At 37.8% G+C, this 144,179-nt stretch overlaps 5 protein-coding genes across 5 annotated transcripts in view; 2 read left to right on the top strand and 3 right to left on the bottom strand.

Annotated features, from left to right (window-relative positions):
- Nucleotides 1-2,927, bottom strand: part of LOC107186007 (Bardet-Biedl syndrome 2 protein homolog) — a 3,547-nt gene extending 620 nt beyond the window's left edge. Inside the window, exons 1-9 of the mRNA XM_015573799.1 lie at nt 2,703-2,927; nt 2,450-2,569; nt 2,185-2,373; nt 1,929-2,111; nt 1,624-1,846; nt 995-1,206; nt 590-760; nt 413-517; nt 1-250 (exon numbers count right to left, since the gene is read on the bottom strand). The exon at nt 1-250 is cut by the window's left edge and continues 63 nt beyond it. Of these exons, the coding sequence (XP_015429285.1) occupies nt 1-250; nt 413-517; nt 590-760; nt 995-1,206; nt 1,624-1,846; nt 1,929-2,111; nt 2,185-2,373; nt 2,450-2,569; nt 2,703-2,927 (1,678 nt within the window). The remainder of the gene's footprint in view (nt 251-412; nt 518-589; nt 761-994; nt 1,207-1,623; nt 1,847-1,928; nt 2,112-2,184; nt 2,374-2,449; nt 2,570-2,702) is intronic.
- Nucleotides 2,928-3,664: 737 nt separating this feature from the next.
- LOC107186002 (ER membrane protein complex subunit 10) lies at nt 3,665-4,868 on the bottom strand. The gene is made up of 4 exons (XM_015573792.1): nt 4,723-4,868; nt 4,382-4,645; nt 3,963-4,229; nt 3,665-3,888 (listed from the first exon to the last, which is right to left on the bottom strand). Exons 1-4 carry the CDS (start codon nt 4,783-4,785, stop codon nt 3,790-3,792), a joined length of 693 nt encoding a protein of 230 aa, XP_015429278.1. The 5' UTR covers nt 4,786-4,868; the 3' UTR covers nt 3,665-3,789.
- Nucleotides 4,869-6,295: 1,427 nt separating this feature from the next.
- Nucleotides 6,296-9,136, top strand: LOC107185971 (cap-specific mRNA (nucleoside-2'-O-)-methyltransferase 1). The gene is made up of 2 exons (XM_015573748.1): nt 6,296-8,459; nt 8,542-9,136. The coding sequence occupies exons 1-2, from the start codon at nt 6,448-6,450 to the stop codon at nt 9,026-9,028; spliced, it is 2,499 nt and encodes an 832-aa protein (XP_015429234.1). The 5' UTR covers nt 6,296-6,447; the 3' UTR covers nt 9,029-9,136.
- Nucleotides 9,137-9,141: 5 nt separating this feature from the next.
- On the bottom strand, nt 9,142-11,729 carry LOC107185972 (nudC domain-containing protein 1). Its single transcript, XM_015573749.1, has 4 exons — nt 11,540-11,729; nt 10,194-11,172; nt 9,440-9,804; nt 9,142-9,366 (listed from the first exon to the last, which is right to left on the bottom strand). Exons 1-4 carry the CDS (start codon nt 11,652-11,654, stop codon nt 9,167-9,169), a joined length of 1,659 nt encoding a protein of 552 aa, XP_015429235.1. The 5' UTR covers nt 11,655-11,729; the 3' UTR covers nt 9,142-9,166.
- A 20,862-nt stretch (nt 11,730-32,591) lies between these two features.
- LOC107186019 (octopamine receptor beta-3R-like) lies at nt 32,592-115,283 on the top strand. The gene is made up of 3 exons (XM_015573812.1): nt 32,592-33,236; nt 37,700-37,937; nt 115,085-115,283. Exons 1-3 carry the CDS (start codon nt 32,592-32,594, stop codon nt 115,246-115,248), a joined length of 1,047 nt encoding a protein of 348 aa, XP_015429298.1. The 3' UTR covers nt 115,249-115,283.
- Nucleotides 115,284-144,179: the final 28,896 nt, after the last annotated feature.

The raw sequence follows: 144,179 nt of genomic DNA, 5'->3' as shown, positions 1-144,179 counted from the left end.
ACAGCTCCCTCAGACCCAAGTACAAGGCCAAAGATTGAATAATGTCCCCAGCGAATGTAGAGTCCTCGGTTTGTATAGTCACTCTACCCGTTGTGTCCGCCTTGAAACAATGAATTTTATTATCTCTCATCCCACGAAGCCACACTTGAATGCCACCGCTGTTCTGTCCATCCTCCTTGATCTCTAACTCCTCCGGGAGGATTAGACTCTGGTTCAGCCAGAGGGCAATCCTTTGTGGCCTGTCTGCAAACTAAACAGATGTTACTGTCATCGAGGTTCACAATTTTACTTCTTGTTGAATTGTTTTAAGATTCTATTTCGTTCAAACATCACTTCTGTACAGAGTTCTTACAGTTGAAATTAACCTTTTTCAGAAACTCAAATTGTTTGCAAGGTAAATTAACAAAGTTACCTCAGCAGTGACGAAGTTTTTCGTGAGATCCTCCTCGACTTCGTCCGGTTTCCCGATCATCTCGTACATACAAAACCTGGGCAATTGTCGCGTCATCTCGAACACCTGAGTGGAATACAAAAATCGGAAATAATTAAAATAATACTCTTCTCTGATGTCAGAGTTATTATTTATTACCTGTAGCAAATCCGCGCCAGCGGGACCAACGCACACCTTCACGTGTATGTCCACTGGGGCGTTTTTCGAGGGTTTTATCTCTATCTCCAGCTCTCCCCTTGGTTTACTAGGATGAACGACTAGAGTTTCACCATCGAAGACCCCCTCGGTGAAGACTATTGCGCAATGAATCTGAAAATCCACCATTGTAATCATATTTTCTGACTGTAAACTGATTGGGAAACGTGATTTTGGTTTACCTTTAGTTGAAGGTTAAACCTTAAAAACCTTTAAAGGTTTACCTTTAGTTTAGTTTTAATCATTGAAATTTCTCGGCCCGTCAAACAACATTTGTTATATGACAGTGTAACATAAAAAAATGAATTCTAAACTGTTTTGTTTTACTGGTATTTTATAGTTTATTACCAACAGTCCTGGTCCCGATGCAAGGCCGACAATAGCTGCGCCCTTCGTCGTCATAATACTGACTGCCAGTTTAGTTCTGTGATACATATTAGGGACGGATGCAGCTCTTTGCCTAAGCTCCATTTGCAGAACTTGCTTTTTGGCCAGTAAATCACGCATAGCTTCACCGGGTTCCGGCGTGTCCATCGTGGATCCGGAACCATAACCACGAACTGAAAGACGAGAAACTTTAGTCAGTAATCAGTATCATTTAGGCTGAACTATTCGCGTTCTACAAGGTCCTCGTGTTGTACAGCCTTGAAGGGGCTGATTCTACACAAAGAAACAGGTCGAAGGTGTGGATAAAAATTTCAATAAAATCGATCGTGTAAATTGATCGTCTGTTCGGTTATTAATGATTAGTTTCACCGGTGTTACTATACAGATACATAAACAACGGTAGAATATTATTTGTTTATCAAATGATGAAAAAAGGTGGTTCTAATCGTTAGTGTTCGATACACACAAGTGCAAACAGTGTCGGAAGTATAAAACTTACGAAAACATAAAACCAAATCGAAACGTGTTTTTCTACATTCTCGTCTAATTTTCTGGTATAGAATCGAATAGATTAGAAACACTCTGCATACCGTCGCCGCTAGTGGACACCACGACTAAGTCAGGTTTCCCGATTCTCCTGTAATCGGCCTCCACGATTCCAGCTATCCCGGTGGATAATTGAACTTTAAAAAACACTTCCCCACTATTGGACGACCTAGCGTCCACCTTTCCATTATTCCAACCAGTTATGACCTCCGGAGTACCATCCCCGTTCACGTCGAAGCTCCGTGTGACTACCACTCTGTGCTTAGACTAGAAAAGATTCGTGTGATCGAACGTTTATCCCGATTCCAAAGACAATTTCACGCGAAGTAATTTCCCTGTTCGAACGGACCTTAACGCGCCACAGTCTCTGAGCCATTTCATAAACGCCCAGAGTCCCATTCCCAACCGAATAAACGAATCTTCTGTTTGGGAGACCAGTTAGGGTAGTGATAGGCGCTGTTTCCTTGGCTTCCCAGAGCACGTTCTCTTCTTTGTACACCTTTATCTCAAAGTCCTGTGTGCCAGTGATCAGCTGAAACATCGAACGGCAACTGTCTGCAGTCATGAAATGTTGCGTTTAATGAAACATGGAACAAGACCTCTACCTCGTTTTCGTTGTCTCCGTCGAAATCGAAGATAGCCAGAGAGCTGACGATACCTTCGGCCACTGTCCAAAATATTTCTGTACCTTGTGCGTCCAAAATGGTCACTGAACAGTTACCGCCAACGATCGCAACTTGATTCGGAAGCCACCCCAATTTGCCGATAATTATACACCTTGCACCATCGGACATCTAGTTAAGAGAAGTTAAAAACTTGATGTGGATCTTCGTTAAACGACTACAACGACTGTGATTAGAAACGAAGTACCTCCTTGTAGAAAATATCAGAGTTATCCTCGATGTGATAGGCAAGAACATGGGACGCAGTTCCGATCAGGAGAACATCCCTTTCATCATCGTTAAATCGGCCAGTGCACAACGCCGTGATCTAATGGTACACACGAATATTGACTGACACGTATTAAATGTATTTATTCCACTGATCCATTAAAAATTCAATATACGTAACGTCGACAATAGGTTACGCGACAAATTGTCAATACTTCAAGGTAATATTTTACCTCGGTCCCAATTTGAAGCTCCGCGAGTTCTCCACTCCAAGCCAATTTCCTGTCTGACTGCTCGTGATCGTGGCCTTTTATCTGCGGCTGCCTGTGAGGACTGTGCACCAAAATGTTACCACCGAACGTCGCCATCGCTAAACAAGCGTGGGAACCGTCGAATTTGCCGCAAGTGACCAAACCAGGTTCCACATGCTTCTGAATGTTTAAAGAAAACGCCGCCATTCCGAGCCAGCCTGGCAGGTATATTCTGGTGCAGAGTACTAACAAACCCTGTGGCCTTACTCATTGTGAGGTAGATTATTGATCCCCTTCCCTGTAACACCTGTGAGCCTTACCTGCTACATCAAACAGTATACATTGACACGCAGTTACAATAGTTACGTCTAGACTGCGAATTTTATATAGTTACAGTGTACGCAAATGAACAATACCATAGAAAAGATTCGAACAAATAAGATCCTTTTAAAGGATTTCTTGGGCTACTTTTGCTATCTGTACGTTTCGTACAGTCAGTCGTCAGTTATGATTTTTCGATGATGAGATCGAATAACAGTGAATGACTAGTTTTCAGTCATATATAAATATAAATATGTTTTATTTATATTAAATTATAAGGAAGTTTTTCGGTCAAAAAAAGAAAAAGACAAACTATGCGATTCAATTGGGTGGATGATTTTTTATGACAAAATATATGGAAAGTCTAAAACAAAATTTTTAGCAATGCGACTTCGTTTTTGAGTAAAACGATTTTGAGAATTTGCAGATTTTGTTAAATAGCTACTGTGTCTATTTATTATTTACCATTTCTATTTATTGTGAGCACGTATTTATACGTTCTTACTTCATTTCCAAATTGGAATTTGTCCCTACCCTGTGTATAGAGGAATGCAATTAAAGTGATTTTTTGTAAATTAAAAAAGCATAAGTACAATTAATGTTACAGAATTTATTTAGAGGAGGATACAGTTACAATTGTTAAAACTGCAATTAGGAAAGTACATTGTAAACTTTATACATAAATTTTGCTTCATACGAGCACACCTGAAGACACAATGCACACGTGGGTACCATTACAGTTTCACCATCACTGTCTTTGGACACTACCACCTGATGCTCCTGCAGCTTCTGGATTGATTGCAGAAGATATAACAACAAAAATGAATGCAAGAACAATGTACATCCACTGAAAAATAAAAGGAACACTTTGTAATATACATGCAAATAAGTATTATAGACCTTATTGGGAAAGAGACTTACATATTTTAAGAAATAAGGTCTATTGTCTTTGGCTTCCCCCCTTTCCCTTGCTTCTCTCTCTCTTTCAAGTTTCTGAATATATGTGGCAGTGTCAGGAACTGGTCCACCATCAGGATATTTAAGAACTACATTGGTAATCCACATATTCGTAAATGGACTTAGGACACTGCAGGGACCAGATGATGTGTGACTCACAGCAATTGGTTCTCCTATACTATCCAGCCATATTATTATATTATTTTCAAGGTCTGAACCAAGAAGATAACACTGTATACAAATAGAAAAATATAAGTAATGAATTAATATCAGGATAAACTGATAAGTTTTGTTCTTCTTTCTCCCATTTATTCAGGTTTTATTTGAATGGAGGTAAAACTTCTCAATCCTCCTACTCAGTCGAACAACAAAAGTCTAATTACCGCAGGTACAGAAGTTAGGAATGTTATTTCATTTCCTGAAACGGTACGGGCCACAGCCTTAAGCCTATACTTGCCATCGTGTTTGGCAAGATTTATTAGCTCATTTATATGGGCCGGTAACAACCCATTTTGTCCAACAACGGAAGCACCGCTGCGTACACTAGACACTGTAATGTTTCCTCTTTCAATGTAAATCGGGTCTGGCTCGTCGTTAAACGCGTGCCACAATCTTAGATGCAGCCACCCATCGTACTCCAGTTCGCTCTAAAATTTTATGAATCTTGTCATTGAAACGTAGGTAATTATTTTAAGTAATATTATATACCTAAAACTTTACTAACCCCATTGACTAACGATGATGTACTGGTTAATAAACTAATGAAAAAGTATACCAAAAAATACATTGTTACAATGTTGTATACTTTATAAGGTTAAAATAAATTCAGGTCGATTTCATTTTACAGTGTTAATATTTTTTACAACTTATTTATTGAATAATGTCAACGGTACACGTAAGCACAGACGAGATATCGAATAGACCTAACGTCCAATGCAATTTTGTGTCACATGCTTGGGGGCTCTAGGGGCTCTCGGACCCCTTTATCATTTTAGTGTCAATACCCGACAATACTGATAAAACCAAAATTCAGGATATTATTAGCACGAATAGAGCATTACATACTTCGTTCATATTACGTGTATGTAACTATGTACTCCATATTATTTGGCGGGAACACATATGCACTGCACCAGTTTAAAGGGTAAATGTTACACTTAAGAAACATAACACCAAAAATATATGTAGTTTGTCACCTATCTCGAAAATAACTTATGAAGTGATTGTTAACATGTTTATAGAAAATACTAACTTTATTTAGACTTTACTTAATGGATATCATGATCTGGGAAACTGTAACATATTTCTTGTTCTCGTACAGTCTTGTAGACGAAGCCAATGTCAAGGTTAATAACGACCAAACGTCGATCAAAAAATTCTCACTTTCTGAAAGTGCCGATCGAAATATTCTTTCTTTCAAAACATGAATTATGGCGTCATCTTATGATAAGACGGCGACCTACGAAATTAGAGAAATGCAAAATGTGATGTTTCGAGGCGCTTACAGAGTTTCACGGGCAGCATCACCGATCATCAGATTATGATAATTTAAGCGGCTCATAGGTAGCATGCCACCATCGTGTAACATTGCCTTCGAATACACCGAGTTCGGAAACCGAATCTCTTATAAGATAGTAACAAACTTGTCAGCAGATTTAATGACAAGGTTGATATCGGAAGTGTCTTGCAATTTATAAATTGTGCCGTTAACTGGAAAGTCACTGACATTCCAATGACTAAATAACTATAATTATTGCTGTCAAATGTTACACATCATGTTTATTCTACAAAAGTAAACATAACCTATAATGAGTATGTAATTTTCCAATGTTTATCGTGTCGGTAGCCGTGAATATGCGAGATTGATTGGACATTGTTCAGTTATTTATATGTACTAGAACAATATTTGACGAAGAGGACAGAAATTTGTTAAATAAAAAGTTGTACACAACTACGGTAATCATGAAAAATCGTAAGTGGTCTTATTTCCTAGTTTATTTAATACTTAATCAACGTTTCTTGGTTTAATTACTTAATCTTTTAGCTGTAGTGCTCCCTAACTAAAAACTGTTGGCCTATGTTCTATCTGAATATTTTTATATAAAGTATCTATTTGCATAAATGTTTCTAGTCTATATATAATAAATGTCTGTTTCACTTATAATATTATAATTAGTTGTAAGATATTGTATTTAATATCCTGCAATAAATTAATGTTTCAGAATCAGATAATAGTGACTCTGAAGTTTTGGACAATGAAGATGATAATTTTGATGTTTTCGATGATAAAGTAGTTGAAGAAAGAAAAACATACTCAAGTTACTCTGGTAAACAAATTAAGAGGAAGAGTTATGACACATCTATAGATGAGAGTTCTGACTTAAATGATAGTGACTGTGATGAGGATGACTTTAATGAAAAAAATGATCTCCAGTCCAGTTCGCATAATATGTATCAAGATTTATCTCGGGAACCAGACTCAGGTGATGAATGTAGCAGCCAGAATATGCATGGCAGGCGCATAGATGACACAGCATCTAATTCTAATAACGAACAAGAAGAATCAGAAACAAATGGAATAAGGTACAACAGTTCTTATCAGTGCATTAAACGACAAAAATTTCATAGAGCAGACAAAAGTAATGAAGGCTCTACTGGTGAAATTAAAATTTATGAGAATAAAAAGGAGTCCTGGAATGGACAAGACAAAGCCCAACAGATGATGCAAAAGATGGGATACAAAGAAGGTCATGGTCTTGGTAAACACAAACAAGGTAGATTAGAACCTGTAGAAGCAGCCAAACAACTTGGTCGTAGAGGTCTTGGACATCACATACCTGGGCTTGAGGATTCCAGTCGCAAATGGGACTCTATAGAAGAAGAGGTAAAGGTTGTAGAACCTATGGAGTGGCTAAAAAATCTCCATCATGACTTACCAACTTTTGACGAACTGACAGACTGGTTACAGAAGGGTCCCAAAAAACTTATTATAGATGATGAAACTCATTTCTGCGATGAAGATATAGTTACAAATGTTGTTAATTCTAAGTCTGTATTTGATAATTTGGACAGTATTGAAATGCGCAATGCAAGAAGACGTTGTAATCCGTATGAAACTATTTATGGTGCATTTTTCTTAAATCGAGCAGCTGTTAAAATGGCAAACATCGATAGAGCATGTAACTTTATGTTTACCAAACCAAACGGTTTACAGAATAACGAGTTGCTGTATTTTGCTGATGTATGCGCTGGACCAGGTGGTTTTAGCGAATACGTCCTATGGAGGAAAAAGTGGCGCGCCAAGGGGTTTGGTTTTACTTTGAAAAACGAAAATGATTTTAAGTTAGACGATTTTTACGTAGGTCCCTGTGAAACATTTCATCCATATTATGGACCAAAGGACAATGGTGATGTTTTTGATTCTGATAACCAAAAAGCTTTCAGGGACCTCATAATGACACATACCAACCGTAAGGGCGTACACTTTATGATGGCTGATGGAGGTTTCTCAGTGAATGGTCAAGATAATTTGCAGGAGATTTTGTTGAAACGGTTGTACCTCTGCCAATGCTTAGTGGCACTGATGATTGTACGAGAGAAGGGCCATTTTGTCACAAAACTATTTGACCTTTTTACACCCTTTAGTGCAGGATTAGTTTACTTAATGTATCGTTGCTTCGACGAAGTTAGCATTTTTAAACCAAACTCCTCCAGGCCAGCAAATTCGGAACGATATTTAATATGTAAAACCAAAAGGCCAGGCACAGAACATATTGCGCAACACCTCGAACATATTAATCACATACTCTCAAAAAATGAAGATAATAATGACGTTCTACAATTAGTATCGTTCGAAGCATTAGAAAGAGAACAATCGTTTGTACAGTATTTGCGACAATCGAACAATTATTTAGGAAGGAAACAGATAACAGGCCTCCGGAAAATTGCTGCGTTTTGCGAGGACACTAATCTTGTTGAATCAAGGCAAGCCGATATACGTAAGGAATGCCTTAAATATTGGGGACTTCCAGATTTAAGAAGAACAATACCTAAACAGATGAAACCCCAGGAAAAATTGATGAGTCTTTTTGCGGAATATACTGGATTCCTTTCTAAGAGTCCAGTAAAATTGACAAAAGACAATGTAGAAGGTAAAATACTGAACCAACCACTGAATTGGTATTGTGTACCTTGTGGTACTGGGCCCGATAGAGACGAGAAAAAAACAGCTACCTTTTACTTGGGTATGGGAAGGAGCAAAATATATCGTTATGTGAAAGGTAGTTGGGCAAAGGTTGATGATATCAAAATAGAATTGCCACCAGATACACTTTTATATGGTGAGACAGTCTATGAGATGACAAGGGAGAATAAATACCAGCGCAAATTACAGGCATTACATATTATTGATGCTTTCTTTCTGGGTACTGAAGACATCAGTAGAAAAAGTTTGAAAGATAGGTAATGAATTGATCTACAATGACAATACTAAACAATATTGTTTTCTATAAAGTTTAAAACTGATTTGTAAAATTTTTCTTAGGCATGAACTTGCAAAGAAATTTTGTGAAGCTCTGTGGAAGCCAGATGGGAGCAATTACGATCGTATACGCACGAAAGATTTGTTTCCTTTACTTCCAAAACCCCTCGAAAAACTATGTGTAAAGGAACGTTTAATGAAAAATAATCAGCCAGCTTTAGTGTACGAATTCACAAAAACCTATTTAGACAGTATTAATGATAAATCGTACTTTATACCAAACAGTGTACTGTTCTTAAAAAGCATCGCTTCTCCTTGGACTCGAAACTTCAGTAGAACACATTCCAGACTGTACTATTATAATAATGACACACGCGCTAGTCTATTCGAGTCACAGAAGCCAGATAAAGCTAATGCAAGCTTTATTGAAACATTTAGTGATATGGTTATTTGGTATTGGCCTAGGGATGATTTGATTTCCGTTGAAGATCTTATACGCTGTTCCAGTAAAAAGTGCCCCCAATCTTCTAATCCTGACTTAACCTATTAAATGATATATAGTAATATACATACAAGTCCCCGTAAATATACATATACATAGTAATGTACGTAACGATTGATATAGTTGTAATAAAAACATTGATCATATTACAGGCAGTTTTAGGGCTAGAAATCAATACAATCAGTTTTAGAAACAGGTATGCAAACGATATAATTTATTTTTAGTAAGTACAGTTAAATATTTGTTTGTAGCTACAGCTCCCATGATAGGGAACGTTTCAGGTCCCAAATCCACAATCCATTGCTTTTCAATCTGAGAATTCAGTTCAGGCCTTTTGTATAGAAATATGTATCTTGCGTGTTCCAATATTGCTACATACGAACCATCTAGAAATGCCGTAATTTAAAATTCTGTAATTAAAGAAAAATATAACTATGTATCAATCAATTGAGTACTTACCATATGGAGAAACACAGAACTTTTTATTGCTTTTACTGGCTTCGACGTATCCAAAACCGGGGAAAATATAACGATTTTCTATATTCCATTTAGTGTCATCTGCTTTACCAGTAATCCACAAGCAACCATCATTATCATGTCTGAGACATATAGCTTGACCAGACTTAGTTTTATATGTAAATAAGACATGATTATTTGTTCCTAGCATAGCTAAGTGTGTATTTTCTTGTGTAACAAGATTGATTCTTTGTAACAGATTATCTTTACCCTCAAGATCACATTCTTCAAGTTGTTCAGAATTAAACCCTATACAAGGCTGACCTTCTAGTTTACTATCTGTTTGGTCCGTGCATAAGTGTGCTAATCTAAACATAAACAAGGAAGTTAAAAAAAGAAACAAAATATGATTAAAGAATAGATATAATGACGTAGTAAATTCAGTGGGTCCATAAATGAAAGCTTCTTTTCAAAGTTTAGTGTTCGAAACCTTTCTTTATGATTCCACTACATTTACTGCCTTGTTGTATTATTATACTTGGTGGAAACTATTGCCCTGTCATGAAACAGATTCCTGAGAACGCATTGAACTGTCCAATGGAATGCTGTATACAATCTTGTATTCAATGACATCAATGAAATTCACATTACAGAGTTCAACTTTATATTTATGTTATATCGTTTCCACCTAGAATAACAATAAAGATGCCTTTCATTTTTTCATTAGTGCTCCTTACTGTATCTCTACATATTGTACCTGGAATGGATTTCAGTAGCCAATTCTTCATTTGGTAAATGTTCACCTCCAGAGTCACCCTTAATTAACTCATTCCACATTAAACCACTCTCATACTTAAATAATTCAATTTTAAATGTGTCCTCTTCATACCTCCATGTTGTTAAGCTTTCATCTAATCTATGTTGACATTGGCCTTGTATCAGTACAATACCATTTAGTGTTACTGATAGCTCTAATGGAGTTACATTTACTTTGACATTTTTCTGTTGTTCCCGATCCACTTTAATCCAAACTGTTAATAAATCTTCATCTTGAGACCAACAATACCTTGGAATTTTTATTTCTGATGATTTCTCTGAATCTTTTTTATTGTCCTCAACTTCTTGCACTTTTGGATGCTCAAAGGTAATGTAATCCTGACAAATGGAGTGAACATACTTGCCATCATCTTCTATGTATGCATATTCAACAGCGCCATTTACTTTTAAAGTTTCTTTGTAAGTAAACTCGAAAGATTCGCATGATTCTCCAACATTTTTCCATGTATACGTTAACAACAAGAGACTAGTAAACTTCTTTTCACCTGTACTTTTAATACTACACAATGCAACTGTAATGGTGGATGTTGCATTCACATATCTCACATCCAAAATAATTCCAGGTTCTGCATTACTTAATGAAAATACTTTAGCATGTTCCTGTGTTAATGCTAATAATACTTTTAAACAATTGCCACCATCCGAAATTACAACAACGTTATTATTAGTGAAAGCAATTGATGGATTGTATAATACATTTTGAACATTTGCATTAATATCATGTATGTGGTGTATCTCTTCTAATGCACCATCTTTATTAAATCTCCACACCATCCAGTTTTTGTCTATAAACCAACATGATGTGTCATATGGATTCTTAAACAAATGATTATGAAATGCAAACAATCGAGTTTCCAACAGAGAGTCTCGATTCGAAGTTAACTCTAATCTATGTACATCTGTAAAATTATCAAAATATATATATATATATATATATAGTGTTACTAACTTCTGTAACAATAATATGTTGTCTTATCAAAAACGTTCCATGCCCAGGATTTTTCTCATGACTCTCCATTCTCTTAGTACAAATCAGTAACGGTCCACATAATGTTTGTAACAATGAAAATGTCAATTTTATTGACAAAAAACTATGACGTACAAGTTGCACTATATAACAGGACGACATTTTTATTGATTAAGTAGCATTAATCGATATAACAATGTATTGTGTTTACAGTAAAAATCGTTTGGTCATAATAAAAGTTGTTGTTTTGCGGTCTTTCGATAACCCGTTAGGCACGAAACGAATTGGATGGTAGTTACCTGCGGTTAAATTTATTTCGGAAGCAACTGGAACTTCATCGGTAGAAAATTGATACTTCTCGAACTTGGAGTTTATTAGGTTTTTATCAGGACGTAATTCAATAATTTTCGTCATTTTACCTCCTTATCCTTATCGTCACCACTCGAATTAAAAAACAGAAGTGGAGGTTATTAAAGGATGACTCCAGCTTTTTACACTTACTATTTATGTATTTAACACACAATGTTTGTTGTTTTATAAAGTCAACACTGTTAATACAATTTGTTACACTTAAACGTATCTTTACTAAATAGAGAGCAACGTATTAATTAATATGGAAAAGTGGAACTACTCCAGAAACATACTCTATTCAAACTGATGCGACAAGTCAACGTTGATACTTTATTTCATTTCTCTGAATCGATATTGTATGTATATACATATATGTATATTAATAATTGTTGGTATGTTTTTAATTAATATAAAACTTTTTTAATGAAATGAGTACCTAACAACATGCGGCGACATTTAGTGACAATAAATTGATACTAAATAGATCACAGACTAGGTATAGAACATAGAATAGACTTATCATTCAATGTTATTTTCTGTCCCACGGTTAAAGTATGCATATTGCATGTATCTCGATACACGTAGTATGAACAAAGCATACTTATAATGCTTCCATTTATGATCATAACACAGACAAGGCATAAGTCTCGTCTGTGCTATAATGGCTATAACCATGCTATAACATACAATAGTCATTCGTTTATTGCATATTTCGAGGCTTAGAGGGTCAGAGTTTGAGGAATTATATAACAAGTGTGCGCCAATCACCCGAGCGCTTTCCCCACCATTCGACCGTTCAGTTGTGCGATTCAGCTATCGAAGTTTTACAAGTGAATAATTTGTGTTTTATCACAAATGATTAAACAATAATCCCGTCTTAGTATTTACGAGAAATATTAAATATTTGTTATTTTATTTAAATGAGTTCCATTACGTTTTGTGCATAAGTTTCGAACAAATGTTTTAGAAAGTATTCAATTTTTCAATCGGCCTTCTATTGTTATTAACCTTGACATTGGCTTCGTCTACAAGAACGAGAAATATTAGGTAGTTTCCCAGATCATGCTTCCCATGAAGAGTCTGAATAAATTTAGTGTTCTGTATAAACATGTTAACGGACATTTAATAAGTTATTTTTTAGATAAGTGACGAAATACATATATATTTTTGGCATTATGTTTTTTAAATGTGACATTCGTCGTTTAAACTGGAGTGGTGCATATGTGTTCCCGCCAAATCGTATTACTCGGAGGATATACCGCCCTGACCAATCAGCTACTCGTGATCTCCCGAAGATAGCCAAATGACCCGCTCGGGACGAGCCGAAAGTAACCGAAGTGTCATTCGTTTCGAAGAAGTTGACGCAGTAAGATGTACAAGCCGCTTGCTCGTGCCAAAGTAAGTGTTTGACAATCATCTTTATTCATATATATTAATTGCTAGTGCCTTCATTAGCTCTCTACCGTTACTGTCCTTTAATATTTATACAATTTAGACTAAATAATCTCAAATTCATACGATACCGTAGATATTGGTTTAATCTTCGGTTTCACTGTGTACCAATTAATATAATATTTACGTATTTCTGATCCAATTTGTAATCTTTGCGACACACCACGAGTTCAATAATTGTTCATTTGTAACATAACTATTCTTAACGTAGTGTAATTACTTAAAGATTATGTTTATTTTCTGTTTCAGAGGTCAGGTTTGAAAGTACGCACTACCGTCCTGAGCATTGCTGACTGCGTTCAAACGGAATTTGGCGGGAAATTGGGGAACTCTGGTAATTTATTATTATATTTATTATAGCATTTATTATAACAACAAAGTGACACTTCATTATATATTTTTATATTGTTTTTAACCGTAAGTGAAATAATCGTGATTTCGTGGTTTGTGCTAAGATCAAATGAGAATTTTTTCGAGCAATTTTTCCAATTCATATATTTAGTTGAAGCATTCAAAATGGCTTCCTAGAATGTTACAAAATTTAAACTACAATACTTCGATACATTCAAATTGGAAATGTTTGTGATTTACGGATCTCGGTCGTGAAATTGTATTAAAATAGATTATAGATAATTTCTCCTGTCTTACCATATGACATTATTGTATTTGCATTTATATACAGTTTTGGGTGTAGATTTAATTAATACCAGCTGCATAGTTTATCATGTTTTTTATCAAAGTATGCATAAATAATGCAACTTTGGTACTTGTAATGATTTTCTGAATACGTAGAAAAATGGGGCATGGATTAAATAAAGAAACATACATGATTGCAGCATAGTTATGTATTATGCTACAATGTAATTCATAAATATTATAAACTGATAATTGTCGTGTTATATTTATTAGTAATAATAATATTGAGTGTAATAAATTTGTCTCGTTTTTTTTTCCAGTTTCTTCAAATGTTGCATCATTGAACACTAAATCGGATGTCCTAATGTGAAGTTCCACCAGCAAAGACTGTAAACCCTTCTATCATCGGGTGAGTCTTTGCATGCTTTTTTTATTACTCCAGTCCCCAATCATGCCACAGGACAATTAGTCCAAAGTGGCACAGGCAACTAGTTGTATATATGCCTAATTTGGCGAATACAGTGAATGTGGGTATGCTATCATACCTTTGAATAGTAACATTGATCAATTGTATTTCTTAGCTAGGGTAGGATCTTCTTATACATAGCATTTTCTACTATTCATACAATTAATAAACATTTTATAATTGGACAATGCAGTATTAATGCTCTTAATATTCAATGCCTATTCTTCAGCCCATTGTGTGTATGAACCTCTATAGGAAATATATTGAATACATATATGATGAATGAAACATTAGTGGAGGAATATGACAACCTCTGATTTCCTCCTTGCACAAGCCAATATAATCACACAATGATAATAAGAAATGGTATCCAATGAGAATATCATTGAATAGCTCGATCTAATTTCAGATTTTATAATTTTTCTTAATGACTGCATTCTATTAAATCAATAAGTACCCAATATTTGTTTTTCAATTTTTCTTAATACAAAGTTGAGTCATTTTTATTGCAAATTAAATGAGATAGAATCAAAGAATATTGACCAGTTAAAAGAACAGCAACTAATAATTTTTTTAGTCAGGATTTTGAGGATAATTATCCCGTGTGCGTGAGAGTTTTTTCATTAGGTATTTAGTAAATTAGTGTCGTGCACGGGAAGCACCTGTCGCGTTTTTTAACATCCTTCAGAAAATTTGTTAACATTAAATAATTAATGTTGCGAATGATAAGTACCAGCATTAGCAGTGGTACTTTGTTTAGATTCAGGAATCGTCGTGGGATTAAATTTCTAATTTATCAAAATAAAATATCTATAAAAACGTGTTATTATACCCTTTTATACTTACTACATGTGAACATATTCTTTTGAGTGTCCGTTTCACGAATCAACGTATTATCTATGTAGTTACGGTTTGCTAATTTAAACTTAAGTCAACATCTGAAGATATCTCTTCGTGTGAAGATCATCTGATCTAGTTTCTTGTAAACATTATCAGATGGCGGTAACTTATTGTTTCTGAAATTTGACCTTATCTGTAGAAATTCTCTACTGTTGGCAATTAGTACTTCATGTTTGTCGTGCGATGGCACTGCCATACTCATTATATGTTTTCTTTGCAAGGCTAATGCTTATTACAGTTGCCAAATCCGACTAATGTGCACTATGTAGTCATTTTTAACTGCCGCCTGATTAAGTACTAATTGTTTTGTTAAGAAATTTTTATTGACATAGTTGAATATTCGAAATCGTGATGTATCTCTGTATCAGTTCAAGGGATCTTGATTCTAAGATCAGTTTCCCATGAAGCCTTTTCTTCCTCGAGATAACCGTCATTCAAAAATAATCACGAAATCATAGTTAAATTCTCCTTTTCTGTTATGCTTCCTCTCCGTGAAGTTCTTAAATTACAACTTAAAATACGCAGATGAGGCTTTGGTAATTGCCAAGTAAGAATCTTTTGGAGATCATAGTTGAAATCGCGATCGATTCGAATTTTCTACGATTCCCCGTCGTTCTTTTTCTGCGCCGAGTGTCTGTGTGTGAGCGATCGTACATCAAGCCTGTCGATCATCGAAATGACCGAAATCATATCTTCTTGCAGCATCTCGATAACAGTGGTTTAGGAGACACGGGCATCGTTCCATTTCTCGGTCGGCGGCGAGATCGTTTTTCTAGTCGAGTTGACAAGGTCAACTCAAGCATGGGACGGGTCGCAGAGCGCGGAGGGTGCATCGATTATGCATTTGTGACCCTCATTCCGCTCCAAGCAGCGCTGACTTTGCCAATGGCGAGGCTAATCGCAAGGAGAGAGGGTGCATTGCCAGGAGCCCAAACCCTATTCTCACGGAGAAACTGCATCGAACTTCCCTCATATTCCGAGACTGTTGCGGTCGTTCAACGGTGTCCCCGCTAGTTTCCGGTTAATCGACGAGTGTTTGCTGCGAGTATCAAGGACGCGTGTAAAGACTTCGGGAACTTTTTATAGACCCGGATTTACGTAAGGAAGACATTTTTGGTATTGTTCTGCTGACTTTTGGTTTTATAAATTTTGTCACTATAATCGTATCGTTTCACCAATGTTTCTTTTTTGTCGTTTTTCAAAATAGTTTAGCACGTTGTCGACGGGATTTCGTATGAACATCGTTCGTTGTAGATCATTTATTTATTTATTTAGTTAGTTATTATATGGGTATAAGCCCAGTATGCGTACGTAACACTTCAGTGAAAATAGAAACTGTTACAGCAACATAGTATAGAGTCAGGAATTGATCATAAAAGAGAATTTTCAATTCAACATTAACTTAAATTAAACAGTTCTTAGTGCCATTTCCAAGATTCCATTTACAAGTTAGTTTATCTTGTTATTTAGGCAATGAATAATTATTAAGATATTAAGGAATAAGTAAATCTTTTAGACTTCCTTCAGATTTTTAATATCAACTGTAAAATCTTAACTGTCACTGGTAATAAGGTTGCAGCCAGGTTTAATCAAGCTGTTGTTGCATTTTTAATTTACTGAATTTCATAAGATTTTTCTTAAATATTCTAAGTAGATGCAAACTGGTTCGAACACAAGGTTTACAAGGACATTTTTCCTGGTAGATTTATTTAAACTTCCCAAGAAATAATTTACAAATTATTCAAAGTTCCAGAGCCGCCGACGATCAGTACACGTCAAGTACAGATTTTCTGTTCTTCTAATATTAACATAGAAACGAAAAGTCTGTTGTAGTATTTGGTTTCGTTAAGTAACATTTGCTGTTTGCATTTCAAGTAGACAAATGCACTCGTGTCTCCGATCCGATGATGTACAAGTGTTTCAGGGTAGTGTATTACTGGCACGGAACGTTTAAGCTGAAAATTATCATTGCCTCTGTTTGCATGTGAATCCGAGTCTACCACTTTGCCAGAACTTCACCCGGCTTGTATGTACCACACCTCTTTGTTAAGTGTGAAACAGACACTGGTACGTGTTTGTCGGAACAAGGGGCTGCGATCAAATCGTTCTATTTTCATCCATTGCTTGTTCCTCCATACGCTTGCTTATGCTTTCGTTTTCAATATAATTACCAATGGAAAAGAAGTTTCTTTCGATCACCCTTTCTAAAGTATGTATTATCGAAACACTCCATATTATTTATTGCGAAAAGAACAATGCAAAAAAATTCCATTTGATACAACAGATCGTAAGAAATTCTTCCCCGATTAGATCATCCTCGTGAGTTACAAGCCGCCTTAAAGGATTTTCCGAAATTCATTTATTAACAAAATCCGATCACCTTTTCGTGCCACGGTGGAACCCAAGATCAAATTACTTCGCGAGAAATATTTCCAGGATCACCGAAAGCGTTTCCACAGGACGTATTATTTCTCTTCGGAAAGAATTACGTTCGGAGGAGGGAGGAGGAACCTGATGAATGTTCGCTTTCCCGTTGAACAAACCGATTCATCAAATCACCTGCCGCGCCCTGATTTTATTGCGACCGATCGCGCGCGCCTCCACCCCCATCGAAGATTTACCGTTGCAACGGGAAGAAGAGAGAAGAACTTTTCTCATAAGACGGCGGCAACAATACGAACGCAGAAGCGTTAACTGGAAATCGCGAGGAACGGAACGGAATTTATACGAGGTATGCTCCACACAATTTCAGTAACGGTGAATTTTTATTTGTTTATTGTTTGTGCTAAAAACAGCCGTAGATATTATTCCTTCAATTTTATCGCATGCATTTTTAGCTTCGTAATCCTATTTCCTTGTATTTGTATTTCCTTATTTTTATCTCTAAGTACCTGCAATTTTCTTGAATTTATTCCTAAGTATTTATATTTTCTTGACTTTATTCTCCGTGTATTTGCATTTTTTCCATTTTACCGCGTGTACGTGCAGTTTCGTAATTTTATTCTCTGTAGATTCGGTATTTTCTTCATTTCGCTGCATGTATTTGTAGTTTGTTAATTTTATTGCTTAATATAAGAATTTTTTAATCCAAGGTTTATTTTTTAATAAACTTGGATGGATTGAGAATATCATGAAAAATGCCATTGTGTTTGATTTTATCGATGAACATATCATAAAATGTTCTCTGACTGCAAAGTATTAAAATTTTCCTCTTCTTACAGTCGTGTTGAACAGTTTTTTTTCGTCATTCTGTTCGGCCATAGATAATTCGTCAGGTTTACGCAGATGGATCGCAGGATATAATATAACATAATGCAAGTAATAACGACAATAGATTACACGGTTTTATATTTCGTCGCTTTCTTTCGCGTGACGGAATAAGTGCCAGTAGTATAAGTCTGCTATTTGTCAGACAAATCTGCTTCTCTCTAAAAAAAGTGTGGGAATAGAAAGAACAGAGTGTCCTCGATCATTTCACACGTTCACCAGTTGTCAACTGAAGTGACAAGAAGTCCAGGAATTTTAGAAATCTGAGGTAAAGGAAACTTTGGCTATTTTAATTTAGCTGAATTATTAAGCTTGCATATGTACGAGTAGGTCAAGCGTGAACGACATTTAAAGTAGTTCGTGTCTGTATTAAGTCAGACGTGAAAAAATAAAAACGAATAATTCAAGACTCTACTACCTTAACGTTATAATTTTATTATTTTGTCATTTGTCATTTTAACGTTTCTCAAATCCAAGAGGATAGATATCGGGGAAATATTTAATAGTTTTACCATAGATCATCTAATACATTTTTCATTGTTTACGTAATGTAGAAAAGCGAAAGAATTTATTTAATATAATAATTAGGAGACTGCGGGTTTTATGCATTTATAACCTATAGGGCTCTACGAAATACAGTAAAAGACGAAATTTTCATTAAATACAACCAGTTTTCTATTTTATTCTTAGCTCAACTATACTTAAGGGAAGAATGAAATTCCTATTTTTGTTCTTGTCTTTATAAATTACTTTACAAAATGTCATTTTTTATACAAATTCTGTCTAATAATTAGACATCAAATAAAATAAGTATTGCAATGGAAGTTCATAAAATATTTAGGTTCTCTTGGGTTCACTAAAATTCTCGATGGAAAAGTGCAGTTTTTTTTTAAGTTCGTGTAGTTTAAATAGTAATATGTGAGCCTGCACTCGTAATTAGCACATGATTGTAATAAGATTATGAAAATTATCTGAAAATAATCAAAATATTGCACATTACTTCCTTGACTTTGAAAAAAGAAATTGGTATTGATTTTGTTGGGCAAAGACAACGGAGGTTATAAATAACAGCTTTCTGTAATTCACTTGGAAGCATTCTGCGATCACTTTGATAAATTGCGGCGTATGGTCAAGACAAACAAAAAATTTTGATGAATGACATTCGAAAGTATGTTTCACGAGGATACCTGCGGTTGTACATCACCGTGCTGGAGCTCCATTGTTTCGGAATTAATGGAATGAAGTTTATATAAATTTCATGCCGCGCGGTGTACTCTGTTAACCAGACTTAATTAATGGAGACGAAAAGTACGGTTTTCTTTAAAGAATTCGTACGCTACGTTGCTCGATACACGAGAGATTTTACGCTGCGAACTCGTTCAAATTTAAATAGTGTATCGAACATTTTAACATTTGATATGATTTACTATTTCTTTTGTCATCCCAGAACTGAGTCCATTCACTGTCAATAACAAACCACCCTCACCATGCTCTGAGATCATCCCTCCATTCCTACATCTTTAACCCCCTAACCCTGTCAGACCAGAATTTCCTTTTAAGATTAAACAAAAATATTTGATTACCCATTTTAACTCCGTTGACTGTTTAGTTTGTTTAAACAAAATTTTGTTTATTTTTAAAAATGATTTGTTATTCAATTTTGAATTCACCAGACGTACTAAAAACATTCAAATTTATAAGAAAATTTATTTTATCATTTTTTGAATCATTCAATTTTTTATTATCTTCTTATTATTTTTTAAGCATATATTCTTGTATGTCACATCAATCAATTATTATTAATAACTCTTTCTTAAAATCTACCTACCTTACCATTCAAGGGTTAAATACTCCGAATAATCTAAACGGATCTCATTCTATACTTAACTAACGTTTAATCCAGACTCTAGTTCGTGGATTAACTTTGAATTAGGCTCCAGTACAACACGAAAAGAATCTTTTCCCATGAAACATACCCACGCCCAAATCCCAAGTACGAGTCACAAAAAAAAGTCTACAGGACTCCACCGAAATCTTCTTACGCGTAGTCCCGATCGTCCCAAAGACTTTCTCCCTGCAACTCCGCAGTCAATTGTGGTCCGCTCTCCTCCCTACTCATGCTCTCACGATTATCCCTGAATCCCACCTTTTAAGAAACAGAAAATCCCAACAAATCCCGGCGGAGCCCCTACAACCTAATCCCCGTCAGGAAGTCCTGTCACGAACCACCCCCTGCGGGAGCATCCGCCGCTGGGCGAAGTGGCACGAGCGTGTGCCAAGAAAATCATCCCCCTAGTCGGTTCTACCAATTAACCTTGCACTTGCCAGAGTGTCGCGATAAGCGTAGGAGGAACCCCATCCCCTCTCGTATACTATGGTCCCTCTCAACCCCTCTGCACCCTCACTCTACCGTGTACCTTGGTGCAACGCACCTGTGCCGCTCGCCGCCGGTGGGGGTTGTTTTCGACATCGGTGGCGCCTTCCGTGGTCGCTCCACGAACCAGGGATCGGTCTCTTCCGGAAGGGGACAGTGCGCCCTGAACCGCTGAAACGAGCGGCCGGCCCCGCGGCTGCATCCGCGATCGCGTATTCTACACGGTGTGACAGAAACGATGAATGAAAATGTGCTCGAACCGCGGCGACACAACCCTATTTCTCACCCCACGACGGTGAACGGCTGCTGATACTACTGTGAGCATACACAGAGATTCGTGTGTCTATCGGTGAAGAAAATCTTGAGACCACCAGGTGAAGCCTTGTGTGTGAGTGTCTTGCAAGGAAACGGATGTTTCGTGTTTGGAGGGGAGAGTGGTTCCTCGAGGTCCGTTTTCGAGAAACTGGTCTTAGGTGGTGAACGCGCGACGCGGAGTTTCCGGTGATACGAATATTTCGCCGGTGACGAAGGTCAGTTTTTTTTTTAGGTGAACACGACTGCGGCAAGTTTTTTTTATGTTAAGGGGGTGTGGGAGTTACGGGGGGTGGTGGTCTTGGGGTTGATTTTGTGGAGTGTTTGTAGGGTCTCCTGGATTTTGTTGTATTTTGAACGGCGAATTAGGTATTGCCGAGGAATTATTTTGAGTGTGGAGTATTCGATTTTGAGGAAGAAGGATGGTGGGGTGGTCATAGTTTTGTGGTAGTTTTAGTGTAGGAAGTGTTTTTAGTGAAATGTTTACAGTTTTGTTGTGCTTTTTATTTAGTTTTTCATGTTTGTGAATAGTTACGTCAGTTTAAAACCTTATCTTTCGATTTGTACTGCGAGGAAGGAAAAGTGGAGGGGGATGTTTGTTTCTGCGGTAGTTTCAGTGTGGAAGTTTAGCATAGTGTTCTCTTTTAGATTTTCGAATCTCTTAAGCATCTTTTGTGAATAATTATGTTTTGGTTTATACTTTGGGAGAGAAAACATCGAGGGGTGGTAGTTTTAATATCGGAGCTTTGGGTTACAGATATTTTTGTTAATATTTTGCAATGACTTTCAGAGTGAAAGTGACAGAAGTGTCTTGTATTGGGGAAGTGAAGATTGCTTCGCGATCTAAGAGTCGATTGAATTTTTATGTGTTCAGTTTCCATTGTCAGGTGTTTTTTTCAGGAAATGTTTTAGTATATGGTTCTCTTTTCTCCTTCATTGTTCTTTGAATACTATTTGAGGGGATGCTGATTTGGTACTTAAAATCACATAAGTGTACTTCGGTGCTTCATGTCTGCATTAGGTTGCTTCCTGAACACTCGTTTGTCAATATTTATGGAATACGGGACATTCGTGCTTTAAATTAATCGAAAACAGTCATTCGTGAAAGTCAACCCAATCATGATCGAAATCACGAAACTTAACAATCCTCTCAGTTGATGAAGTAAAATAAATATCTGTATCGTTCATGTTTTTTTACAATTATATTTAACAACTGTAATTTTCATAAACACCCGCTATCTAGTGACTACAATCTACCTTGTGCGTATGGGATTTCCAGAGATTGCATTTCGTAATGCTAGAAATAAAACAACAACATTGTTGTTCTTGTTCTTAAATTACGTCGAAATTGTATTCTTTCCGTGTAGAACTTTGAATAATATTCTTTTTCCCTTTTATTTGGTAAAACAAAGAGTACCTTAGTGTCTGCACTTTTTATTTTAATAGTTTTAATTTAAATTCAATGAAGCAGAAGCGGCTGGGTTAGATCTAAGATAGATCGATTGTAGGAATTTACATTTCTCCAGACGAAATAAGTTTGTACGTGAAAAAAGTGTCTTGGAACCACAAATGATTTCAATTAACAGTGATTTATGCTTCGAATTATAAGATTATTATAAAGATAAGACATTGATATATGATACTCTATAATAAAAAATATTCGACAGTATCTTTTATCAACCTGATTTCGAATTGTTAACAGATATTCTCGGAGTATGTTTCCTTTCTTATTCGATCAGAATGTTTCATACGATTTTTTTCGTGTTCCCACCCTCGAGATTTACTACACACGCTGACCCTCGGGATTCTTGTACCTGGACGCTCGTAAAATACGGTGCAACCATTTTTTCGATTCTTCCTGTTGGAGGTACACGAAATATGGCCAAGTAATAACTTACAGATTTTTTCAGTTCGGAACACCGAAAACGCGTCACATCTTGTGCACTTACTAGTCGTCATCCATTCTCAAATTCCAACAAGTTTAAAGCTCAAGACACATTATACAACGATCCTATATTAATATATCTACTAATATAATAGTTGAGTGCAAGTGTTTTGATTCGTTTTGCTATACAAAAAGTCGACTAATAATAATTCTTGAATTAATATAAGTAGATTAAATAAATATAACAATGTTCTGTGAAGAAATTTGTGAAATCATTGTAAATGTTATTTTGTTATCGTGACATGTAATTAGTTTATAAATTAGTCTTCTTTAGATACTATCGTTGTATACTTTCGAAAAGACATTGCCAATAATCTATAGCCATACGATTCGGGGTCAAGTGTCACTGCTCCTCGATTTTTATTCGTATTTTCATTCCGCGAACGGTGCAGAATAGATGAGCCCGTCCGTCGCTATTTCTGTATTCCTTTGAAGTCGCGTGAATCGTTCAGGTGACTGTAGAACAGATTAGAGGAATCTAGTTCGACGATTACCTAACCCACCGTAATTCCGTTGTATCGACTCAAATTTGTGAAAAGTTTGTGGGACTGTCGTTTATTATTTGAAAATTTCTCTTCATTTTCAACTAAGAAAAATAACATTTATAAGTATTTCAAATATTTAATTTCTATGAAAATTCGTATTTCATGGAGTTATTTGTTAAAATTATAAGTTGAATACAACTACAGATTTTAATGTAAATCGGTCAATCAGCTTTAGAAATGAAACATTCTTCGTTATAGACGATCGCATGTTAAAAAAAAAGCAGTTGAAAAATTCCAAGAACTCTTCCCATCAACTGTTTATCGTCTTCTGAACTGTCGATCGAAACTTTCCGGAACTATGTATTTTAAGCACCTTGCAAAATTTTCAGATATACGTAAGAAATGAAGAGATGTCGATTTTTTCGTCCTCTTCGCGGTAGATGTAACTGCTTGATATGCAAAACGAAACCGCAGAATTATGCAAACGACTCGTTATGGAGTTCCCATTTAAGAAAAGCATGATAGTATCGATAATATTCCGTGGATGGTCGAATTTCATTCGAAGCGTTGTACAACGAGGCGAAGTGGCGGGAAAAGGGGGGAGGGGAGGGCATCAGTCCAATTGGTAATTGTTCTGGTTCATTTCGTTGCTGGTAGGCGCTATGCACCCCCTCCCCCAGAGACTGGCGTGCTAATTGCTGGCTGTAATTAGCGTTGGACGGGGTAAAGTTACGCGTGCCCACGGCCGCAAATCATTTTCATGTTGTCAGAACGACGGGCCTCTTTTGTCGAATGGGAATCATTGATAACGATGTGTATTATATAAAGAAGTATAATTAATAAATAATTATTTTCAAGGGAACAGTCAATCTGTTGCCAGGAATTTAAGAGTTGATTTTGAACAATTTAGTGCTCCTCGTCTTGAATATGCAATTATTTTTCTCTTGATTGGCTCTAGTTTTTGAGATATGCGTATGTCTTGAATATTTATACAAAGGAAGGAAAAAAAATGAAACAGCTGATTCTATGAAAAGAAAACAAAATACACAATCAGTTCCATGAAATTCATCTGTGAAACAAAAAAAAACATAATTTTAGTCTTTACTTTGGAAATCACTAACCCGAGGGTAAACAAGTTTTACAAGAGTTTTTTGAGGAGAGGATAGGTAATAAAAAAGCAAACCTAGTAGATACTTCAAATCGATACAAACGTTAAATTTTAACAGTTTCAATTATTTTGAGAATCGCAGCCAGTTTAGCTAAAACGAAGATGTAATGTGAAGTCAGGATCCTCAAATACTCTGAAACCGATTTTAAATCTCTGACAACATGAAAAATATGTTTTTTTGTTCTCCAGTGTAATTACATTGACATGTTGCAAAACTTACTAGGAAGCTCTTGAAATATATGTATTTAACGTTCGGATAATTTTGCATGTGATTGCCTGTAAAAAATATAAGGTACTTTTAAAATTGAAGGTGGATTAGTGAAATAATTCTGGAAGTGATTTAATTATTTATAGATTTAAACAGTCAGGCAACTCCACTGATTGTGCACGCAAATGAGAGATTATTTTACAGCAAATGTTTGCTAAAGGAGTATTTAATTAATCGATTATCAAGGAAAATGAATAAATTACCTGAGGTTTTTTTATTTCATTTCATTGCGTTCTTTCGTTTCATGTAGTTGGTGAACCATTGTTTGCAATTCATTACTCGGTGTAATTATTGTATAATTTTTTTGCCTTGCAAGCCTTTATAGAATTCTTTATAATTATTTCCGAGGAATGTTGATTTCCGATGATCCGGACCATTTCAGATATCTGGTAGCTTTTCCCTTTGATTTCGCCAGCATGAAATTTCACGTTCATCCATTGTGTGCTGTTCTGCATTAGTGGGCTGCGAGATTAGCTTTTGTTCCCCTTCTTTGCGTCGCCTTTCCCGTGAACGATCCAATAATGCGGCCAAGCTCAGTTAAATAAATAAAAACTCAAATGACTCGGAAAAATTCGATTGAAACTCACAAAGTTATCGGGATTAAACGTTGCAAGAACACACACGATCTACCAATATTGTTTTATATAAAAATTGCATCCGTAGTTAGGGTAAACCAACCAGTTTGCTGACTAGACTGCATATCAGCGAGTGACCATCAGGCAAAGAAATGTAAATTATAAATTTTAAATTGTTACATTGTTTATAAATTGGAGTGTAGTTGCATTTGTAATATCCCATATTTTTAGTCTAGCGTATTAAGGAAACATTAATAAATACAATTCTTATTAAAAATATTTCGGAAATGTAACAGTCATTTACTGAGCTATTACACGTTTTGCATTTTATAAATAATCTTTCAGAAACTACGATCAGAATAAGTAAGTATTTTTATAAAAATTTCAAGCAAAACAAAAGTAATTGCAATTTCAACAGCTGTTTTGTTGTTATAATTAAATATATGCAAGTATTAATCTCAAACCTCCCTAAATTCGACAATGAGGTCATTCATTGGTTGGTTTACCCTACAAAACAAAACCAAGGACTCGAGCGGGAGCTATCGAAAATCTGGCCGGAATGCACCGACATTCGAAACCCACAAAGAGAACGAAATTATATTTTAAACGGGCGATTATTAATTGCTGGGGGGCCGTCGTTTCTTCGGCCCTTTATTTTATTCATGCATGGAAATGTATTCGCGTTAACTCGAGAGTCACGCTAACGCGCCATGCGATTAACACTCGTAAGTACAAAAAAGAAAAGGAGAGAGAAGAGTGGAAAAAGGAACTTCGTGTCAGCTGCGGCAAAAATTTTTTAACTCTAGACGATTACGTCTCCCTGCCCCACTCCGCGACAAATGGAAGGGAACCTGTAATTAACCTCGCTTATCATGAGCTAATTAAACGGAACCGTTGATGTGTTCGTTTCGCGGCCCCCAAGTAAATTACCATTGGCCCGAATACTGTAAAATTAGAATTGAATCTCGTCGGGTGGGACGTTAATTAACATCCTGTCCGTTCCCGTCTAAACGTCCCCATAACCCACTTCTTCCGGAAGAAAAAAATAAATAGTCGCGGTTAAATTGTGTCGCTTCACACAACCGCGCTTGGTTCGGACCGAGAAAATGGTGGCCAAAAAGTCAGTCCAATCAGTCTATATTTCTATGTCTATGTCTATATTGCTTCATTTCGCGTCCCATTTCATATGTATTTTTTCTTTGTTTAGTTCCGAAACCTGTTGCATTTCGTTTCAGTTTTACGCTGTAGCTATGAGTTATTGTTAGATCGTGGATGTTTATGGAAATGAAAATTTGTTTGGGTCATTTTATAAGAGTAGGAAGTAACGAGAAATTAATTTTTTTTACTGGGGAATTTAAAATGCAAAATCTTGTGCAGTGTTAATTAACGATTCATTTCTCTTGTATTTTTGCATGTATACGAACCTTATAAATTGGTCCACAGTTTGCTTCCATTGTAATTTAACGCGTTGCGTGTTTAACTGGAATATATTTTATGTTTTAAAGTAGTGTGTACCTGTTAAGTCGCATAGGTTTCATTAGTTCGAGATTATTTCTGCCATTTATATTAATGAATTCCGTAGATTGTTATATTTAGGGAAATACAATTTTACTCTTGCATGTTTCAATTCCTGGTATAGTCCTTTAGTCAGAAGGAGAGAAAATATTATATTATAAAACACTTACGACAGGAAGTAAACACGAATCTTACTCAGAGGTTAAATCCAACTCGCGCGTATGGCATTAAAGATACTTCTTCATTGACAAAAATACAAGAAAATCTGTAGAAGTATATATCAAAGACATCCAAAATCAGACCCACACTAAAATAAAAATTTTCAAATATCACAAAGTCCCCCGAGTGTCAAACAGAAAACCTCCAAAAAAATGTTCAAAAATCTGATACCGTATAAGACACATTGACAAAGCTAAATGGTATAAGTATAAATTTCAATTTCGGCCACAGTTCGACTTGCAACCTCAGCACAGTCACTTGACATAGCATCGAGTAATTTTCTTGCAATTTTCCGTCCGATACGCCGCCTCGGAAGGTCGTAGGAGCGGAAAAGTCAAAGCCTCGTTCCGGAAAAGGATTAGCTCGGAGGAACGCCGTCGAGCCATCCGAGCGCAATAACGGAAACGGGCGGACAATTCTGTCCCGGGGAGAAAATTCAGTTTCCTAAAATTCCACGAGGCGCCTTCCGAGCCAAGGAAATTGTCCTCCTCTTTCAACTCCCGAGGAACGTAAACAAGGAAAATTCCGGGTTGGTTCGTGAACGGTGCAGGGTCGACGAATTGAGACGACTCGGTCGACGACGACGGCACGAACGGAAATCGTAACGCGGAAAACGTGGCCGTCGGCGAAACTGTTCCACATCCATTCCGGCTGTTTTATTCTCCGAATAACGTCTATCGATTGACACACATTCCTTTCCTTTCCTTTTCCGACGACCACGTGGCGTGTGGGCGAACAGCTTTCCACAGGCCTCGGAGACCCTCCTGCCCCTTCCCACCACCCCCATTCCACGATTGATCCTTTACTCGCGAGATTGAATTTCGTCGGGTTTACGCGACGACATTTAAATGCTTGGATACGTAAGTACCGTGCACACATGGGTTTCATGGGTGGTAATTTAAACGGGGACTGCATCTCTGAGTTGAACAGAAAATTTGTGACAGGCTGAAGTATAGTAGAGGCCAGGATATAGCGAGGGGTCGTAAAGTGATGTGTCGAGCTGCGGTATTTAGGAGCTGTATCCTGCGATCTGTTGCAGGGTTATGTACAATATGAATGATGATTTATGAGTAAGAGTGTTTCACTTGTAAGCAGAAAAAGTGGAAATATTAATTACTATTTGGAATATTTGGAATACACTAAATCATCGATGAGTGTTCGAAGACTCTTCGGCACTGAGTGTTCAGACATCATCCCCCAAACAAAAGTAAGAGGGGGAGGGGAAATAAATTATGCTATTGGCATAATGTGCTAATGCATAAATAGCTAAGCAAATGGTGGGACAGTTTTTAACCCACCTAACCCTAAAGAGTTAAAGCTTGTAAGTGGAAGGTATCTGTCGCAGCTGCAAAGACAGCAATGGTTAAGTCTCCGTTCAGATCTCTTCTTCCTTTCTGAGTATGTTTTAGAATGTATTTCCTTGATAAATGTCAGTTTTTATACGAACTAACTTCAATTATAGTTTCGTTACGCTGAAGATCCGTTCGAAGACATAGTTGACCCCTTTTCCGCTTTGACGCGATAGCGTTCGGGTAATTAAAGGGTCTAAGAGCATGGAGCAACCCCAGAATTCAGCGGACCCTTTCATTATATCCGGGTGACATGCAGCGACGCGGCCACTTCGCATTTCCACGACGAAAGTATTTCACCGTCACGCCGCGTAATTCCTCGGTCCTCTTGTAATCTTCCCCCGGCAAATATGGTTCATCTTCGTGCAATCACTTTTTAAGTAGAAACTACGCCCGTAGTGTGCCGGAGAGAGCAAAGTTTTTTCGCCATGAGTAAGAGGAACGGCGTTAAACCAAGCTTCTTCGGGAGGATGAGAGCGATTTGTCATCGGTGCAGTTTGTAACGGAAGTCTGTCGAGGTGAGAACAGGTCGTTCGGTCAAACGACACGTTTGTTTCTTGGTTGTTGTTAGAAAGAGGCTCAAGGGATAGAGTTTTATGATCATCGCGATTTTTTTGCAAGCTCGAATTAAGATTTTTCGTGGCCCAGGGTTATGAAACTTTCGAGGGATTTCTTGGATGAAATTATATTCATTTTATTGTGATGAAACATGTAGTAAAATACATAAATATTCAAAAATTGAAATTTATTCTAAATAAAATTAAACTTAGATTTTTAGTCAGAAAGTTTCGTAAGTGGATATCCAAGACGAGTTTCCTTTTCTCCATCAAAGACTTTATTAACCCTTTCGGAACTAGCACCGGTTATATCCGGCTTCCACTAAATGCTTCACACTGGCTAGTGCCGGTTATATCCGGCATTCACTAAATGCTTCACACTGGCTAGTGCCGGCAGCGTTGCCGGGAAATGTGTTACCGTATGGCGGTATCTATTTATCATATATCATATATCTATGTATCAACGAAATCCTATAAAATTTTACACGGACACATTGGGAGCTCCAAAAATGCGAGACACTCTATGATGTGCACTAATGGCACGACGACCCGTTCCCAGCGGCGCACCGCCCCCCAGCCTCGCCGTCGCGAAAGGGTTAAAATTGGCAAAGCCTGAGAATTTTGTAAAACTTTATTGGAATATTTATTCTTAATTTTATTCCAGTTTTTCACTTGAGCCACAAATGCATAAAATTCACAGTGTAGTGATTATCTTCTAAAAAAAGTATTAAAGTGTTTAGAGTAAGTGTTAGTGTTTGACTCAAAATTTATTTATATTTATCAACGATAATTAAGGAACACAACACTTTTTATGAACGACATATCTTTTACTCGTATTTCTACATACTGAAAATATATTTTATATATTTCTTTATATTTTTCGGAGTAAATAATACATGTCTCTTCCATTTTATTTGAATATTCGCATATGCATGCGATAAAAGAAAGTAACATTTTTTAAGTTCTTAACATTTTCTCTGTAAATGTATCTCTTTCTGTATTTCTTTATTTTATTTAAATTATTCCATGAAATTCTCGATAATGTCTATCGATTTTTTGCTCCAAGTTTTGAATTTCGAACAGTTTCCACAGACTTCGATATGCTCCCTTAAAAATTCTATTTCCGAAACGATAAATTTTTCATTAATATTGTAGCTGTACTTTCTTCGCTTCGAAGTTATACGCGATATCTTTCTTGCGGCAGAAGAGAAAACGAATTGGTTTCTTCGAAATCCTATTTCCGGAAAGTCCCCAGAGCTTCAACTTGTCATGTTGCAGAAATTATTTCGTGGCTGTTGCGTCGTCGAAGTCGAGTATACGAATGTTTAACACTGTTTGCGTTGCTATTCTCGAGGACGCATCAATACACCTATGTTTGCTTATTTTTAAAACAGAAACATGTGCTTTCCTCTATCTGACGATAAATATTTTTAGGATCACTATTGATCAACTTGATTTTCTTCTGGACAGAAATTCTCTAGTTTATTATTGAAACAGCAGTTAAATAATCTCTTAGGAAGTCTGAAAAACATTGTCCGGATAATAGAACGTTCCGATGAAATAATGTTCACAGAGCGTACGGATAATGGCCGTGACGATAATCGAGGTTCTACTGTACATTTGATTCCCTTGAAAGTCTTTCGGTGTTCACGTTTGTAAAACGAACGAAACGGCGAAGGAATATTTATTTCCAGGGTGTTAGAAATTGTCTAGGCTTTCCTTGGACAATTTTAATATTGAAGATATTAAAGTTCATGGTTGACAGGATCCCCGTGATGGGTGAAACGGCTTTTCCTGTTCGAACTGTCTGCCGGATTGCATCTCGGGGGACAAAGTGTTTGCAGCCCTGCAAATCCGATGCAATTGCCGCTGCACCGGTTCTAGCCTCTTTAATCACCTCGCTCGCTCCCTGAGCATATGGAATTCGGTGATTAATATTTCTTGGTAGGCATTGTTTGGCTTCCTCGACTTTGATAAAGTGCTACCAGCGTACACGTTTCCGAGGAATTCCTATATGCAACGTATCCAGGTCGATTTTATAAATCCTTTGGTCTCTAGGCAAGAAAATGACGATCCAGAACTGTATATTAGGTCCTTGGTTAGGGTTTCGTCTACTGCTGCTATTTTAATTATGAAGATGGTATATTGTGTACGTGATTTTTAGAAGTATTTGATATATGGTATACTGTAGTATTTACTGAAAAAGGACGTAGTTATATATAATCCAGTTGTAATTCGTTGTATGTGGTCCAGAACCACAGATCATTTGTCTTTAGGTATAGCTTTTTTTTTCCAACTAGTGAAGAGTTACATAAATTTGATACTTGTTCCTAGTTGGCAAAAGAATATCGAAAAAATCAATCATAAAATTGAATTATTGAGGAAAATGTAAATCTACCTTTCTTGGCTGTCTTCTATAATTTCACTTTTAGTTAACATTCTTGGTTTTCGAGACTAGTTTCACTAATGGTAGCATTGCTATTAATGTTCGATTAGATTAGATTGATACCGTGTTGGAATAAATCGACTTGACCCACACAAGTCGATCAAATAATTCCTGAACAAATAGCATTATCCAGATTTCCGCGAACAAACGCAAGAACCAGCCCTCCCAATAATCTATCGATTGCCTGTATCTCTGAATTACAGGGGCTGCGTCGAATGAGAAGCAAGCGGGATTAGGCTAATGCCTTCGATAGCTTTTGTTTAAACCGATAAACAACCCAACCCCAACGCAGAGGCGAGACTCTAATTTTGTACAGTGTAACCGTACCATTATCGTCATTGATTACTAGATACTGATGAAATATGATGAGAAAAGAGACATTACATTTATTAACAAGAAACTTTCTAACGTGAGACACTATTGATCCCAAAGGACTTCAACAATGGGCACTCGACGACCATCGACTACAGACAGAATCACTCAGTCAACGATCAGGAACTTCAACCATGTCGTCAATCGCAAGAAGACACCTGGCCATCAAAGAAGGTCCCACCTGAGGGCCGAAGAAGACCACTTTCTTTCCGTCAAAGAGTATCCCGAGTAATCTTAAAAATCTTCTTGATCAGAACTCAGATCAATCCAGCTTAAGCATACTCTACTACCAAAATCATTAGATAAACAAAGAGTACCCAGAATCTCCAAACACCATAGGTGTCCAAAAATAGCCAAGCAGAGGATTATTCAGGAGTCCAGCCAAGTCTATCTCGACGGTCTGTCTGTTATCTACAGCAATATTCAACGAGCACCCAGGACTCTCTGTCATCTATAACAATAACCAAATAGTACCCAGGATCTACAAAGACCGTAAGTGTACAAGAGTGGTCAAGCAGGGGATCATTCAAGAGTCCAGCCAAGACCCTCTGTCCCGACACTCCCTGTTACCTATACCATCGACTCCCGAAAGCGTCAACGGTAACCGGATGAATCGTGACCATCATGGCCAAGGATATCCCGCAGCCATGACATCGTAAACCACTCGGGGATCATCCTAGACTCAGGGTCCACCATGTTGAACGTAATGGCAGCGGTGACGACCAGCCTGCCGAATCGAGTAGATCCGACGCCGACTACATCGAGCAACGCGAGCACATCGTCCAGCACCGCGGCGAACAACGTGACCTCGGTCCCCGTCGAGAATCCGACCGTCGAGAATCTGCCGGAGAACGTGAACGTGTTTGTGGTGGTGATCAAGGGTATAATCATGGGCAGCATAATCACGACCGCTGTGCTCGGGAACGCGTTGGTGATCGCCAGCGTGCGAAGGCACAGACGGTTACGTGTGGTGACGAACTGTTACGTGGTCAGTTTGGCGGCGGCCGATCTCTTGGTGGCGATGTGCGCGATGACGTTCAACGCGTCCGCTGAACTGTCCGGCGGCAAATGGCTGTTCGGCCGGTTCATGTGCGACGTTTGGAACTCCCTGGACGTTTACTTCTCCACCGCCTCGATACTGCATCTGTGCTGCATCAGCGTCGACAGGTACTACGCGATCGTCAGCCCGCTGGAGTACACGGTCATCATGAGACAGGGCACCGTTGGATGCATGCTGGGCAGCGCTTGGGTGCTACCGGCGCTGATCAGCTTTATACCGATATTCATGGGCTGGTACACCACGCAGCATCATTTGGACTATATGCTGAAGAATCCTGACGTGAGTATCTGTGTTGCTTGTTCCCTCATTGTCATCGGGTTAGGGTAGATACCCCTATAACTGTCACCTCAAAAATTAATGTAATTCTTATATACTTTAACAATTCATTTTGTACGTAGGTTGAATAGTAAAATTGCAACTGTTTCTTTAGTGTGATTTCGCCATCACTTTCGTTTTACTTATGTCATTTACGCCATTACTTACGTAGTCGTATTTTTAACGCTCACATTGCACTTTCATTTTTCAACATTAGTTTTTGGATACCAGGTACATACAACTACATGTATTTCCTTGTTTTTATGTAAATCAGAGCTCCAATTTAATAAGAAAAGTTTTTGTTCACAATTCTTTGTAGGCTACATTTTTATTAAGTAAAATAAATATAGTGATAGTAATTGGGACATTTACCCTATAAGGAGCAATAGACGGGATTCAGTGAATGTCTTAGCTCGGTAGTTTCTCTTTGTGCTGTACTCTACGTATCTACATTTACTATTATACTTTAACTATACGTTGCAACTATATACAGCCAGCCAAAACAGATCATTTTTTTTAAGAATGGGCCAAGTGACTTGAATTTTTGTTTGACGTTAAAAGAAATAGTTTACTAAATGATGTGTAAACAAAATTTTGAAGTTCTGTTTTATAGGGTGTGCGGATACTTTCTTTCCCCACTGTATATTAAGTTAATGCGTAAGAAATTACGTTTTTCCGGGGTTCGAATTCACCGGGTTAATAACACCTATTAAATTTTATCCGATCTTCTTTTGTTTCAAACTATATTGAAAAAGAGGAGATACGCTTTAATGTATGCGTTGAAGGTTCCTCGTTTAATTTACTAACAGTTAAAATTTGGGGTCAGAAATGCCTGAAACCCAGGCAATCTGTATACAAGCGATCAGCGTAGGTCACGGTAGTTACGACGCGAACAATGGCGCCATGTGAAAAAAATACACCCATGCTTCTAAGTCGAATATGTGTTATGTACCTTTCCCTTTGTACAATCCTACTACCTGGAGGTTATTTGGGAGCATTGGCGACCCTGTCGTAGAACAAATAGTATTATCTCCACTCACAGTATACACATTTTTTTTTTTTATGACAACACAGTTAAGGTGTAACACATGAGTTTTACCGGACAACATCATGTGGTCTGTAATAGTCCGCATAATGCGCTGGTTTTTTCCTGGGAAGCATCAGACTACCCGTTTTTCTTGTTCTCCTGTCCTTTTGCATGGGATTCAGGTAAAGTTTCTCCAGTTCAACGGGAGTCGTCAACGTGAACACATCTAGTCTGTAGAGAATATTCCTCTTCTTTATAGTATCAATATAATGTAGTTCAGTCCAAGTAATTTTATTCAGTGTTTATTCTGTGTGTGTGCATCAAGGAACGAACTAAACGACGATTCGTGAGTGTATTTTTTTTCATTCTATAAGTCCTAATTGAAAATTATTCTTAGTATAATCGTTCATGCATTTCCTGAATCGACGTGGACATTGGCTACCTCTGTGAGTCCCGAACGTTACAACGTCAAAGCGGTAACAGCGTCGAAAAGTAATTCTGTCGAATTGTGATAAGTCATTCCTGCCCGGGCGAGGCGAGTACCGAATTGTGAATGTCGATGATAATTCCTCGGGGGATAAGAGGATTTGCACAAGGGTCTTCAGGCGATTTGCATACGCACGCGTTACGGGCAAATCGACCAATCGTGTCCTCCGCGTCCCTTGGTCCCCTTCCGCGTAACTTGCACTATTGTTTCCCCGATTGGCTAATTTGGTTATGCATGGCGGGACCGATGCATCATGGGAACACCGACCCCGTTGCGCGTTCGTGGCGCCGTTATAAATCGCGAAGTAACGGTCATTTAGCACGGGAGAATTGAATTTCCATCATGAAACATCGATTGTTCCATATTCATACGACTGCAAATACGTCTAGGTGTACGGGGTGCCACTTAGGTTTCTCTTTTTTACTATTCGGTACGTGAAATGGTAATCGAAGTCGATCGTACGCTCGCTTACAGGGAGTTTTTTTTTGAGGTTATCTTTCGACTTATTCAAATCTCTGCGATCCCAGGGAAATGAAAACCAAGAGAATAGACAGTTTGTCGATTCGAAAAGAGTTCTTTTGTTGAATTGATAACTACTTCCGGCGTAGATTTCAAGGTCATTACGTAGAATCTCGTGTAAGTTATAGAATAGGAAATTGCAAAAAAAGAAGATAAAATAATATAGAAACTGGGGCGACTATTCCAAATATAATACGCTGTTGAAATTTATAAATGATAATAATAATTGTTTTCAGCATGAAAACTGTTATTGTCTTTGAGTACCCTAATACAAAGGTAATTATTGTACAGACTACAGTTGTTTCTCTTTGTTCAGTCAATCAAATGTATCGTATACTTTGGACTTGGGATACACTTTTATTAATTTTTCCATGACTTTAGTTCTTATCAAATAGCTTCTGAAATGAATATTTGCATAAACATTCATTTCGAGGAATTACCAGTAACTTTATGTAATTTCAATTTTTCTGTGTATCTTAACTGCTCCGTCGCTCGTTCTTTTTCCGTTCATCAAAATTTCCCTAGGATTCCATTCGAATTAAAGTAAAAACGCGTGCCGTGTATTAGTCGATAACAACGGAAAATGGCATTACCTAAGTAGAATTATTCATTAGCCTAATGGAACGCGATTCCTTGCTGTATCTGTACAAGATAGAAACCTCAAGTCTCCGTAGCCACTTCGTAACTTCGCTGGCCAGACAAATCCAATTTATGTGTCTTCGGCCGGTTGTAATAAAAATAAACTTGCGTGACAGGGCCCAAGCCGATGCTCAGTTTCCCGATGAAACTGGCTTAAACCGTAGCTTCGATTTTCAACGTCGACCCGATGTAAATTCTCCGATTTTTCTCCCATTTTTAAAAATTCGAAGCAATTATGGAATTTTTTTCACTTCGTTACAATATTCCGTAGTTCGTAATAGTTCACTCGTGATTAGCCTCGACGACAATGCTCCTGTATTTGTTAATTTATGTTAATTCAGGGTACCGTGAATTACACATGCCTTCATTACGGGGGATGTAACCCGAAGGCAGTTTAATGCAAATTGCGAATGGTATGATACATTGTTTCGAAATGAAGTTTACGTAAGCCCAGAGGGGGGCTTCATCTCATTATGCCCCGGTGGTTTAATAAAAATTCTGCATGCACGACAGAACTTAACGACCACTGCCAGACGAAATTGGATTAAAAATTCCACTTAGACTGTACGGAAAATCGAAGCTTAATTATGAAAGGAATTCGCATATGTATATATTAAGAATAGATCATTAAATTCGTGAGTTTTCATCTTTTTTTTAACAACTATGATTTTTTTAATATTTTCATATTTTGTATGAAATTCAATTCGTCTGAACCTACAACGCAAATTCCGTTGAGATTATGCTTAATCCGACAGTTGTTAAAAATCGGCCTGAAATTTTGTTAAATTATTATTCTGACTTAATAAGACATTTGTTTACTAGTTTTATGTTTCCTGTTTGATTGACAGTACGTTTTATCATGTAATATTATAACAGTTAAACACCAGGAATTCGGTTTATTGGTTTCCGTAAGCTACTTAAAGCAATCTCTACGCCAAACTCCAGATTACATATTGATCGTGGAAAGTACAACAACGGCTGGTAAACGCAACAAAATGAAGATTTCAAGTGTCTGTATGCGCAGAGCAATCAAGAATTTCCGAAGTTGGTTTTCATAAGCTGCTTAGGGCAACATCCCCAACCACTTGAAGTAAACTTGGTATCGAATAACATTTAGAATATGTCCATCAACAATTGCAAGGCAACATGAGATATAAAGATCCAAAGTATTTTCTAGATAATACATAGAAGGTAGTATCAAATAGGAGGATAATATAAACGGTTTAAAATTTATGAGAGGAAAAACCAAGGATATAAGTACATCTGTGAAATAGGGTTCCACGCGCACAGACTCCAGAGTATTTCAACGATTATTATCGCAATCTTTATATATTTTCTATGTTAATTAGATTAGACTTCACATTTAAGATATCAAGCAATACATACGTTTCAAAGAATTTAACGAGTATATTAATTATAGAATCAGGGTTTACATTAACGGAATCCGTCATGTATATTAGAATATTCCGAGAAACTTTCATGTACTCATTGTAGGTTTCATTATTTTGTTCAGGTTCGGTGTCCATCGTGAGGATCTTCAACTCTTTTCTAATATTTAACCCTTTAACTACAATGCACATCAAGTACATATTTACTTGTATATCAGTAACGAATCGAGAACCCTTAGACGTGTGTTTAGCCGGTCACATGGACTTAGCTTTCGCGTTATTTATATTTTTAATAATTGTTATTCACGTTTTAACATTCATTTCCACCTGACCTTATTCCCCACAATGATGATCCCTTTTGTTTCAGGTCTGTTCGTTCGTGGCGAACAGGACGTACGCGGTAATAAGCTCGTCAGTCTCATTCTGGATACCTGGCCTGGTGATGATAGTGATGTACTATAAGATTTACAAGGAAGCAGTCAGGCAAAGGAAGGCGCTCAGCAGGACATCGAGTAACATCGTTTTGAATAGCGTCCACCACCACAGGTCCTCGACCAGGCAACACCATCATCAGCAGATGCTGCTCCAAGCGGCGGCCGAAACCGGTGAGCTTGCACACTATACATTGACCATATTTCAGCTTGTTCATGGAGTTTCCTGGCTGCTCACCGCGAGCGGAACGCGTCCCCATCTAGCCTGTCTCTCTGAAAACCGATTTCTCCGGGAGCACCCACAGGTGTCCGGGGAGTATCCTTTGTCTTTTGCTCTGGACAACCAACTTGTTGAAATGGCACTAGCCTCTTTGGAGATTAAAAATGAATTGCACTCCTGGGTTGTGCTGACATTTTGGGAAACTGTGGAGACATTACTATGGTTCTTATGAAATAGGTGAAGACTGAAGGATAGAAGTTTGAGACATTTTGAGGTACTAGATCTCATTTGATCCATAAATTAAATGATATTATGGCACAGTTTCGGGAACTTGTGTTGATGTTATATTATAGAGACAGGCATATTTGCAGTGGTGTTGGTAAACTACTTTTTGCTTTCTTAACGGTTTGGCATATTATTTGCTGATGTGGATAGTCAATATAAACAAATGTTTAAATGTTGGTGTGTTAGTTAGAGAAATAAGTGTGGATCAATTGGTATACAATTTTGAAAATACTTATAGTATAATCGATTGTTGATATTAGAAATTTAATATTGATAATCTTGGGTCCCGATTCTATTAATTATGAAACAGCTAGTTCTGTAGGAACCCGATTTTTTTCGTTCTTAAACCTTTTCTGTAAGGAAAATATTGATTGAACAGTAATGATTAATTATACGCGTATCAACTCTTAGTTCTATTCCGTCGAATGATTAATTTTCGACTTCAGTAATTAACGAGAACCGGGGATTATGCGAATATTTCGCGCTGTCACGAGAAATTCGAAACGTTGGACAATTTTGATGCGAAAAACCGCGAGTGTTAATTAAAATTGATTACAAAGCCCTGCATGATAAAAATTCACGGAATTCCGTTTCAATAGTGGACACGTTTGTAATAAAACCTAATTAAAATAATGCCAGTCTTTTGTCGTCGGTGGTTTTGAAATTTCAACAAAATTGTGTATGTCAAACGGATTAAAAAATCTTTGTTTACCTGAACGAAATGTTTATTAAAAAGTTAAGAAATCAAAATATGCAAGTCGATATTATTATTTCGTATTTCCATGAGGAATATGCACATTGCGAATTGTCCCATCTTTTTGGGACCCCTTGTATATTACTTTTCACTGACATATTTACCTATTTATTTATACACTTACGAACGTATCGTATGCATACTCTCCGTAACAACATCACAAATAAGTCCGAATATTTTTCTCAGAATACTTAATTTTTCTTATGCTTACTCAACTAAAATAAAATTTCAAACCACTGCGGACAGCGTATCGTTATGTCAACACAAGCACAAAGCATCGAAGTAACAATAGGGTAAAAGACGATCTCAAAATTGGTGTCTTCGTTTTTTTTCCCGCGATATCGACTCACCTAAACTCGATTACACGAGACGTAATCATTCGCCGCGGTTAATCGTCTTACGGTCTGCGCGCGCGTCGCCACCGGCGGTCTTCAGCCGCATTTTTCAACGTTCTAATATCGTCGTCCTGATCGCAATTCTTTCTAATAACGTCGAGTTGCGCTCGGCCACGAGGCAGCCGTGAAAGAACGCGGAAGCGGGCGGCGGTGAACGCTCCCGTGAAATCCTCTTATCTCGTTAAGCTGTAATACCGTGCGCGTAAGAGCCGCTCGTGCCTGGAATGTCGAAGAAAATGCAGTTTCCGGCTGTCTTTTCCGTGCATTTTCGTTGCGGGCCGTATCCTCCCCTTCCCCCCGTTGTTCGACAACCGGAAACAACGCTCTTTGGGATTCTTTCCGGTCCGCTCGACTCGCGTGGCGCCCTCGTTATTTTCGTTGTTAAATTCTGCGACGGTTCGAGGGAATTCTCCTCGCCGTTGCTCTCGAATATCACGGGTGGAATGTATTCCGTGAGAAATAGGGCGGCCTGTGAACCGCAAACCGAGTTTCATGGAACCAGTGATTTTAATACGTACAGGAAGAATCAAAAGTGAGTATAACCAACTCTGTTTTTACACGATAGATACGTTTCGGAAGAATTTAAGTGTTAAATCAAAATCGTGTAGAAAAAGTTTCGTATAAAAACATAATTTGGTGTATATACTTAGAAAGTATGGAAGTTATTCATATTTATTTCTCTCAATTTAGAATCTAATATTTCGCACGGATATGCTCTACTAAATCACTGTACACTGCTTTTATCTACCAACTATACCATTAATACTTGTTTCGTGGCCTTTTAAAATACATAGCGAGAAACTAAATTGGAACAAATAAAACCATGCATTTAGCGCAGATTCGCAGAAATTGCAATTTCGCAACTTTACTAATGAGATAACGTCATTATTATACCATGTATAGTAAATAAAATGTAGGAACACTGTTGTGTCTGATTTTAATTTAGACGTATTTTAGCAAGATTACATTATTTATTCAAATAATATCCCAGGGAATTTAATTATTCAAAATAAAGGGGGATAGCAATTAAGGATATGAATATATTCATTTTCGAATGCAGTTCTCTATGTCATAGTTTGCCATCTTTCATCTATTTACTACACGCAATTATAGAAATTCTGTAATATCATATTTGATCATTTATACAAAAGACCTACCGTAGATTAAACTCTGGTAAATTAGTGGTAGTTTAAAAATTTTTCTATTGACTGCTAATATTTACGTGTTCTGAATGCGAGTCATGTATGTAATGGTAGAAATAAGCAAACTTCCACAATTACCACGAGAAATCTCACAAATAATGCTCTTTTGGAACAAAAAACGTTCACTCATACCCTCACACTAACTTCAACTGATTAATTTTTTTATCGTAACATGAACTAGAATATTAATACTGTCTGTTAGTTTTCATTACGACTAAATCGGGCCTCAGAACTTCGTGTTATAGACGAATGGAAAAGTATCACGTGGTGTACTAGTATATTACGAACTAAATGTGAGCAAAGTTTACCCTGTATGAAGAATTCAACAGCTATCTCTAAACATTTGTTCAGAGTTTATATAATAAATACTCGAATATTTGATGTAATAAATACTCGAATATTTAATATAATAAATACTCGAAAACGTGGTTCTCAGTGAACATTCGGACAATGTTCAATTGTAATTCGACGTTTTCGAATGCGTCTTCTGCATGCTATACCCACACTAACGCGATGTGAATGATTAGTTCCGGTCGTGCCGCCGGCTCCGAATGCGGAAAAACACGTGAACATTGAAGTTTACAATTGCATTTTGATCGATAACCGGTTGCGGTTTACAATTAAGGGCTGTCGATTGAAAGCGGTTGAAATGGTTGAACCGATTAAATGGGATTTCGCGGTCTCGTGATAAAATCGCGGTTTTCGGCTATTTTCACGTCGGCATCGATGGGAACGATAATCGGTCCGGTATGACTTCCGGCAATTACCTGCCACGGAATGGAAAAACTGATCGATCCCTGGAGAACCGTTCGTGCGTGATCTCGGAATCATCCCATATTAAACGCTGGAAAAAAAGATTAATCTTCTTTGGTAATATTTTAACCGTACCACTATTCTGAAATTTGCGCGATAAAATACTTTTACGGTGTGCAACTGGAATTGGTTGTATTATCATGAAATCATGAAACGAGTAATTGAAATTCAGATTTTAGTATTTATTGTTAACCCTCAAGTACGTTGGCCAAATCCGGCCTATACAACTACACCCGCGTTTGTACCCCGCCCAGTGTAGTTAAGGGTTAAATTTATATTCGAAGAAGTAAAATTGGGTAATATGTAGTGTTTTTTTGATTTTAGTTTTTCTTAACTGTGGCACTGTCAGCCTGGAATGTATACTAAATTTAATTTTATACTACATTAATACAATATATGTATAATACAGTACATATAACACATTATAATATGAAGTGTATAGCAACTTACAGCCTGCAGATGTTTATGCACTTATAGCATTACCTAGTCCGCAAAACATGGTGAAACAAAGACTTTAAAAAATTTCGTAGTATTATTTTATTATTGATGACATATTAAAAATCTTAACGTAGGAGATCAAATTTTGTTGAATTTTTATTTTGATATATTAGTATCCAAAATTGTCATTTTGCATAAACATCCGTAGTCTAATGACTTAACACCAGAATGACCAAAGCAATCAAAATGCATTTTCTCAGGTACATTAAAATTTGTATTGCAATATCTAAGTGAAGAAATGAGTTAATTTATAAATTTGTATATTTTCAAAAGTTTGTAATATTTATTGGTTCAATACAGATAGATTTACGTTTACCGTATGTAGTTCCAGTGTTAAAGGTCATCTTGAATCCCCACAATAGCATTCGTACCATCTCAATTATTGTAAAATAAGAAGTCTGAAATCGGTCGTTTCGACTCCATTTGAGTTCCAGTGGTACGAAGGTATTTTATTTCGTTGTAATTTTGCTTTTACCTTATTTAATGTTGACTTTACATTTCGATTTGGCACAAATTGCCTCTCGTTCAAACGGCTTACCAAACACATTAAAGCTAATGAAATAACACGAAGCGTATTCAACAGTTCATTCGGTGGCCCTTGCAGCACCAAATGCGTGACGCATCAAAGACCCACGAATCAAAGCAAATAGAATTAATTTCCAATTAGCCCCTGAATGCGAGCGGGGACCGTTTCACAATTATTTTCGCGCGGCCGCTAATAACAATCAATCGGTTATCGGCGGTTATCGGAGAATCCGTTTGCATAATATGGTAACTAATATAATTGAACGTTGAATCTCGCCCCCTGTCGTGCTTACATTCCTCACCATTCACATGCAATCGTGTTCTACGGTTTGTACTTTACTCTTCTTTAATTCCTGTGCCTTTTATATCTCACATTAATATATTTATTCATAAATATACCTAAATAAGGTATATTTTTTCATTTTAAGTATTGCTTTCCTGAAAATCGAATTTGAAAATTAACACATGTATTCATCATATGATAGTAAGCAGAAACGGAATGCAATGATCAGACGCGCTAGTGAAGTCCTATTAAATTGCAGAGATGGGCAAATTCATTATCTAGATAAAGAGTATCGGATAACGAATAAAAGATAAAAAAGTACTTCATCATTTTTAATTGTTTACACATGGAAATTCCAATATTTATAATAAAGTAATACTTCTTTTTGCCTGAGTCGACATTTGCCAAACAATTATTTAATCTCATTAACCGGTTAAAACAGATTGATGCCCTTAGATAATTCAGTTTTTCACTATGTATTATTCGAATAAAATGTGCCCAACTCTGTTAAATTGCACTCTCTACTTAAATTGCCCTCGTGATTCTTTGATCTTGGATAATTGTCAATTACTCGAATATCGACAATTCCATATGGCAAAATCTGTCACAGCATGGGAAATGTCGAAACAAGTGGCTATATTCCCGAGACATTGTATGTTACGTGTTCATCGAGACTGTCGATCAAAAAAAATTTGTGAGCAATTGATCTCCCTTGTCTGAATGGTCCCACGTCAAAGCACTCTCCAGCCGTCCTCCCTCACATGGTAGTGCCAGTCCTTCCGAATAAAAGGCTTATAAAACACTTTTCAGGGCAGATTGTTTTGTTTCCGGCTGACGTGGAAAGCGAGAGTCGAAGCGCGACGGCGGCGGCCCGTTAGTTGACACAATCGAATCGCGTGAAGCATTTGCTGATCAAACGCGGCTCCAATATCAGTCGACTGGCACCGAAAGGTCGCTCGATCGTGAACGAAAAAAATGCATGTACTGTAAACTCTCCACATACGCCATTAAAAGCGGAACGCGTCGAGAATTTCGCGGATGATACTTCTCTCCCCATTGTGCACTTTATGGTTCCTATTGGATTTCTACTCGATCATTTTTTTTTATGGGATTTTTGGCCCGTTTGTTTTTCCTCTTTTCACGAGTACCATTTTTGCTCGGTAAACGTTGTCGGATATTGAACAGATTAAATGAATTGGTAAAAGATAAGGTATATGTGCGGATCTAACGACTAAGTGGTGGATTTTATGCATTTATTGTGATATATAAAATTCGAATCACGTTTGATAAGTTTTTGGTAGTATTCTTAGTTTCAGAGAATCTTTAACCCTTTCGTTTTCACTGTTGCCATTTGGTTACGGATTATAAGTTCTGAAGGAAAATATTAGTATCAATTTTTCTCATATTTGTGAGTATATAGTTACTTTTTGAATTGTATAGATTGCATGACAGAAATTTTAATGTGTATTTGAAAGCTTGTCGATGAAATAAGATATTATTGTTCTTTGTTTCTTTCTTTTGCTGGAATTCAAGGGTTGAGCATTGTTAGAAATAAAATAGAGCCTTGTATCTTGAATTTCTTTCAAATGTTTTAATAGAGTTTTAATGATCAAAGGTGAGAAAGATGGGTCTTATCATTAATAACTTTATAATGTAACTTGTTATACATAACTGCGATAAAAGTGAAAAAATTGCCGAATGATAACGACTGAAAAATGGTATTCAACGTTTTCAGAGTGTTATAATGTTCCTACGAAGCAATCATATGTCATCTAATATAGACAAAAACATGACAAAAATTTGTTTGACAGTTGTTAAATAATTCCAAAATGAAAGGATTAAAAAAGAAAGAAATTTCTATTTTTACTGAAAATAGACGATGATGTAAGACGATGAAACGTGCGTGATAAAAATGACGGTTGTTCGGGCTGAGAACGGTGAACAGGAAAGTAGGCATGCTTGATTTCGCGTCACCTTTAATGACCGGTCATTAATAACAGCGTGGTGGGTACGTGTCGGAAATTTACGAGCGCGCCTGTTCAACTGCAGTCGCAACGAAATTACGAATCGACTGCAAGCCTTGCCCTCTCCTCCGCCCCCTCAGGCTCGCCGCGGGGTGAATTTGCCGGCTAGCTGACCTTGACCCTTAAACGTACCCTGTCATCGCTGGCATTTCGTTCTGGCAAGGACAACGATTCAGAAAAAGAGGGGTGTGGGGTGGCGGAGGGGTTGCGAGTAGCGATGGTCGCTCGATTCTCCTTTTCAATCGTGAATTCATCTGCAATTCCATTTTCATGTAGGCACTAGGGTAGTTTCAACTTCCCGGTACTACCCAAATCAACCTTTACTGATTATGATTTTTTTTTCAATTCTAGTTAGAATTCATGGAACTGGAAATAGTTGCTTGGGAATCAGAACAAGAGGGAGGTTGCGAGTATCGATGAATGCTCGATTTTTTCTTTCATTTCTAATTCCACTTCCATGTAAGGGCTGGGGTTGTTTGTACCTTGTATTGTCGAAATTAATTTCTATTGAATATATTTCTTTTTGTTTCGATTCGAAAACACGATATTTTTGTTTTTCAAAATTACTAACAAAAACAAAGTACCATCCCCCAAAACAATAGACAAGCTTCTCAGCCGGCTTCAACAAGTAAAAACTCGTCGGTTGTTTTGGGGTGGTTATAAAAAAAGTTGCTTCTTTTCCTTGAACTGTCTTTAACCAACTGCTTTCAGTATAATGTTTCGGATTTGGTTAGATACAATTCAAGAGAAAAAAGTCATTCAGAGTTGGTTGGAGACAGTTCAAGAAGACAGTATTATGTTTCTCTTAATAATTTTTTAAGAAACAACATTTGATGATTGAAACTTTCTGAAGGCCACTCAGATGGGTGACCTTGACAATATATGTCAAGGTCAAGGTCGTTGGTCATTTTACTGATCAACATTATTAAAGTACGATACTAACCACTTTTTGATAATAACTTTTTTACAAACAACGATCCCTAATTAAGATCTTCATAATAGTACTCAGGGTGATGAGAAAAACAAAACAAAAATCATGGAAATCTCAGGTGGTTTCCTTATTGTAAATATTTATCAAATTATTTTATTATTTACATATTACAGACGAATATTGTGAATTTTTATAAATATCCACGGTTTATTTAGTATGCAACAACCTAATAGATGTGAATACGGTAGCTGCTGGAGCCCGTCACTAGCCCCGAACGTGGGTCGCCAGTAGTGGCGGATCGCATAGATCAGCCATAAGATTTCCTGTGTCTCAAGCGGCGGCCTTGACCTCGCGCAATCCGACATCATCGCCAGCATTCGGGTTGAATGGTGGTTAGCAGAATGAAAACGAAGGGTTGGGTGGCCGTGGAAGGTCAGGGCGACAGTTATCCTCAGTTTATTCGTGGATCGTTGCGGGGGCGAGGTTTATCTCGTGAAAAAGTTGTGTAATGTTACGCGAGCAGAGGGTGTTGGGATTTTCTCGTCGAAGGACGATATTGTTTCAAAATTTTATAACAATATTACAGGATAATATTTTGAGAAATCTTGGCTGTAAATACATTACATGCACCGTTATTTAATAACATAGTGTTATATTAATTCCAATATTTTTAATATAATAATGCCTTGTGCAGTAATATGCGTATGTATTTGTTGTGTATGAATTCTGATATGGAAATGAAAATGTAATTGAAGTTAATGGAAATGTTCAAAACAGACATTATGTACGCGGAATTTAGAATTTTCTGTACAGATAAAATGCAGAGTACAAGTAACGTATTGAAATTGGTACACTCGATAAAATCACACGATATCTAAAATAAATATGAAATATGCACAAGAACAAGTGTATCCATTGATTAATGTGCTTGCAATTTCCGGCGTGCTGCTTTTAGAAATGAAGGAGAACATATTTAACTGAATTTATACAGAATAACACTGAATGGAGTACAATCAATAAATATATATAATTTCGAAAATAATAATTGTAAATTACGCGAAACAGGTTGTTTATATTCAGACTACGGAAGCTTATCAAATACAGATCTTTCCAAAGTAATTTATATTAACCGAAATGAAAGAGAATCACATTTATTTTATTACGGATTTTATCACCTCATTACAATCTATTAAACTTTTCAGTGGACTGAGTTTTGATCAAACTTGTATTGTTACAAATGAATAAAATCCACTACGTGGATTTTAAAATTAAGAGTGTGTATACAGAGTGAATCTCGCAACACGACGGTTTTAAATAACTTGTAAATTGTGTGTAATTCTAACTCTGTAGTTGTTAATTTTTAACCCTATTTGGTTAATACTTATTTACACAGAATTTTTCAAGCTGTCATGTTGCGAGATTCATTCTATCTGTAACAGAATTGTGCAAATGAAAATGTATAATTGGCGTAAAAGAACAAATTTCAAGTAAATTAAAATACTTTCGAAAATGAGTGAAAAACGCGTGCAAAGGATAGCTAAATTCATTACACTAATTTCAAATTAATTTATGTAATTTCAAATTAATTTGAGTAATTTCAAATTCATTCTCATTTTGCCTGAGAAAGTCATGCTTTTGTTCAGTCCTCCAGTTAGTCCTTGAGCGTGTTGATGTAGCAAAAGGAATCGGCGGAGAGCACAAACAGGAATTCCGGATTCCGCAACAATTAGCAAAACCGTCAGCGTCGGACGTTGATAAATTACGGTACACACTAATCCTTGGGGAGAGTGGTAGTGTTGGATTATTCATACGTTTTCACAATAAATTGGTCGGTTCTACGTAATTCGTCATTGTTTAAGCAAAGTACCTTGCCACTGTGGCCATTGTTCCCTTCCAGGGTTGTTTTCGATGGTATTTTTGCGAACATTTCTTGGTAATAATTGAAAAACATTGCAGGGGAATTTACGTGTTGTCAACGAATGGAGACAACAGAATAATTTAATCCCTATTGTTTACTGTGTTGTAACGATCTGCATTTTGATCCTCTTATGACTTTTGTGGTTATTTATTTGCCACTAATCGGATGTACTCGGGAATAAAATACGAGCTTCGTTATGTGAAAATAAGTCAAAATTGCATCAATGAAATTTTTTCGTGGAAACTTTAGTTCCTGAGAAAATCGATTTTGAGAATCTCTTCGATACTACTTGGCTAATTTGTTTGTTCATTATTTACCGTTTCTACTTATCGTAAGCACAAATACAATTTTTAACAATAAAATATACAGTTCTTATAAAATTTCACATTTCTTGTTTCGTATCAGGAAATCTTCAATGTCGATTTTATCGAAATCTGTGCCTCGCATGAAAAACATTATTCCACTTACTTTCGATTTATCTTTGCACAAGGAATCAATTGCCACCTCCATGTGCCATAATTTCTACTGCACTCTGTATTTAAAGACACTAATATTATAACGAAACTTCGAATATTTATGTGAATGTCAATCTTTAAATGCTAACTTACAGTTACTGCAATCCAATAAAAATTAGTTTATTAAACAGGTATATACCTCTGACACCGTAAAAAAACGGGACTTTTAGAAAAATTTCTCGAACCTCCCAAAGGAATGAAATTAACAGATAAAATCTAAGAAATAAAAAGCGCGTTAAACTTTTTTTCAACCGTCTATATTGAATGTCAGACGATCGAATGTGCTATAAACGGATAAAATCTGCCGTCTAATTATAACAACGACGATAAAAGGCTCTCGGACGGATTCCATCAACTCTCCAAATACTTATCCATGGTAGTGTACGCTTGATGCCTGAGCACACAATACTCGAGTATCAAATTGCAGGAACGGTCTTTTCTCGTGAACAATTAAGATCGACTCTCCGCCCTTTTCCCACTTCCACCCCCTTCCCATCAGCGAACCACAGGGATAACGTTGGTCGACAACGTAACGCTCTTGATATTTACAGCAGACTGTTTTCAAATATGTATATCGCTTTATACTCGAATTGACAAGTGGGACGATCGATATTCGACGACGGTGCCGCGAATGCACGCACCCCCTACCCTTTTCGTTGTGCCAGTCCACGGTTCCGGAACCGTATCCCTCGAACGTTTCGGGGGTCCAACCGATCCAAATTAAATGGAAATAAATGTGTTGACTAGGTAGCAGATTTTAGACTGCTGATGGTAGCGAAAATTGATCTCATATTAAGAAAACAGGGGGAAAGCATTATAAGCCCATTTTTGATGCTTTTTTTTTATTTTTATGTTATATAGTAGTTAAAAGGGTTAAATATGGTGTAGATTAAGGGGAAAACAGTCTGTCAGGTTCGAAGGTATACGCCTTTTAAAAATAGGTGTACATGGAAATAAATCCATTTTTGTTGATTCTCTGTATTTTATGTCATCTACAATACTAGCAGAGGGGAAGTACTTTAATGTGACATAATTGAAAAGAGAGTCAACCTGTTGTGTTCAAAGGTATAAGCTCCTTAAGAATAGCTTATAACAAAAGCAAAACATGTACATACAAAATCTTCGAATTGAAACTAAAATGCATAAAATTCAATATTAAAATACCTTCTATATGGCTGTTATATATTTTCATTCTACATATTATATTTTATTCTTGTAATCGTTTGGACATTTCAAACGCGCAACTAAAAATTTCGAATCTGATTTCATAATTTAATAATTTCAAGTAGTCTTTTATTCTGCGGTAAAGGGAAAATTACCAGAATATCGCACGGTGGTCAGAGAAGAAAATTTGATCGTGCTACGTTTCATCGCAGATGCGTACGTGACTTTCGTTCTATTCTACCGAACGATTCATACCATACTTTCAATATTTGCGTCCGCGGGTGCTTCGTTTAAATCAATAATATTGATTGCACGCAAACACACCGGTGCGGAGCTTAATCAGCGCCATTCCAAGCCGGAATCAAATGCGGTTCCAAAGCTCATGAATCTTGCGAACGTCCTTCTCTTGTTTGGAAAATCGAAGAAGAATAGGATTTCGTAGAATTGATAAACGATTTCTGCATTACACTTAATAAGATCTTTTCACCTTTTCTCCGATTATTAACTTATAATCACCTGCAAAATATAACAAAATTGTTAACCTCTCAAAAAAATTGACAATTAGTTTAACCCTTGTGAAGTGTTAAAAGATTCGGTTGATTCAGTTAATAATTCCACAATATAGTAAATGCTTGATGAGTGTTCGATGGCTCCTCGACACTAAACATTAAGTATTTCATAAACTAATGGCCATATTTGACTGAAACAAATACTATTGGCTTCAGAATTCCAAACTCTATCGCTGTGCTATACCTCATGAAAAAGACAGAGTTACACCTGGGGACGTTTCCTTGTCTGTGCCGAGGAGCCTTCGAGCAGTTATCGAGGATTTACTGTATAAAAGGTCTCTAAGATACTAATGTTTCTCAAAGAAACGAAATTAATGGACAGAATAATGTAAATTATAGTCGCTTACTCGATCCTGACGGTCGATACTAACCAATTCAAATGGCTGATACAATATTTAAACTCCCTTTAAAAGAAAGAAACGAAGGAACCGTGCTTTTGTTCACTCGAAACACGAGCTTCGTTTTGTCGACGGGCTTCACCATTTCGCTCGGTGACTGTGGAGGTAACGTGAATTCTGCTATCACGTTCGAAAGTGTAAATTTCCGATGGACATTTATGGCCAGTATTTTGTGCGGCAAAGAACATTTACTTTTAGATTTCTATGCCCCGTCGCCGTCTTCGTTTCGTGTGTGCTTCGTGCTCGACGGAGTCGCGAACAGAATATCGTATCGTATTCCCCTCGAGAATCGTCGAACACAGGGAGTAAAATTCTCTTGTTATCGCCTAAGCGTTTCTTCTGACGTGAACGAAACTTTGTTTCCTCGGGGTTTAGGTAAACTAATGTTTGTGAACGAATTTATGTTCCTTTTTTCTTTTGTTGGGTTTGGTAAGGGGTGTCGGACACTGTATTGTCTGTATTTTGTTGTATTTCAGTCTATTTTGGTAGCAATTCTTACAGTTTAATTTCAATTATTTAAAAAGATTTGCGAAATTAATACTAGATTGCTGGGACATTTATGACTGATTCATAGTATTCTTACACTTCTGTATAGTTTGCGTAAATGGATTCAAATGCTGTTCGATACAATTTATTTTTCGTAAACTCCGATTTTCGTTATATTATATAAACAATCGAAATTCTACGTAGTTTACATTTACAGTAGAGGTGAGACTAACATTGCATCTTCAAACGGTTATTTATTTCTCATTTACCCAATAAGAAAAATGTATTTACTTTCATTCACATCTCACCTGAAAATTACAGGGTTAGATTTTTTTGTTGCAAAATGTTTGATATCAAGTACTGAAATTCTCGCGAAATAATACATTGCCTTTATTTTCGCGTGGTAATTAAATTTTCGTCGAAGTAGGACGGTTCCGTAAACACACGAATATTTAATACGTATAATTAGTTGATATTAATTACACGCGGATGATGAGGATCCAGAGGCCCGGAATTTGAGCGGTATCAGGAGATCGCAATTTAACCCTCGAGTAGATCTGCATCAGCATTACCGTCAAGAGGAAAACGAGAGGGGAGGATGGGACTAGGTCTGGGTCGCGGCTGTTTTCGAGCTCATGTAAGAGTGCGCGCGCGAGCTCGATCGGTTGCACGGCTTTGAATCTTGCCACTGCATTCGCCATTGACATCGAGAGACGCATATTCACAGTCGAAGTTTTTACAAGCATGCAACATCGCGCGGTCGACCTTACGCTCTAATTATAAGAGCAATTAGTCTCGTGCAGCACAGAGTATGAATTTTTTTTCCTTCTTTTTTTCTTATTAAATATTATTATGAGTCAGAAGTAGACTAGGGATGTTTATGAAAAAATTTTTGGAAATTGGAATGTAAAGAGAACATAGATACATGTACATTACAATGCATAAGTGTGTAGACACAGTATATTGTCGATATTAGAATGTTACTATTTTTCAGTAGATAAGACTATCGTTTCCGCTGCTATTTGCCGAATTGAGTAGCATTTTTGGATGATTTTAAAATATTACTAAGCTTTACTCGTGTTAATTCTTCTTTGGTGAGTGATAAGTGTCTGCATAGTTCTATACGATAGTGTATTAGGTGTATATAACAGTAATGATCGTTTTTTTTTAAATAGTTGTATTGTTACTCGAAACCGTTGTCCCTATTTCCTGTAACTTTTTGACATGTTTCTTTGGCAAAAGTTGAGTTCCCTGTATGATGATAGATTTTTATTAATTCTAGCCCGAGAAGGCCAGAGAATAGATTTGGTGTACAAAATACACAATTTTTGTAGAATCCAAGAAAATACATTTTTTTATGTACATATTTCACAGTACTACGGTTCAGTTCTGTTGATTAATTTTATCATCAAGTCACTTATTTTTATTCTGTGATTCATTGAAGTGATCGTTTCTAAACAATTGAATTTCAATAATTTATTCGTCCACAAACTTTTTGCTTAAATTGTGCAAGGACTTCCGGCTCACCCTAATATACATATAGGGAGAAATGTCCGGAAGTAATGGGATTGCATTTACATAAATTTTCCTATGTTATAATTTTCTTAATCAAGATTATTTCCTTTAAAATAATTGATTTCGGGAAATGTTATTCTGCAAAGCCCTGGAATTGTCATTGCGTGGTACGTTGAAGGGGAGTGAATCGACGATAATTCGAGGATCGAAGCGAGTCAAAGATAATTCGAATTGGAAATTAGATACACGTGACCGAGCTCTATCGAGCCGAATGTGATTGAATTGGACAGCTTTGATCGTGGTGTGGGGACCCGAATCGACCGGAAGTCGGTCCAAAGTGTCCTTAATTTGGCACTTTTCACATCAGCTGGACAGCTTTGTACGCCAATAAATATATAACAAAGTAATATAAAAATAAATGAAATGAAGATTATACATTGCTATATTGTTTAAAAATCTTGAAGAGTGATATTTGTTGTCTAAAACATTTAATATTTAAACACACAACATTTAAATTATCAACACGTCTGATTTTCTTTTGTTCGGAAAGCAACTATTATCATGAACCTACCTGAGAGAATAAAAGCAACTGCGAACCTTGAAACATATTGTGTCTGCCGATAAGAGGAAAGTGTGACCATTAAAAAAAAAAGGCAAACGCACAAGTTTAATAGTAAATAATTAGCTAAATGCGCTAAATCGTACTCGATGTATGTGTGCACTATAATAACCGGGAACGGACGTCGCTCGAATTAGTAAACAGATAATCGCCCCGTGATTGATCCGTCTCTACACAGTTGGAACTGTACCTACTCCTATTTATTATTAACGAACTCACGAGACACGCTAGCGCCGATGAGTCTGGAGGTCGAGCCATGGCCGATCGAATTTTCTTACGAGCCCGTGAAGCTATTCGCGGGGCCTGGTCGCCGTGGCTGAATCACTCCTGATCGAACTGGATTTAATCGACTCCGTTCAAACGTGGCCTCCGGCTATTTAATGAAGTTAAGCGGCACCAAGACACGCTCGATTCAATTATATCGAGCAGACTGTTCCTGAATCGCAGCCACTTTGGTCCCTTTGTCTTCGGTCCCGAGTCGAAGTGAATTGGGTTGGTATTTTTGGGGATTGGGGGACATTTCATTTGAATAATCATTTTTAAAAGTGTATTATTAAAATATAGTAAAGACTGGATTAACAAAGAAGTTACAAAAACAACAACCACGCTGGCTTGACGCGTTGTACTATAATATTTTCTTTTAGATAACAATATATTTTTGAAATTGACAATGATTTATTATTAGCTACGTTTACGAATTGTCATGGCTATCGAAGGCCAAGGGGTCGCTGTTTGTAAAGAAGTTATTCTCAAAGTAAGTTTAGTATCTTACCGTAGTAGCATTGATAAGTAAAATGACCGATGATCTTAACCATGACATATGTTGTCAAGGTCACCCTCCTGAGTGACATTCAAAAAATTTCAGTTATCAACAGTTGTTTATTAAAAACTTATTAAGAGAACAATCATATCTTTTTCTTGAACTGTCACCGATGCAACTCTGAAGCATTATACTGATCGGAGTTGGTTAGAGACAGTTCAAGAAAAAAAGTAACTTTTTTATAATAACTCCCTTAAAACAAGAGATGAACTTCTATTTAAAGTGGTGTACCTGAGACTGATTCCGCTTGAAAAGAGGGAATCTGTATGTAGGGTAAAATATTTCTGTTTACCTTTCTCACTGAAATCTAATATCATTGTTGATATTGCTTATTATTTCGACATAACTCGAAGGAAGATGATTCACTATCAATTTATCTACCTACAGATTTTTTTTATAATAACTTTTTCACAAACGGCGACCCCCAACTAAAACCTTCACAACACTACTCAGGGTGGTGACCCTGACATATTAAAAAAACATCGATATCCGAGGTGACTCCCTTATTGTAAATATTTACCCACGAAAATATGTTGTTTAACATTGAGAACATATTATTCAAGTAATATTACTTTCAGCGAAGAATTTTACGTGTCTTTTGCGGTTCCAATAAAATAATCGAGCGAAAGGGGGATCGGGGTTATTTATTGCGACGATTCCTTGCTATCAGCAAACGTATTTCGAGTTACCGTTCGGTGTAATTGATTCGTTGCAGCATGTCGGTGCAATAAACGGATGTCTGGTCGACCTATTGATCAATCGCAATGTATATTTACGGTAACGTATCGAGGCGCGAAAGTGTAGCCGTATTTACTGGAACTCCAGAAATGGACGACGGATGGGGGGAAATGCAAGAACGGGGCTAATGGGCTATCTTGCGATGCACGCGGCGCATAACAGAATATCAAAATGTAAATGGATATCAGAAGCTGTAAATGAGCCTCTCGAATCGCGTGGATTGCGTTGACGTATGATGTTCATGGGCGGGGGGAGTGGGGGAATCACGTAAATCGGATATTCTCTTCATTCCGTCCGCCATATATATTAACGGTGCAGTATTATCGAGCCCTTGAAAATAGGAATGCTAGTGATAATTTAAAAAATTTTTAAATTGCCTGACACTTGAAACGTGCGGAAGACTACTGGTGCACAATCCATACCGAAATCTATAAAAACACATTAACGCTTTCAGACCTGAATTTTTTTTAAGATTAAAGAAGATATTTGATTACGTTTTAACTCAGTAGACTGTTTAGATGATATTTTGTTAAAAAATTTCTTTTATTTAAAAAAAGCGGTTTGTTGACCTACTAAAAAACATTCAGAACATGAAACAATTCAAATTTATGAGAAAATATGGGTCTGCAACACACTGTGCCTCAGGCTTTGTGTAGAATTGTGAGAATCTTCATGTCCACAAATGTGACCACCAAGTATGAAAGGATTAAACGCATTTAAATTATAACTAACATACTCTCCAAACGTTTTATAAATCTTTCCTACTGTTTTTATGACAGCAGTGCTGATTAGTCGTAATTTCCGAGACTCATAACGCCATTCGTGACAATAGTATTTTTTTACTTGACATTTTTTAATAATTTTTCCAGCAAGCGAAGGAACTAAAAGCTCGAAATACGATTGCAGGGAATGTAATATAATAGGACACTAGATAAAATTATAACAATACAAATTAGATCTGTGATTGTTTGTTATATTGCCATCTCGTAAAGAACTCAATGACTTTCAGTTCAATCTGTACAGTTCCGCGAAGAAACATTGCTGTTCGACAGTTGCGATCTCTTGCTTTTATGACTCGCGCGAAACATTTCGCTGATACAATATCAGTAAATACAAGCATTCAAAATGTTATAACAGGGACGGTATGTGTGGCCACGGCAACGTACGCAGCAACAATTTTTGATAATAAAAAGCTTTCCTCTGACGCGTAACGCCCCGGCGGTTAATTGGTTGACCGATTGACAGCGAGACGGGGGAAGTCGGTTAAACTGCGCTACAGAGACACGCGATAATTCACTTTCGGGGAGAAATTAAACAGTAACGCGTTCGCCGATGCCTTTATGCAAGCCACCCAGATTCTCCCACCCCTCTCACGAGCCTGTGAACGTTTTGAAATTCGAGCGTGCGACGTTTATCCCGCGACGAACTCCCCCGATTTGAACGAAATTGACGAACTGATACTCTTGAATACGAGTGGATTTCGGGATCTAAGCGAAAAAGTTGGTTCTTGTGCAGTTTTCATTTATTAATTGAATGTTTTGAGTCGCATCGACTGTTAACCCTCATCCATCCCTCATTTTCACAACTGAATTTGTTCCTCGGTGTCAAACTGACACAATGTTAGAAAATTCATATAATGAAGAAATAAATAGTTAACTTTTCAAATTCTTTAAAATAAAAGTCGCAGAGCTACAGCTGAATTTACCTATACACGACAGAATAACATAATTTCTTAGGATGAAAATATGTCAAATTGACACAAGGGACGGATGAGGGTTAAGATCATTAGCGACTAGAATAGTTGTAAAATAGATTGGTTACATAAGTTGGGTTAGTACAGTAAATCCTCGATGAGTGTTCGAAGGCTCCTCAAGGTTTATCAGAGTGATAGAGCTTGGAATTCTAAAGCCAGTGATACTTGTTTCATGAAATATTTAATTTTCACTGCCGAGGAGCTTTCGAGCACTTATCGAGGATTTACTGTATCGTGTCTAAAAGTGTATCCAACGAATCATCATTCCCCCAACAAAGTAAATAAACAAATAATGTTCCAAGGAGAGATACGCAGATCTGAGCCAGACATCTTCATGAAGACGAAAGATAATGTTCATTGACGGTCTACATTGAACCAACCCTCCGGGGTATTTAAAAACTCAAGGTCGCGAGTTTATAACACCGAAGTTACTTCATAGTTACGACCAGCGCATGGTTACGCAACCGTGGACGAAAGAAAAAGAAAGACTTCGTTACGTGTCCCGGAAGCGAACGGTCTTAAAGGCGATCCGCATTAGCGGGGGGGTTATACACGGTGCACGCGAACGTTCGATCGATCAGCTATCCACGCCAAAGGACGGGCTACGGGTCGTTTCGGAGTGAATGGGCTAAAATTGGGGGAACAAAACGGGGGTCCTGGTCGTCGTCGTCGGGTTCTCTGACGCGAGTAAACGGAAGCTGATCAATCGATCGCCACACTGGACGTTGACGGTGTTTCTGCTGTTTCCTATTTCGGGGAATTACAGAATTGCTCTGTCGACCGGGTGGTGCAGCAGCTGTGAAGTCGATCGACATGATGGATCTCTTATCGGAAAGCAGATTTGACATAACGTGGCGGAGGAAAGAATGTTTGGTACGGTAGAGCCTCCCGTATCAGAAACTGATAGAGACATGTACACTATCGACCAAAAGTATTGGATCGGGTCTGATAATTAGAGAAAGAGAACAATATTATTCTACAAAGATTTAATCAAAATAATGCGCTAAAACTGACTGGAAATGATTTGTGTATGTACCGATTTCGTAAGTGTTATGATATCGTAATAGAATAATAAGTTACTGTTCCATCAATCATGAACTCTCGTTCCACACTTTTAGCTGGTAGTGTAAGTGTAATGGAATTTTCCGGAAACGAAATGAAATGAATGAAACCAACTCATGAACCAGTTGAATGATGGGCATTTTAAGTAGAATAACATCACGTCAAATGTATTACCGAATAATTCACACACACGATAGCGGCTATTATTGCATCTCTAACAATAAGTGGACGAGGATCGCATACGAAAAGTGAAATATTTCGTTCCATCGATCTCGGCCCCAGACACGAACGAAAGTCTCGCAGCCGACCGAATGGAATTTCGCTCGCGAACGTGTCATAAAATTCGATGACACGACACTCTCGTCACCGTTCGATCCTCTCTTTCTGATCCTCAGTTTCGAAATTCCTTCGGAAACGCAAACGTACCACGCCTCGGCTGCCCTGAATGTCGGGAAATCGAAACTTTCTCAATGGAAACCTGATTACCGTATCGTAACTTCGTTTGAGCCCTTCCCGATCGACGTTTGTCCGTCCGTGAAGCGCACGACTTGATCCGAACAGAGTTCTTGTCGCCTCGAAACGATTCTGTCCGGGGAAATTTGATTTTATTTCGCGAAGAATTGGAGATCGAAACAGAAATGTAGTTTCTTGAATTTCTTCGATTGTTATGTAAGATAGTGAAACTTGAACGTATCTGGAAGATCTTTCGGAACTGCAGTAGAACCTCTCTTATCCGAACTAATAGGGAGACATAAGTGTTTGGATAGAAAAATTTTCGGATAATGGAATGATACCAAATTTTAATTATTTAAAGTTTAAGAGAATTGACTGTTTATAAGTATACATTTTATGTAAGTAATACATATTTGGAATAGGTGGAGACATATGTTGTTGTAACATACTTTGTTCGGGTAACAGAACGTTCCAATATTGGGGTATTTAGATAATGGGTGTTCGGATATAGGAACCCTACTGTACTTAATACAAATTAGAGAGTAACCATCAGTTGTATATTTTGTAATACTATTCATAGATGAGCCAATATACAAGAAATACAACAATAAGGAGTTAGGTATTTACACACAGTTTGCTGAGGCAATTCTTTACATTTATTTCTATCATTATAAATGAACTGTATAATTTTTCGTCTTTGTGCACACCCTTTTTATCGTCTTGGATTCACACAATTGATATCCTCGCGATAAATTGACTACCATTGAAAACTTTACTTCTCCTTTCAAATATACTTGGTCTTGTTATCGTATGCTTCTTTTGAAGTTTCTCACGACCGTTACTGTATTTGAAATATTAAGTTACATTTCCTTTGAATATTTCGCGACATTGTTACCCCTGAAAGGAAATCGATAAGTAGAATCGCGTAAATTATTAAATTTTCATGCAATAAATGGTCTTCGAGATTTGTGTTCCAATTAACCAACCATTCAGTAAACTGGTCAAATGCCTGGTCTTGTAGGTATCGATTAGAACGAAATCCATCATAAATTACCCTATCACTGTCAAATCATTAAAATTCAATTATTTTAACCGTTTAGTTCCGAGGTAGAGTTTCAAAGACTTCGTTGATTCCATCTTTCTTGCTCTCCTCTTTACTCTAGTTTCATCAATTTAAATTATGTAAGAAATTAGTGCAACACACCTTTCTACTCTGTGACATTTATTAAACAAAAGTATAACTAAAATATGACACTAAAAAGAATTGCTAAGTATTCATGTTTAAATTACACTGCTAAGACTCTAGGCTTAGTACTGTTATTATTACTATGATTTTACTGTGACCTTACTATACATTACTTTATTATGATTTTACTATGTCTTTATTATGACATTACTATGATTGTACTATGACTTTGCTATGACTTTGCTGTGTCTTTGCTATGACCTTAGGATAATTAAAATAAGACAGTATAAGGAATTGTCTTTGACTTCACTATGACTTACCTGTTACTCTACTGTTACTCTACTATTATTACTCAATTTTGAAGGATCAACGTATCTCATATCGCAAATGATATTCACATTCGAGTATTCCGCGACGTTGTCACTGTTCCTCCTGAAAGTTCGCGTAGATAGGCATCGCCGAGGCGATCGATTGCCCGACCGCGAAAGTCATACACGGTGCTCTCGAGTCTCGAACAGATGAAGCACGGGACCGGGGAACAACGGGACCGAGAAAGATGGAGATAGGGCACTCTAAAAGATTATTCCTTTGATAACTTATATCCTTCTAATCGCGAGAGCCTCTCGCTATTAGGATTTATTGTATACGCCTCCTTCCCCAATGGTGAATCATGGCCGCCCCGGACCAGACGCGTTTTTTTTTCCTCGCGATTTCGCTTTTTCCCGTGAATCATTTTTCGTGGATAAACCGTCGCCTTTTCCTTGTGTGGCTGGTCGCGATGTAGTAGAGATTTTTGGTTAAAAATTGAAGTGCCATTGGGGTAAAAACAGACTGGACGAAATTGGGAATTTTGCAACATTCTGTATATTGGAACGCATTTCCCTGCATACTGGAGTCTTCTATACGAGATTTTATGGTCTTTGCTTCTCCCAGCGGCGACTGACCTGATGAATATTGCATGAAATATCAGTTTGAAAAAAAAAGAGAGAAAAAAATGGCAATAAAAGTTTGCGTGTGGATTGAAAAAGTTGATACGCTGTTAAACTTTAAAAAGGAGTCGTATCCTATGATTTTCACGGCTATAATAGATGATTTCCTGGAAAATAAAATATATTTAGTCAGTTTCTTTGAGTCGTTTCAAGATCAAGCCTAGTGAAATGAATATGAATGATTATGATGTTAGAATCTGCTACAGCCCCTTGGCTGTATATTGAGATAATGACAAAGATAGAGAAATAAGGATTAATATCAATTTCTTCACTCTTTTCGCAAGCGTGAGAACATTTTTGAATAGATTATATTAAAATTAGGTCGAGAAAGAGTGCAGATTTGTGGCAGTATTAAAGAAATGAAAATGTGAAAAAGGATTGGACTGTAGGAGGGTAAAATTGTCTCGTTTCAGTAGTTTAAGTCAGTATATACTCAGACATTTAATTCAATCCTTATTATTCAACACATCCACCGTCAGACATATGGCACTTAATTTTCTGTTCACGCCAATTGCCTTATTCCATGTGATGGATATGGATCTACACGAGAAAATCAATGTCGGTCACCGGTGACCGTCATATCAGTGAATGCTTTAAATAGGAAATTATTTACTTTCGTGAAAAAATCTGTTTCATTTTAAAATAATTTTCAGACATTAACATCAGTTCATAAATATTTATTTACACGGTAAATTCAATTTGGTTGAAGTTTTATTTTCCATTTCGTTTGTATGACGATCTTTTCTTTCATTCTTTCGTGTTTTCCCTATAAATTTGCACTTCCATTATGTTCACTTCCGACACGTAGCTTTCACTTTCTCCGCTCGATTTTCACCGAAATCGACACGAACAATCCCGTCCGGAGCTTGTTACGACGAAAACGATCCACTTTTCATCGCGTTCCGTGATTCCCGCCGTGTCAAGCGAGTCACGGCACGGGAAAAAGCTAGTACTGTGCCTTTGGTTGGTGACGAGCAACCGGACAATTATTTCCTGACACGTGAGATCCACCGTTGGAAAAAAGGGAGCTGGTTGTGCTGCCGAGGGAAAAATCCTGACACGTACAGAGGTCCGCGTTGCAAAGTAAATTCTTCTTCTCCTGTCCCTTTAATTACTCGCGAAATTACACGGTGACGAATAACGAACGATTATTCCAGCCGTGACTCATTTCTTCACGATGAAATTGTTTCCTCGAGCTCTTATTACTGGACCCCAGATTATTTAGTTATTTATAGAATAGCCAATCATGGAAAATTCACTAGAATAAAAGGTTTCAGAATGATTTATTCAGAAAAATGTACAACTAGTAGAATTTACCATATTGAGGTGGTAAAAACTCTAAATGGATGTGTTTATAAGCATTTTTCGGCCTTTATCACTTCACTATGGCAAATCCAGGATTTATAGGTAAAACCTAGGATTTCCTGATTTTCGGGCTTTTATAGTATCATATTTTGAAAACAATGCATAAAAAGAGTGAAATGCAATAAATCCATAATGAAAGTAAATAATTGCATGCAAAAGCAAACACAGGTCCCGTTGTTTAAATGAATATATAAGGCAATAAAAAACTGCCAATGAAGTCCACGGAAATAGCAACGGCCCACTCACCCCTGTAATCCTGTGTACGAGCGTTGCACAATTGCGGTGAAATCGGTGTGCACGGTACAGGCAATTGCAATCCAATTAATTTAAAAGATGTCCATTGTCACAAGATCGTTTCGAACGCAACCACCGCTATTGTCCACCCCCCAACTCCATGCGTATTTATGTCGGTTCCATTAAGCGTCCATCAGTTTCAGTGCATTTTGTTTAAATGGAAATTACGTGATCGAGGACGGGAAGGGCTTATTCAACGATCATAATTCCACTCGTAAACCGAGCAGGTCTTAATTAGAACGATTAAACGAATCGACGGTATTACTCCAGACTCCACCAACCCTCATTTCTCCTTATGAGTTTTCCTTTCCTGTTTCTTGTACTTCTTCCATTTCGTCCTCACTCGAAATCTCCAACATGGAACTCGCGCATTAAGATCGTAAAACTTTGAAAAATTAAAGGCTTTTTAGAGAATTGTTTGTGGAGAAGTTTACAGAGTTGATATTTCTTGTATACGACTTCGTCAATTTTTGTTGAAATTATTCAACGAACTTTCATCTTGTAGGTTGTGAGTCAGGAAATACGTATATTTTAATATTTAGGAAGTTTTTTGTTTTCCACGAAAAAAAAACTGTCTACATTAAATTATTTCCCCCTCGAAACCATTCAGATTTAATCTGAAACATTTTTTGGTATCATCAACGGTTCCGAAGATATTCACGGGTATCGATTTAAATGACCCACCCTCTATATTATAATCTAGCAACGGTCATATATATTTCCTTAATTCGTTCTTAATTCAGTCGCCATTTAGTTGAAGAAACAGTAATGCGAGAAGTGGATAAGCCCAGTTCGTGGTCAGACATGGTATTTGCTCGAATGTCAGACGAATTTTGGAGGCTCGATAACAAACGTGGCATTTACGCGAAATAACGGACGAGGAGCGGTGTCGCAATCACCGGCGCTTTTTTCTCAAACACTTTTTGTCGCGTAATAAATTTCCCTACGGCCGCGTATTTTCTGAAGTGGAACGACGACGTCAGAAGTGCGGCGACGAGCCGGTTAAATGGCCAGACCGCGTCGCTCGGAACGCAAAAATCCAGGCCCGCGTTTCACCGGCGTGTTTTTGCGAGCGCGGGGAAAATACGCGGACACAGAATTCGCGGATCCGTGAAATTTATTCTTTCGTGGGAATCCACGCGAGAAGTTTGAGAAAACCTGAAAGCCCGTAGCGAGTAAATTCGCTTTTTTTTTCATTTCGACATTTTTTTTTCTTTCTTTTGGAACGCGGTATTCGCACGCGGGCTGGTAGTGTGCAGTCGACAAACGAATTGTTGATCAAAGCTTTCGAAAATTGATGGTGTGTGCAATGAAATCGTTAAACTGTCCTGGAAAGAATCACGTGTTTTGTAGTGGTAGTGGTAGAAAAATCATTTTAATCGTCAGAGTACATTTTATGGTGATCTTCTGTCGTTTGTAGACAATTTTGTTTCTGTATAATGTAAAATAGAGTTAACGATAGTCTTTTATGGAATGACATAACAGGAGGTCGAATGGAATGGATGTAAATGTAACAGGTAAAAGAAAAATTTGGTATGAACATTTTTTTTACAATTACTATTTATGTATCCTTATTATCTTTATTTTTGTCATTCTTCTAAGATAGGTTGGTCGTGATTTTGAATTTCTTAGTTTGGTACGTAATTTGGTCAGATGAATGTGATAAGCGTCCGTTAACAATGTTAAAAAATAAGTGGAAAATGTACAATGTCATTCTTTTGTACTGACTTTCACGTGTGGTTAAATCTATGTTGAAAATTTATAGTGAACTCGTGCACTTGAACCCTGTTTAATTCGAATGTTTGATCAATACTGGAAATTTCTCCTTACATCAAAATTTATAACATTATTTGACCTGAACTTTTATTCTCTATTGATTTTATTGTATTTTTCGGGATTATTATCATGAGCGATTATGTTACGCAAAGGTTTACATTTCCCTCGATAATAGTGTGTAGCTTTTTCGTAGCCATACTTTTATAAATTTTTCGGAATATTTCCGGTGAGCACGACTCTTCGTCGTGCAGTGGAATGCAAACATGATGTGGCTTCGTTACAGTAAATAGACAATTTCAACTGTCCATGTATCGTGTTGTTATTTCGCATTTCCGCTTTTCTTGGTCACAGTGGACGTGTTTACAGTTCCCTTCGTTTGGTTTTGCTGACTCTGTTTTATTTAGTTCATTGTAAGCAGTCCTGTAGTTAAACCAAATATTCTATTAATTTTGGTCAAATAATAATTGCTTTCACCGATTAAATATGATTTATTTCATTTTATTAATTAATACTGTTTCATTTTATTTTACTACCAAAGTATATTTCATTTTAATTAAAAACGTTATCTTGTGCTTTTTATTATGTTAGCTCAGTCTGTTCTTGCTAGTATATAAACATTCACTAGTATTGGTTCTTTTGATCATCTCGTTGCAGAAACAAATATTTGAAAATCCGTATCGAATATATGAACTTATTTTAATTACCACCGCTATCAAAATTTTATCCGAAAAATTATATTTTGCTTGGAGGAATTTATTATCTATATTTAAGACATTAAATTTTGGTTCCCCTTTAAGGGATAAAAAGAAGTTCATACGCTAAATAGGACTAGAATTAACCAAAATAATTGACGTCTCGAGCGTAACGTTGACGGTGGCCATTTTTCATCTGAATACATCAATCAGCATTATTGCTTTTATGGCGAATAGCCTGTCGACGCGCAATGGGGTTAATAATGGATTTCCAATTTTCCGGGTGCAGGTTGAACTACCTTTCGCCACTGGTGGTCGTCTTTCCCCCTCGATGAGCCCGTCGATGGTACGTAAAAGATTGAAAATCAAAATATTGATATTGACTGTATTATGGTCCAATTTTTACGATTAATCGTCCATGATCAGGGAACATTTTTTAACCGTTATGGTTTATCAAACGAAATTTTAATTTAGACACTCAGTTACGAACGTGGAATGACTTTCCTTGTCATTTCCGATGAGCTCCTAACGCGTGATAATAGGGTTTTCATTGCACAGTTACTGTCCCTCGCTGCATTTAAGACGACCGTAAATTGCTTTTACAGCTACACGTTATTTTTAGTGGTAATTTGTCGTTTTATGGTAGGGAATTATGATCCAGCGTTTTCTGATTTATGGCCGGTGTAATCTACTGTCTGTGAGAATTTTCCTTGCAGCGTGAACGTTTCTCCAGTTTGTTGTATCAGCAAAACAATATTATTACTTACTCGTGTTTATACTTGACAATATAGTTATATTTGATGTTATATTGATAAGAATTTATCCCGTCGATGGTGGAACAAACAAATTAACCCGTCATTCATATTTGGTTGAAAGAAAGATTAATATTCTCAGATCAGATTATAATTATGCGTTTTTAAGTCAGTTATATGACTGATAAACTGGTTCATTCTTTAAGACCTTTATTTACTCACAGAGAGAACGATCAATATAAAAATAAATTTGTTGTAAACTAATAGTTATAAACAATGAAATTTATTGCATTAATGTTACAATATACTTTTATTGTATATAAGTAAAACTCATATTTCATTAATTTTGCGTACATGTTAATATTTACACTATTTCAGAGAGTGCATATCATTACAATTAATTAACAGCCACTTTGACATCCACATACTTCTTTCTGTTTCAAATTTTCTCACGACCAATACTATAATTGTATCGTAATATCAGTATAGAGTGCGCAATATTTGTCTTTATGATCGCCACAAATGACATCAAAATCGATTTCTTCGACCTCCAATTAATCCCAGACAGGTGACCATTAGACTTTGCATACATATGCAGATGCCAATTCTCATTGAATAACCTCTCAGAACCAAGATCAAAGAGAAACTTCTGTCGTCTATTAAACATCTCATCGAATCGAAAGTAAAACTTTCTTTCTCCGCTTGGTGTCATTTACATTTACATCCACGGCTATTCAGCTTTCGAATTTGCATTTTATTCCTCGAGTTTCCGCCCACCTCCACGAATCACGCGAAGAAATTTCCAGGTTTCGAAATTGTAACTGTTCGACCAAGCAACCAGCACAAGGGAAGATTTCCACATCGTTCCGTCACACGTAAACACACAGGGGATGGATCGACTGTTCAAACAAAGAAAACGCGCGTCAGGTGAATAGTAAGTGGCAATCAACCCCGAAGCGAGCTTTCACCGCCCGTGATTGGTATCGATCCTCGGAAATCGCCGGCGGCGTTCTTGTCCAGGGTCGCTCGGGAACCGAGGGCCGATTTGGCGGATGGAAAAAAAAACAATAGAGGGGGTGAAAAGAACGCGTGTTCGCGAGTTTCAAAAGTTGTTACGATAAATTTGGCGGCGTTTTTGCGAAACGATCGTTGCGACAAGAGTTGGAAGGTTAAGGCGGTCATGGTGAAATGTTTACAATTTGGCTGACCGTTCTGGCAAGCTTTCCACGCGACCGATTGAACTTGACATCGGAGGGCAGTTTGCTGTTTTTCTGGGGTGGATCAATTTACCGAGAGACTTGACGGAGACTAATCGTCTTTGACTTGCGTTTCAGGGGCTTCCGGAACGGTGCTATTCACAGGGTGTTCATGAAAGTTTGAGACACTTTCAGAGGGTGGATTCTGCATGTAAAATTGAGACAAAAATTAAGAATTACGAAATTGCTTTCGGGGCTTTGGTTTCGAGTCATGAATTATTGGAAATAGACGCGAAATGTGTCCTATAGGGTGTTAAGACACGACAAGGTTCTTCGTCGATGTCACAGAATATTGAAAAGGAAACACTCGAAGGACCATCCGTTAGGATCCAAAACAAGATCAACTGTATGTATTAATTATGGTACAACTATTTACAGGAAGATCCTCATTACTCTTACAAGGTTAATTGCTTGCTTTCTATCTGGAGAGCCTGATTGCTTCCAAATATGTACTTGAGGTGGACCTGATTGTCCACCTAGAGCTCAAACCTGACTGTTCGAACTCTTCTAGTCTGTACTAAGATAAGCGTTCTGATTGGCGTCTCTAAACTGTTAGTGTGAACTCTGTTTTAACTCTAACTGTCACTGAATTCGATGCTGAACTGACTTTGACGCTGCGCTGATTCTGATGTTAAATTTACCCTGACGCTAAATTTATTCTGACGCTAACTGTAATTCTGACGCAGTCTGTGATTTTGGCGCTACCTCCGATTCTGACGCTACCTCTGATTCTGATGCTATCTGTGATTCTGACGCTACCTATGATACTGACGCTATCTGTGACTGACGTTGAATTGATTTTAACGCTAACTATGGCCCTGACGCTGCATTGACTCGGCTGTAAAAATTCTATACCTCTAGACACTAGTCTATCCTCCCTCCAATTACGCCTTAAGTACTCCTTTCCTGTAGTAGATGCAACACAGTGTCCCGCATTGTACATACCTACCATCTCCAGCATTTCCCAAGCCAATTGCCGGATCTGTTAAATGTCACGGCATAATCCGGGTAGTCCCTTGGTTATTTATGTGACGGTCCCTGCATCTTCTCCAGAGTCGCCTGTCACCTGACGTTGCAGGAACCTGTCTTCCTGTCACGAATTTAGCATTTACTCTAACAACAGTGTTCGCCTGTATTACACCACAACAAACGGCTGATAATCGACCATTTACATTCCACCAGCCCAATATACCATAACGATAATAGCAAGCGTAAAATGAAAAAGGAGGATCATCCATTTTTGCGATTCTCGAAAATACATTTCCGGTGTATGACGCACTCATCGTGTATTATTGGCGCATGTTCGTCGGTGATCGTAGAATACATAAGACACATCGAACCGCCATCAAGGGAGGGATTATATTGCCGGTGTGCACGGTTGGCAGAAAAATCGTGCGTGTCATTCGAATCGCGTTTACCGTGTTCCGTGTGGTGGGGGGACACCGATATAAGCCATAACGCGCACGGTATTGTACGGCGGTTGTCAATATATTTAAGTTGGGTCACGCGCCGCGAAGCAGAACGCCCACCATCGCCGGGTACGCGACCGAAATTCATATCGATGCTTTTTCGATAAGAGGAGAGTGCCAGGCCGTTATATGCGTTTCGCGTTCCTGGATCCGGGCGTATCCGGTAACACACGATACGCGTGATCGTGTAACGCTGCAATGCGGTGTCCTGGAGAAACATGTTGTTGGCCGGCATTGTTGATTTACACACTGTTTCCATGACCCATCGGGGCTGGGGAACAATGACACGATAATTCTAAGGAAAATAATGCAAAAATGTCTGCAGTTCCACGTGGAACGTATCGATTGTTTCTATTTAATAATTAAACACCCAGGCCCTTAAATTGTTATTTCAAAATTATGAAACTGATGTAGATGGTGTATCTTGTCATTTTGATATCGAAAACGTCGATATCAAACCAAGATATTTTAATAATATTTCAATATTCTGTGACATTGTTTGCACAGTTTCCGGCAATTTTCACACTTTGGTGAACATGAAGAAACCTCAGGGGTGTTACTACGGTGACACACGGGAATTAGCGGTCCCGAGGGAACCCGAGCTCACCTTCCAATGTCAAGAATTACGAGAGAACTTGACTGCAAGTGTAGACTGGTATAATAAAATATTCCATAAAATTACCGAATCGACCAACGCCGTCATATTTCGTACATTTATTTAGAGTGCTTCGTACATTTACTTAATATTTAGCCAACGTCAATTGAGAGATCTTCCCATTCAGTTGGCTAAGTGTTAACATACATTTCAGAACAATTACAGGGTCATAGTGTTACAGCCTCTGTGTATATTAATACGTTGAGTAATTTCCAGAAGGTTTTTCATACGAATAGATCTGTGTGCCATCCCACAGAAAAGATAGTAACATTTGATTCATTTTGCTAGATTGCTGCAATAGAACCTCCCCCAGACTAGCGATCCCCTAACTGTTCTCAGCAGTGTAATATCGAAATGTGTCCAAATATTCCAAGTAACTTGATTTGTTTCAATTAATATTAACGGTGGTGGTCATCGACAACCCGTATTGGCACGGCCAGCTCGTTGCTCTTAATTGCACTGAGCGTAACATCAATTTCCAAAGTGTATATATACATATATATATACATATATATATGTAGGCCGGATGACCCGCAAAGAGCGGAGTGACACAGTTTCTCGACGAGTCTCTTCCATTCGACAAAGCCCCAGGCGATATAGAGGCTAATTAAATACTCGCCTCCATGAATTCTTTCGAGATGATGAATTCGTCATCCTGTCGGAATCGAGTGCACGCGTGAACAAAAACCGTCCCCTCCGCCTGTCCAAAGTAGCACGCGCTTGCGCACGCGTGCTGGTGTTCGTTTGGCCGCATGGATTTCGAGCAAGCACATCCGAGTGTTTTCAAGCACCCCGGCAGCCACTCGAGAGTCGGCGATCTTTGGCCGTGAACGCGAAACGTCGAATACCCGGCGCTGCTGCTGGCTCGATCCAGTCAAGGACGGTCGACTTTCTGCAAAAGCTGCGGAAAGCTTTTAGCAGAAGAGAGAGAGAGAGAGAGAGATAGAGAGAAAGAGGCTGCTGCCGTGTATACACTCGCTAACGCCGAAGCCTTTTCACCAACGAGATTATGGAACATCGATATTTTCGGCCCGTGACCCACTTCCATTGCCGTGAGAAAAAAAAAAGAGAACAAGAGAACAGCACCTCGAGGCAAATGTGATTGTATAGGGTTGTCCCATGAGCGAGACACGCTGCTTCCGGGGACAACGACGGTGCAGTGAAGTTGTAGTACTGCGTATAGATTCGGTTGGATCTCTGTGGTTAAGTTTCGCATCGAAATCGAATGCTTTCTTGGTGACCTTGACCAATTTTAGTTGTGTTTGTGTAATGGATATTGTCGTGTTTTACTTGTCCGACCAAGCATGATCGTATTTTACTTGTCTGATCAAGTGAGACCGTATTCTACTTGGATAACCAAGTACAGTTCGGTTGGGGTTGTATAACCAAGTACAATGCGATTGTACTTGCATAACCACGTACAATTCTATTCTACTTGTCTAACCAGGTACAGGTCGGTTCCATTTGTCTAACCAATCATGATTATATTCTACTTGTTTAACCAAACCCAATCATATTCTACTGGTCTAACTAAACATTGGCATGTTCTACTTGGATAACCATACATGGACCTACTCTACTTGTCTGCCCAAAAACAGCCCTGTTCTACTTGCCCAACCATATACTGTCATATTGTACTTGTCCAACCCAATACTGTCCTATTCTACGTGGCTAACCGAACATGGTCCTATTCTACTTGTCTACCCAAAACAATCCCATTCTACTTGTCTAACCATATAATATTCGATTCTAGTTGTATAGTCAAATTACATTTGATTCTAGTAATGTACTCAAATACGTTATTTTACTTGTTGAACATGATATGGTCGAATTCAACGTGAATAAATAGTGATAAATCCCAGGGCACTTACCATGCCGCGATGAAGATTCTTGTTGCTTTTATAAACCCACGTGATTTCCCTTCTACTTCTTCAGCATTAAACGATTCCCCGTGTGTTTTCTGTGCATCCGAGGGATTCCCATTTTACCATAATCCCCTAACCCAGACTTATCGAACTATACATGTTACATATTCTATTTTTTGGGCAATATGTGATTCATACTTTATATTTCTGACCATGAACGATTCTCACTCAACTTGTCACTTTTCTGGCACATCCCTTTATATTTGTCCGGTGTATTTTATACACACTGCCCTCGTCTGACTAGGGACCGTCTTATTCTCCTAGTTCGTCTATACTGTTTCACGAATACTCGAAGACTGATTGCTCACAGACTAATCATTATTGATGAGTGTTCCTTATTGAATTCACCCCCGTTACTTCGATCGCCCATCCTTTATGTGATTCCTTTCGATGTCAAGAAGTCGGTTATATTGGAACGTCGAGCCGTTGGAACTTGTTGACATTCTACGGTTGGTCACCACACATTCTATTCTAGTTATAAGAAATAATTCACAATCTTTGATTCTAACCACAAAAGGGTTAGATTTTTCAATTCTTCACTAATTACCATACAAAGTTGATCAACCTCGTCTACGAACCATCTCCATTAGCAATATACAGTGATGAAAATAAGTGTGTCCATGCAGCTAGAAATAGAACTCCTTCCGTGATTTTACGGAATATATAAAAAATTTATAAAAAATACTATATAAAAAACCAGCCTGAAATTTTCAATCCTTATAATACAATCCACCTTTTTCTGAAGAAACATTACTTCCCAACACGATTTCAGACATGGCACACCAAGTTCGTTTTTATTTTAACCACAATAAATAAAAATTAAAAATTTCAGACTGGTTTTATAGTTATGTCACGCAGTGTATAAGAGTATCGACGTAACCATTGGAACATCCTGTCTCCTAAACAAGACTTACTTATTCTTACCAAAGTTTGAAAACTCAAAAATCGACATTAATTTTATACCAACCTTTGCAACCCTATCTGATTCAACAGTTCTGTAATTCCAGTTCCAATAAAAAAAAAGTCCATAATACTCCCTCGAACTCTTTAAAAACGTACATTGCCTGTTTTGGTCCCCTTCATTTGACAGTCTGACAGGACCCGTAGGCGCAAACAATAATAGCACAATGAAGTCGCTACTACCACCAGTAGGACGCGCAAAAAACCGTGAATGTTGCCGATGTGTGTGACGCACGTGACAACGTGCATCCGACAATGGGTATCATCGGTTTAAATTCAGCCAGCTTCTCAGATATCTGTCTCCGTTTCACCTGTTACTACGTGTGTCTCCTCGTCGACAGGCGTGGTCGCGATGTAAATAAACGCCTCTCGAGTGGGACGGCGAAAGGAAACGTGTCGGTGAAATTCCGGATGTCCAAGATCTAAAAATAACGGATCGACGCCGGTAGGCGGACTCGAAACGACGGGTGTACACGGCGAAACGAACGGCAAATATCAAGTTCAGGAGGATAGGCGCGAGTGGGCGTTGTCCAGGAACCGTTAACGAGACCGTGCATTTATTGGAAAACTTCAAATCGACGGATCCGATGGGAATGGTAGATCTCCGTGCTCGTTCCTTCTGGAGGATCGCTGGATTTTATAAATGAAGCCCTTGACCCCATTCCTTTTTTCTCTCTCTCTCTCTCTCTCTCTCTCTCTCTCTCTCTCTCTCGTGGCATTGCTTCGCAGCCCACACGCCCACCGACACACAAACGCAATTTGCTCGATCTTACGCCGTGAATAGGGCAACCGTTCTCGGTGGGAATTCATTAGTTTCGAAGCTACGAACAATTTCTTGGCGAAATGTTTTTCACCACGGGGCACGATTTCATTGATTTAAACTGTTCAAAAGCCCACGTGAGTAAATGCAGTTTTTATATTTTTTTTTATTTCTAGTGTCAATGCAGTTGGTTTGTGTACATTTTGTTCTCTTCTTCTTCAGAAAAATGATCGTCCGTGGCATTCGTTTACCGAGGATTAACCGGATAAAAGGCTTCTTGCAGGTGCTCTCTCTTTCGTACGATCCGTCACTCGACCCACTAAACTAAACCGTGCAATTTTCAATCACATCTCGGCAGCAGTCTCGTCCTTCGACCCTCCAAGGATTGAAGAAGTAGATTGCACAAGGCCAACACGTCCCGAGACGGCCAAAATTCCCCGAGGCGAATATCAAAGGGCGAGATGGAGTCCAGATATAACTTGGGCCAATCTTCAAAGAGATTTTGTTCTCATCCACTGTCGATCCCCGTTCTCGATCCTTCTTTCGGATTTCCCATTGATGTAGCTATTGGGTTGCAAGGAAATTTCTTTTGCGTTTTTTTTTTGGTACGATGTGTTTCAATAACAGTTGTAGACAAGTGGTCAACAGTCGTTTCATACGATCTGTATCTATTGCTTTTGGCTGCCCAAAGCATTATCAAAATTGTTTCAAACCATATTAATACCTTTGAATAATAATACTTCTGAAGGATACCTAATGAGTAGTGCCTTTTCATCATAATTCCTAAATGACCTATCATAGGTCAGTTGTAAATTTAAATTTAAAGTAATAGAAAGGAATAATAATACCTGGACTGCAATGATGGTCACCGATGATGGGCGCTATTAAATTACACGAAGAAAGCTTGAATTTCTAAACAGGAACATTTACAATTTTATACCAATAATTACTGTTTAAGTACATACTAGTGAAAGTAATGAGTGTTCGAAGTCAACAAGTCGAGTTCAGTCAGTTCAAGTTCAATCAGACGATGATAATTTTTTACACATTCCCTTTTTGGGGAGTTATAATTATAATTTATACCCAGTGCACTTGAATCTACAATTTTTTTACGACTCAATACTTAAGTGTACTCTATTTGCACCAAGGGTATGTTTGCAAAAACTTTCCGTTCGGCCGAATAGTTTCGAAAAGTGGGGGATGGGGTTGAAATCTGGCCCCGAGACACTTTACAATCGAATCAGGAGAGCTTCGTTCTGTACTGATATCGGCCAGCGTGGAAGAGGCCGTCTGAAGAGGGAGGCGACTGAAGAATAGAGGTCAGAATCGTCGCAGAGGGGTTGAAAAGCTATTGTAAAGCTCTCGTAAAACTCTTTCCGGTGATCACCGACGCCCGGCGTGACTCGAATTCAAAATTCTCTTCCTCGATATATCTTTTTTAATACGATCATTTTTCGGTTATGTTTTTTCTGACGTAGCCCGTTTACCCAGTGGAAAGTTTATCGATACTTTTCCAACCCTCGAGGGGGTGGAAGAAGTCCTTCGAGGGGAGGATTTCCCGACGGTTGTATTTGTTCTCATGGCTTGTTGGAGATGGTTATTTATTCGCGGATAACTTTCGGAGACCCGGTGAACCGTGAATTTGAAGAGGGATCGGTTGCATATTTCGTTTTTGCAACGTGTTCGGGGGTCGAGGGAAACCCTCAACGAACGATATTCTCGTAGCTTTTGAAAAAGGTTTCTGCTGTTGGGATAAAACCGACAGTCATCATTTATGGGCCTTTCGTCGGTTTCCTTTATGTTCCAGTTGAAATCGAAGTTCGATTTTTAACCCTTGTCTGACGGATGTCACCACTGACGTGACGTTGCAATTTTATTGTATGAATCATGTGTTACGTCGGAGGGTGACTAGAAGACCCTAACATGTTGAAATGTTCTGATAAGGGTTAATTATGCTTGCTGTTTGATAACTTTAGCACCGTGAATTATTAGGGTGGTGCATATGAAATGTCGTTCTCACAAATGAAATTTTAATTTACACGTAGTTTCCTCAATGCTATACAATTTTCGTACAAAAGTTTTTGTGAATTATTTTCAATAGTATATGTTAAAACATTATCGTCGATGGTATTTTGTTCGTCATTCTCTTGATTCATTTTCTAATAATTTTCATGTATTAGTGCTCAGAATCTGTAGAAACTTTCACATCCTATTAATTAAAACAATAATAATGTTTTCTATAATTACAGCGTACTGAATTTTAGAGAAAGAAAAACAGTAGAGACTTTGTTCAATGTCTGACTATACACAGTCCATTTGCAACCCCCTTGTAAAAAGCATCTTCAACAAGAATGATCTTTCGAGGATTACCGTGCATAAAACGCGGAATTACATTCACTGTAAATAAAAAAGGTCACACACTACCGCCTCAACAGAAGAGCCATGCTCAACCCCTGAACGTAAAAATGTGTATGGTCCTCAAGAATCACCCCCTAAATTCGGAGCCGGGTTCAACCCCTGCTACATAAGTATCTCACTTTTTTCCTTATGGCGGTCGTAAAATTTGCTTTTCTAATTCTTACACAATAGCCCCCGACTCGGGGGTCGACGTAACATCCCACGCAGGGGATGGTCCTCCTCTTACGTTGAAATCGAAGGGTCAGCATGAACGTTTTCAAGGCGAAATGTCCGGTATTATCCAGGGGTGAATTCTGCTTTCCATAAAATACTTTAAATCCCACCTTTTTTTTCACCCTCATCTACGACTTCGTTTTCTCGTGTCCAAGACTCGAGGAAATCTGAATCTTTCAGATATATTTCTATAGAATTTCTGATTTTCTATTACTTTTTGTATCGATTTTATTATCTGCATTTATTAAATGTTTCATTTTTGCAAATACAATGAATGTTTTTTAATGGATAGGATATCTTCTATGCGAAATGTCCCTGTGATGGTTATACTATAGTAAACAGAGTATATAGGGTGTCCCAAAATATTTGTAAATCCTTGAAAGGGGTGATTCACGGGGTAATTTGAAAGAACTGTTTCCTTAACGAAAAAGTTGTTTCAAATCACTCCTTTCAGGGACTTACACCTATTTTGGGACACCCTGTACATGGACTCCCAATATGTTGTTTTATTTATACACTGCAGACAAACTGTACCTTATGTAATTATAACAAAATACAGTTAAAATCATCAGTTCATGTAGGTGGCTTTAATAATTTCATCATTCACTCTAAGTAAAAAAAATCTGTTACGTACAATGGATAATACGCAATAAACTACTTAGGAAACGCGTTGAATTTCTGAGCAGCATATCCTAAAGTACATCGCGATCAGATATAATCGACTCGAAAGTAGAACAGTTGGGGGGGGGGTAGGCAGGCAGGGTATAAAATGGAAAGGGTGAAAAGTAGAATAGGTGAATTACAGGTGGAAGCCGGTTTCCACGAGTGAATTTAATTATCCTCGCAGTTTAATTCGACGCTTATCGTTCAGGTGGGATCGAGTCACGAGCGGGGTAGAGCCCGTTGAAAAATTAGGAATCGTCCTCACCCCCTGGGGTGGCGGGGGTCTCGAAGAAAAACACTTTCGGGGCCGATTTGCATGAGGTCGCGTAACGCCCACCGTTTGGCCTCGGCCAATTCGCGATCTTTCGGTTTCGTAACGAGCGGCTTTCGGCCGACGGGCAAGATTATGGTGGGTCACGCGTGCATTACAAATATCAGACAGCCACGTGTAACCAACGGGAGACCGCCCTTTCGCAGGGTGTCGCCTTTCAGGGACAGACCAAGAATAACCGTCGCGACCTTAAGCGCCGTTTCACCTGTAACGATCAAAACGCGCGACACGAAATCCACCGTTTCGAACTGACCGTACAATCCACAGTGGATATCAGACACCTTGGAAATAATACCTATTGGTTTGTCGTGGGTTTCAAGCCGTAACTCACTACACTGGCCGAAATTTCTATAAAGTCATCGTGTTTTTTTTTTATGAATTCTTATAATTATTCCATACCAATGAAAAATTTGTGTTTGGTGGCATTTTTGGATTAATTAAAGAGAACGTATACATCGATTTCAAAAAATATATATAAAGTTTAGTTAAGAGAAAAAATATATATTTCAACAGAAAACAAACTGCGAAATTTCTATAGTCATTCACTTTTTACATAAGTAAGGTTGAACAAAATTGTTTGTTGCTATTTCTATATTAATGCTTAGTGTAACCTACATTTTTTTAAAATGAAAATACAAAGCAGGTACGGTGGAGCAATAAAATTGGTGGTACTTTGAAAATACACTAGTCGAAATTTCTATAAAGTCATCTTCATTCCCATAGATATTTTCAAAATACCACCAATTTCATTACTCCATCGTATTTGTTTTTCTGTTTTCATTAAAAAAAATGGACGTTACACTATGTATTAATCTAGAAATAGTGAAAAACATTGGTTAATTTTAACTTTACTTTTGTAAAAAGCGAACGGCTTTATAGAAATTTCGGTACAGTTTTTTGTCCTACCTTTCGGGTCGAAAATGTTGAGTGGGATCGATAGAGAAATGGGATACCAAGTTCACCAGAAAGCCTAGAACTCCACAGAGGATTCCTGACTATCGGCCGCGCGAATTGTGTAATAGGGCCATTGGCACCGGTCCAAAGTTGACGGTTTCATGGTTCCGACGAGGCTCCAGAATCCGACGGCAGTGCAGGTGGATATGGTCCGTTGTGGTTGCGCGGGGATGAACGTGTTCGAAATTCGGTCGGGCTGGCGGCTGCTGAACAATTAATACGCCGACGGCGAAATACAACGACTGGTGAACAAGTTTTCGATCGAACATAGTGGTACGAAACTAATTAAAAACAGTCATATTCTTAAACATTTCATTCCCAAATTACTTAACGCAGAAACAATGAACGATAATAAGCTAGAGATAAGCTTCCACATGTAATATTATATTTTTTGACATGCTATCCATATAAAATTAGAAAAAATTATTATTAACAAATAATATACATGATATTAATATTTTATTTCGTAATTTACAACACGTAGCCATATGACAGCACTGGGAACGAAAGGGTTAAAACAGATGGGAAAGTGAAACTGGAAAAATTATTAAAAATAATAATATCATGCTGGTAGTAGTAATTGTAACGACACGATCTATTTATGTATACTGAACCGAATATTTCGTTTATTCAATGGTTAGTGAACAGGGAATTGTTCGACTGGTTGATGAGAAAAGAAAACTCCGAATTTCATCCATTTTAATGAAGGTCTCGCTGACCCTTGACGAAGAATTAAAGAAACGAGATTGTTTTATATTCAAAGCTTGGCTGCAAATTGTTGGTCTGACCTCCACAGGTAGAAATTTCATTCCTTGTAAATTGAAATGTTCATTCCGCATATTAAGTAATTATTTATTTATTCGATATAGTAGAATTCTATTTTATTTCAACGAAATGTTCAATTTCTTATATATTTTATATTACACTATATTATGCTATACCGTATTACATAGTCTAAATATTAATACATTATGGAATCTAATTATTAAACGTATAACTTTATTAAACTTTTTAATATTGTTAGATAATCGGGTATACGATAAATGCATAAAATCCGCAGTCTATTTATCACTGATCCGTGGTATTCTCGTATATGGCGTGAACGGGAAAGTCAATAAAATCAGTTCGAAGTTTAGCATGTTCGTAATTGCTTTCCAATATTGTTTGTTTGGAATCAATCTGGTGCCGTGGAATAATATGCATGGAATATTTAGAATATTCAAAGAAATCTCCCGTAGAAGAGATATTTCTAATAATATCCTGGGGCGTGAATCTGCGCTAGCGGAGGCTAGAAGAAAACCAATATGCAAACTGAAAGGAGATAATGGAAAAGTTCTTGAAGAAACACGAAATTGCCTGTAGACCGGGTCACTTCTTTCATGCTTCGTGCTGTGCTCATGAAAATACGCGTAACTCTAGCAAAAACTTGACCAGATTTTGAAATTCGTAACTACCTATAATTTATTCGGGAAAATATTGCAGATTTTTCGTGACATATAAAATAATATTATACTACAAACAGGATGAAAAAAAAATTTTTTTATTACATTTTAATATTAAATAAGTGAAACGAATTTTATGTAATTTGAAACAAAGCATATTTATTTTTTATGTACAATTATTTTGTAATTTAGAGTCTAGAAAAGGAAAATAACAATAGAGAAATTACTTTAGATTCTCGCCTCTTAGTTTTCGTGACGGGGACGCAGATGTTCTTGAAGAATAATGAGACAAATTCTTAATGGAATGCATTGTCTAACACAAACTATACAGAATCTATCGCAGTAAAGTGTTCAGAATGTAGAAGTTTGTTACCAGTTGTCAATAAAATTGTGCAATCAAATTTCTTCGGTAGCAGAACTTCACGAGTAAATATCACTTTTTATTAACTCTATTCTGCAATTAATGTCGTATTTTTCTTTAATAAAAACAATTGAAAGTAAATCAACTTGGGTATCGATCAGTCGAGACCTCGAAGCTTTTGTAATTCGATATTCTCGAGTGTTTCGATTTCGTTTCGGGTTCTTGCCAATTTCGTTAATTAACTTCATTCGTTAATTAAGTTCATCGGTGAAGTGAAGAAAGGATTCTGCCACCTCAAGTTCACGGTTAAGGTCGTGTCCCGTAGATCGTGGATTTTTATGGCACACAAAGGTGTGCCAAGAAACGATGGTAATAACAATAAATAATCGCTGAAAATTCACGGGTATGGGTTAGTGCATCGTGTATCCAGTTTCGCGACGGGAACATTAATCATCGGAGCGATGAAAGAGCGATTTTTCAAGATGGCTCCGTGGTATTACCCGTTGAACGTTCCCTTCGATTTCCACGGGAATAAAAGGGAGCTATCCGAAACCTTGAATTTTTAAGATTAAATGCATCTTCGAGATATTGAATCATAATTACACGATCTATAATACCGTATCATAAATCTTACTAATTTATAGAGATGTATAGGATATTCATAGAGGAGGTATGACATAATTGTTAAAGAACATAGAATGATATTTCATTCCAATAACTCCCGATTGTTTGAGATGTTCTATTTTGAATGTACTCCAAGAGACAGTTGGTTAATAGGAACCACTTTAAAGAAATTTTTTTACTAATTATATTGATGATGGTATTGGAACTTCGCTAAATATGTCGAGTGTGACTCGACAAAGGAGTTCAAAGGGTCAACACTACAACTACCAACATTAAATGTATCCAAAAGTAAATTGTATAATACAGTACTTAATATACATAATCTCTAGTACAATTTAGCATAATACACTACATCATGAAATCTATAAGAAATTAAAAAACGTCATAAAATCCATCAAAAGCACCATTTTAATTCAGTAATGGTAAAACAAGAAGTCTGCAGTCCGTCATTTTAACTCCTTCTGTAGCTCCAGTGTTAATCTAGTTGCGCGTAAACTTATCCAGAATATATGGCCACTGACAAGTTTAATTATCAGTTACACGAACGAATAAATTCACTTGAACACAAAAGTACCAACAGGACAGGGCAACGTCCCACAATTCCACGGGTCATATCCGGTGCAATTGTGGGTGTCTCCTTAGTACCTGTAATTATACGCCTATGCTATTACGGAGGATGCTCTATGTAATGGTGACGTATCTGTATTGCAATCCTGGTAATATAGAGACAATCAAATTATGACTGTGTACTGTGGTTAACGGATACCGTTGCATCCGAGCGCAAACATTCCCCTTTAGATGTCAGCGTCTTCATTAGACCTGGCCGTTGTTGATCGAAAGCTTAGACGGGGTTATATAGGATTTCCTAGATCAGACGGGTAAACAGGAACATTATGTACCGGGGACAATGTTAATATACTTTATCAGATACCTAGAGTATGACGTTATTGCCGGATAAGTAGAATAGGCAGTCTATGGTCAGACGAGCACAATAAGCTTGCCATGGCCGGAAGGATATTCACTTGTTCTGCAGAAAATGTTCTTTTGGAAAAATTTCGCTTCAATTATGTACTAACAGTACCTAATAAAAATTATTTCAGTTAAAAAACATATTTGTTAATCATTAATTTTGCAATTGTTTTAAAGAATTGCAATGTTATATATAGCGGGGCACTATTGAAAAATTTGAAACAAATGAGGATATAGTCCTATTTGTCCTCTTTATGAACAAATATTTAAAAATGTTGACGTTTCAAAATTATTTTTATTTATTAGGTACTCTTATGTCTCCACGGTAAGCACCCACAAAGCTAATTTTGATCAGTTTGTTAGTTCAACAGTTACAATATATTGAAAAAACGTTGACGCTATATTTCAAACAGTTGTAAAATCAACAATTTGAAAAAATTTTCAAAAATCCTTCCAGACACGTTTATACATTACTAAAGACTGCAATTTGTCCAAGTGTCAACTAAAGGTCACTCAAAAATGTGTCCGATTTTTTGTGGAAAGACTCCTAGGGTGGTTTGGATCTCGACAGAATCGAAAGGAACTAACCCGCAAAGTTCCGAATTCTGTCTGAAACCGGAGTGCTGGTCTTTCGCCGGGGAGAACGGAACGCAGCTGGTTTTTCGAAGCAATAGTAAAGAGCTCTAGAAAGTATCATACATTTTCAGTGTCTCGTAACGAACGAACCGTTCTTGGTAGTTCGGGCGAAATACGAATGAACTGTTCCTGATAAGGGCGGCCCGGGAATCACGGTGAAAGCAAAGTAGAAAAGTTAGTTGGCCGTGCTCCAGTAGGGGAAGAAACTCACCCCACGCGGCGTTCAGAAAGTATCTTTCTATGCGACGCGGGGTTTGCGCCACTGCAGAATGCATCCTATTCCATCCGTTTTCTCTCCATCGTTCGATCGTCCATTCAGCGTGGAATTTCCTTCACAATCACGTCTCGAAAACGAAGGGTTTTTTGATTTGTTACCCGGTTCTGGGAGAATGTCGCCATAACGGGGCAATTTTTATCGTGATATTTTATTATAGTGTTTCAGTGCAATTTAGTTTAGTTTATAACTTTCATAATTACAATCTTCATTGTGCTAAACTATTATAGCGTTTCGACTGTGGACATATTATTACCTACCATTAGTAGAGTTTGGTTTACTTTATATAAATACTACCAAGGTTTTTATTTTCTGTTGACTCTTCTGCAATCCTGAATACGACTATTATCATATTTCTATTGCATTCTAGTCTTCGTAAATTATTTCACAAAAATCGATATTTGCATAAATGTCGACAGTCTAGTTATAACTTATGATTGGCATAACACCTATATAGACCGTGTTTAACACTAGAACTACCAGTGTTGAATGTACACTAAATTACATTGTACAATATCGTAATATACATAATATATAATACAATCTATCACAATATAGTATAATATGAAATTCATAGTAAATTAAAAGTCAACATAAATACCGCCAAAAGCGCTATTGTAACTTCAGTAATGGTAAAATAAGAAATCTGCAATCTGTCATTTTGACGGCTTTGGTAGTTCTAGTGTTAATAACTTAATAACGGTGAAATAGCAAGTATTCGAATATTATTCATTACACATAACTTATAATACTTTTCAACTATTGGTAAATCAAGCTTCTTTTTCACGAAATGTATCGAAGTAGTTATCGGCTATGTTGTTAACTCTGTGACAGAGTCACCACGGGGATTTGCTCGATAGTATTCGCTGGCCACCCAGATCTCGAGTTATCAAAACGAGGCTGCAGACGACCGCAATCGACTCGAAATCTCCGTTGATCAGTTCGTATTAGTTCGGGATACACGAGAACCGTGGTCCTCCATTTGCGGATTTCCGTGTTAACGCGATCCTCAACCGTCGGCCTTTTCCGATAACAACGTTATCGCCTTCGGGGAACATAGAACGTTAGAAATTCGGTATTTCAGACGGAGTAAAAACTATCCTGGGTATCACCTGCATGGACAAGTAAGTATTATTACTGATAATTAACAGGATCATTGGATTTTTAAAAAGGTGACAGAATTGCGTACAGTGTTATAGAACATTAGAAATGAAGTGTGTAATTTCATTTAATGTCTAAATAATCTTACGATATTATTCTTTTGATTGGAAGTAACTAAAGTAAATGTTTAGTCAAATGAATATAATAATTAATTAAACATCTAATTGTTTTGAGCACAATGGTTAAACTCTCGTTTAATATATTTTTTTGTAAAGTCAAAGGAGAGTTCTGAAATTTTGTGGTGAAACTTACGTGGGACATGCTGTATACCAGTACTGATATTAGAAATAGTGATTATTCAGTGTAAAGAGGTACCTGTTGTCGAATATTCGAGAAGCAATATTAGATTTTCGTCGTTCGTGTTGCTCTTCGCGGAATTGTTCAAGTCTGTCGCGACCGTTGTTTTCAGATTAAAAGGAAGCAATTTAAAGTTTGTAGCGCTGGGTCTGCTTCGATAGCTGTTGCACCACTTTTATTTTCTTCGAGGGATTCTTTGGCGAACGCTCGTAAGAAACTGAAGGCAGAAATTTTTATCCGTTACAGAGATGGCGGTGTGATGTTACCAGCAACGACCGCTCCATAAAAGCTTTCTCAAAATTTTACGATTTCCTCCGGCAATTCATATGGAACTTCGACAGAAAGGGTTTATTGTCGCCGTGGGGCTTAATTTCGTTTAATATTTGGAGTTTGACGACGTTCAATTTAACCCGCAACTACGACGAGGTAAACGGGAACTGCCAGAACCTTTCAAAATTTTATAAAAAAAAGTTCCTTGGGAAGAAACGAATAATATAACTAACTATTAAAAAATAATTTTAATTTTTAAATAAATTGGTCCGTAGAAAACTTTCGGAATTTCGCTATAAATTAATATTAGTTACTAAACCTGACAAAATTCTGAATCAACTTCAGTTCTATTCTTTTATAATAACTATTGAAATGATAAAGGTGCTTTTATCAGAATTTTGTGAAAATAATATTAATATCTTGAATTTTACTTACAAGAAAATCGGGAACACAAATTTCCTTAATAATAGTACTTTACACCTGACGCAATTTTTATCGACCATAAGTGTGAGAAGACATATCGAACTTAAAATATATTTTCATATTATTAAGAATATAGTAGAGTATATTTACGTACCGAATATATTATATCTTCATAATATTTGGAATCGAAACTCTACGTGAATAATAAATGGAAGTGCAATATCGATTAAAATTAATAGAATTATATGGAACAAAATCTGTAAATGGTTAATCCCGGCGAAACTCTGTCAGAAATATGTATGTCAGACAAAAGTTTACGGAAGAGATTTGCATATCGACGTTTTGAGTAAATATGTAAAATGATAGTTAATAACACGAACACATCAGTTAAATGCTTCCAATTTGTCATGGTAAAGCAGTATTTACACGCAAGTAGTTCTCCTCCGCCCCTCGTCAAACACACCGCTCCCAGATTGAAGCACGCAATCAGTCGTTAAATCAACGAATCAGTGAACGGTTCTCGAATTAGTCGTGTCATTCATAAAATCATTTTCTCGTGAAAATTTTCTAGCTTTTGATCGGACATATTTTCGTAAAATGTTAACTTCGTTAATAGCCTTTTTTAATCAAAATCACGAGTCTTCTCTTGGGCGATAAAGATTTTCTGTAGAGTCGATTAGGCTATGAATTTTCATACATTTATGATACTTACAGACATGTAAAATACCAAAGGTTAACAGACTTTTTATTCTTTCTTCAGTCTAATTAAGTGTGTGAAAATAAATTTTTCAAAAAAAAATTCATTGTTTAGTTCTATACAGTGATCCATATGTATACAATTATTGTCGCATAGATTATTTTTTCAAACGATTGAATACATCGAAAGAGAATATTTGTTTATTAATGCAAGTTAATTACCGAATGGAACGTATGTCGCGTGGATTAAATCAATATTATCATTATACGGGGTATCATCAAACTCTAATTGATTCTAGACAAACAAATACATCAATAATGAAGAATAAACATTTCTTATAACTGACTTTGTTTTCAATTGATTCAATGACAAAAATTTATCGGTAACCAGTGCGCTTCAGCATTGCTTCACCCGCGTGTCTGACTATTACTACAGGTACATAATAGTCGAAAAATGATATTGAATTCATATTTTTAAAAACACTGTAAAGTTCATCATATAGGGGAATTAATTCAATGTTCACAATTTCTACATCCAGGGACTTGTCTTAAATCCATTCAATAATTCGAAGTTAGCGATTGTTTCTCGCTCAATGCTTACCTAACGGTTCCAAAGTTACAAGATTTGCGCACCTTTGATTTGCTCTACTCTAAAGTTTAAAAAGTGTGACTTAATACACTCTGGCTTTGAGGTCCAAATATAGGACCAAGTACAGACTCCTCTCGATTATTGTCCCGAACTTGGGTCCGCGCCGGGACAATAATCGTATAAGGAGAAATGCTTCAGATCCTCATAAATTTGTTTTTTGCTCAAAGCCCGAGCCTCGGCAACAAAAGTGGAGGGACAACAAAGTATGCGCTTGACAGGTTCCACGCCCCTATCTCCCCAGTGGTGGGGATAACGCCTGGACAATAATCGTGTAGAACAAGCCAGACGATAATCGAGAAGAGTCTGTACCATGCCCGTTTACAGGAAGTTCTATTAATGAAGATTCGAAAATATCTTCCGGGCACTTTGGGAATACACGTGAACGGATCGATGGAAATGAGTCAGCCGCGCGGTCTTTCCTACATAGGTAAATAGGTTAGCGGCATTGAGCGTGCGCCTTTAAGGCTGCTTTCCTCTTCCTTACGAGCCGCTTAGCGAATCGATAGCAGGAGAAAGCGAGATGTCCCCCGAATGTGCACAGGGTGAATCAGTTGGGGTGCAGCTGCAATCCCACCCACCTAACATTTTTTCCGTTTCATTTCGTTGTTAATGAACTCTTTACGGTGGTCCATGTACAGGGAAGTTTGCGTTGCCCTCGAAACGGAACGTGGATTTTCATTTGTCGCTTCACCAGTGGGGTCTTTCTATTTTATGAACAAAAAAATAGTAGCCCCGTGTTTCCACCGAGAATCTTTATTAATCTTGAACAATCGCTACGGCATCTGTTACTCGAAATATTTCGACTCGTTACTTTTTTCGTCGATAAAGTGAAATGGAACATTAATATCAACGAATTTTCATTCATTTCATGTTATTAGAGTGGGGGGAAAGAAATTAGTCAGAGTTACTGTTGCCTCTGTTATGAATATTCATATTCAGTTCTGTTTAAAACATCTGTAACTTCGTTAATTTTAGGAATTCGGGCAAATCCTTCTACAGACATACTTTTGAAAATCTGTCCTCTCAGAACATTGTGACAAAAAATCGATGGTTTGCGAAATCTCAATTAGAACGCCCCTTTAAAGAAAGATATTTGTCTATCGCTAGATTATAATATACAGGGTGTCCCAGAATAAGTGGGAAATATGGGGGTGGTTTCAGCACAATAAAAAAAAGTTCATATAAACATATGTTCTATTTGATTCTTTTTTCTATAATAAAAAAAATATAAGTAAAAATCGGAACATTGGCTTCAGGTTAAATTGATCCGAACAGTGCACGAGGGTTGAACAAATCGAAGACGTAACCTTCGGCCCGACGAGTCTATAATTAGACGTTTCCGTCACGAATGTGTACGTTACGGACGGCTCGAATTGTTAAAGTCTGTTCGTGAATAACGTGTATACTATCGCGGAGTGGATAGTGGCCGAAATTAGCCCGACTGACTCGATGAATTACGTAATGGCTCGTTATTATTAGACCTTCAATGTTTAATTAAAGGTCGAATGGATGGATACTTGGTTGGTAAAAAATGTAATAGCCGGAAATCGATCGATACTCGAGGGTCGAATGTTACAATGGGGTCGTGAACTTTCGTGTGCAATGTTTGTTTAGGTTTTTACGACGATTAATTTACTTCGAGGACCAGTGTTGTAGATCAAACTTGATTTTCATCATCTGGGTGAAGATTTTAATTTTCAGTAGGGTAAACCAACCAGTAATTGACTGCATACCATTGAACGACAATTGGGCAAAGAAGTGTAAATTTAGAAATTATTAAATGTTTATAAATGGAGTGTGCTTGCTCTTGTAATATCCCATATTTTTAGTTTAGCGTATTGTGCAAACATTAATAAACATAAATGTCAGAAATCTAGCAGTCATTTACTGGGCTTTTACACGGTTTGCACTTTATAAATAATTTTTAAATAATTACGACAAGAGTAAGTAATTATATTTTTATAAAAATTTCAATAAAAATAAATGTAATTGCAATGTCAACAGCTGTTTTGTTGTTGTAAATACATACATTCAAGTATTAGTTTCAAATGTCCATAAATTCAACAATTCAGTCATTCACTGATTGGTTTACCCTCTTCCAATCTAGTGTTGGAATAATTTTGAAATATTTTTTTTAGAAGACTTTTAAATCGTAAGATTGATACGATAGATTGTATTATACACTATCGATCAAAAGTCTGAGACCCAGAGTGCATGTTGGGATACGGATGGCGGTTGAGGACGAGTCAGCTCGAGTCATTAGTTTTCGCAACGTCATCCAAGACGAATTCGTACCTATACGACATCAATCTCTGATCGGGCTCGATCGGTTTACTCCGTGTTGCGGACCGAAGTCACGTCTATCAGTGCCGTAGGGATATTAACGCAATTTATCGGATCAACATTATCCAGTGATTTGCACGCGTGCACGATCCACTGTGCGCGTTATTGCGCCCGCAATCTCGCTAATTCCTAATTGTTCCGTCAAAGCACCAATAACCAGCGGTCATCTCTCTACAGGTTACTTTAACCAACGTCGAGGGACGAACGACACCAGGGGGTGAGGGGCGAGGCAGGTGTTTATCGATCGATCGAAATGTTATGGCTTTTCACCTTTCGCGGGCTTTCACCTCGGACAATCCAAATCCTGGTTTTTAGGAGAACCTCTAGTTACCCACAAAGTGTTTGAACATTCTATAATATTTTAACAGTATTAAGTATTTAATTAATGTTAAAGTAAAAATTTTGTATTTTATTGTTGGCATTTCATTATTAGGCAATTCAATCCAGTTCAAGACTGTGAAGATACTACTTTTAAAATATTTACAAATTATGTGTATTTTATAAGTTAAACGAATTCTAATGTTTTAGCGAAAGAATTAATTTCAGTTCAGCATTTTTTCGGTGAACCTTGCTCATTAATACACTGTCATTTCTCCAGATCGTTTAAAAAGTTCGCGCTGCAAAAAATATTCAAAAAATACCTTTCGATCGGTAGTGGAGACGTGGGTGTTTCGGGGAGAATACGTAATAAGCAATTATTTTTTTAAGTCCCGCGATCGAGTCCGCGCGGATATTGAACACAGAGAGAATGGAGATGAAGGGTGGCCCGCGCGCAGCATCAAATTTACCGAGAACGAATGCAATACACTTTGACTGTGCTAGTACTTCGCCAATCGAAACTACTTCATTCGCGTCGAGACATCGAGAGAGAAATGAAACGCCATTCAGTAACTGGATTCTTCCATCCAATTTGCGGATGTTGAATATATTCGCAGAGTTCTCGATCAGTTTAGCGGACTTCTCTGTTTCTGGCGTGAGACCAGGGAAATTTGTGAAATTGCAATGAGAACGATACGTTCTGTTGTTATTTTATGTAACAATTTAAATCTTGTCATTCTTAAATCACCATCATACCAATTGTTGTATTAATTACATGCATACTCTATATCAGGTGTTTCAATCAATTTAACGGACCTCTCTGTTTCTGGGGTGAGTCTGGAAAAATTTGTGGAATTTCGAAGGGGACGGTATCTTCTTACTGTTCTTTTAGGTATTCTCATTTTTAAATTGCTATGATTGCAACCACGGTATTAATTACACTACAATTATATAAGTAAATGTATTGAAAAAAAAGTGAACGTAATAAGTCCACTGTAGATGTTCAGACAGATTTTTATGGACCAATTTAGAGAATTTTTAAACAAACATGCTTTTTTAGAGTTTCATCAAGAACAAAATAATATAACAACATCATTGTACTTTGTCAAATTTCTTACTCAAGTTTCAGACAGTGGTGTGCACTAGTCGAGTTTCATGTTTTTTATAAAAACGTAAAATCTCCTGTCTAGTGACAAGAATTATTACTGCTCCGTTCTGGTTGCTTCACGGAGAAATTCTACCTTCTACACAGTGAATGAAATTATTCAGTTAAATATACTTACCCCCTGTAATATACTTACATCCCATGCTAAAAGTCCCATTCGTTGACTTACACTACTAGCTATAAGCAACAGGGCAAGTCAGGATCATAGAAAGTTTTGCTATACTTTTCACTTGTTTTGAATCTTTAATTAAATCTACCTTCAGTACAACGAGAATGCCAATATGAATCACAGAACATAATCCCATGTAAAAGTCCTATTCGTTGACTTATACTACTAGCTATAAGCAACAGGGCACAGAAGGATGGCAATCATCATGACCATAGTGAGCTTTGTCATACCGTACACAGCATGTTCACTTGCTTTAACGTTTCGAAATCCGCCAGGTAGTGTCATCCACTCTCTAAATTTGACGTTTATGCGTCACGGTTTATCTTCGCCCATTGTCCCGTCAGTTATTCACAGTCCCCTCTGTCGTTATTGCATGGGCGGGTACGAGACCTTGGCCAAGCCTGGAATTCACGGAAATCCGTTCGCGCGGGACACACGATAACACAGTTTAACCAGAGAGGCACAATGGACACGTCCAATAAATTTTTTCGAAGGATCCCGGCTGGAACAGCGACGGATGAAACGAGCCGTGTATCTCTGACGCGATCCCGCGGAAACCCAGCTGGACCGTAGATCCTCGTGAAGCTGTCGCGGCGCTTCGGACTGGGGCTGCTCCCAGCTTCCTGCCACTTTAGATATTTACGGCGACGGCTCGATCGCTTACGGTGATCGCAATGCTTGTTGTTCCGTGCAAATGGTGGAATTAACACGGGAAACTTCTGTAACCGGATTTTGTCAAAAACTTTGCAGATTTCCAGTGAACTTCCATAGAACTATCAGGCAATTCCCTTTTTTCGCAACTTTTGGGTTCTTCAGGCTAAATACCGTACCCTTTAAATGTAAATGGGTTTTTCTATTTTTCTGTATATCTTGAAACTTATAGTAGATATCAGAAAATTGTTGGGGAGAAAATGTAATGTACTTTTACGCGCTATGATATTGTTAGAAATTTCTTAGTTAAACAAATGTATGAATAAGCAAATTTTTAACAATTTTCTTTTCACAGTTTCACACAGCTTGAAAAGCGGTTACATTTTCTTCGAAACAATTTTTTTTGTATCTAGTAAAGTTTTTATGATATACATATATGAAAATAGGATAAAGTGAAACGAAAAACTCTTAGGGAAAAGGTTTTCGAAACGTGTTTTTTATTTGTCCTGAAATGTCCTGTTAATGAGTTAATTAAATAATAATTATATGTGACTGATTAAATAATTATTCGAACTGCCCTATCATTTTCTTTGGAGTGGAGGGACAATGGTGACCGCTATCAGGTGGCGTAAAGAGGTTGGAACCGAGTGAAACAAGAGAATTCGCGACGCGCGAGGTATCGATTAAAATCCAGACGAACTTGACACAGCGCTGTGCAGGGACACGCGGGCTGACGCGGAGTAATATGGGCGGAGTGGGGTTATCGAAAAAATGGATGGTAGTAGTTAGCGAGGGGTTCAACGACGAGACAAAATTTTTTATTACGAACTAACGTTTAATATTCTAAAATTACAGATAAAGAGGTGCCGGTTGATGTACTGTGATACGAGGTGTGACAATAAAGTTTCGAGAATAACTTTGTTTCCGTCAAAGTGGATGTAATTGTTTACAATCTAGGCAGGTGAAGATGTTCCACCGTCTCATGAGGTTGTTGCAGAATAAAATGTTTTCAGTGCGCTTCATTTCAGCCATCTTAAAATCGTTAAACACGGGATAAATACGCTTGTATCTTGTTGACAAGAATGTGTCCATTCGGATGGATCTTATTTTGATTAATCTTTGATCACTAAACTATCCTGTAACTCAAGTTATCTACTTATCATTCGTAAACATTACGACCGAAAGGAAACATAATATTTTGGAGGAACATTATTTTTATTGAGATAGAAACTTACGTTGCAAGTGTTTATGATAGGCTTATAAATAATGAATATTTAAGATAGTACGGTCTGAGTACATATTGACAATCGCGATTTCGAGGGCGTGATTTTTACGATAGTCTAGTGGCCCAAGGTTAAAAATATTAACACCACAATAAATCATAATCGTTCTAATTCTGCAATTTAAAAACAAAATTTATTATGAAGCAACCTTATAATAACGCCCTTTTTCCTAATACAATTTTTGTTACACTAGTGTCGTGGAAGGTCGAATCAGTTGGGATCTGTTTGGGCTCCAATTGCTTGAATGTTCGCCACCTAGGCTGTTGAACGCCCATCGCTAGGCAATAGTAGGCCGCCTACTCTTCGTGACTGGTGTCAGCCGGTGGCAACCCGTTGACCACTCCTTTCCACTCGTTGAAAAATACCAACTTGACCGAGTTCGGCGGCGCCCTTTCTCTTGACCCGGCCCACTACCCCCACGCGGTTTTAGAAACGTGTTTGCAACTCAGAGTCCCGCAAATTATCCGAATGAAAAGTAACCGACGGGGATTGCGCCCGGCATGGTGCCAGTTGGTGCACTGGAATGTATTTTTGAAATTTTTATTATCCCGCTGGATCGTTGCTTCTGTTTCTAGCGACGCGTATACGACTGGCGTGTTCGAAGCTGTAGTATCGTCGGGACTCTTTTGGTTAACTAAACTGTCGAGATATTATGGGCAGGTACTTGGAATTGCTTGAGGCAGTTGATCGTTTTGAACTCTGGAGAAGCTTTAAGTCTGTATAGATGGTGTAGGTATTTCAGGGTTTAGGTACCTGAGGTTTTGTTGATTTTGAGAACTTTCGGGACTGTTGAGACTTTGAGGACTTTAGGCACTTTGGAGATTTTCAATACTTTGGGAATTTTGTGGATTTTGGGGACTTCGAAGACTTTGGGTACTTTGAGGACTTTGGAGACTTTAGGTACTTTGAAGATTTTAGCAATTTTGGGTATTTTAGCGATTATGGGGTCATTGGAAACTTTGGAGACCTGGAGGACTTCGGAGACTTCCGATATTTTGAAGACTTTAGGTATTTTAAGGATTTTAGCAACTTTTGGTATTTTAGCGATTTTGGGGACTTCAGTAATCTTAGGGACAGTGGAGACTTTGGAGATTTCGAATGCTTTAGGGACTTGGAGGACTTTGGGAACTTTGGGTACTTTAAGGCCTATAGCAACTTTGGATATTCTAACGGCTTTGGGGACTTCAGTAATTTTGGACATTTTGAACAATTTGGAGATATTGAAGAGGTTAAAAACTTCGACGGTTTCGGAACTTCGAAGACATTCAATTCGTTTAAGACTTTTAGAGCATTCAAGCCTTTCAAGGCTTTCATGACCTACACGGTTTTCATAACCTACAAGAGTAGAGTCATTTAAGCTACTAATAACTAGATCTCAATTCTTTGAACTTCCTGCTTCGGTTCCGCTAAAGAGTAATCTCGAAGCGCCCCTTTGATCATTCGGAAAAGCGACCCGTGCCCGGCTCGCTTCACTCCGAGCGCAGACAATTCAAATCGATCGTTCTTATTGTTAGCGTTATCGTCGCTATTAATCAAGGATGCCACCGTGAATCTTGTTGCGTTTCATTGTATCCGTGAAAGTGGCATCGTTATCTCGAGGTAGCGACGAACGATGTTCCACTTTTGAGCTTCTGCCTGAGAAATAATTGAACGCGTGCGGGACGAACTGTTGACATTAATTTCGTTTCGGAACAATGCTCGTCACGATCCATCAGGATCCACCGGGGTTTCTTGGTCTTGGGTGCTAAGTAGTCAAACCTCGTTTCACCTCCAAAAGGAAATAAAAATATTTCTTCCTTGTGAGATTACATTTTCCTTTGTAGAGATGGAACGAGTACGCCGCGAATGTTAATGCATTTGTAGAGTATTCAACTATTGGAAACTTGCAGTGATTTATTTATTATGGAATAGTCCGAAATCTCAATTCAAGTTTCGATTTCAAGACGACTGTTTGACTTTACAAACGATGTTTAAACCAACAATAATTGTAAATTAGTCCAAGAGTGCAACGATACCTGTATGAAGTAATTAAGTATGTTTTAGTGTATTCCTAATTGGTCCTCCTCTACTTTGTCTTCTTTACCATTGAGTTGTACTACTTGAAATTACTTATGCATTGGGTCATACAAAGTCCTTAACTTTGTCAACTCAATGACATCTCCTATCAGCGACTTACAGAATTTATCATTACATGTAGAATTCCGGTAATTAATGTCATGTACTAACAGTATTACATAAATAATTTAACCGTCAACTAAAATTATACATTTCACTTTGAACCACTTCTCAGACGAACATTACATATCTTCATTAGCAACCATACTTTCCTCAAAGCGTTATTTTGCCTAAAATACACACTGCTCGCATTCCACGCCATCTTCTTTAATGCATCAAGCCATCGCCACAAAAGCAGTAAGAATTTAATTACAACGCAATCAAGGGAATTGCCCTTCTGCAGCTATCCTCGTTATCGGCACAATCGAAGGAAACAGCGTAAATATTTGCAATTAAAAAGTTCACCGGCTGGAGAACTTTCTTTTTCAACAGAATACCTCGTCCGCCGCGAAATCGAGTTATACTACTTGAGAAAAGTTTTCTCGCCCTCGCGGGCAATGCGTTTCGAAAATTTTTTCCCTTAGTCGATCCGAACGAAAATTACAAGTTGGATGCACTCTCGCCCTCCTGTTATCGAATTCCAACACTCAAGTAAGGCTCCTTTTGCCAACGGAACATAGCTGCGAATCGTATGCACTGCTGACACCATCGACCTCTACGACATGTCGTCTGACGTATCGATGACTTATACTACTCCTCGCTGAAAGTATTCGATCGAACGAAATAAACGTCTGCAATGAGAACGTGTTTGGAATACAAATGTGTTCACTAATGCTAAAAAGTGTAAAAATATTTGGTTTTGTTGGGTGTAAAAGGGTGTAAAAATATTAGTTTCGTCAAAGAACAATACATATGAAACCTCTTTATTGTTCCTAATGGTACTGTTTGTTAAAAGTATATTTTCATGTGTTTTATATTTTCCTTCCGTCGATTTAACTGGAGAAGGTGGTGATCTGAAAGCATTGTCTACGTTGATACAAGTTTCCATCACTGATGCGACGCTTTTTCACCAGCAAAGTATTTGGATCACTCCTGCATCATTAATTCTATAGGGGATTACAAATTGTGCACGTTGTCTGGTTCAGTAGAGGATTATGCTACTTAAGGGACTCCTTTTACCCGATAATTTATTTAAAAGAAACCTGGATTCCTCGATCGATTTCAGGGTGAAACGGCCGGGCTTGAACGCGCTCCGTCTGCTCTGATATCGAGTTATGTTACTTTAACGAAGTTTCCATTATCGGCAAAGTATTTAGAGGATTCTTTCGCGATCGATTCAACTGTTATTTACTGCTTTGTATACAGTCTATCAATCCATTTAAAAGATTTCTTCAATCCGAGGGAATATTAAACGACTAGGATGCACCGTCTGCTCTGGCGTAGTGTTGCACTACTTAATTAAAATTTCTAACATATCAATTATAGAACGCATTTCCTAATATTATTTGCCATTTTCCAATCGTCTTTTCTTCAATATTTATTAGATTCTGCCATAAATAACTTCTCCTCTCCTGCTTTAAATTTATTCGCTCCAATACATTTTGCGATTAATATAAATATACTTAAAGTTTTTAATCACTATTGTTGAATAATTATTATTCAGTTAAAACATTCTTATTGCCGTTGTTATTTAATTATTATTTATTAATGTTTTCAGTATAGGTGCCAATTATTGAAGTCTTAACTTTTTCGTTTAAATCTTAATTAAACTGTTTGATCAAATACAAGGCTATACTACTTGATTTTTTGTTATCTTCAAAGCTGAAGCTTTTGGGTAACTAATTTTGGAACTTTTTAACAGTGTACTCGTTATTAACGTAAACAAATCTATTTCCTTGCAGAAATTCCGAGCAATCATTTAAGTTATTGTCATATTTCAGTCCCGGTACAATTCCAATTACACCTCTTTTTAAATATTTAAAATTTCTGGTTCACCTTGAATTTCCCCAAAATGAATTGTTCATATTCAGAAATCGGCGAGTTTTCAATGAAATTTCACCCGCGGATACGCGAAACACGGAGTGAGTTTGATATTATAAAATTTCCGCGAATAATTCGGGACGTCGATGCAGGACGCCGCCATTCTGTCTCTGGGAACAGATCAAGGGGATCCTGGAAGCCGTTCAAGGCCACCGGTAATCTCCTCGACAGCGTCGCCCGGCGTCGTTTGTCAACGTCTCAGAAATTTTCAACATTCATCTTGCGTATCTTGCCATCATTAAGCCCGTGTTCACAACCGCTTCTTTTCCCCCCTCAGCCGCGATCTTCATGTCCACGATAGATGTCGAGGGCATCATTTTTTTCTTTTTTTTTATTGACTCGTTCCACTGCATTTTAGATAGAATTTGCAAGGGTCCACGGTGTACAAGGTCGATCACATCGCTGTTTGCCTCTGATTGTTTTCAGGTGAAAGATTGATTGTTTCGCGAGATGGCATCTTTACTCCGTATAGGTACTTGAGTCGAGGTGTACGTCAGTTGAATATTTTATGAATAAAACTATTGCATTTAGTCTTTGTAATTTTTCAATTAAAAATATTGCTACCTTTGGGTATGTTTAACTACTTTCTACGTAATTACTACATAACTATTTAGTACTCAACTACTTCCCATTTGGTTAGTACATAATTTTCTGATTACTTACCTAATAGGAAGCCAGGGGAACTCTTTCACTCGTGGTCACAGACATCCTCAAGTTCCTCCTCCAATAGAGTCATCAATTCCCGTTATTTTCGACCCGTCCCCGGTTTCACCTGCGTTTAACAATTACGCCACCTTTGAAATCGGACACCCGGCAGCGTCCAATATCCTCAAGGAAGGTCTTAAGGCCCTGGAGCTGGAAGTAAATCGCGACAGCACGTTCTCAGAGCGACTAGTCTCGCCGCTTCCGGAAGACCGTCAAGTAGACTCGGCGGGAAAAGAGAGAAAGAAAAAAGACGACGACGTTGAGCTTTCTGAGAGCGTTGGCTGTAATCTCACCGCGACAGGAACAACTTATCCTCGACTCGTTTCCGGTTGCGTGCGAAACCGACGGAAGTTCCGCGAATATGGGACGATGAGAAGCTCATAAACAAACGGAGAATTGCGCGAGACAGGTGCACGAAGTCCCGTGGACGCTGAAGTTGACACCTTGTGACGCAATTTTACAATAATTGTGCGCCCAGTTGTGCCGATAAACGAAATATCAGGTTGTAAAGAAATATTTCCTTATAATGAGTATCTATCAATTGAATCACAGAATTTTGTGTTTACATAAACATCCATGGTTTAGTAATTATTAAAGATGAATTTGATAACCATAGGGACTATCGAGGGAATACTCATCAAGGATTTACTGTATTTCGAAGTTCGATATAAAGTAACAACTTTCGAATTTATTTTAATACATTGTACAGCATCGTCGACGTCTTTATGGTCGTTGCCCAATTGATTTTTGCCGTTGTGATCGTAGGCAAGCAGGCCACAGTCGACAAGAATCATTCTAGTATCGCGTACGAGCGATAGAACGCGCGGCCACGTGTCACGTGTCGAAACGATACGGCATTCCGGGCATCGTCGCCGCGCATTGCTCCCTCGGGTTTGGCACGATTGAGTCCTGCATTTTCCGGAGTCCCTACAATCGTTAGGAAAACCTCTATCTCTCTCCCAGGTTGGCGTCGCCGCAAAAACAACAGGAATCCCACGCGTCGTCGTTGGGAATACGGTCGTCGAAAGGACGAATGTGTGCAGTCGATTTAACCGGGGAACGTGTAGGACGTGTAATTATTTTCCACTTTCGTGTGGCTGTTGGGAAAGAAAACTAAATAAATCAAGGGGCCACAAAGCAGCCAAGTCGTAAATAGATTGCGGACTTTCCGCCGTTCGTTGCATATTTCAACGTAAAGAAATGTAAGTAAAATGGAAACTGTCAGAACGTTTAATGGAATTATGGATCAACATTAATGGAAAGAATATTTTCTGCTTGCGTTTACAGTTTTCTTGGTAATCAATCTACGGTGTGCACAAGAAGCGTTTGTACACTCGTATTATAAAAATTCACAATTTTAGACGGTAATTGTTATGTTACTCCTTTCATTTGTAGATTATTTGACAATTAAAGAAAACATATTTTTTTTGTATTTTTCTCTGTATTATATGTCATCTGAATGATTCACGAGAATATTTTAATATTTTGGAAATGTTTAGTGGCATTCTTCTTTCTTTGTTATTAGGCAACTTTTTTACATTTGTAATTTTCCATTATAAAGATGTTGATACATAGTAAAATCCATTTTTCTTACATTTAATCAGTAAAGTACCGTGAAATATTTGAATGAATTTAAAGGTTTAGAAGTTTTTGGTTTTCATACGTTTAAGAAACGCAGTAAAATGACGATTCTAATTTTATATCTATGACAGTAACACTGTACAACTAGTCACTGTAAAACACTGTATTTAAAATAACAATCGTCGTACTGTTTCCTGTCTCGAAAAACTGTTAACTTTCATCTTGCATGTCAGAATCTCGTGAATCTTCATGACGAAATGAAACTAAATTTCGTAGCAAATCGAAAGTTTTTGTTACCAATCAAATTACTTTCTAGCAACTATTATTGCATAACTTTTTATACATTTCTGATCGTCCTCCATCTGTTCTGGACCCTGAAGGTTAACGTCTACATAAGAAAACTGGATCAAAGTGCGACTTCTTGCTATGTTAAAGTTGTCGACGCCGGTTCCCCACGGAATATCTTCGATTTCCACGGTCTGTCATTTGTTTCTGGAATTGTGCTGCAGTCTTCTTGGTTCACGTCGACCTGTGCCCTTTAATTTTCCAGCTCGGTGCGAGGCTAGATTGAGAGCCTTGGAGAATTGGCCAGGAATTGGCGTACCGGTGATAACGAGTGACGAGAATTAGGACCGACAGTGACGGGAATATTTGCTAATCTGTTTCATAAAACCAGTTAAACTTTATCCACATTTCTCTATAATACAATAGCAGACGAAAGTTCAGATTATTCTCTTTATGGTAATTATGGACACTTCCAATAATCCGATGTTATTTTTTGTCATTTTTAAGTCGAAAATATCGATATTAAATACACCCATTTTTAAAATATTCTTTCCTTCTTCATATTTTTGGGGGGAATACTTGAATTTCTCAAGTGAAAACGTACAAATCTACTTCACATCAATAAAACTACGGATCGTTGTTGACGAAAGTTAAATGCCAACCAACGACACAATTTGCCGTACATTTAAAATGAGCGTTGCAGCGTGACAACACTGGGCCTCAAAGGGTTAAACAGTCGCGAAAAATATCTGTCCAACCAAAATGCGAGGAGGCTGAGAATCGGAAACCTCATATTCGCCGGAAGAAGTGGACGTCGAGGTGACGGATCCACGCGGAAGAAGCGAAACGGCGAGCAGCGAGTCGCTTGGAAAGAAAGAGAACCGAGACGAGAGTGACTCGCGGAGACAGAGAAGGAGACAGAACCACGTTGCGTGCACGAGGGGGAGAGAACCCAGGCGCCACGGTTCGTCGCGACGCTCAGTCTACCGGCGTCGTCCGTGCATACGCGTCGAACTGCCAGATTGTCGGTCGAAATCGCGTGGTGATCATCCCTCTTCTGATTTCACGGTCCCAGAGGGCGAATGCGTTGTTCATGGATTCATATCAGGTGTTCTTATTGTGGATAAAAAGAAAAAAGGTTCTGTGTTCCTTTGAGCCACTGGAATTGTTGGACCAACTGTTAAAAATTGTTTATTTATAATAAGAATTGTTTCGATTATCTTTGACATATAGTGTTATAGAAACGAGTGGACATTGTGTTCTCGGAGTCAACGGAATTAGAAATAGTCGTGCTGAAAATAAATGAGTTGTCGACTGTCAAAGTGTCTATGAGGATTTCAGTTTGGTGGTTTAAGAAAGAATTATTTGTGTTTTGAACTGGTGGATTTGTGAAGACACACGTGCTCGAAATCATTTTCAGTGGAATACTTCTGTACGGAAATTTTGACTGGAATCGTTGAAGTACAGGTACGGTGGCCACGTGGGCGATCGATAGTGTTTGTGTTAGTTCCTGGTGATTTCAATGCTGTTGCGTTTGGGACTAAGGCAACAGCGATCAAAGGACAATTTTTTTTAGGATGAGGTTGATATATGTGGTCCTGTAATTATTACGGAAATTGGGAGATGAAGTTCCCTAATAGATGGAAGAGCAACTCCTCCTGAGGAGCAAGTTCGTTTCATATTTTGAACGAAGATACTCGAAAGTCTTGAAATTGAAGAAAAAAAAGTTAGAATAATATTTATGAATGCGGAGCTTGAAGCTTAGTCTGCCAATTTTCCAACGATTATGATTTCACCAGACAAATTTTACATAGAAGCTTGTAAATAATTTTTTAGAAATACTTAAGGGTTATTTGTACTTCTATTTTTTATTTAAATTTATTTTAAATATTGAATTTCTTACGATCGTATATGTGACGTTGAATTCACTTTAAATTTTGACCAGATTTATAATGACAGGTACAAAGCAAGTTCTGTTATAAATACTATTTATTATACACGTATTCAATCATGTTTATGATTTCTACGTCACTTTGTTTTGTACACACGTGATTGATACAAGTACATAAAATCCACAGTCTAATTATCATTTCACTGAATTAAAGATCGCAATTTCATTCTATTTCTTTCGCTATTAGTGAACACGTTTTTTTACATTCAACACGTAAACACGTTCGTTACCAACGTCATATACGTGTGACGTTTCAATTTCTTGAGTCAGCATACTTTATGAGATAAAAGTAGAATGTAATTTGCACTATTTACCTACATTTCCTGTTATTCATCATCTCTGTTTTATGTCGTCTTAAGAGTTAACCAGGAAGGTAAAAAGATTCCACTGAATGGAATGATTGAAATCTAGCGTAGTCTATGACGAACCACTTCAAAACGGTACGATGGTAACGAATTTTTCAATAATTCGTATAACAAGTTTTTTCTTTGTTCGATCAAATATGTTCTGTCAGGATTGGTACAATAAAGTCTTGATAGTTGCACGTAAACGGAGACGCAAATGCATGAATGTATCGAGGTTCGTTCGTTGCTTTTCACTTTGTTTCCTTCATTATTAAGCAACCTTTCCTACCATGTGTTGATAGGATGTACCAGGTGAGGTTCACTTGCAAGTTATCGAGGTTGCAACTATAGAGGTTCACTTGCAAGGTATCAAAGTTCACCTAGAAGTTGTCGAGGTTTACTTCCAACTATAGAGGTTCAGTTACAAGTTGTCGAGGTTCCTTCATAAGTTATAGAGATTACAACTATTGAAGTTCAATTTCAAGTTATCGAGGTTGCAACTATAGAGATTCACTTGCAAGTTATCAAAGTTCACCTAGAAGTTGTTGAGGTTTACTTGCAACTATAGAGGTTTAGTTACAAGTTGTCGAGGTTCCTTCATAAGTTATAGAGATTGCAACTATCGAGGTTCATTTGCAAGTTATCAAAGTTGCAACTATCGAGGTTAATTTTCAAGTCATCGAGGTAGCAACTATCGAGTTGCTACTGTAAACACGAATTTCTTGCGGCGCCCCGATGCCGGTTTCGCATCGTGACATCTTGTCCTCGGTGCAAATCGCTCGTGACGGAAGCGTCCTCTTTCGCCAGCCGGAAGTAATAACTCGGTTCGCGGGTGGGTTCACGCGAGTTCCTCGTGGCGAAAAATGCTCGCGGGACCCGTTGCTTTCAGTCGACGACAATGAATACGATTTCCCGATGCGCGCTGGCAAGCTTGACCGGCTATAGAACCGATGCCAAGCAGCGAAGCTGCCAGAGTCCCCGCAACCGTCCAATAAAAGCAGTCGTTCTTGGTACGGTTCGTGGAAAAATTCCTGCATTCTCGCGCGCTCGATAGAAACCCACCCCGCGGAGATTTCCGGCGTAGAACGTGGCGCAATTCAACGATCAGCGAACTGACTTTTCGATTTTTAGAAGATTTTTCGTTCTGATTACAAACACGCTTGATGTAGTAGAAGTTAGAGGATATTATAAAGTTTGTAGAAATTAGAGAATAAGTTAAAGTTTGGTGATGTATAAAATTGTCATAAATTCTATAGTATTATATTCTGGATATTGCAGTAAAATATTGTATCTAGTATTGTCCAAGGTTTCCCCTTAATCTTTGATATCTGAAACATCTCCGTTATTTTTATGACTTGGATGAAGTGTATTAGCTGGAATTACGAAGTTCCATAGGGTGCACGTAACTTTTCAGGATCAAGGATATTTCAGTCATAAAACTATAGGTTGCTGAATTTGTCGCAATATACTCTGTAATATCATGTAAAAAGGAGTAGATGTTATTATTCTACATTATATTAATTACATTATATTAATCTACATCGAAGGCACTTTGTCCTATTACTAAAAGTGGTGTAGGTATTTTACTTGCAAGACATAGACAGATTACCCTGTATGTACCTGAATGGTATACTACAAAGTTTTATACTGTCTTTCGGTATTTGTTTAAAAATATAATTACATTCATGGTAATATACCTATTCAGGTTACTTCGCTTGGAACCAATGAAAGACCGATTCCTTTTGGTCACGAAAAGTAGGACATGCGCCGAGTAAAGAAGATTCCTTTCTATTCGAAGATCAGATTCTTAAGTTTGAAGCGAAGGAAAGTCCTTCGGGCGACACTCAGAAGTGAAACCATTGTCCTGTATAAAAGACGTAACTTCCTTTGTAGCTTTCAATTGAGACTAACTTACAATTCATCGAGGTCTACACTCGTCAAAAAGCGTTCCGCCTCTGTTCAAGCTTAATACCGTGAAGTTGGGAATGTTTTAGTCAGAACGGCATGATGTCCATGGCTGCGTAGCTCTTAGGCTCCCTATCAGTTTTAGTAGAGAATAGACCCGTATCAGTTTCAGCAAAGAGTACACTCTATCAGTATTAGTAGAGAGTGTTCCCATATCAGTTTCAGTAAAGAGTACACTCTATCAGTTTTAGTAGAGAGTGTTCCCATATCAGTTTCAGTAAAGAGTATACCCTATCAGTGTTAGAAGACAGTAGACTCCTGTTTGTTTAAACAGGAAGTAGGTCCCTACCAATTGTAGAACACTGAGTAGACTCATATCAGTTACAATAGAGAGTAGATCCCTATCATTTTTAGTAGAAAGTATACCCCTATCAGTTTTACTAAAGAGCAGACCTTATCAGTCTGAGTACAGAGTACACCTCTATCGGTTTTATACCACGTCTCTGGGTAGGGTTACCTTTCGAAAGTAGTTCTAACCAAGCAGTTCAAACAGTTTTGTTGTCAAGAGTAATTCTCAACAGTGGAACTGTCAAGTGGAAACGCAGCACAAGGATTACGCAAACTGATCTTTATTTTCCTACAAGTTCACCGTTAGATCGTGGGCAAGGTCGGTCGTGTAATTCATTGTCAGAAGAACAGGAACTGGCCAGCGTGCGTAACGGCTTCATCGGGAAAACAGATCCGCGATCCTAATGATTAACCTCTTTATTGGCGATCCGATCCACGCTGATTCCGTCTCCGCGTGAGTCTGATTAAAGGAACGTCCGTGTATAGGTCGCCTTGAGGAAATATTTTTCCATTCCTGACTTCAATATATTGTGCTTTAGCTCAGGGATTAGGCGTTGTGGACTTAGGACTAGGATTATTTAAGATAGCGTTCTGTTGGTTTTGGATTAGCTCACCCTGTACATAGGGTTTTGTAAATCTTCATTAAGATGTATAAATGATTATAAATATGTTCTCCGAGATGATTACTTTATTCCTGAAATGTGGAAGCTCAGTTTATACATATAGAATGTTCGTGTCTTACAAAATATCAATATGATTGTTTGATATGATAATCTTATCTTCGACGGAACAATCGTATTATCGGAAATGACATTCTTGTCAATAATAATCTTGAAGTATTTTGTTTTTAAAAGATTTATTCTTTCGATAAATGATGTTATTCTTAACAGATGATGTTATTGTTTTACCAGACATTTCTTTAAAGAGGAACGTCTATTTTTGAAAATTAGATCTTCGTTTGAAGATAAATTTAAGATGTTACTTTTGGAGATAACAATGTGGTCTTAACGATTAATTATAAGTTGAAAATCGGTATTATTATTCTGAAATAGCAGTTTCGTTTTTTGGAAGACAAATATTATTCTTGGCGATGACTACTTAATCCTGAAAGGATGAGCGGTAATCTTTGAAGTGACAATCTTATTTCTCGACGAGGAACGTTAGTCTTTGAAATATTACGTTTATCTTCCAAAAATAAATATTATTCGGAGAATTAATAATCTTCCGAAGATAAATATTATTTCTCTATCGTTTATAAAATGAAGTTTATACCTTAATTAGGCATCACAAAATGATAATCAGTAAAATAATTATTATTTTATAGTCATTTTAATGGTTTCTTAAGTTTGAACACTCTATGATACTGAAACAAAATGAGAAATTTTCAATTTATTTCCAAATTATTAGTTTAAAAAAAAGGAGAACCACGTATTTTACGAGATTAATAGTCAGATACTCTGTTTCTTACTTATTATATATACATGAGGCAACGTCTAATAATACTGCTGAGCGTCAGAATTGCACAATTTTTTTAGAATCGTGAGATCTTCATATTTTGCTCTTAAAATAGTTAACATTTCTGTATGCGCTTTATTCGAAAGTTCGAACTCCCCTTCTTTTCTATTATTTCTTTTTCTTAATCTTAATAGGTTTGCTCAAGCAACAACCATTGTAAGTCATTCGATAAAAAATAATATTTGCAATTCTTTCACTTGCTGAAGAAAGAACGAGAATATCGTTACTAACTTTTCTCGCAAGAAAGATTTCTTTTTAATACACAGTGGAAATTTCCTATTTTTAACCGGTACACCAAATTTTGAACTCTATTTTATGGAGAGAGTTTAAATTTTATAATCTTTATGATTTGACCCATATGCCATAAACAAAACGTGCTACAAAAAAGAAAATTACGACAAATGGACATTCCTCGTTTTTTTCCCTTACCCTTCAAATAATATTCGATTCCACTGTACAATAGACTCATTCGACACAAAGTACTACCGAAAACTCTGATAAAGAAAGAAAAAAACAATTTTTCGAATAGTCACATTGTGTCTCCTAAAACCCCCATAAACGCACGGGGACTAATCCTCCCACCACTTTCAACAATCTCTTCTAACGTCACCTTCGTTTTGCATACGCAAACGTACGTCGACCGTTGGCGCCCGATTCGCCGGCTACCGAGTCGTCTCTATGAATATTGCAGTATGTAAATCCAGCCCTCTTGAACTTGCTCCACTGTCAGCACTATTTTCTCTTTTCTGTCCCGTTACCCCGCGGGCCCGTTGCGTACCCGTCTCCCCGAACAAAGGTCGCCGCGGCCTTTCCGATCTGGACGCGTAATTCATTCTTGCGTGTCAAGGCGAATCAACCGACCGTGAACGTTTTCCAACTGAGAAAAGTTCGCGTTTTGGACGGATTTCAAGAAAGCCCCGACCGACGGTCTCGCTCCACTGCGTGGAGTCGGAGACATGGCTGGTAATGACGACTGTGTCTCGTCCATGGGACATTTCGTGCACTTGAAACTAATGGCCGTCAGATATATAAAAAAAAAAAAAAAGAAATTATAAAATGAAAATACAGTCTCTTTCGAATTCCGTTGGTACGTGTGATCTCACTTTGTTCCACGGATTAAGGAATTCTGAATGAAAAATTTTAGTCTCATCTTCTGATATTGTTGCGATATTAGATTTCGATTAACTTCCGAAAAGCACCGACACTGGATGACTCTAACCTTGACATATGTTATAAAGATCATCCGCCAGAGTAACCTTCAGAAGGTTTAAACTGCTGATCATTGGTTATTAAAGAGTTATGAACAAAAGAAAATGCTTGAACTGTCTCTGACCAATTCCGATCAGTATAATTCTTCACAGTTGATCAGGGTATAATTTAAGGAAAAAATAATTCAATATTATCACCGCGGATTTTTGTCGGAATGTAACGACGGATTAAGAAAGTACACATGTACAGTTGGAACACGTGATCGTATCTAAGAACAACAAAAAAAAAAGAACGAAGAAAACTTTCTGACGAAGCCAACAGTAGGTACTCATTTACATAATTACCAATCAGAATGGTCTGAAGAATACAAATGATGATCGATCGCTAATGAATCCAGAATAATAATCACGTTCCATTGAGCGGTCGTTTCTTATATCGTTTATTTCCACTTAACAAGCGTATGGCGGTATTATTACAATAATTAAGTAATTTATTATCCCTGGGGATTTATCGTCGTTGCATCACGGTTCGCTCATAATCGCGCGTATATGTCGCTGTAATGACATCGCTGATGGGCCTCCGTTCGCCGAAATCACGGCTGAACGAACAAAACAGAGAGAGAGAGGCAGGTGATTCGTGTTAATCAACGGCCGTGTCGAGTACTTGTCGCTCGTAAATCATGATCTCGGTCGTCAAAAAGAAACCGTCCGCGAATAGTTACGTGATCTTGACGCGGCCAAGCATCTCCAAAGATTCCACGCTGAAACTCCGCGTTTGTAATTCAGACAGGTGTTGGCTGGGTTGTTCCTTCTGTCAACGCGACACCTCTCTCTCGACGACGTAACCCGCGACACAATCCCATCGAGGAGGATCGAAGTCAACCTGGGTAATGTAAACAAGGCAACAGTGAAGATTGTTTGGCGCCATTTGCGGCGAGGACAATAGGATTCTTCCAGGCAGAGGTGTACGAAATTTTCGTAGCTTCGATATACAGGGTGTGTTAACACATTTGTAACTGGCAACAGTAGTCCTATGTCGTTTCAAAGTCTTTAGCTGGGTACAGGTAACGTGGTTCTACGCCATTTCAAAACCTGTACCATTCATCAGCTGTTTTTCCTTAGTAAGATGATTGATGGGTTATCTAATAACGCACACACTATGTTATTGGATTATTTATTTAACCCTTTGCATTCGATTGTCGCTTCTGAAAGGACAAAATGTATGGGAAATTTGGAAAATCCGAGTGAATAGGGTTTGGAACATACATCTAGATAAAACAGAAACTACTCGAACTAACTATTGAAGTCGACAATGACAATATAATCATTTGCGGCGCGCTCTACTGACGACTATGTTAGATAACTACGCGAAGTACAAGTGGGCACGAAGTGATTCCTTATGAAAAAATGAGAACAAAATATGGAATAAACTTTGTTTATTTAAGGCTTAGTTTTCGAGAAACTTGACTTCGAAAATTAATCTCGAACGCGTGCATTCACCATAGTAGTAAGTAGAAACGGAATGCAATGAACAGACGCACTAGCCCAGTCCTATTCAATTGCCCCCATATTTAGCAGATTGTCAAAGTCTATTTTCTCGATAACTAAGCCGTAAATGAAAAAATTTTATTTTATATTTTGTTTTTATTTTTTCATAAAGAATCATCCCGTACCCACTTGTACATGATATTCGGCTGAACTCTATATGTGAAACTAAAGACCCATGTACACGTTCGAAAAATTTAGGCGAATGGACTTCTGCATTCACGTTTCCATTAAAATAGAGGGCTCGTTAAAATAGAATCAGAAACCGATCGCGCGACGCTCGAGCGTTGAACCTTCGTTCGAGTGGAAGAGGAACAGGAAGCCTGTAAATTATAACCAGGATCATGAATATAGAACGAGACGGGTTCCGCGAAAGTGAAGGAGAAATCGTTGATGGGACATCTTAAACTTAACGAGCGGTTGCACTGGAGAAACGTTAATAATAACTAGACTTCGAATAACCGAGACCTCGTTTCGTCGCGTCACCCAGTGCCGAGAATAACGCTTCGAATCACGTATTACGGAGAAATAATGGAAGCGTATGAAGACGTTGAAACAATAGTTACTACTGTAAGCTTACATAATACCGTTCTTGTGTAGTTTATTATGCGAACTTTGATGGGCTATAAGAAACATAATCAACGGAGTCGACGAAGTATACACTGATGCTTCATTGTTGGTTCTGTTTTGGTAATTGAAATGGTTCTGATTGTGATTTTTTCATTTTTAGGAAAATTCTGGTAATTCGTTATCTGAAGCGTTGATACTAGTGACTCGGTATTACAATTACTGTTGTGAAAAATAATTAAATATACATTGACGGTATAGCTGAAGAAATTTTTGTCTAACAGAGATTAATGAATTCATTAATAATAATTAACTGTATAACCAGTGACTAATTTTTACAATCGTCTATGAATTACATTTTTTTTGTCTATAAAATTTAGTGTGTTTATATCATAAATTATTATGATATAGAAATCATTATTGTATACTTCCTTAAGTATCTCATTGGGTTAAGAATGGAATAGAAAACACATTGCATCCGAAGAGAGTTTTCCACTTTATTCTATTAGATATGTTTCCGTAGGCGTTAGTTTACAAGCGGAGGACCCCAGGTGTAACGCTGACTTTTCAATGAGGTTTAGCACAGTGATAAATCATGGAATTCTGAAGCCAGTGATATTCGGCTAAAAAAAAAGTATCTTCGTATGTCGGACAATTTCTTTAAATTCGTTCGGGGCTGTCCCTGAACACGTGTTCGATTCACTTTTGTTGCAATTTATCGCGTCAATTTTCTCATACATCCATTACTCCGCCCACCGTGTTTCAGCGGCGGCCGGGCAACATGGCCGTCCAAGGCCACCGTTCGTCATCATCGCGACAGCCGAACCGTGGCGTCAAGGTTTCCCGGATTCTTCGCGACGTGATCGTCCGCAAACATGGTCCGTGTCAGGGCCATTGGTCGTACATTTCCGCAGTCGGTCCATCTTTCTAATCACGGAACGTCGACGCATCCAATCCCGTTATCCAACGCACAGCTCATTGTCAATAACTTCAGCGCAGAGGCCCCAAATTCTGGATCATTTCGGTGCGCGTGTCGCAGTCCTGGGTCCCACTTTCTGGAGGGGGGGGGGGGTTCCTAAACCTTCCATTTCCTTAAATTTCAATATGGGAAGATTTATGTATTTTATTGTATGTTTGATTACAAAAGGGGTGGTTCTGCATAAAAAAATTAGTCGAAAGTGTAGAATAAAATTTTTTCAATTTTGGGACTATTTTCTGGAAAATCTACTGGATACGTGTGCAATTGAGTAGGACTTGACTAACGTGTCTGTTCATTGCATTCCGTTTCTACTTACTACCATGACTTTAAAATCGTTTTTCTGCAAAACCAAGCCTTTTCCGGCTACCTTCCACTTTGTGTACACACGAAATCTAAAATAACGAGATACTGGAGTAGTTGCCTACGTTTCGTTTGATAAATATGAGAACTGTAAATAATATTATAGATTGTCTGCATTCACAGCAGTTTTAACTGAACGAAACACGATAAAGTAAGAACTTCATTTTATTTCACCATTATTCCATATCACAAAATCTCAGATTATTTCTGTATAATAACAATGCTATTACTATTATTATTGATTAAGTTATCTGCTACTGGTAGGACATTGATGGCCCAAGTGACAAGACCCCGTCGAATTTCTCTTTCGTGACGACCGAATTACCCCCAGTACATCGCGTTTTCTCCGCGTAATTCCAGCACAGATAAGTATTTGCACGCGTTACGTCTACGTGCTCGACTGTTTGCGTTTTACTCCGACTGGCTGCGAGGCGGACGTTTTTCGGGCAAGCTAAATATGCGCAAAACTTGTCTCGGCTGGCACTCCGCTGGCAGTTTGCTTTAATGTTAAAAGTATATGCTCGGTCGCTTCAGAGGCGATGTTTATGCGCAAAAGTTCGCCCTCCTATTCAACTCATGTTTGCCTCTTCACACTGGTTCCAAAGGGCCTCTTTATAATCCCCGCCGCGACACAGAATTATTCTTTAGCACATACCCATTTCAACTCCCAAGCCATTGAGATTCTGTAAATTATTGCTACCAGGACACTCGAAACCGTATCCCCGTGGCCAATTAATTTCACTGCATCCCCGAAAGTTTCCCCAGCGAACCGTCTAATAATCCTCCCCGCTCAGGGAACTCATTTCGCGGTAGTGCCTGTAAACGAAGGGAATCCTGTCGATCTAGATCCTCCCTCTCATCCTTAATTTAATTAACGGCGTATCACGGTCCTGGAAAAACGGCAGAACTAAGCTGAACAAGCTCCGCCAGCTACTCGAACCAAGCGAATCCTCTATCACGTAGGTATACCCAATGAAGATCCAAGTTCATAACTGGTCCAAAAGATTAACAAGCTCGTGTCGCGATTCTGTCGACCATCCAGCCATCTGACACCTAGGCTATATCATCAGACCGCGAAGCAACGTGCGTCGAAAGTTCTACGTGAAGGGAGGACAGGTCATGACGATGCGGCTTGCAGCACGGAACCGCCGCTGCTCGATCCTCCTGGAGTGTCTGGAGAACTTCAAGACCGTGTTCCGCGAACGACAGACTACATAACAGCCTGAACCTGTCATCCAGCGTTTAACATGCGCCCCGTATATTGGAATGGAAGTCAGTGAGCCAGCGGGCCAGGACTTGGACCTATCGCTGGCCAGTATCGGCTCCTCGACTTCTGGTATCGATCGTCTAGCGATCGAGACGCTGAATAGCACCGCAAGGACCCTGATCGAGGCGATCACAGTGAATGGGGATAATGCTTACCAGCAACAGAACCTTGTCTGGACGGTGGCTAAGGGGGTGGTGATGATCGGTATTATCGTTACCGCGTTGATCGGGAACGCTTTGGTGATCGCCAGTGTTCGACGTCACAGAAAGCTACGGGTGCCGACCAATCGTTACGTGGTCAGCCTGGCCGCCGCTGACTTTCTCGTTGCGGTCTGCGCGATGACTTTCAACGCGTCCGTCGAGCTGACCGGCCGATGGGTGTTCGGGCGTGTGATGTGCGATGTGTGGAGCTCACTGGACGTTTATTTCTCCACCGCCTCGATACTTCATCTGTGCTGCATCAGCGTGGATCGGTACTACGCGATCGTACGGCCGCTCGAGTACGCGGCGATCATGCGAAGGATCACGGTAACGTGTATGCTGGGTAGCGCTTGGTTACTGCCAGCTTTGATCAGCTTCATACCCATCTTCATGGGCTGGTACACCACTGACGAACACCTGCAGTTTCTCACAGAGAATCCCGAGGTACATACCGAGTTTCGGAGGTGGGGTGGTTGATGGGTGGAGAAGGCAGTCGATATGTTGGAGCGGTTTTTATAACGGTTGTTCATCTACAGTAAAAAGTCCATGAGAGTCGGATAAGAAGTTCCTCATGAGAGTTCGTACTTCGTGTCCACCACTGCGGAGGGAAGGCCCTGGAAGTGGCCAAGCGAATAATTTATTGCCCCACCCCCCTCAGTAGTGGGGATGAAGTAGGAACTCTCACGAGGAACTACCTATCCAACTCTCATGGAACCTTTACTGTATTTGGCAAGTCTTTCCTTTGGTCTGCTTATTATATCGTGGTTGTTAGTTTGAACGAAATGTTTTTGCGTTTTCTATAGGATATCATTGTAATATCGAATTGCATAATGCAGTTGTAGTTATTCTTTAATTTTCATCGTATCTGGGATTCTATCAGGTATATCCTCTACAATTCGATTTTGTCGAGTAAAAAACTGTAAGTTCATGCAAAATCAAAATTGTAGATACTGATATATCAAAATTAAAATGGAGTAGAATTTTGAATTCCGTATTAGAGGTATTATTATGTTAACAATAACTTTAAATAGTATTAAACTTTATTGAAACGTTGTTTTTATTGCACTTTCGAAGTTACAAGATGCCATAAATGCATAAACATCCGCATTTTATTTTTGAGTTCGGCAATTGTTGCTGTTACAGAGACAGTAAAGAATGTTTATGAAATGTATCGAGGAGGTGCTAGTAAGATTTCGATGTACCTAACATGGTTTTGGAGATATCGATCAGAAGATTCTAGTGTAGCTAGATGCCGTATTACGTTTTGGGCAGCCAAAAGCAATGGATGCAGATGGTTTCAAAGCCACAATTGCCGTAATTCATCGCATCATTACTAAAGTACTTGAGATGAAGTTTAATGTGTTCTAATCATACATTCTTGGAATACTGCATCATATCTAACAAGAAGAACACGCAAAAACTTTACGTTCGACCGAGTACGTATTTTTCACACAATAGAATAACCGTTGGTGTTGAAACCGTTCTTACAAGGGGAACTCAGTAACTTGAAAATTTTGCAAATTTGTAGAGGGCCTCGGTAGAAGTATCAGGCAGTTTCCCGTGTCTGCTACTTTCTAGTTCTTCAGGGTGACAACCCCTTGAAGATTAATGTCTTTTTCTGTTTTCCTGTATACCTTGATAATTACAGTAAATACCAAAAAATTATTGCAATAAAAATTTAATACATTTCTCTGCTCTATAATACTGTGCAATTGAAAGGTTAATTTTTAAGAATTTCATTTCACTGTTAGATAGAATATAGAAAATCTTAATTTAACAATTTTATGACATCTAATATAATTTTTAAGATATACAGGAAAACAGGAAAATACACATTAACCTTTAAGGAATGTTTTCACATAAAGGAACTAAAAAATAGGAGGAAAAATTGCTCAATACTCCTATTGAGGTGTTACTTGGTTGGAGAACATGGTGTTTTACTGGTGATGTTGATTGTCGTGACAAGTTTGGTATTTGTTTGTGTATAGTAGGGGATAATAGATGCCCGATCCAACACTGCAGCACGAACAGCGTTTTGTATCGCTATGACTTACGATTGGTAGACTAGGATGGTATCGTATACATTCTACCCATCAAATAAAAAACAAATTATAGTGTACTTTGTACAGTCTTAGCGATGTGAATAAGTATTACGTTTGACTTTGTATTACTTTATTATATTAGTAGTTATTTTTATTTTTGCTTGTCATAGTTTGTGACTAGATTTTGTAGAAGCCCAAAGTTAAAATTTATTACACGATTGGTTATGGAAAATGATTTAAGAATATTAACGTTTCTTATGTCGTTGCATACGAATATATGTATATATCATTATAAATAATATGAAGAATTATGTTCATTGGGAATATAAAAAAAAATATTGCATAAACAAATGACGTATATAAAAACTATTTCGCACTAATATTTCGGTTATTCTAATACATAACACTCATTTATTTTGTACAGTAGAAGATTCGAACACGTTTAGTTAATTACGACTTTTCTATTTTAATTCACAGCTGTTTCTTCCACTTTGTGTTCTTTTGTTATTTTCTTCACTCTTTTAATTTTACAATCACAGCAGCGATCAATTCATCACATGAACATACTAAATAAACTGTTTTCCATCATACATAAATCATAATTCTATTTTCATTTTCAAAAACTTCAAATTCACACTGACCAAAGAACATATTTTTCAATATTAAACAAATACAAGATCGCAATAGTTATTTATTAGTGCTAACAATACTAGATAATTGAAACTATTAAATTATCCATTAATTTAACAGAAATTCAGTAGTAGTGATTCAATACTTGAATGCTAGTAACAAATAAATTTCTAGGTAGACCAGCAATGAAAAAATCAATTTTTAAATCAAATTTCGGGTGTTCCGTTCGCTTTATCGCGCACCGCTCGCGATCTTCATTTCGCCGAGACGTGAATTCCCATTCCTACAAGAATGATTGCACGAAAATGAATTCGATTCGTTTCCCACCTCGAATCCGTCGCGTCACGTTCCGCCTATGTATTCGTAATTCGAACTCGTTTCGGTGTTAATCATGTCGTGAAACGACGCTCGATAAGCGGCTTTCAATTTTCACATTATACCGCCGTTAATAGAGTGTTTTATCGGGTATTTACACTTCAATCGGGCGGGACAGAAATCCATTCCGTAGAAAATCGAACGGAGAACGACGACGACGACGACGACGGACGAAACGAATACGATCGCCATGACAAACGGCCTTCGAAATTTACATAGAGATGATTTAGTGTCCACCTCCAATTCGCGTCTACTATATAAACGCGGAATTAATTGCTTTAATAACTCTACGTCCGACACATGCACACAGCTCTCTCCCGTACAAATCGCACGGTTTTATGGAGATTTTTTTTTCTTTCGTCCATATTCTTCATCATTCGATTATTTGGTCTATGTGTGTATTCTTACTTCTCAGCCATTTATTTCGTGTCATTTTATGGATCCATATATCATATTATACTACCTAGTAAAAAGTATTCAATCAACGATTGAACATAATTATTATATATACAGGGTGGTCCAGTAGAAACAAGCCACCTTAATAACTCTTTTTGGTACCGACCTTACAACACGACATATCAGAAAATAACCTTTTAACTTCTTTAATACAGACCCCTCTCGATTATCGTCTGGCTTCTTCTACATGATTATTGTCCAGTAATATCCCCATCACTGAGGGGAGGGCTGCGGAACCTGTTAAGCGCATACTTTGTTGCCCCTCCGCTTTTATTGCCGAGGCTCGGGCTTCGGGTAAAGAACGAATTTACGAGGGTCTGAAGCATGTTTCTCTATAGGATTATTGTCCCGGCGCGGACCATAGTTCGGGACAATAATCGAGAGGAGTCTGTATTAATCATTTTCATCAATAATTATAATATTGACGTTTTGCAAGCAACAACCCAAGAAAATTTACATGACCGTCCGTGTTCCATCCGATTATAATATAGATCCGCTAAATAGTTAGCTATAAACTTCATCGTGTTTTCGAACCACCAAATGAATATCTTCTCACGGCACGCCTGTTCTCGCCGAACCGTAACCAGCACAGTTTCCAAACAACGCGCCCTCCCCCGTTGTTATAACCGAAGAGTCATATTCCGTTGTTTTATCGCTTCTCATCCGGCATTCAACCACTTATAACTTTGTTCAGACATTTCGCGTGCGCGCAAGCGTTTACATTGCGGCGTTGCGCGCGCGTGCGTATATTGTTACGATTCGCATGGGAAAATTGCGGGCGGAAGGAAACAGTCGGTGAATTTATTACTAGACTGCGGATGATTGTGCAGATTTGCAGTCTTCACACAGTGATACGTAAAAATTGGACGGAATGTCATTTTCTGTGGTAAAAGAGTATCGGTTTGAAGGGGAAAAGTATGCTAAATTCATTAGAAATTTATTATAGATTTAAACGATATTTTCTGTAGAAGCAAAATTAAACATTTCACTTCGCCTCCGGATCCATTGAACGGGAAGTATTGTAATAAAATTTATGTATAATCAACAGGTTAATCATCCGTTGTCACACTGGGCTAAATTGATTCAAAATTTTCTTTCAACTGAAATATCTTTGAGGCATCATTGAAAATGGAACTAGTGGCGCCATGCAGGAGTAATTTCAGATATTCTAAAGAATCTTTTTTTTTTTTTAGAATTTGCTTCTTCTTCAAGAATTTTTTTTAAACATGATATAACTTTGAATGTTAATGCTTAACCATGAAAATATAATCTACAATGGTCAAATTTTATCTCAGAATTTCTTGCGACTCAATTATTGGCTTGGATCAAATTGACCTAGTGTGATTACTACGTTTGAAAAAGGAGGTGTAACAATGGAGGGTTAAAATGGTTCTTACTATGTTAAAATAAACTTCATTTAACATTCTTTTATATTAACACAAACAAAACATAACTCATGTGACTCTAGAAATAACAGTGCTGTGTATAAAATTGTGACATTTTTTCTGAGTCTAAACAGTTTGCTGGACCAACAAACGGTCTCGTAAATGATAATAACTTTCTTTTATTACATGCTTACCAGAATAGTCGCCATATGACCAATACTTCACTTTGCCTCGCCATTTCGCTGTGCCCCGGTTTCCCTTATTAAACTCTACTGAAATCTTTATTTTACTACATTTCGCAGATTGGAAAACGTTACGAATGCATAAACCATCCGCAATCTGTTTATTACTTCACCCCCGTCACCCCCTACGAGAATTTCCCTAGGAGTTTCTTGAGCAGCATCGTTAGCCCGAACTGTTTCGGCCAACGAAGCGCTGAACCGTGAATTTTCCTCATTTGCCGCCCGCGCTCTCGCAATTTTCCCATGGACATTCTATTTGCTGTCCTCCATTTACTTTTAATTTGTTCACAATTACGCTCTGAAATTTCATTCTTAATTTGTTTTCTCTTTATTTCGCCTGCTTTTTCATTTTCACGGTTCTATTAATGGCCCCGACTGCATTCTTCGTCTTGTCCTATTTCGCATTTTCAGCCCCGCGGTTTAAAATGTACCTTGCAATGGTCAATCTTCAATGACGGTCTGGAATTTTACGTAGCCTCTGGCTTTAATTTAAACGGTTAATTTAAATAAATTCTGGCAATTTTTAATTCGTTTTCGTATGAAATGAATTTACTAGGGATGAATAGAGAAATTCGTACAGCATGACATACGGTAGGATTTGGTTTTCGGAACCATTCGAGGTATCAGTTGACAAGATAATCGAATGATGTTGAGTTGGACTCGACAGGAACGTGTAAAAGGTTACAATTAACAAAATACGTGAAATATGTATATAAGGTAGATACTCCTGTGAGTAACTGTCTCGTCGTATTATTAGGTGAAACTATAAATAATCGACTATTCCTTGACGAAATCGGTATTCGTTTCCATAGGAAGCCAGCAGGATACGTTCAATTTAAAATATGTCACAAATGAAAAAAAAAAACTGTTGGATCACTTATCGTTACACAAAAATGCTTTGTAACGGTCCGCGAATCAACGTCATCGTAAAACGAAACCAATGATATGTACGTGTTCTCCCGAAAAAAAAAAAAATGATCAATTATCGGTAATCCCGTTGAAATCAGGTGTGCGTGTTCACGGTGAACCGTGCGTACGCGGTAGTCAGCTCGTCGGTCTCTTTCTGGGTGCCTGGTCTCGTGATGATCGTGATGTACTGCAAGATCTACAAGGAGGCCGTGCGTCAAAGGGAGGCACTCAGCCGCGCCTCGAGCCATACCGTCCTAAATAGTGTTCACTTGCACCGCTCGTCCACATCCAGACACCATTCCAGGGCGTCCCATCAATTATTACTGCATCCGAGCGATGCGAGCGACTTCGGGAGGCCTGTCTCGTACAGAACCGCCGCGGAGCTGAACGTGGAGAACGGTGAGTGGCTGGAAAAAACGAAAACGATGTCCTGTGAAAGAAAAAAAAAAGAAACGAAACGTAACGTTTGACTAACCATTCAACGTGGTTGATTTCTCGTTTTGAACTGGGGTGAATCGGTTCACGTGGTTTGGTACTTTAACCCTCATCCGTCCCTCAATTTTCCAACTTAATTTATCCTTCTGTGTGAAATTGACACAAAGGTAAGAAAAATTAATACAATGAGATAAATAATTATATTTGCAGATTCTTTAAAATAAAAGTCACGATGCCTCAGCTAAATTGTACACATGACAGAATAACATTATTTCTTAGGAGAAATACGTGTCAAATTGACACGAAGGGCGGATGAGGGTTAAGTAACTAAGAGGCCTTGAATAAATAACTAAACGCCTTAACTCTTTAACACTCAGACCCTCAAATCTTTATTAAAAAATTACTTTTTGATTCTGAACAACGCCCATTTATAGTTTTTCGAAACATAATTAGCACTAGAACAACGACCTAAAAAATCAGTATTAACGCATAATATGTACATAAATATTTCCGTTTCAAATAATAACTCAGCACGTTGTACGTCCATATTTTCACCACTTAACGTTGGATAGTCGAGATTACCATTAAAATCCGTGAAATACATGAAAATGAAATTCAGAGTATTAAAGTTGAGAAATTCATAGAAAACCGAGTTAATCGGTCCTAACTTCTTTGAAGTTGTTTTACAATATTACAACTTTCAACGAAATAATTTCATCGAGAGAAATTTTTCCTAAAAATCGTCTGAAAATGTGTTCACTTCGAATCTTACTGTTTCAAACGGGTTTTATTTTTTGTTTATACACTCACATCACCCGATTCTTCTTCCTCTACCAGTTCAACGGTGTGCTTACGCGTCGAGTATTCCGTGTTATTTACTGAAAATCACGAACAACGGGCATTCGCCACTGACAACGATTGTTAAGAAAACAAAAGGCCCCCCTTCCTCCGTGTGCACCTTTCGTAAATTCATGTCGCGAAACGTCTTTCGCTGTTGCATTGTTGTCAAACCATTTGCACACGTTCACGAGATTCTGGAGGTTTTCGTATTTTTAGAACGGTCCACGGTATACATGCTTGTTTCGCGGGACATTTATTAAGTGGATATTTTCAAGCGGAATCAACAAACAGACGATACAACGCGGATGTACATACTGCATGTACTCGTCACGGCTGAAAATGAATTTAAACTTGTAAATTATTTTTGTGTTTCCATAAGCTTCGTCGCATTATGCAACTGCTAAATATTTTCAGAAACGAAGGTATTTGCGGATTGGTAGTCACGATGTGTTTAGCGTATTGCATGAAATACCGTGAAATTGATGAAATTTCTATTTTCGTTGTATTTTGTACTAAAGGGTATATATCCTGTTAATAAATAAATAAATAAATTAGTGTTTTTTTTGGGGTTCTTTATTGAGAGTGAAGTTCAATTGTTTGTAAATATATTACACACATACGACATTAGGATGTCAGGAACATACGAAACTTAACTTCGTTTAGTCGATAACCAATAATTATTAATTAATAATGGTACTTTAATATTCAATTCGTTGATATCTAATATCGTTCCAACAGTGTTTTACGATAAGGTCACAATTTTTTTATTCCGATTTTATAAATCTCATATACAGGGTGCTCGGTTAGTAGTGTCAAACACTTCAACACGTTGAACACCACAGTTTTTGTTTTTTAGAGAATATCCTGATAAGTTGTATTTTTTTTCTTGATTAATAACAATCTAAGTATTTATAAGTTGATTTGAACACTCATTATTTTCATTATTGTTCTACAACTAATTGTATTTATAAAATGTTGAATGTTCCTGTTTAGAAATTTAACGTTTCTTCGTGTTAAGGGTTCTTGTACATGTTAAAACAAAACGAAAATGAAAAATAACGAATTTATGTTGGAGACGTTATTGTCCATTTATCAAAAATCAAAATTTGAGGGTCGCTCGACCTCATAGGTCTGCGCTTGTCCTTAGAATTTTCCTGTTAGTACGCACATTATTATTATGTACTTTTCTGACCTTCCCCTGGGGTTCGAGTATACACGTTCCCTTAGTTCGGTGGCAGACATCAATGAGAGCATATCTATTTGCTGCGTAACAGCCCTCGTAGAACAGTATCTGTATTTTTTATTTATAGTATTAATTTAATTTATTATAGTGAGGTTTAGTTGAGTTTAAATTAGTTTATTTAGTGTTTTATATATATGTGTATGTGCGTGTTGTGATCTCCCTTATGAATTTGAACAAGTAACCAGGTTGAATCTCATGCATCGATTCGTAAGTACTCTTTTGTTATTAATAATAATTTGAAACCAAGCCTCAAACGCAATGTCGTTATTCTTTATTTTCGTCTTAGTTTGGTATGTAGAATCGACTATTAAAGTTTCTGACACCAGTATCCAAACAACCTGTATAAAATATTCTAAAGAAATATGATTCAGCAATAAAAAATATTTTATTTATAAAATTGCATTAACTATTTAGGAAATATGATTTATCAATACTACCGTAAATTCATTCGGAGCAACAATTATTTTTTAGTCAGAATAATCAACAGAAACGTATGTGTTACTAATTCTGTCTAATTTAATTCTTCATGTACACGGTATATCAAATTTATTTTGCAATATTGAAATTTGAGCTCAAATAACTATATGAATATTCTTCGTAATAAAGCTTTCTTCATTATTGAAATCCATTTCAGTGAATAGTGTTCTCGGAAATCAAATTTTCGCATTTCATTCAGTGATTTGTGTATTTAAAATTGATGTATTAATTGAATGAAGATTTACGTTAGAAATTACAACATTCATATTTTCTGACGAAGACAATGAAAAAGAAAGTCAGTGCACAAAGCACTATCAAATATTAATAGTCAATAATTAATAGTGAATGATGAATTATTGATATTTAATATAATTCCACCAGTGTTGAAGTTCTTGAATTCCTCATTTCTTAAGTTCTTCATTTCTTGAATTCCTCATTTCTTGAAATCCTCATTCTTGAATTCCTCGTTTTTAAATTCCTTATTCTTGAATTTCTCATTTCTCATAAATAGCATAAGAATATAGCTAAAGAAATATAGTTTACTAGTTACAAGTATTCTATTTATAAAATTGAAGTATACGCTGCTTCATATTTATAACCCACTTACAAATCAGTATTTATTTCCGATCAACAGTGCTCTGAAATAATTCCTAGAAAAATTATAGCACCATAATACCTGTGATTATACATATGTGGTGGTGTATTTTCTTGTAGACTAAATTCAAAATATCTAGAAGCATCATAAACTTGAAACGACCCTACGTCGATTTGTATTATAGAATCGGTCAGAAAAATTCTTACACATTTCAATATTCCAATAAGAAAATCATTTCCCTTAAATATTCTCATCATACTCGATTGAATTTCCGAAAACGCTGAATATGCTCGCTCTGATTGGAAATAAATGCTGATTCACAGATTGGTTATAAATGGAAAACAGAATTTACTATATCCGATATATATTTGAAACGATCAAAAACATCCATCCGTTCCTCGGGATTCAAACTCGCTGGATCGAGCGCATATCCGACGTTTCTTTCAATCGAAAGATTTACTGTAAATTGAAATCTCCCGGACGTCCCAGAACGACAATATCCCCCGTTAATCCAGATTTCGGGCAGTGGTGTTCGCGATCGGAGATCGCGAGAACGGCGCATAAATAAAACGCTCGTCCGACTTTGATGGCCGAATCGAAATCGGCCGGGACAAGTAATGAGATCGTCCTGGGAAATGGTACGGATATCCACGCAAAAAAATCGGGGGTCCGTTGTTCGACCAGCAGGCAACTTTCGCTTCCCATTCGAACGCTGGGCGCGTCGTAATAACGCGTGTAAGTGCGGCCAATTATTTCCCCGGGGGGCGAAATTACACGTGGTTTCGGATGATCGAGATGGATGCCGTCTGTAATTTTTCTGCCAGTTTCGACGTCTGTCAAGGTTATTGGTAGCGACAACGTGTCTCGGATCCCCGGTCTGGCGGATTGTCAAGCGAATCAATCTTATTGCGGCCACATTCGGATGATTAATGGCACAATTTGGAATCGGAGGCTCTTGAGAATAATGGAGGATCTCGGAGGACTTTCACGGTGCCGGTGTTTTTCCTCTTATCTTGGATGTGTACCGTTCAAAACGTAGTGTTTGTTAGGGTGAAAGGAAATACAGGGGCAGAATTTGTTTTAGTACCCCATAATATCTTATATAATGGACGAATGTTGAATGGCTCGAACATTTTTCGAGTTGCCATAAACTACTTAAGAATCATTATGTTTGTGGATTTTATTATCTGTTCGTGCTCTTTTCAGTAATTTACAAGTAATTTACTTTTTGTCTTCGCCGTAAAATGTTTCTTCGTATGTTACAATGATTTCGGATGGAAAGGACTTGGGAGTAGACTAATAAATGGTATCGTTTAAGAACATTTCTTTATTATTCTCATTTATATTGTGAAAATTTAACTTAGCATACACTCAATACTGTTTAATAGCAAGTGCTATTGTTAAATATTCTCTAAGAAATTTCGCAACAAAAAAGCACATTCTACCAGTTGATTGTCGTTAATATTTATAAATATATTTCAATTAAATACTGCTGAAAAATAAAAAAATTATTCTTTCTGGTCTTAATAAATTCATTCCTGAAGAGGTTAAAGAATCGAAGAACATTCGAGGCATTCTCGGCCCATTGCTATACCCTCGGCCGACTTAATACACCCCCCGTTGCGAAATTTCACGGTAATTTGTCCGGCGGTCGCGTAAAAACGTCCCTCGGCAGTCAAGGATAAATTCCGCGTCCGATGGGAACCGAATCAAATGGAAATAAGCGACGAAGGTGCACGAGTCGATAATTAGACTGTTTTTCTGCGAGGTGAACCGAGACGGCCGTTGCCACCACTGAACAACGAACTCGTTCTCAGATGGTTTCATCAACGTTTTGTTTTTTTTTTTTCATAGCTTTCGTAACTGTTTCACGATTGCAGTATACAGAGTGTTTTATAACACGTGGGAGTCACTTCAGCGATTGCACCAGACACGAAAAACAGAGGTAATGGTATAAACACGTGTCTTATTAACCTTTGTTGTATTTCGATTCCTGTAGTCTTGTCAGTGTGTGCAATTGCTTGAGTGCCTTTACAGGAAAATTCGAAAAATGGCCAACTTTCGTCGGAATATATAAGCCTGCAGTAGTGTGTCGTATATGTGGTTTGTCAATCTCTTGTAAATTTCTCTCTGAAGAAGAATTGAGTACAGTTTCACTGAATTAATTTTCTATACTTATGTCCCGATACATTTGCTTACTTTTACAGTAGGAGCTCAAAATGGTCACATTCGGGGTGAATATAAAATTGCAATTATCGTGTCGCGCAGTTTCCCATTTATTCCAAAGTTTCTGTCAAATGTCGAATTTGGTGAAAACGGCTTGCTGGAATGGATTATAATTTAATCAATGAAAAATGGCGTAGTACTTTTTCATCTTTTATTCGTTGTCCGAAACGTAATTTTCGAAAAGTTTTTAAATGAAATGGAACCAGCTGGAAGAGTCGTAATCCAATCTAGAGGGAACCATAAAAGAGGAAGAAGTTGCAATGTTTCTTTCGGGATACGCCACAAAAATGATGAAAAAAAAAATGCACCGCGAAAATGAGAAAACGTCGCGAAAATTGAGACTATATTTCGAGGATTGCTGGCCGTCCATCCGAGTGATGGCGGATGATGAGTCTCTGGATGCCGGAATTTTCGCTGGAGATCAGCGGTTGTCGTTGCGCAGGTGTTCCCGCGTGATAATAGCAACTATGCTATTTGTTACTCGGATAGCGGATAGATTCTTAACTGGAGCTAAATCGATTTCATTTTTCATCACGCGTCCCTCCATTTTGTACCAACGATGGTCTCATATAACATAGTATCGATTTTCGCAAAATTAGGATTACACCGCTTTCCAAATAAAAATCTAGTCTCGTTATTGTTACTATTTAATTATTATTTAGTAATCTTTTATTTTCTGTGATATGAAGTTATTCAATGTGTGAGAATATCAATTAAATAATTCATCGTCGTATTCAAATATTGTAAATCACAAAAATATGTGACTTTAATAAAAAATTAATCCAATTTATTTCAAGCTCGATAAATTCAGTAATCGACGAAACAAAGGATTCTCTGTTCTTGGTGTGTGGAAATACTTTTATGAAAACCGTTTATGGTTCTTGATAAATTATATGAAAACAAATCATTTTCAGGGAGATAATTTGAAATAAACTTCCGTAAGTAATAATTAAATCGTAAATTTCCTAATACAAAAAACTCAATAATAAAACTATAAATATAATTGACGTGTTTCGTACTTTCAATAAACGATATTTTTATTCCGTAAAACCGACAATTATTTCCTCACGCGAGAATAAGCCATTAAATTCTATATATTTAACAGACACGGTTTCGCCCCGATTCCCGGTAGTGATCGAATTGACGTGGTACGGAAAATGAGATTTTCCAGCTGGAAGCATTTAGGCATCGTCGTGTACACGTCATCGTCCTAAGTGTCGCTTTTAACCTGGCGTGGGTATCGCGCACGGCAGCGAGAATTTTGTCTCGACGGGATGCATTTACGTCTACATGCATTTCGCCTAAAATAACGCTGCGGCACGGGTGAAATTTAGTACTCTACGTGTAATGAACGCGGCGTTTGTTATTGGCAAGAAGCATCGATTTATCGTGTGAGGATATGGCGGCGGTGCATTACTCACACGGATATGTCGTCCATCAACGGGATTTACCTTGAGTCTGCCGGGTACATAATTTTTCCGCGTTCCACAACATAATTTGTCCCCGAGATTTGTAGTTAATTAATTAATCGATATGAAAATAGAAATCAAAGTAAATTTATGATCTCAAATCTCAAAGAATTTACAAATTATACGTTGTAATTTATAGACATCTGTTGCAGAAACAATATTTAAAAGTTACTAGTATTATTAGTATATTTTTGAAAGTGTTCATTGCACAATTAATAGATACGATTTTACAAGTTACACAAAATTTACTTGTAAAGTTTTCAGAAATTTTGGAAAATTTATAATTTTATTCACCGGTTAATGTTTTTAATTATTGATTAGTGGATTTTTTTATCGATTATGTTAAGTTTAGATATTTGAGTAATAATTTATAATTTTCTGTTTGTATTATTCATCGTTTAATTGTCCTGATAATAATCTTTTCTGCTCTTTAATTTGCGTAAGCATGTATAATAAAGGAAAACACACTTAGCAGCTATATTAATCAATAATTCATTTCTATCGTGAGGTACATTCACGAAAATACGCAAGTTTCGCAACACCGTCTCATATTTCGAGACAACGTCTCAATAAACAAGTTCACTGGCGAACCTTCAATCTAAATTAAGTGACGACTCTGGAGGGAGGGAGATTCCGTCCACTCTATCCTCTTGAACCACTTCGTTCCCATTTAATTCTCGAATGGTGGATTATTAAACAGGCAACCGTATGGGGAATACTGGGTCCATTTAGACCGATTTTCGAAAAATATCAAGATTAATACTTGACTCACATTTTATCAAGATGAGCACCATGATTTTGCCTAATCCTTTTCGAACACGCGGCGATATTTCACGGGCTCTCAACGCTTTCTTCGCGCAGGCAGCCGCCATATTTGAAACGGTGACGCGTCTTGTGTGGTATGATAAATCGGAAATACACCCACGCGGGTCGGGCAGTAAAAATATGTCTCTGGTGACAGTGAGCTATGCATCTCGTAACCGATCAGCCCGGTGGAGAACAGCCAGATGGAACTGTTGCCAAAAATTTCGATCCCAGGGGAACTTGGCATTCCACGGTCGTATCGCCTCCAGGTCCAGCCATGAACGTGTTCAATGTCGTGATTATGCTTGTGCAACGTCCATCATTTTCTTGCAGCGCAGGGTAAGGGGGGGGGGGTAATTTTGGCTTCACTTAACGTTCAACCGGACCGGAGTGTTTAAAGGGACCTACCGTGGAGTGGAACGAAATATAGGGGCAGTATTCTTTTTCCTTTTTTTCATTATTCATGGCATCTAATGCTGGTCAAGAGTCGCTTTTTGTAATGGCGATTAAGCTGGCAGCATCAGAAGTTGATCGACAAATTTTTTAAGGTGCAGCAGACCACTAAAATATTATTATTTTTATCGATTTTACATTTCTTGTGATTTTTTTTAGTAATTTACTTTTTGTTTACGTGGGATAATTTTTCTTACTGTATAAAAATAATTTTTGATGAAGGGAATTCGAGAGTAGACTAATAAAAACTGACGTCTTAGAAGACTTGTTTATTTTTTTTTCATTTATACTGTCAACATTCGTACATAGAATACATGGAAGTTCGTAGGTAGTTAGTATATATATATAATAGTTCATAGATAGAATTTCTTACGTTGTCAAGGTCGTTCGTTTAATCATCAAGGTCGTTCATCAGGTCAAGGTCTTTCGCCATGTCTAGGTTGTTCGTATGGACATCAAAGTTGTTTTTTAGATCGTCGAAGTCGTTTATCAAGCTATCAAGGACGTTTGTCAGGTCAAGGTTGATTATGGGGTGGTCAAGGACGTTCTCCAGGTCTTCTAAGTTGTTCTGTGGATCGTCGAGGTCGTTCGTCAGATCGTCAAGGTTGTTCGTCAGGTAGCCATTGTCCAAGCGGCACCCATAAATAATTGTCTCTTAGGTGTCCCGAGAAATTACAATTTTGGCTCGGTACCACGACGTTTATAGTTGCTCATAAACGAACCGTGTTACGCATGTATCACATTGTAGCTCACGTGCAATTAAACGGCCAAGTAAACAGATCCTCCAGTGTTGTTAATACCTGCAGTAACTTATGGGCCGGCTACGTGCAATTTGCCGGCGTGAATTAGAACGGGACGACAGTTTTGCGATACTGGCTACGCTCTGTTGTTCCAGGACTTCCAAGTTTCTGACGAACGTTTCGCGGCGAGATTGTGTTACAAGTTATTTCTATACTCTACAACGCTGAGTTATCCGAAATAATGGGGAGGCAAATCCGTTCCGATAGGAACCGGTTTTTCGGATAATTGGTCCAGGGGAACAAAAGTTTCCACTGTATACCGTAAAACGACTGGAAATGAAACAATTTTTGACGTTTGATGTTTATTCTGTAATAGAAAATGTGGTAAACTTAATGCAAAAAATTAATCTTTCGAATTGCTTTTCAAATCAATATTTGAATATTTATTTCTTCTTTTGTTTACCACCATCTTGCTGCAATTAGGACTGTGTAATAATAATCGTAATAATATTATCCGAGGCATTTTAAACTGTTGCAAGAAACATTGAACATTAAAAAAAGGGGTTATTCAGTGATACAACAATATGTTTTTATGAAGTTGAGAAGCCAAAGGAAACCATGTTGCCCTCTATGTATACTTCTTGCTAAAAAATATAGTAACATTGTCCGATTTTATAAAAGTTATGAAAACTGACAATACTTTTTCTCACTGTGCATTTATTTTACAATGAAAAATCCCTGTCGGTTGTAGCAGGAATCTCGGTTTTTTGTATACACATACCAATAACAGGAAGAACGAGAATCTGTCGAGAACAAAGAAATCAAAAAATTGGACATTCAATGAACGTCGATAAATTGTCGATTAGTACGCGAACTTGGAAATTATACTAATTCGAATGACTGGCTGGGGTATTGATAATTCACGGAGGAATATCCTTAATTTCCCGCGAGCAGTCGTAATAATGTCAGATTAACGGGTGACCCGAATTCGGTGAAACCCGGACGATACGGTGAATAATTGAAAACTGGGCAGAAGTAAACTTTTAGTCGGCTACGGAATTATGCAGGGACCACTTAACCGTTCGGCTCCACCTAACGAGCCTTCCTTTTCGGCCGACTGCCACGATGTCGTAACAATTATGGCCGTGGAAACGTCCGAGTTTTAGCGCGATTAGTTTTGTGCTGCTGTTAGTCAGTGACTCTAACTTCCTTGCTTGAGGCTACATTTCTCTAGCCAGAATATCAGGTCATTTCTCCAGTTTTACAGATTACATTTTATCGACATCGTACAAAGAGAATTATGTTAATATATTGAGATCGCCGAAATGGTGCTTGTCCCTTAAGTGGTGAGGAAAAAATCTGATTACTTAACTGGTAAGATCTGTCCTAATTTTGTTTTATTGAACCAGTAAATGTTTTAAATCTTTTTTGGAAAAAACGATTTTAATCTTTTTAGAGGGTATATTAATGCAAACGGTATGAATAAAATTGTATTTGTGTGGAAAATATGCCTGCATATTAATAATAAAAGTAATAATTTATTGACGGACCTATGGCATTTGACTAACAGATTACGTCAATCAATTTCAGAGATTCTTGAACTCTCGTTATCAGCCGATCTACAGAGAATGGATGCCATACAAAGAATTACTGTTGTCACGTCAATTTGGAAACATTTGAAACAATCTGTGTATATTCCATAATGAGGAGACAAGCTTCCTACGGCGATGAACAATCTTCATATGGTTCTGAATAATCTTTATATAGTTCTGAACAATCTTCCTATGGTTCTGAATAACCTTTACATGGTTATGAACAATTTTCATCTGGTTCTGAATAATCTTTATATAATTCTAAATAATCTTCCTATGGTTCTGAATAATCTTTATATGGTTCTGAATAATCTTTATATGTTTCTGAATAATGTTTATATGGTTCTGAATAATCTTCATATGGTTCTAAACAACTTTCCTACGTTCCCGAACAAGTTTCCCAGCCGCCAAAATGTCTCCGCACATCCTGATCCCGAGTTCTAAAAACAGTCCTCGCCGTGACTAAGCAAATTTGATAAGGGTTCATCTCAACATCCGAGTACATAACACACTTCGCTTTCCAGTCCACGGTAACCACACGGTTGCATTCAAAGCGAGGGTATTTCAATAAAGGTGCACACGCACGCACGCGCACACAGTATTTCAAAGCTAAATCAGGAAAACATGAAAGTAACCGCGGTCCCGTGGTTCCATTTAGTTACATTTCGCGACACACAAGGGAGCCCAAGGCTACTTTTACCAGCGTCGGAGCGTCTCGTTTCGTTGCGCTGAATCGGTCGTCTTGGAATATAAAGAAGCCGGCTCGCACAGCTTCGTTCGAAGAACCTTTGGCGAGACCGCTAAGGGTTTCGCCGCACCTGTGCCTCTTTATAACCGTGTCTCGTCCTTCTGTTCAGTGTCCGTCAACCAACCGGATCGTCTAGCGACTTTGCACAACCGTTTCTGGGTCAGTTTCTAAATAGGCGCTCTTCTGCAAGCTCGTAAAAATCCACGGTGTCCACGGTGAAAAGGACAGGAGGCGCGCCGGATTTCTATTAGGAAGACACGAGGTATGTGTCCCAGAGAAAAAGGATTCACCATCCTCTGGCGCGTGTTTTTCTTAAACGGTTGACCCAGATGAGGCGAAGGTAGCTACCGGAGGGCGATAAATCTGCGCGGAGCGCTTGAGAACGACGTGGCCACTGTCCCTGATGGAAATTGTTTAATCAAATGGGGCAACGTGATCACCAGACTGGCGGATGTTTGTGCAAATTTCCTGTTTCTGTAGTATATCTTATGGGAACCGAAACTGGAGAAATTATTAGTACCTCGTAATTGATTTCATTCATTACGACATTTATCGAATGGAAAATATTAACAGTAGCAAGAAGTTATCTACTAGTTCTTTTTTTCAAAACAATTTAAATACTCTTCTCTCGGAATATTCGTTATTTGTTACTACCAGGCATACTCTTTCTCCTTAAAATTCAGAAGCTCCAGGACTTTGCAATTAAAATTCTACGTTTCATTCGGATGAATATTTTTGCATTATTCTTCTTCGTTAGTGCGAAGTACAAAAAAATCGAGGTTTTGATACCTGATTTTTAAATTGTTATTATTCTAAAAATGTTGACTGTAGAATTGAAAATTGTGTTTATTCTTTAACCACAAGCATACAAGTTATCGAAGTATTTGCTTTCGTTTTAGTTGAGATGACCAAAACAGCTGTCATTATGCAAGCCAATTGCGGTAGGTTTTTTGTGCAGACTTGAGTTTGTGGACATTCCACGTGCAAATTATACGTTTAAATTAACTCTTTGCACTGAGGAATAAAATTTTGTGAATTTTATACATAGTTATTAGGAAAACAACACTTAGACGTTTCAGAACAGACGCGACAAAGGTATCTTTAGGTTTCTAGTAATTCGCAATAAAAGTGTCTTGGAATGCAAAGGGTTAATACAAATAAACTGCTAATTGATTCGTTTGATAGTGCCTTAATAAACACACAAATATCAAAAGATTCGGTTGATTGAGCTTTGTCCAAATAATTTACTAAAATACATTCTTTGTCAGCCTGTTACATTGGGCTGATTCCATCAGCAACTTTCTAACTGTAATTCTTTCTTTTTCTGCATTTAGTACCATCAGTGCCTGGTGAAGTACAGATGAGAGTGTATATCAGAAGCAACTGATTAGATTAATATTCACAGTAGCTGTGCGCACGCCTCCATAAATCGTCATAGTGGCGAAAGAGAGGTAGCATACTTCGTCGTAACTGTTTCCAATTACCGTGTCCACGGATGATCAGAAAAGCTCTTGAGCGATGAAAATATTGTTACGGCCACGCCTTGAGCCATTAGGATAGACGTTATAAAGAATACGAAGAACACGATGGAGTGGGGTGGGAAAGAAAACAATGTAAGGCGGGAAAGGAAATATTTTGCTCGAGATCTTTGCGCCCTTAGCGACGAAGGGGGTATGTGTGAGTAATTCTGGGACGTGGGGGGAAGAAAGCCTTCGCGTAGATTCGTCTCATTGCTTCGAATAGGTCATTGCACTTTGGCTTATATCGTACACCGGGAGAGAGAGCAGCTGAACACACGTGTCGCGACACCCTGTTCGTTATTAATGAAAACGAACGATGTAGTTCTCGAAATACTGATTCATTGGAGATTATTGCAGAAGTTGCTGAAATACTGACAGAACATAAATGAGTCGTTGGATGTTCTAATGGTGTAAGTCAAATTTTAAGAAATTTTAACTCACGTCGTTGGAAGATAGCTCTGACTTTATTCTATCATGTTCATAAATATTGTGTGCCTAGTCTGACTAATAACTCAACAGGAGGTGTTGAATATATTGTCTCAATATGAGTTGATGTTGATCTATATCGATATAAGTATCAGGATACACTCAGTATACTCAGTATAAGCACCGTACTCAATTATCCTGTTAATGATCATACTCACCAATATAATCATTATGTCCGGGTACACTCACATATCAATTCAGGAATTTTGTTTAATTTTCTACGTGACTAAATTCCCCATCCAAAAACAGAATTTAAAAAAAACCACCTTTTTCCTACTCCCTCTATTTTCCGAGATATTCCAAGAAATATATTTTCATCCCTTAACTTAGCGGGCTGTTCTTATCCCCACAAGCCGATAGCCGATGAAAAAGATACATGTCAAATACTTTTTAAAGAGCTATCTCACACATAAATTTTATTAAAATCAGCATGTGCAGGTTCGGTATGTTCCTCTGTTAGTATACATTATCACTTGAGAAAATTATTTTATTATTAATGGGGTCCATGAGAGACTCATATTCATAGAATATCAATTTCGTAATATACATAATAATACAAGATTCAACTATATGAAACGCGAAAGAACGAAATGGCGAGGGAAGTTCAGGGGTGGAAGGTGGGGATGGCTTGATCTCTCCCAGCCTGCGGTGAGCAGTAGGGTAGGTCAGTGAACGCGGTTCCAGGCAGCTTCCACGGGTACACCCCGGGACAGCCTCGTCCTCCACTTGTTCGCTCGATATCTGGAAACGACGACAGCAGTCTCTAGGCGGGACAGAGAGGCAGGATGGCTGCTGCGGCTAGAGCCTGGGGGATTAAAAATCCGTCTAATAATGCCTCGTACTAGAGAATTTCTTTGAGCCTGTTAATTATAAATGTGTGCACGCTTTACTCCTGTGTTATTAGACGAAGATGCTACCGAAGAGCCATTATTTGTGCTAATAAGATGTGACACTGTATCTCGTGACTAGATTTAATATTTAGGCTAATGAGGATCTTCTCTTCGTTGTTTTCTTACATGGATCTGAGGATATTCCACGAGGTTTAGAGCAAATATTTGAGAAGGTTTAGAAAAACGCCATTTTTACGGATTCGATTACAGTAATGGTACTTATTAATTTCTTTTTAATGGGATTGATGTTCGTTGGTTAATTGTAATTTCGTTGATGCTAGTGATTATACTCGAGGATTCAATAAAAGATACTGTTTTTACAGTTTTAATTAGAATATAATTAATATATTTTAGAGTTTTGTATTATTTTTTTAACAGGGGGCATGTTTGTTGCGTAATTTCATTGTAATTTCGTCGATCGTGGTAATTATAATTGAAGAATCAACAAAAGACACCATTTTTAAGGCCCAATTTAAATAGTGTCTGAATTTTTTTTTAATAATTAATGGCGTCCGTAGATTCATTTCATAATGATTCCTTCGATCCCGGTAATTATAATTGTACATATTGTTTTATGTTTACACAGGCGAATGATTTATTTATCGATTTATTGTTTCACATGCTGCTTGGAAATTAGACTGTCTGGATGTTGAGGATGACAGCAAAGGTATTCCAAGTAGAATTAGGTATTTAGTAGAATATTTCGCAGCTTGTCCACTTACGCATAATACTTATTAAATAATAAATGGGCGAAATTAAAAGAATCGAGATATTTCTTTTTGTTTTGTAACTTCGAGTAATTGTCTAAAAAATTCTTTGAACCAATAGGAATTCCAGGTGTATGTATAACAATTTACTCACACCCTTATTACAAATTTTGTAGACAGATTTTATTACTTCTTAGAATCTATTGTTAACTTATAATCTTTTACAATATTCAAGTAGAAAACTGAACTATATACTTATTGTTAGTTATTCCTTGTACATATATACCATGATGAATCAGTACATGTACTTGCATTATGTCTCTATATGATGCAGAGTATTCATAGAAAAAATCGTAAATATTCATAATCGCATTTCATTCGACCGCATTATTACTAGATTAGAATTTATAAAGTTCAGTATAATGTTAAACTTAGTACATTATCGTTGAACAAATCTTATAGAATACTGCATCACATTGATCTTATAGTCAGTATGATCTCAGTTTATATTATTACCATCATATATTACACAACACGAAGTTGTTGTTACCTTGTACAGTAAATTCTTCAAGAAACAATTCAAGTAGTCAATTTATTAAATATATATAATTTAACACGCACATATAAATAAGTTACTGAAATTAAAAATTAATTTATTAATTTCAATCATCTGCTCCTTATTAATATCTATCGTGTTTAATCTCATTCTCCAAAAACCACCCCAATCTGCAAATAAAAGAAAAAATTGTATCCGCTTCATGTTCACGCTCATTTTACTGATAAAATCAAAATGCCGGTAACAGAATATTAAACTTGTTACGAGAACATTAGGGTTTAGAAAACGTCTTGTACATTAAAAGTCGCGGAACTGATTCGCGATGCTTTAAAATCTCCTGTGGAGTCAACCGAATCCACCCAGTTCAGGAGTCATGGGGTGGTTTCCAAGCTGTTAAGCAACGGCGAGGAACGGGAAACCTCTGATATCCGGGGTTGTTTACACGACAACCCGGCAACCGGATACGCCCGCGATCTTGAGAGACTCCTACGCCCGAGTTTTCCAGGGTTGAAACGTTCAACGCTGAAAGGGTTGTTGTGGGTAACGAGAATTTTCAGGGAATGCTTACTCCTTTTTTCAGGGACTGCTTACTCCTTTTTTTCGGAGTTGTTTCCTTCCTTTTTGGAGGGTTGCTTTCTCTTTTTTTTATGGGTGGGTTTCCCCTATTTTCACGGGGATGCTTTCTTTTTTTCTGCCGAGAGTAATGTGGGTGTTGGAGGCGGAGATGGGAACGAATGCACTTTGGGGTTGACGAGGGTTCTAGTTAATCCCGCGACGAGGAAATTATCGATCCTCTGTTGGTACAATTTTAATGGGAACGGTGCCGAGTAATTTGAGAATCGTAAATTGACGAATAACCTGAGGACCGTAAAATAAACGTCTAATCCAGTCGAGTTGAATAAACATCTAATTACGAAGATTGAAATAAATGTCTAGTTCCCAAGACTCGAATAAACTCCTACCCCAAAAAACTTGAATAAACCTCTAATCCTGAAGATTCGATTGCACATCTAATTCAGAAGATTCGAACAAACCTCTAATTCTGAAGATTCGAATAAATATCGAATGCCAAAGATTCGAATAAACCTCTAATCCTAAAAATGCGAACATAGTCTGATCCTGAAGATTGGAATAAATGTCTGATTCCGTGGACTCGAATAAACATCTAATCCGGGAAGACACGAATAAAAGTCTAATACCAAAGAATCAAATAAACGTGTAATCCCGAGCTTTCTGCCACGTCGTTCCTCGCCAACGAGAAAGTCGTCGAGTCGGAACAAACTGAGAGAATCGCAGACGAAGATGTCCGCGAGGAACAAGAGAAATTCGAGTGCTTGAACGTCCGAGCAGGCTGTTCGCGGATCGAGCGAGTGAAATTGAGAAAAGATAAGAAGACTTCGTGAAAGATGACAGGGGCAGAGGCAGTTGTGAAAGGGCAACAGAAGATCGCATCTGGGATCAAGGATACACCAGAATGGCTTTTCAGTGAAATTGGAGCCTTTTAACGAGCGGGACCAAAAATTTTAAAGAAATGAACAGGGAGCAGGTACCTACGACTGCACGGAAAATGATTCTCTTTGTGTCGAATAAATTGAATTGAACGACGAATAAGTTCCTTTTCCAGAATGTCTTCGATTTCTTTTTTCGAGAAACCAGCTGGAGATTGAGTGGTGCATAATTTAATGGGTCTCGATATTGAGATGTCTCGGTTGACATGCAGTCTGAATGCCTGGGATTTTCTTGAAGAAGGGTTTAAACTTATGCAATATACATTCAAATATACTTGCCATTATATTTAACATGTCATTCTCAATTTTACAACTGAGTCTAGTAAAATATTTATTTGCATAATCATTCGTAATTTCCTTTCAATATTTTCAATTTAACTAGATTAATTCAGAGCAATAATGCAATATTAACTTCGTTTTCAGGTGAATATTTACCCAAGTATTGATATTCATGAAATATTTATACACTCCGAAACCGAAACAAAATTTCTTTAAGGATTGCATCGACTTCCAAATAAAATGATAATACATAAATTTACCCAAATGGCAATAACTCAAGGATACTAATTCAAAGAACGTCAGGACCGCGTTTTCCTCTGACCAAACAAAATGCAAGACAATCGGGAACGCGGTGCCGAGGCACGACAGAACATAATTCACTCGATCGACCAAACGATGCAAACGAAAGCGTGATAGACGACACGCCGGGAGATGTTTAAACAAAACGACGCGGGCCCGATTTCCATATATATCGGCGCTTTTACGCTGGCTGAAAAGAAACTTTCAGGTGGCGTTTCAATGCAACCATAAATATCGCAATAAAAACAGGAAGTGTTCGACGTTCGTCGCCCACCCACACCCTCCCTCCTTGGTCACTCCCATGGAGAGAGAAATTCGCGCATATTTTCACCTTTTGGTGTATGAAAAGTTAAATGACTCCAGTACAGGGTGTACTGGGATAAATCGTGAATCCACAATTGGTGATAAAATTATTAGTGCCATAATACGAAAAAATACGAAGTTTGATAAAAAAAGTTCCCGGTAAGATGCTTTATTTAAAAAAATATTTATTTATTCGTCGATATAGACATGGTCCCTTTCAATGTGTAGTCCCATTGATGACTTATGCCAGCGTTTGTTCCAGTTCTGAAAACTCTTCTAAAACTCACTTTTTCGTATAGCTTTCAGCTCATTCAGCGAACCAGGAAAAGTTGCCCATGTTAACCCTCATCCGTTCCTCATTTTCCCAACTTAATTTGTTCCTTGGTGTTAAATTCATCCAGTGGCAATAATTAATATAATGAAGTGATAAACAGTTAAATTTGCAAATTCTTTAAAGCAAAAATCACGAAGCTTCAGCTTAATTTACTTACACATGACAGAATAACGTCGTTTCTTAGGAGAAAAATGTGTCAGATTGACACAAGGGACAGATGAGGGTTAAACACTGATTCTTCCGGGAATCTAGGCCTGGTCCCCATTTCCTCTTTCGGGTCGCGGCTTTAATAAGAAACGCGATTGAAGAAGAGCCCATTAATTCTAGTTCCTAATAAAATTTACCAGACACGAGTCGAGGAGAAGTATGGGCCATCGAGCTGCTCTCCTTTCTGTGATCCAATCTTCCGTCTAGCCGTTCGTTGGTACGAGAGGATCGATTCGATGCACGTTTAAACGAAACAGCCCCCCTTGAAAGCAAAAACAAACCAACAGAGGAGAACGGAAGATGAATTTCATCGAAACCCACTCTAAAGATTTTAAAACAGAATCTTCAAAGATTTTATTAGCCCGGGAACTTTATGAGCCATCTGTCAGTGGAGCAGAATAATGCGAAGCCGCTTTTGCTGTTGAAAGAAACATAATAAAAGGTCCCCTTTTGCGGACACCCGTCCATCTCACGGATTATGGTCTTTGATAGACGTAACGCGAAAAATTTCGCGAAACAGGATTTTATCTTTGCAGAGTTTCGGTGTGTAAATGTGTAACTGTACTGTTCGGGAAGAATTGAATAATTTTCCGAGGTTTCCAAGGATAAATTCAAATAAAATCAATTTCCGTTACAGACCTAATATATTAGAAGGGTTCAGAATCATTTATAAAGATAAAACTTGAACGATCGGAAATTGTTTCTTCGAGCTTTGATATTATAGAATCCGAAGAATTTCCAGCGTGGTTGTAATATCATGTAATTTCATGTAATTTCGTATAACCTCATTAAGCCCGGAATGTAATAAGATAATTAAGTTAACTTCAAAATTTAAATAGCCACGAGGATTTAATGTCAGATGATGAAATTATGATTCTTAATACTTTGATCTCGGAAGAATCTGAGAACTTCCAATGTGCACGCGACTTACTGTAATTCCATTCGGATTAAGGTGTAACGAAATCATTCCATATCATCGAAACTCCATCGGTGTGTCGGGAGAATTAAATGTCTGTCCAGTGTGAATTTTCGTGTGCTCGAAAGTTGAAACCTCGGACGTTCGATTACAAAGTTTGAAATTTGAAATAGTTCCTGGACTTTGAAGTTTAAAGAACTTTTATCTTACACTGCGAGGATATCGATTCTTTTATAGAGAGAGACAGGAAGATGCTTTGGACCCTAATCAATACTTTGAGTCTTCTTCGTAAATTAAGACGCATAGGCAGGAACTTTAATAATAGATCGAAGGAATCTAAGGATCTATTCTTTGCGAAAATACATTTTTCGTGTTATTATCAGTATGAAAAAGTTGCAGAAACACTTCGTTCGACCAATCATCAGAAGTGTAATCATTCAGCTTCGTAAGTTGGCTAGCAGAGAATAATTATATAGTCCCCTTTCGATTATCGTCTGGCTTGTTCTACACGATTATTGTCGAGGCGTTATCCCCACCACTGAGGGCGTGGGGAACCTTTCAAGCGCATACTTTCTTGCCCCTCCGATTTTCTTGTCGAGGCTCAGGCTTCAGGCAAAAAACAAATTTATGAGGGCCTGAAGCATTTCTCCCTATACGATTATTGTCCCGGCGCGGACCCGAGTTCGGGACAATAATCGAGAGGAGTCTGTATCACTATTCTATTGTCATACTTTTATTCAGATTGAGACTGCAATTTTTAAAAAAAGTCTTCCGCATTTTTTTAAAAAAGTGTAATGGTTTTCATTTTTGTCACTTTTGTAACAATGGGGCGATATGTTCCATTGGCAGTGAAAGGGTTAAGGAAACGACGATGTCCCAGTTTCGTTGCAATACGCGGCTCTTGTTGAACGGGGATTACGTTGCTCCTGTCCGGTCGCGGCTAAGTATATTCGAGACGTGCCGCCTACTTGGTATTACCGTCGAGATACGCATTGTCCGGCCCGCTGGGCAGGACACACGCGACTGAATTTCTACCGTGCACGCCATTGTCGACGGTTCTCGCCGCGGATCGAACGATCTTTAACGTCCTCGGTCCGTTTCCGACCCCGAATTACGGTCAATTAACGGCCAAACAGTGAATTACTACGATTTTTACACGTACGATTTTTTGGAAGAAGAATTAGTGATGAAAAAATTATTAATCCTTTAACACCCAGGCCCTTAAATCGTTATTTCAAAATTGTGAGACTGATATATATTTTGGATCTTACTATTTTTAAGTCGAAAATATGGATATTAAACAAACCGATTGTTTCCATTTGTTTCTTGTTTTATTTATTTTTGGAAGAAATACTTGAATTTCTCAACTGAATACGTGAAGATCTATTTCAAATTAGTGAACTTACGAATTCCTCCTGACAAATATTAGATATTAACCGGCAACAGAATTTAATGCACTTTTAAAATGAGTGTTGCACTGGTCCAACACTGGGAGTTAAAGGGTTAACAAATCCCCATGCTTTTTGTTTTGTGTATTTAGTCGGTTGTAGCTTCTGGGGATGCTCAGTTGCCACGGGTGTTTCGCGAAACGGGCTTTCTTTCGCGATGTTTTCCGCGAAACAGGGATTTCCAGGTGTCTCGAATCGCCGACCACGGCCGTGTTCTTCTAATCCCCATTAAAAACTTCGCCCAGTATCCGTATCACAACGAAGTTCTTGCTGGACCTGCACCTCCTGGCGGCGATTTTTCGCGATCGTTACGGGACACGGGAACGACCGGTGGTGGTAGTAAAAGTTTCTAAAGGTGGGAGGCTTCAAGACGACGGGGATACAGGTGTTCGTTTTTTCGTTGGCACGCGAGTCCAGTTTCCAAGTGGTAAATTTTTTAGGGCGTTCCCAGACGCCCCGTTTAAGAGAACGTTCTGGGAACATGAACGGCGAGCTCGCCTCGTTCGCCAGGTAAATTGAGAGGAATGGCTCCATGTGGCTTTTTACCAAGGCGATTTCACCTCGGAGGGAATCTTCACGCCGAGTGGAATGTCCCTTATCTTAATTAATTAGGGATACATGGACATGATTACATGGATAAGTGAATGTTCGAATAATTTTAAGACTTTTGTAAGAAACGAAAAACAAATGATTATTCTCTTGCTAGCGTTAACTTTGTTTACTGAAATAAAACAGTCGTTACTTTATGGATCACAGAATGTTCATATGAGTGTGAATCGTCGTCACATTTGACACTTTCTATGTATGAAGATAGCATTGATCCGAGAGAGATGGTTTCTTCTAATTGTCACTTTATTCTTTCTACAAACAGTCTCCAGAGTTTGACCTCCTACATCTGTAATGAAAGACAGTGTACAGTAAATCATCGATGAGTGTTCGAAGGCTCCTAAGTGTTCAGACGTCATCCCCACCATTGGGGGTCCTCCGTGGAACCAATCAAACGTCTAGCGGTGGGGATAATGTCTGAACACTCAGTGTCGAGAAGTTATCGAACACTCATCGATGATTTACTGTAAATAATAATTTTTTACTGTTATGATGAACTAACAGTAAACTTCAGTGTACTGTTAATTCATTCGACATCGTCAAAGCTGGTGGATCAAATCGCAAAATATTACTCTCCAGATGATTTGACAGTTCGTAGCATCACAGGAGTCGGCTCGAGAAGTAATTGCGTGTGTATACACTTAAATCGTGCATGCCGTACGGCAGACGGTTCGTTCTCGCATCTTGATAGACTCGCGCATCGATTGCGCGAAAACCAAGGAGGGGAAGTCGGTGAGCATCGACCAGCCAACCTAAATCTGCCTGACTGCGTCCGTGCACGCGAACCCTTCAGCTTTCGCCTGAACGACTGCCTTCCTATTCTGGCACTTCGTATTATCTAAGCAACGCTTGGATATCGTCCCGTCGAAATGAATTTGCTATCTCGAGCAGGAAGCGACGTGTTCTTAAACGGACACACAACCCACGCCGTCCCTCCGACGCAGGGATTCACGGAGGGGAATGTTGAATGGAAACCTTATCGGTGCTTCGAGAACGATAGAAACGTGATTTACAGTAGGACCTATATTATCCGGATGTCGATTATCGGAAGCATCGATCGTATAAAATATAGATTTATCACAACAGAGAACGGTTAGGAATGTTTCGTAAGGTTCATTTTTCAAAATTGTTTTATATTTCCAATCGTTTGATGACAGTCACGAATCACTTATAGGGGATGTTCGTGAAGTGATGGGCACCGTTGCTCAATTATTTATGGGACCAACCTAAGAATTTTACTGCATTTGGTTGGTGCCAGTTTCATATTATAAAGGGAAGGACCAAAATATTAGGCGTAGACACTCGATAACTTTAAGGGTTATAAACAATTTACGAACCCTCAAGATATGCTATGAATATAAGTGAAACTTATCGGGTGAAATTTTCGAAAAAGTCACTTTCAAGAAAAAAGTTTTCAAAAAATCTCTACACTGTTGCTGGGAAATATTTTGTTCGGATAACAGAATGTTCGAATATTAGAGTATAATTCGAATAATGGGTGTTCGGATACGGGAGGCTCTATTGTATCAAAGAAAGTGCAAGGTGACGAAGAAAAGGCGAGGAAAAGTAACTTTGTACAGGTAATACGAATTACCTAGAAAGACAAGGGATAGGGGACGTACTCTGATAAAGGTCAACGGGGCAAGGAAAAATTATGTTTGACATGACGTTTATTATTCCGATTAATGACACGACGTTTATTATTCCGATCATTGACACGACGTTTATTATTCCGATATTTACCGACTTTTACGGGGACATGTTTGTTTATTTTAATTTTGAATTAACAGGGGCTGAAAGTATCAAACGGCACGCGCGGATTTGTTTCGCGGATTCGTGCTGCAGATCTGCATACGGATCCTCCGATCGTCGCGTCGAAACTGAAATTAATTATCAATGCGGTTCCTCAATGTTGAACGCGTGATCGCGTGTCGTGCTTTGTTCCACGGTATTAATAATCCCGTCGACGTGGGTTGCTTCGATCAGAATAACGAGGAATAATAAAGTGAATAATAAAATCTCGAATCAGAGAAACTCTAAGTGATAACTTTAATACGTATATTATGTATACATAATACAATAATACCTTAACAAGTGTCGCTAAAGTAACTATCAGTGTATAAACAAACGCTAGGGTTGATTGAAACGAAAAGTTTACGGTACAGAGCCAGTAAATAAAAATATTTAGCGCCTTAATGTCTTAAAGATTTCTATATTTACAATATTATTAACCCTTTACACTCCGAGCAATTTTTAATATGACCTACCAGCAACTCCAGGATTATTTAATTTTAAGACACAATTATACATGCAATGTAACAGTAGAGACCCCCATGGAAAAGTGAAGAATATTTTAATTTTTAAATGTATAAAAATACAAAGTTGCTTCTACATAGATTTCGCCGTAGCGGCGACATCGGAGTGCAAAGGGTTAATAATCTTCGTTCTGCTATCCCTATTTTAATTATACCTTTTCTTTCATAGAAAATTTTTTAATGTACATTTTTATATCGCATTATTTGTTTCATTCTTAACCATAGAATACCTAAAATAAGTTTAGACGAAAATATTTCAGACAATCTGTATACCTATGAGTTGTATAATAAAAAGGGTCTGGTATCTCTTCGCATAAGTAACGTACGTTTGTATTTTTCAGGTACTTCCATACGACAGCAAACGAAAAGCTGGAGGGCCGAGCACAAAGCGGCGAGAACGCTCGGAATAATAATGGGCGCGTTCCTCCTCTGTTGGCTGCCATTTTTCCTTTGGTAAGCGAAAGAGATCGTGCATTTCGAGATCTTCATTCCTAACGCAACACGATTTACAAAGAATTTATGGTTCATATGCGTCAGTTCATTTCCGTTCGCCAGTATTTATTTCTTATTCTGCGTAACAAATCACGGTAAGCATTGGCTCGAACCACTGCACTTGCTTCTTTGAAGAATATCAATGGAGGATTGTTAAAAGTTATGAATATTAATATTTCGAAATGACTTAAAATATTTATTTTAAATCGCATTGTTCGTCCTTTTCATCACAATTTTATATTAATGGTGAATAATAGTTCATAATAACTTGACTGCGGATTTTATGCCTTTATAGAATTTTGTAGTCAAATAAGAATTTTAATACAGTTTAGTACATTTATATATACAAAAATTTTCATTTTCATTTTAATAAATTAACAACTGGAGTTATACATTTACATAAGAATCCGCAGTTTAATAGTAATGTGAAACAACTAATTTTATAGGATTCATTCTTTTGTGATAGTCATCTTTTCGGTTAGGTTTCGTAAATATAAGTAACAATTAAATACTGAGAAGACAATTAATGCAGAGGAATGTGGACTGTGTCAGCAAAAGGACCCTAACAATTAATTATCACATGAAATTATTATACTCAATTTGAACCAGTCATTATCGTACGAAATAATTGAAATTTAGTATCGAGTTTCGAGCTTCTTACTAGAATTAACCGATTTGAATTTACAAAATTTGTCTAACAAACGCTACAGATAGCTCTGAAAGGTCTGACACAAAGTCCATATCGCAAACTTAGGACTGTCTACTTACGTAAATAAATAACATTGTCTGCCGTATTCAGTTAGTTTCCACACCTTCATTAATTTCTTTCGAAGATTAATGCATCCAGTAATCACATGTTGAACCAGCAAGTAATTCCGAAACTTGATTTAGTGGTAACTTCCACCTCCTCGCTAACTTCGTCGAACTTTCACGCACCTTACCTACACATTAAGCAGATTTCAACCAAACAATTTCCACTTGAACAAGAATTTTATGAATATACTGCTATACAACTTATTGACATTTCGTTTCATTATATTAAAATAAATTAGAACCAGAAATTGAAACCAGAGTTGGGCAGAAATTTATTCGAATAATACATAATACATAGTCGTCTTGAGCTTTAAACAGTTAATGAGAATAAATAATTGTTCGACAAATGTCGATTCATTTATAAAGAAGTATTATTTTATTATGAAAATTAAAATTTCCACGTTTAAACAATTAAAAATGTCGAAATACTGTTTTTATCTTTTATTCGTTATTCGAATTGTTTTATCTAGATAACGAATTTGCCCATCTCTGTTTGTAACAGATTTCAAGGAGCAAACACTCGTATAGAAAACTGTATTTACAAATTTTCCCAGTACATTCCCACTGAATATTAACTAATAGCAGTAACCCATTTATACACAATCTGGCTTTCATCAAGAAATTGGAATCCATTTCAAATCGGAAGACTGTTTCGATATTCCGTGATTTCGCTCCAGTTACAAAATGGTAACCGGGTCCGTTGAAATCGGAGCAATGCGCCGTGCGACACACAGTATAAAAGGAACGGAAAAAAAAATAAAGGATCCACGGAACGTTTCAATCGCGGGACGATTTTTCAGTTCATTTTCCTCGTAGCTTTTCAGTGACGACCGCAGCCCTCGGAGTCGTCGATTTTCCGTTCGGGAACAGAAGCGAAACTCTCTCTCCGTCTGTTCCGTCGGGGCCACGGTATATCAACGTATACATATACATACGCCGCAAGCTGGTTCGTGTGCTTTCGTTTCATCGACGCGCCAAGTTTCCGGAGCACGGTGAATACTCGCGAAAGCTCTGAGCCAGCCGCATGTTTTATTAATGCAAAGCCGAGTGCATCCCACGGAGTACAGAGAGAGGGAGAGAGAGAGAGTTTAGCATGGTCTCCTCAGCTCATGGTCCAACTATTTGCCTGGCTAAGCAATGCAGCTGCAGCTACCGAGGCAATAGCACGTCTTCCTTATTGCTCGAATAGTATGATAGATAAAAGTTACGGGGAAACGTCTCTTAATGAGAATCTAAAGTTTAAAAACCTAACCCATAGAAGACGAATATTTTTTATCGTCGAATCGATGATGATACCTGGATCTAAATAGATCCCTATTCATCAGTATGATGTTAGATGTTGTTTTCCTCGAATAATATATATTATGCTAGACAGAAGCTACGAGATATCGGATCTTAATGAGAACTCGAAGCTTTAATCTTCGAAATGCGTGTCTATGATTGGATAGATGGATGTACCTATCTTCAGATAGATACCTATTAATCTGTCTATGTTCAGATGGGTTTTGGAACGAGTCTCTTAAAAAAATGCAATTCTTACAATTTTTGATTTTAAATCAACCGATATACTCTATATCGAAGGAAAGTATACTCGACTATTTGTAATAGTCAAATACTCGTGTGCACAGTCACCAATGGCGGCCATATTAAAAATTAGCATAGAAGTTACAATGTTTAAGAAATGTTATTTCAAGGCCTACGATTGTGAAAACTTTTGCATGGCTTGAAAACAAACTATTAATTTCGTAAAATTAATTTAGAGTAACTTTTAGCAAGCGAAAATAATGATGTTAACGTGACAATAACACACTGTATATGGGTATCGAAATGGCAGTCTAGATCGAACCGTCCGGTCCGTGGAAACAAACTGACAGTTTGAATGATTTGCGACCATGCTCACTGTGACGAGCATTATTGTCCAGTTGCGGACATATGTTATGCGAGCACATTCGACGGCTGTCACAAATCATGGCTACGTGGCTCGATTAGCTCTCACGAGCGAGGACGGAGATGTTTGATACGCGGGTCGTTTCGAAATGTCGCCTCCAAAATGTACATAACTTCTCCGCAACAACCGAAAATATGAATATTAGTCAACGTAAACGTATCCGCGGGACATTAGTAGTCGGTATCCTGTCGAAAACAGCTTAATCGAATTGCTCATATAAATTATATAATTGCTCATTATACAGGATGAACCACGAATCGTGATCAGTATAAATTTCTCTGTTATTAGCCGTCCGATCGAAAATGTTTTTATCAGGTATAGCATGGTTTCAAGAGAGTTTTCACGTGATTATAGCAAATTTTTTGTCAACCCTTTTTTTTCATGATTTCTCAAGGTCACCTTCAATTTTTTGCAAATACACCTATAATTTTTACGATACTTACCGAATTCGTCTTGAAATCCTCTAACAGATAGGCGTAACAAAAAGTCCACCCCCATCGTCAGAGATGGAGGGGATGCACCGGCCCAGTAACCATTTTTCCGGACAGTTTTTTGGAACAGTCAGAGTCATTCACAAGCAAAGTTACACCTACAGAAAAATTTTAAAATTCTCCAACAATTAGCTTGGAGCTCTGAATAAACATTCAGTTATTAGTCCCAACATTGGGTGGTCCTTTGAGTTTCACTAAGACGGCACCTCAGTGCAAATACCCGCGATCGCGACCAAGACAGACTGTCATGATCCTATCATGTATTAAGGATCGTTCGAGCACTGCTCGATGATTTACTGTATATTACAAAGTCCTCCTCAATCCTATTCACTAATCTGTACCGATCATTCGATGTTCCAGGTACCTAACGACGTCATTATGCGGCAAAGCCTGTTACTGTCCAGACACGGTGGTCTCCGTCCTATTCTGGATAGGTTACTTCAACAGCGCCCTAAACCCCCTGATCTACGCGTACTTCAACCGCGACTTCCGCGAGGCATTCAAGGACACTCTGAAGAGCGCGCTACCGTGTTGCGCGAGCTGCTGGAAAACACCGTCGCAGTTTGTCTAGCGAGAGAAACCCCCGTGAGCAGTCGCGCCGAAAGAGGCTGTTGTTGCCCGAGATCCACGAGAGGAGGTTTTGGTATCGACTTGTTAATCGAACGATTGTCTCTAACTACCTGGGGCCTAGGATACGGCTGTTCCTTGCTACCCTATTTTCACTTGTACCGTCGCGATTATCTCGAGACCACGATTGTCATTAATAACGTCGGTGACGACGTCTACTTTTGCGACAGATTTTTGCACGACACACTGACTCGAACGGAGGCTTTAAACTTATACCAATAGGTTCTGACGAAAATGTGATCAGAAAAAGGGATCACCTGCTGGATGATTGTGCTAAGAAAATGGGATAACCTTTTCGATTATTGATCGAGTTTGGAACGAATACCAGGTACCAATAACGATATATTCGATGAAGAGATAAGTTAAAAAGAAAAGTAAACATTCAAGTTGGTGGTGTTTGTATTACTCGATCACGTGTCTAACGCACGTCCTGTAGGATTCAGAAGATGGAGTCCAGTAGAGGTTCAATTAATTTAATGGCTGAAATTGTGAACTCGAGAATCGATTACTAGTTACACGTACAGTAAGGAAAAAACTTATGGCCTGTTTCAGTCAAGTGACTTCTGACTTATGGGTACTGTGGTCCCGATCTCGGTCGCTCAGAATATTGTAGTGAAACGGTTAAAAGACTTAAAAGTTGCCTAGCCAATACATTATCATGACATCAAAACTCTTCTGGAACTTCTGATACTTTCGAATACATTTTAATCAGAACCTATCGGTGTCTATAAGTTTACGAAAAATCGTATGGTGGAAGTGGAAAGAAAATATGATGGGGACACATATTCAGCGATGTTGAGCGGCCAACTAGCTACTTAAACCCCA

Source organism: Dufourea novaeangliae, unplaced genomic scaffold (genome assembly GCF_001272555.1).
Source record: "Dufourea novaeangliae isolate 0120121106 unplaced genomic scaffold, ASM127255v1 scaffold54, whole genome shotgun sequence".
Classification (NCBI taxonomy): domain Eukaryota; kingdom Metazoa; phylum Arthropoda; class Insecta; order Hymenoptera; family Halictidae; genus Dufourea; species Dufourea novaeangliae.
The sequence above is the reverse complement of the archived record's forward strand: the minus strand, read 5'-3'. Positions and strand labels throughout refer to the sequence as shown.

Bases quoted from the DNA above. Each gene is read 5' to 3' on its own strand.
- LOC107186002 (XM_015573792.1), bottom strand. From the start codon at position 4,785: ATGTATTTTTTGGTATACTTTTTCATTAGTTTATTAACCAGTACATCA. The intron at 4,646-4,722 runs GTTAGTAAAGTT...ATAAAATTTTAG, and splicing joins CATCATCGTTAGTCAATGGG to AGCGAACTGGAGTACGATGG. The intron at 4,230-4,381 runs GTAATTAGACTT...ATTTGTATACAG, and splicing joins TCCTAACTTCTGTACCTGCG to TGTTATCTTCTTGGTTCAGA.
- LOC107185971 (XM_015573748.1), top strand. From the start codon at position 6,448: ATGTATCAAGATTTATCTCGGGAACCAGACTCAGGTGATGAATGTAGC. The intron at 8,460-8,541 runs GTAATGAATTGA...AATTTTTCTTAG, and splicing joins AGAAAAAGTTTGAAAGATAG to GCATGAACTTGCAAAGAAAT.
- LOC107185972 (XM_015573749.1), bottom strand. From the start codon at position 11,654: ATGACGAAAATTATTGAATTACGTCCTGATAAAAACCTAATAAACTCC. The intron at 11,173-11,539 runs GTAACTACCATC...ATAATTTTACAG, and splicing joins CGAAATAAATTTAACCGCAG to ATGTACATAGATTAGAGTTA. The intron at 9,805-10,193 runs GTACAATATGTA...GTTTATGTTTAG, and splicing joins GCTACTGAAATCCATTCCAG to ATTAGCACACTTATGCACGG.
- LOC107186019 (XM_015573812.1), top strand. From the start codon at position 32,592: ATGTTGAACGTAATGGCAGCGGTGACGACCAGCCTGCCGAATCGAGTA. The intron at 33,237-37,699 runs GTGAGTATCTGT...CTTTTGTTTCAG, and splicing joins ATATGCTGAAGAATCCTGAC to GTCTGTTCGTTCGTGGCGAA. The intron at 37,938-115,084 runs GTGAGCTTGCAC...CGTTGAAATCAG, and splicing joins CCAAGCGGCGGCCGAAACCG to GTGTGCGTGTTCACGGTGAA.